Below are 142,488 nucleotides of genomic sequence, written 5' to 3' on the forward strand. Positions count from 1 at the left end.
GGTGAAATATTTAATGCATGCGAAGTCCAGACGAAAACGCCCGGTGGGGCGATGTTCCCTTTTAATTTCGCCCGGCCGGGTGAATCTATTTCCAACTGCAAATTGGCAGTTCCTCGGCAATTTTGCTGAGGAAAAGGAAGAAAAGGACGATTGGAGAGAGAAGAAGGGGGAATTGGAGAGAAAAGAAGGGAGAAGAGGAAGAAGAAGGGATGAGGATCCGGCATCCAATCTTCATCATCTCGGAGACGGACTACCGCCGGCTATCGGAGAACACCATTAGTCTTACGGTTTTTCTTCTTTAGCATGTGTGACTAGTTTTTCTTCATTGCTCCTAACACTAGTAGGATGAATTGATTGTAGAGATTCTATATTTAATCATTTGCTTTGGTTTTCGTCTATGGTTTGTATTTTATATATGCTATGTTATGATGCATCTAATGTAGTATATTATTTGCCTGTTTCTAATGTCTCTTCAACTTGGAAATTGGATGATAACATAAATGAAGAACTTATGAATTTTACCTTGTTCAGAGATAAATGCATAAGTGAATATTGATGTAAAAAAGTCTTTGGAGTTGAATTATTACTTACTACGCATCCGTGGGAGTTTAGTTTGATGAGAAGATGTTTATGTGTTAAGTGTTCAGCTAACCATAATATTTGTTGGCTTTGAGAAGTTAGTCTAATATTTACTGCGCTTTCGCGGGAATAATAGTCTAATGAGTAGGTACTTTTGGCTTTGTGTTCAGCTAGCATTAGTACTATAATTCTTAAGTATGTTCAATACTTTTAGATTGTAAAATTGATTATCGTTCTCAATTGCTTATGAACTTGAATATAGAATCAATACAATAGAGATTCATCCGAATGTTGTTGGGAGCAATGTTCTTTATCTCTTGAGTTTCTCCATCTTCGTACTTTAGTTCTTAATTTTAGTTTATTAATTTTGTCAATTCTTGTTAAATAATCAAACGTCTCACTGTGGTTCGACACTCTTTTACTACAACCACATCTGTACTCTTGCAGAAAGGTTGTAATTTTAGAGCTAATTTATTAAGCTTGTGTGTTATTAGTTCATTGATATAAAAGCTCGAAAAATACACATCACCATCCTATAAAAATATGTCCAAAATATGGACATATGATATAACACAAAAATTAAAATAAAATTGGTAAAGTAAGACTTGCATTATTATTAGTGTTTCAATGATGATATCATTTGTAATAATTTGATGTATAGGGGTAATAAATTGGAATAACTTTCTATAAATGAAAATACTCATATTTTTATGAATCGAATGAAAATGAAAATATATTTTTATAGAACCGATTATTTTTTATAGAACATATGAAGTATTTATTTTTCGATTTTCAGTAAATATTAGTTGTATATTGTACTAACTTACTTTTACTTAGGGTATCCACAGTGGTGATAGCCCAGCAATAGCCCAGCCATAGCCCAGCCACAAACTCCTCCTGCCACATCATCAATACTAAAAATCCTCCTGCCACATCAGAAATAGCCCAGCCATAGCCTAGCCATATCATAAATAGCCCAGCCACATCAATAGCCACATCACTAATAACACAATATACGGAATTTAATTTACGAGACATATACGGGAAACATTAATAATACTATTTTAATTTTTAAAAAAGTACAATAAATTAAAAAAAGTACTAAAATTTTAAAAAAGTACATTAATAATAAAAATTACATTAAAAAAAGTACATTTTATAAAATTACATAAATAAAAAAAAACTAACTCCGAGCAGTCCTCCGCGCCCATAACTCTTCAATTAAATCCTTTTGGAGTCGAATATGAGCTTCCGTCTCGAAAATTACATAAATAAAAAAAGTATATATAGTGTCTCGAAATTTTTTTTTAAAAAACAAAAAAAACGCTGGGCGATGCGCTGGGCAATCCCGACGCTGCAATGGCGCCGAGAGGATCGCCCAGCGCCCGTCGACCGCCTAGCGCTAGGCGATTTTTAATTCCGAAAAATCGCTCGACGGTTTTCGGAAGCTGCAATGGTTCGCCTAGCGCCAGCGCTCGGCTAGGCGGTGCGCTAGGCGCCATTGTGGATAGCCTTACAGACTTTTTACTTGAACAATGAAAGTAGTACCACTACTGTTTATAATTTTCATTTTTGATATCAAAAAGTGGGCAGGTGTTGGTGGTTTGGATTTGCGGGGTCCTTTTTCAGATTTACCACATCTAAAAACCACTACTAAGATTTTCAAGCAAAACATGGATCCACCTGTTGTTTTCAATTTCATCATTTTCGATTGACCATATATTTTACACTCATACTCAAATGTAGTACTCCCTCCGTCCCGAGCTACTCGCTCATTTCCTTTTCGGCACGGAGATTAAGGAATGAGTGTATAGGAAAGTAAAAAATGACGGCTATAGATGAAAATTTTTACTAAAAATGGAAAGAGTGCAAGTAACTTGGGACGCTCAAAAAGGAAATACGTGCGAGTAGTGCGGGACTGAGGGAGTATTTGTTAAGAAATGTCAGTATGAAAAAATATAGAAAAAGTCTTTTTAATTATCGTACACTTGTTTTACTCCATCTATAACAAATTTGTGGCTTGGACTTCGGTAATGAATTTAGAAAATAAATCTAATAATAAAAGAATAGGTCGGCGACCTAAAAATTTAAAGTGTTGTAGCATTTTAAATGACACGTGTCGGAATTACAAGTCCAGGGCACACTAATTGCTAAATGAGAACTAGCTAGTGGATTAGTGGTGGTTGATTTGATAGATTGTGAAGCGTCGCCCTTTTATGTGTATTTTAATATTTTATGTTATTTTTAAGGCATTAAATATAAAGTGAACTGCATGGAATATCTCTAATTTTTGTACTTATTGCACCTGTGACCAATAATAAAAAAAATAGCATCAACATGGCCTAACAAAATATAACTAGTTTTTTTTCGGTCGATAACGTCTTCATACCCTTAAAATGCATTCTTATCAAACTACCCACAATGATGACTCCGCCCTGCATGCAACATGCATTGTGTGACTGACACATCAACAAATGATATGACTTAAAGTGTTTTCTCTCTCTGGAATTAATAGAAATGCACTGAAAAAATTGGAATGAGATAGAAATTCCTAAACTGTAGAAGGTAATATTCAGTTTCGGATTGTGTTGCAAATTATACTATGCAATTTTAATAACTAAATTTCAATAACCAAAAAACATAATAATTGGAAAGACCTCCCATATAACAAATAAAAGATAAAAAAAAATCAGAAATAGAGCACATAATAACATACTCCGGAAAACAGTGAATCCGAGCTGGAACCGCAAAAAATCGCCAGAAACCGACGGTTCAGAGTTATAAAAAACTGTCGATTCGAAACCGAAACCTGCGGTTTTGGGGCCGAAACTGAAACTGCAAAACACCCTCGTAGTTTGATTCCGGTCTAATAATTTCCAAAATCCTAACCGCCAGTTCTAGAGCCGTGGTCATCTCTAGACTTCAATATGCTTTAAATTTCAATAGTGATATGTTGAAATCGATAAAAAAACATGGGTGCCAAGCTGCCAACGTCCATACATAAATCACTCATAAAAATGTTTTATGAGAAAATATTTGATTTTATCCATTCAACTTTAAATTTTCATATAAATGTATACTCCCTTCGCCCGTCATAGTTCCATTTTGACTCGACACATACTTTAAGAAATTGATTGATTTTATGAAGAAAAATGAAAAAAATGATCTAGTAGAATGTGAATTCTATTTTTATATATTAATTTTATAATAAAATGTGAGTGCAAGTGTTAGTTGAATTGTAAGGTTCATTTATCTAAATTGAAAAAAAAAGTAGAATTTTAAATTGCGAACATTTCAAAATAATAAAATATGAAAATTTTCAAAGTCGGAAGGAGTATCAATTTCAAGGCAATTATAAAAAATATTAAACGTTCAAATTTTTTGCTTAAATACAAGTCATCAAAAGATTTTTGTCCCATAAATATTTCAACGTTTCTGCAAATTTTATGGTCAATTTGGTTGAGATTTTTTATGGAGCATTTTTATTGTTATAATTAAAATAAATATTGAGTGCTAATATTTACTAACATTTTCGTACTATAAAATATCAAAATTATAAATTAATTATCTTTTAATATTTATGTTTATTTTTCTCGAAAAGAATTAGAGCCGTGCTAATATTTAACATTCTCGAAAACGTGGTTTAGGGGCTGCTAATAAATGAAAACAGTAAAAGCTTTTACCTGAGCGGTGGGTTATTTTTTCCGTTTTATTAACTATTTACATAAAAAATGAATTAGCTACACTCTGCGGCCTCTCATAATCCGACACCTGTCCGATTACATTATTGAAATTTCTTGTTGTGGCAAACATAAGTCAAGTGAAGTCATGTCTTAAATATGGTTACTGTGTGTTGTTTAGGTATTTGATTATCTTGGTTCTTGACTAATGCATGTGAAAAAACCACCAAAAACTTGAACATAATGATTGAACTTTTTGACACACCAATGTACACTTAACTAAAAAAATTAGACAAAGGATTACTATAAATAAGAGAATTTGGTAAAAGTAATTAATCTGTCGCTATTCGTTTATCCTTACCTTGTCGTTTCCTAAATCATTGAAATTGAAGTAAGCACGGTTTATTTTTAGATTGTTTATCACTCACACAAGCACACTTCATGTCCCAGGTAGAAATATAATTTTTTTTCAACAGAGCTATACATCTTTTAACATTAAATTTGATATATCGAGAGAATAATTTGTGTATATATTTTGAAATGATAAAGACTTTTGATAATAACAATTTATATAAAATATTAAATTTTTTTTAGTATTAGATATATACACACGTATTTTTTTGATCATATTAGAGGCTTAAGTGTACCAATACTCGTGGCAATTGTATAATTTGAAGGCTTAAAAAGGAAAGTCAAGAAAAGAAATTTTGTAATTAACATAGAGAACTGACAAAATTATGCTAAAATCGATTCTTCCATATAGGGGAAATCTCGTCATTAACAAGGAGACCGTGCTCTATAAATTAAAATATTTTTACGTTCAAAGCTATAATTAAATTACGTGGGATATTTTTTGGTTATTGTATTTGGGGATTTTAGCAAAATTGATCCTCGAATACCCATTTATGTGAAAATGGGTTCTAATTTCACGGGGCAAATTACAAGATCTATGGGATGAAAATTTGGGCCAATAGGCCCGATTTAAAACATTTATCAGTAATCCTACTATTTTTTTTATTCAATTTTAGTTTTGTTTGATTTTATAAATATTACCTAAGGTACATGCAACGCAAAACAGTTACTAATCATATTATGGACTCGGAAAAATATTACGGATAGCGTTTTACAAAATTAAATTAATTTAGGATCAGTGTAATCATATCCTAACGCTAAATTAAATTAATTTAGGATCAATGTAATCATATCCTAACGCTAAATATATGTAAAACATAAAACACTTCAGTTCATTAGATCTTGTGATCTAACGGTTAGATTAATTCCACGTGTCATCTAATAATGCACTCCCTCCGTTTCTTATTAATTGAGTCATTTTTCTATTTTGAGAAGTTCCAAGATAATTGAATCGTTTCTATTTTCGTCACGAAGTAACACTCGCTCTTACTTTATTCTGTCTTCATCTCTCCTACTTTATTTAGCATCCACTTAACAAACTATCATTAATCTCCGTGCCCAAAAGAATGCCTCTATTAACAAGGAACAAATGGAGTAGATATTTAGCTTAATAATGTAGCTCGGATAATGATGTAACATTTTAGTATAATAATATAGATATTCAGTCTAATAATGTAGATTTTTAGTCTAATAATATAGCTCGACTATTATTATCAAAACCATCCAATCAAAGGATCTAAGGGCCGTGATTTATGTTGTGTTTTACATTGAGAAGGTGTAGTGTACCTAATATATCTCGATATTGAAAATGATTAATTATTTGTAAAATTTAAGAAGAATAAATAATACCACTCTATTATCAGATTATTTGTTTTTTTTTAAAGTAGTTTATTGAGATCTTGAAGGATAGTACTACTATAGTAACTAAGGAAAATTGCCCATCAAATCACAACTATCGATTGACGGTCAATCTAATAACTTATAAAGTTAGCTAATTAAATCATAACTTATCATACTTTTGCAATTGTGCCCGCCTAAAATTTCCGGGTATTATGTGATGACACGAATGCTGGTGTTTTCCTAAGTGGATATAACATCGTTTATTTAAGAGAATTAGGGTTCAATTGTGTGAGAATGAATAGATTTGACGAGTATTAAGGCGAATTTGTTGAGAATGAAGAGCGACATCATTCTTTTAAATCAATAATACCCGATGATAGGAGAAATTCCACATCGTAATTCCATGTTATTAAATAAGGCAACATAAATGCCATGCCACTAAATGATTGCACGTAATTGCCAAAAAATCTTAAAGTTATGAGACAATGGCATAAATGTGATAAGTTATAATTCAATTACCTAACTTTGTAAGTTGTGGGATTGATAAAAGTCAAAGAAAGTTGTGATTTAATTGGCAATATTTCTATTAAGTTGTGGGAGTAATATGGATTGATAATATTTGAAAATTTATTAGAAATAACTTAATTTTGAAAATAACGAATTATAATTAACGCATTAATATAATGTATTGAAATTTCAAAGATAATTGGAATTAAATAGAAGTGACGAATTTTTGAGAAATTATTGAAAGCTCTACTTGATTATTTTTGGAAACATTATTGAAGAAATTAATTGGACGAAAATAACAAAATTGGGAGTCAAAGTCACATTCCTTCGTCGCAAGTCGCAACCACCGTTATTGAAGAAACATTATCTTCGTCATCGCCGCAACACCGTTGCGCCGTCGCTGCACCACTGACTCCGACCGCCGCGTCTGTATATAGGTCCGGTCTTCTCTCTCTCTCTGTATACACTTGACACATACACACATGACACATAGCTAGTTCTTTATTTTTAAATGGGGTTTTACTTTGATAATTATTGATAGACCATTGGGAACTTGAAGAAATTGGGAAAAGAATTAAAACCTAGGGCTGGAATTTTTTTGCTAAATTGGTTTGATTAAGTTAAATTGAACCCATTTATGCTTCATCAGGAATTAATGTAGTGGGTTTGAATAAGAACTAGTGAAGGAGACCATGACCCTATGCATAATCTCTCAGGAAGTTATAGGTCGAATAATGGTTAGTATAGGAGTTGTATAAGAGCATAGCAGTGGCGCGGAATTCCCGGCGGAATTCCCCGCGAAATTCTCAAAAACACCTCATGCCACGTCATACGGACTTCCCACTGCACTGCCACGTCATACGGACTTCTCACTGCATAGTGGCGGAATTCCCCTGCGGAATTCCCGACGGAATTCCCACATTAAAAAAAATTCACAAATTCACATATTAAACAATTTCCGGAATTAAACAATTTCCGGAATTAAAATTTCGACACAAATAGGGAAAAAATTTCATTAAAAAAAGAAAAGTACATTTCACCAAATTAAAAAAATACATTTCAACGACGACCTCTCCGCTGCCATACTTCTTCAATAATATCGTTCTGGAGTCGAACATGGACTTGTTTTTGGCGCATGTCGGCAAATGCACGGACTCAATTGACTTCGTCATGGGGTATCCCCATGCGTACATTGCTGGTGACCACGCCGTGGCTTGGACCCGCAACATCAGCATCATCGTTGGCCCAATCAGTCAGTGGTGGACCTTCATCTTCGACAATCATGCGTACATGATGTCGGCGATGCTGTCAACGTACCACAGCCGTGTTGGACCCTTCACTGCCGTCCATCGAGCTTGGAGCACACCAAATGCCCGCTCCACATCCTTGCGCGCTTCCTCCTGACGTTGCGCAAAGTATATGTTCTTTTCATCTACTAGACACCTGATCGTCTTCACAAAGACGGGCCACATCGGGTATATCTCATCCGCCAAATAATAGCCCATGTTGTGGTGGTTGCCGTTGGCGACGAAGCTGACGGCCGGACCGACGCCCATGCACTGGTCGTTGAAAAGGGGCGACGACTGGAGGACGTTGATGTCGTTGTTCGACTCGGCTACTCCAAAATAGGCATGCCAAATCCACAAACTGTAGTCAGCTACCGCCTTAAGGATCATCGTGGGATTCTTGACCTTGAAACCAATAGTGTACATCCCTTTCCAGGAAGCGGGACAGTTCTTCCACTACCAGTGCATACAATCTATGCTGCCTAACATCCCCGGGAACCCGTACTGATTCTCGTGCATATCCAACAGAGCCTGACAATCTTCGGGGGGGTAGGCTTCCGAAGATACCTATCCCCGAATATCTCCCCAACGCCCTGACAAAAATACTTCAGACACTCTCGAGCAGTCGTCTCGTCGATGTGGAGGTACTCGTCGAACATGTCGGCCGCGCCTCCGTATGCCAGCTGCCTGATTGCGGCAGTGCACTTCTGAATCGGCGTGTTGCCGGGTTTACCAGCCGCATCCTCCCGCACCCTGAAATACCCGTATCGACGCTCCAAAGCGCCCACGATACACAGAAAGAGCGGATGATGCATCCTAAACTATCGCCGGAATAGGTTCTCCCTAAACCGTGGCTCCGGCGCAAAGTAATCCGCGTACAATCTACGGTGGGCAGCGAGGTGGTCTCGGGGTACTATAGTGCGACGGTGGATGGGTCGAGGCACCGCCGGCGCCGAGGCCGCTTGTTCATCCCTCTCTGCGGCATCCCGCACACGTGCGTGAATCAACCGCATCATGTGTTCATAATGCCCATCACCACCACTACCACAACCACTACCACTACCGGCCATTACGGATAAATAAAAGAAATTTAGAGAGAGAAAAACTTGTTAATACAAGTGGTGCGAATGAAGTGAAGTTCAACGGGATGTATTTATAGGAACCGAAAAAAAACATTTAATGCAATAAACGGGAATTTCGTGCGGACGTCCGTGGGAGTCAACGCAATGGCGGACGTCCGCACGGAATTTCCCGCGGAATTCCTCACGGGAATTCCGTATCCGTGCATGATACGCACGATGGCGGACGTCCGCCATGGAATTCCCGCACGCCGGTGGGAATTCCGCAGTGACGTCTGCCACTGCTGATGCTCTAATGGTTTGGGAATTGATGTTTTGTGATGAAGAAATTGAATGGAATGCTTATTACTATAGATATATGTCACATATGAATATAAGTTGTGACTTGTGACCCAACCTTTATTTATTACTCCCTAATTTAGAATACACACTAAAGTTTTTACAAAACCCATAATTTTGTCAATTCTTAGGCTCATGAACTCCTGGACAGAAAAGGAAACTCTGATGAATCTGTAGCTGTGCTGAAACCGGTGGTGTCTGAGGTATACAAAGAATCATATACTGCAATTGACATTGCAGGCTCTGTTTCTTCATCACAAGTTTGCAGATTCGAGACTAGTTTCCCCATTTGGATGGCTTCCAACTCCATCCCCGCTTCCTTCATCGTCGGCCCTTGCTTTCCGTCCAAACTCAGACATCTCCGAGCAAGCCTCGCCACCGCCACAACATCTTCCACCCCACCCTCTCTCACCACCTCTGGATCAAGAATGTCGAACAATTTATCTCCTTGCATCGAGTGCAAGAACTGCGCGACCAGACTCCTCCCTCCTTCCTCCTTAGCCGCTGCAGTCACTGCTTTCTCCCCCGTCAGAAGCTCCACCACAACCACGCCAAAGCTGTAAACGTCTCTCTTTTCTGTGAACTGATTCGACTGGAAGTACTCGGGATCCATGTATCCGAAAGTACCCATCACTCGCGTGGTCACGTGAGTTTGATCCACGTTGAACGACCTCGAGGTCCCAAAATCCGACACTTTGGCGTGATACTTCTCGTCTAGGAGTATGTTGGTCGACTTGATATCTCTGTGATAGATAGGGACCGATGCAGAGTAATGCAGGTAAGCAAGAGCAGCTGCTACTTCTGCTGCGATTCTGAGACGAATCTTCCATGACAAAGGGAACTCGTTGCCTAGATCGTGGATGTGTTGGAAGAGAGTACCGTTTGGAACAAACTCGTAGACGAGAAGAGGAACCTCGGTCTCCAGACAACATCCTAGCAACTTCACCACATTCCTAAGATTGAGTTGGGACAGTATCGTGACCTCATTCACGAATGCTCCAACCTCGGATTCATCCATCTTCTCGGATTTTTTCACCGCGACGATTCTTCCATCAGGTAGCATTCCTTTGTAGACAGTGCCTTGCCCGCCACGAACAAGTACGCGATTATCATTGTAACGGTCTGTGGCCAATGCCAATTCTTTGGAGTTGAAGAATCTGATATTCTCGGCGGTGTTATTAGTAGAAGACAGCAGCAAGAATCCACCATTTCGCTTGAAGAACTTCTTCTTACGGCTGGCTTGGATTCTCTTCCTCACGATTTTGGAAAACACCAACGCGCCTCCGAGCAAAACCAGCCCACCTAAGCCGCAGCTGATACCGATGATTACTGTGTTCATCTTGGCTCCTTTGCTATCACCCTGAACTTGACATAAGAATGAACCGGCCGTGTTGACACATGTAGTCCCGATTTGGCACTTGTTCAATGACGAATTCCGGCACTCGTCTACGTCCTCGCAGCTCAAATAAGGATTGCCTTGATAACCAGGCTTGCAAGAACATATGGTCGTGCTCATGTTTTGTCCATCATATAACAAGAAAAATGGAAACTCATTTTTTTCGCATTGAACCCCAGGCAGCGTCGTTGCATTGGATATCTCGAACTCCCACTCAAGCACTAAAGGTGTGCGGAGATGGGGTGAAAAGTTTTTGGGCTCCGTCATGTTGTGTAAGTCGGTGTGGTTAGCATATTCGTTGATCAGTCATGAACACATAACCGCAGGTGAGAGAAGCATTGGTATCGACGTTGGGATTTCTGTAGAAGAACTCGATTTCTCTCTGGCAGCAGTTCATTCCTTCGCAGGTGGATGAGAGTGCGCAGATGGGGTTGCATTCTCCGTTGGAAGGGAGCAGAGAAACGACGTTCTGGCAGCCGACGACGACCAATCTGTTGTAGATGCTGGAGAAGGTGGCGTAAGATGCAGCCATGGGCTGCGCCAGCTGCCGCATCTTATTATCTTTAGAGCAATTGAGAGGAGAGACGGACTGCATCACCTTAACTGTTTTGGTGGCCAACGAGATATCTACCAATTCTTCGAACCCTGTTTGCACCATAAAAAATGGTCTCGGGGGATTGAAGCTTTCGTTGCAGCCAATCGTGAAAGGTGCGTCAGCGCTGCAATTCATTCCAATGCCGAAAGGATATGGAACGACGACGTTTCCACACTTTTCCCTGCAGCCCGGCTTCGACAGAGACGTGCCTTGCCATGCCTTGCCCTGCCACCATCGTCGCAAGGTGGAGGGAGAGCGCGGTGATCAGGAATAGTGAGGGCATTTTCATTTTGATTACCAAACTTGTCTAAGTCTAATTCCAAGAAGATAGACAAGCTTGATCTTAATATTATTCTTTTGATAATCTATAAAGTTTTAATGCTTGAAAAAATGAATTAATACCGTGTTGAAATTGTGAGATTGATTGAATTCCACGAGTCAATTAATTGAAAAGTCTCAACAAGACTTTCCAAAAGAAATATAAATTCAGTATGCGATGAAATGCAAATGGCCCCACAGAAATATAGTAGCCTCTTTGTTCAGATTTTTTTTTAAATTAACTCCTATATAAGGGAGGAAATTACAACTGTTGACTCGTGCTAATTTAGTATTCAAAAGCGTCACCCGCAAGTGTACGAGTTAAGTAGCACGTGGTAAGCTAAATTATCGATCCACGGAGACTAAAAGCCGGTTTGAATACTATGATGTAACTTTGAACACTATCTAGACTAATAAAAGGGGTTTTTGGTTTTCTTAACTAAGATCAAAGAACAAATAAGCTAGTAAGACAATTAACTAAGAAAAACAAACAAACAAAGATAGGTTTTCACACAAATTGGGAAAGTATAGGGAAATGGATCCGTTAGAATGGATCAAGGATTTCATCTATGGGTCATGCTCATCTATTGGGCCTCAAATGCGGTTAGGAAAGTCGGGATAATCGGTTAGACCCCCTCTCGGGTGCATCTAACACGTGGGTCAATCTCTAGTGTAGGAGTCTCGTCCATACAATTCGAGATTGACTCCAAAGCACAACGGACCCAAGCCCTCTCTCTAGCTTATGCATCTCTCGATTACATATAATGCACGGAGTTGTTGATTACACATCTATCCTAATCTTGTATTTCTCAATAACATCAATTAGGTACAAGATTTATCTAATTGGTAGCTAAGCAATTAGATATTAAAAGACCAAGGTTCAACAAAACCAACAAAAGAGATAGATACGCATTCAACCATAGATTCAATCCATACAATCCATTCAAACTTCACCAAATCCCTACTAAAAGCTTAGCTACTCATAGTCAAAGCTAACATAAAAGCAAAAACAAGGAAAACAAAGCTACACATAATAGAAATGATACTAGAACTCCCTATGGTGGAATTGATGGTGGGAGGTCTCCTTCCTCCAATCTCTTGGAAATGGGAAGCTCCTTGACTTCAAATCCTCTCAAAACCTTACTTTCTTGCTAAGATTCGTGGTGTGGGAGTTAGGGTTTGGAAATGAGTGAGAACCCTTTTATATCCGGAGTGAGAAAGAGGCAAAGTTGGCAACAGCGACAAATCGCCCGGTCGGGCGATCTGTAAGTCGGAATATGCCCGGTCGGGCGATCTGGGTAAATCGCGATGAGGCTTCAAACGCCCGGTCGGGCGTTTTGTTGGATGAAAAACGCCCGGTCGGGCGAACTTTCTGTTTTCTTCGGCTTGCGCCCGACCGGGCGTTTTTTATATGAAAATCGCCCGGTCGGGCGAACTTTCTGTGGTCAGCCCGTTCGCTCCGTTTTGCCCGTTTTAGACCTGTTCTTGCATCAAAACTCTGACAAACTCGTTAACTCTAAAAAATAGCTGAAAAGTGGGTGAAACATATACTTTATACCTCAAAAGATTCAACAACATGTGTTAATCACCCATCTAAACATCCTAAACTATGAGTTTGTCAACTCCCCCAAACTTAAACATTTGTTAGTCCTCGAACAAGAAGAAAGAAACAAGACATACAAACTCATGCAAGGATGTGGAGTGTCATCATTGCCTCAATAGAAATAAAATACGACAAGTATCAATGGCCTCGGATGCATGTAAAGTATTATGAAATATAGCTTCAAGTTACTATCATGTGCTCAACCTTGCCAATTTGCCCTCTCAAGGAGAAAATGCAATGTGCATTTTAGAAATTTCACTCACTCTCAAAGTATATAAACTCTTGACATAACTCTCAAATCATCAAACACATGGATAGTTTACCATAGGCTTGCTCGAAATTTACACTCTCCTCTACTATGGTGTGATTAAAGATATAAGGTCCGAAAGGTCTTTTCAATAGGTTGTAATGTAGGCTCTTTGGATAGGTGAGGCAATTTTCGGCTAAAGTGACTTTAATTCCCAATATCTTGCTCAACTTCACCAACTTTCTTCCCCAATCTAGCTAGTTCTAGGCTTCCCTAGACTCTTCTCATCTACCAACATTCCACTTTTGTTCTTCACCTCTTTTTCAACCTTCACACACCCTTTCCAATAAATGTCAATTATTAACTATTTCTCACTTTCAATTTTCTTTTCTTTTCTCTCTCTTTTTTTTTCTATTTCTTTTCTTTCTTTTTCTCCATGCTTTGCATGGTAACATCACTATTCTTTCTTTCTTTTTCTTTTGTTTTTCTACCTCAATAAGCTTCTATTTCATTTGCTAATTCCCCCTTTCAAACTTTCATTTCCTTTTGATTTTTCAAAAATAGAACACAAGAAATCCAACCCCATGGTTTGTCAAAGGAAAGGTTATTGGCTCAAAGTGGGCTAACAAAGATTATTAACATGATAACGGGTAAAAGTAGAATTTGGCTAACAAGGATGGCCTAACGTCCTCCCTTATCTCTATGATCACTATGTAGACTCAAAGAAATCGCGAGCAAGTTCTAGAAACATACGACATGTTTGAGATAAATCACACATTTAGGAACAATATAGGCTCAATTCTCACAAGGTCATTTTGGCAAAAGACAAGGCACCATGTAATTCACTTTAGGCAATTTGAAATGAAAAATCACATGTTCTTTAGCCATATCAACAAGGTTTTCGAAAGTTTTTGCACAAAATCATCATTGGCAACTCCTCCATCATGTCTCACACTCGTTCAAATTTCAATTTTTCTCAACCCTACTATCATCCTAGCCAAGGGAGATAATTCAACACAAAAGGAAACAAGAAAAACAAACCTAAAAAGAAAAACAAAGACACAAACACAAGTGGAACAAGGAAACAAAACCACATAAGTTTACATGCCCACATATCATCATCAAATATCATCAAAAGAATAGGGGTACAGGCCGGGGTATCATCATCAAATAAAGAGGGAGAGAGGTAAAAGAGGGAATCCACTAGACACCCCCCCAAACTTATTCCAAGCAAAGCTAGGATAAGTTTGAAAGAGAGTGGATCTCCCATGGACCTTCACTGCGGAGGAGGAGGCGGATGCTGCCACTGGCCACAGAATTCATCGAATCGGGCATTGATGTTGGCCCATTGTGCATTGTTGAAATCAGTGAATTGGGTCCAGTTGGTTTCGAACTGGTCCCATCGCGCTTCATTCTGGACCCAATATTCCTGCTGACGCAACTCCATCCGTGTCAACCTCTCATTGATCGAGCCGTAGTCCTCCTCTTGTCGCTCTTGTCGGCTTCGTGTCCTCTGCGTGCTTGTCCCGGCTTCATCTCCCCCTTGGTAGGTCGGTTGATCCTCACCTTCCTCCTCATTTTCTTCTTCATTCTGCTCGTCCCCCATCTCGATCTCGGGAAAGCCCATGTGGGGCGCTTCATCAACACTCGAGCTCGGGCTCACATCCCTAAATTGCAAGTTCCGCGGATTCACCGCCGTGACTTGTTCGTGGACCGCAGCCTTCATCTTCCAGTTTTCCTTGTGGAAAGGACCGTTCACATAGGTGTTGACGGTGTCCGGGAGGGGGTAATGATCTACTGCCCTCTGTATCAAATATATCTGCCCTCGTTGGTCCACTCCGACCAGCCTTGTTCTTCTCAGAAAGCCGAAGTCCATCAAGTTGTCACCAATGTCGGCGACCAAGCCCCTCGTCGACACTCCCAGATGAAGTGCAATAGCTGACACAACCGCACCGACACAGAGTGTGCCGGTTTTCTTCTTCGAAGCCCTCTCAAGATGTTTGATCATGAAGTGGCCCAAATTCAAGGGAGCCTCCTTGTGCAAAATAGTCCATAACTGGAAGAGCTCGTCTCTCTGCACACTCCCATGCTCATGACGAGCGAAGGGGTAACATACACACGCCTTCTGGAGTAAGCGCAAGGCTGGGTTCCTAATGAGAGAACCCTTTGCCCTGTTGGCGGCGAAGTTGTCATCAACGGTAGTGATGGCCTTCCAGAAGTCATTCGCATTGTGACTGAAGTTAAACGGCTCTCTATACACCTCCCCTGAAAATCCAAAGATCTCCTTGAATTGTGCCATCGTCACTGTGTACTCAGCATTCCTCATACGAAACTTGATGGCAACTATCTCCCTCCTGTTCATGATTACCTCAAGGGTAGACAAGAACTCCAGTGTAAGCCTCTGATAGGAGGGGTTCCTCTGTGCCATGAAGAGCCCATTTAGTTGCCCCTCTTCACATAGCTCATTGAAGCACTGCTCAATGCCCAACCGTCGGATTGTGATAGGGCATGGATATCTAGCTACCCGGTAGGGTAGTTGTGAGAGTTCGGCCCATTTCTTCTTCTCTTCGGCATTCAAATTAACTCCAGAGTGGTTGGGCGCCATCGTTCACTACCTAAAAATTGAGAGTATTAGATCAATTCGACAAGAAACCACAAAGATGCATTAATGCAGACACTCTCCCCCAAACATACTCTATACTAAAAGAACTTCTCATTCATACATTTATCAAGACTAGAATCAACCCCCCATTGTGTCACACAATGTCTCTTCCACAACAATAAACCTCAATCATGCTTAACTCAAACATTCCACCAACATGCATCACTTATCTAACATTGCATCTATGTAGACATCAACAAATCAAAGCATGCTAGTTCCCCACACTCAATAACCACAAACCCATGAAGGAAATTGCACAATTCATGCTCAAAGCAACCATTCAAACCAAATTCATCCTCTAACTAGCAATTAGTCAAGAAATCTCCAAACAAACGAAAGACATGTTAGTTTCCAACCCTCGATTCACCAATAATCATCTAAACACCGAGCATAAGTAAGAGAAGAATGAAAAAAAAATCATACCTTTCGGGCTTAGAGTGATAGAAAACGGATTTCTCTCCTTTTTGCTTGTTCTTGAGTAAATCAACCGATTAATCGGTTCAACCCTTGAATTAGATGGATTGGGAGGATGGTATGTGTGTGAAATCAGTGTAAGTGGAAGATTTGAAGGTGGAGGGGCGAGAGAGAGTAGAGAGGAACGAGAGAGAAATGGGGGTAGGGTTTTGAAAGTGTAAAAACTGACCTGGTTTGCGTCTTTAAATCGCGCGAAGAAATCGCCCGGTCGGGCGAACTTTCTGGACAATCCCGATTTCATCAAACGCCCGGTCGGGCGATTCGTATTTTGTACATCGCCCGGTCGGGCGATCTTGATTTCTGTAAACGCCCGGTCGGGCGATTTGCACTTTGCAAAACGCCCGGTCGGGCGAACTTTCTGGATTCCGAGTCCATTTCGCCATTTCTCCAGTTTTTTGTCCGCTTTTCACCCATCAAAGCCTATCTCCTGTTCCACTTAAAACACACAAAACACACCAAAAACAAGAACAAAATAAAAACACACCAAAAACACAAAAGCTATAAATTTTACCTACTAGGGGTTGCCTCCCCCATAGCGCAATTGTTTAACGTCATTTGCCCGACGCTTTGCAAGCTCCACTACTCAATCAAGGCAACCACAAAGACTTCGTCTTGTTGCTCCTTGGTAAAGAACCTCTTGAGATTTTGACCATTTGCCTTGAACGTGCTTCCATCGGGTCCTTTGAGCTCCATTGTGCCATTGCTCATGACCTCCTTGATAGTGAAGGGTCCCGACCACTTAGATTTTAGCTTGCCCGGAAAGAGTCTCAACTTGTGGTTGAAAAGCAACACGGCATCCCCCTTGTGGAATTCACGCCTCTCAATCATCTTGTCGTGATACGTCTTCATCCTCTCCTTGTAGATTGAGGAATTAGCATAAGCTTCATTCCTAAATTCATCAAGTAAATTGAGGTGAAGCTTCCTTTCCTTGCCGGCCTTGGTGAAGTCCATGTTCATTTGCCTTACCGCCCAATATGATGAGTGCTTCAATTCAACCGGGAGATGGCATGATTTCCCAAAGACCAATTGATAAGGTGACATCCCGATTGGCGTCTTGTAAGCCGTCCTATACGCCCATAGAGCATCGTCAAGCTTGAGAGCCCAATCTCTACGGTTAGCATTGACACTCTTTTGCAATATTTGTTTGATCTCTCTATTGGCCAACTCGGTTTGACCATTAGCTTGTGGATGATAAGGAGTTGTCACCCGATGCTTCACTCCATGCCTTGCTAAGACCGCCTCTAGCCACCTATTGCGAAAATGAGACCCTCCATCACTTATGATAGCCCGAGGTGCGCCGAATCGCGTGAATATGTTCTTTTGAACGAATTTAATCACCACCTTTGAATCATTAGTTTGGGTAGGAATGGCTTCCACCCACCTTGATACATAGTCAACGGCTAGTAGAATGTATTGGAACCCACTAGATGGAGGAAAGGGCCCCATGAAGTCAATGCCCCACACATCAAACAACTCGACTTCAACAATTGTCGTCAATGGCATCTCCTTCTTCTTAGAAACACCCCCCATTCTCTGGCACTCGTTGCATCTTCTCACGTAGTCCTGGCAGTCTTTGGTGATGGTTGGCCAAAATAGACCACTTTGGAGCACTTTCATAGCAGTCCGGTTAGCTCCAAAATGCCCCCCACTAGGTGCGGTGTGGCAATGCATAATAACGGACTCCCACTCCTCTTGAGGGACACATCTTCTAATCACCATGTCGGCACATCTTCTAAAAAGACAAGGCTCGTCCCAAAAATAGAACTTCACGTCGTGGAAGAACTTCTTCTTTTGATAGTCCTCAAGTCCTTCGGGAATCACCTTAGCAACAAGATAGTTCACAATATTGGCATACCATGCCACTTGACCCTTGGCCACATAAAACAAATGCTCATCCGGGAATTCTTCATTGATGACCAACTTCAATTTTTCCTCTTCACTAGCATGCTCCAATCTTGAAAGATGATCCGCCACCACATTCTCACACCCTTTTCTATCTCGGATTTCCAAATCAAATTCTTGAAGGAGCAAGATCCACCTTATAAGCCTTGGTTTTGCATCTTGCTTAACAAATAGATGGCGGATGGCGGCATGGTCAGTAAAGACAATAGTTTTGGCCCCAATAAGGTAAGGGCGGAACTTGTCAAAAGAGTAGACCACCGCAAGCATTTCCTTCTCGGTAGTGGTGTAGTTAGCTTGAGCCGAATCCAATGTCCTACTAGCATAATATATCACCCGGAATATCTTGTCTCTCTTTTGTCCCAAAGCCGAGCCTACCGCCACATCACTTGCATCACACATGATCTCGAAAGGTTGAGACCAATCGGGGGAGATCAAGATTGGGGCACTCACCAACGCCGCCTTGAGCTTCTCAAATGCCTGCGCACATTCAAGAGTGAAATCAAATTTTACATCTTTAGCTAGTAAATGGCAAAGGGGTCTAGCAATATGTGAAAAATCTTTGATGAAACGCCTATAGAACCCCGCATGGCCTAGGAAGCTCCTCACGGCCTTCTCACTACAAGGATGTGGCAATTGCTCAATGGCAACTATCTTGGCTCTATCCACTTCAAGTCCTCCGGCTGAAATTTTGTGTCCCAACACGATCCCATCACGGACCATAAAATGACATTTCTCCCAATTGAGTACTAGATTGGTCTCCTCACATCTCTGCAAAACTTTGGTTAGATTATCCAAGCAACTATCAAATGTCATACCAAAAACAGAGAAGTCATCCATGAAAACCTCCATAATATTCTCAACCATATCATGAAAAATGGACATCATACATCTTTGAAAAGTAGCCGGGGCATTACAAAGCCCAAAAGACATTCTCCTAAATGCATAGACACCATAAGGACACACAAAAGCCGTCTTATGTTGATCCTCGGGAGCTATCAAAATTTGGTTATATCCCGAATAACCGTCGAGAAAACAATAATACTCGTGTCCAGCTAACCTATCCAACATTTGATCAATAAATGGAAGGGGGAAGTGATCTTTCCTAGTGGCCAAATTTAAAGCGCGATAATCAATGCAAACTCTCCACCCGGACACCACTCTAGTAGCTATCAACTCATCATTTTTCCCTTTCACCACAGTGGTGCCCCCCTTTTTAGACACCACTTGAGTAGGACTCACCCACTCACTGTCGGATATAGCATATATCATACCGGCATCTAACCATTTCAACACTTCTTTTCTAACCACATCTTGCATAATAGGGTTTAGTCGCCTTTGGTTTTGTACCTTAGGCTTATACCCCTCGTCTAAATGAATTCTATGCATGCAAACGGTTGGGCTTATTCCCTTAATGTCCGATATGGACCACCCAATGGCTCTCTTATGCTTCCTAAGAACTCTCAACAATTTATCCAACTCGAAACTAGAGAGAGAAGATGATACAATTACCGGAAAAGTGTCATTCCCTCCAAGAAAGGCATATCGCAAGTGTAGTGGAAGTGGCTTCAACTCAAGCTTCTTGTTTTCCCCATCTTTATTGCTATCTTCACTTCCACTCCTAAGAGGTAGAAATTGTGGACGAAGTGATCTAGGGATTTCTTTAGCCGAGTCCAAAGCACCTACAAATTCCAACAACTCGGGGTTAGCATCCAAAATATCAAAAGAATGAGAAGAATACATGGAATGAGAAATGCATCTCTCTAATTGATCATCCAAGTAAGAGGCCGGTGCCACTCCTCCAACACACTCATCCATCACGGTCACAACATTGCAATGTTGTAGGCTTCCTCCCGGTTCCACATCATGCCTCTTTAAGGCCTCATATATCGAAAATGTCACGCTCTCATCATTGAGGCGAAGTGTAAGTTCCCCTTTTGAAACATCGATCATGGCCTTCCCGGTGGCAAGGAACAGTCTTCCCAAAATAAGAGGTACAATTCTATCCTCTTCCATGTCCAACACCACGAAGTCAACGGGGAATATGAACTCATTCACCCTCACCAATATATCTTCTGCTATGCCCGAGGGATATGCCACCGATCTATCCGCCATTTGCAAAGTAATGCTAGTCGATCTCAATTTACCAATATTCAACTTGTTGAAGAAGGACAATGGCATAAGATTAATGCTAGCCCCTAGATCGCACAAGGCATTCCCCACAAAGCAATTTCCAATAGTGCACTCAATAGTGAAGCTTCCCGGATCTTGCATTTTGGCCGGCAACTTCCTTTGAATAATTGCACTGCAACTCTCCGTCAAGTTGACCGTCTCATAGTGCCCCCATTTCCTTTTTTGTGATACCACATCCTTGAGGAACTTTGCATAACTTGGCATTTGTTGAAGTGCTTCAACAAGAGGGATGTTAATTTGAACTTTCCTAAAGATATCCAAAAATCTTAAAAATTGTTCATCCTTCTTTTTCTTTTGCATCATTTGAGGGAAAGGAAGTTTAACTTCCGTGGGCTTAGGAGGAACTATTGTCTCGGCTTGATCTTTTGGTGGGCTCTTCGTTGATGCCTCCACTTCTATTGTCTCTTCTTCTTCGGGTTGCACAATAGCTTCCTTTTCGGGCATAGGGGGGCTCTTATAGCTTGTTCCACTCCTCAAATTGATAGCCTTGCAATCCTTTGGGTTAGGAATGGTGTTGCTTGGGAATTGCCCCGGTTGATGAAGTTGGCCCACGGCTTGGGCAATTTGACTCATTTGATGCTCCAAAGCCCCCATTCTCGTGGTGACCTCCACTACCGCCGTCTCAACCTTATCAATTCTCTTAGTAGATTGTGTCATGATTCCATCGGTCTTCTCCATTAGAGCTTTTAGAAGCTCATGGGTGACATCATCACTTGAAGGTTTAGAATTGGTGGGCACATTAGCGGCCCCACTTGTCGACCCACTAGGTGTAGGGAAACGAGGTGGTGGAGGTGGTTGGATAGCATTGTTTGGATTGCCATAAGAAAGGTTTGGATGTGCATTGAAGGGTGAGCGATAGCCTTGGTAATTACCACCCCCATTGTTAGGGCGATAGTTGTAGAGGTTCCTTTGATTCCCTCCTTGATGCACATAATTGACATCTTCCACGGTATGTAAAGGCTCTCCCATAGGTGCCACTCCCAAACTAAGGCCATCCACCTTTTGATTCAACAACATCATTTGTTGGTTGAGAAGATTGAATGCATCCGAATCCACAACCGAAGCCACCGGCATTGAACTATCTCGGCCCGAGCTCCAACCCTTGCTAGTATAGGCAAGCCTTTGAAGCATCTTCTTGCACTCCTCGACCCCCTTGTCCAAGAATGAACCCCCCGAACCAAAGTCTAATTGACTCTTGATAAACTCCGAGCATCCATTGTAGAAGAGGCTCACTTGATGGCCCGGAGATAACCCATGGTTGGGACATTTCTTTAGCAAGGCGTTGAATCTCTCCCAAGCCTCGAACATAGACTCTTGGCCCTTCATTTTAAAGTGGGAGATCTCTGCTTGGAGGTTGAGAGTGGAGCTTAGAGGGAAGAATCGATCCAAAAACTTTTGGGCTAAGTCGTCCCAACTTGTAACCGAGCCCGGCTCAAGGTTATCAAACCAATCTCTAGCATATCCCGACAATGAGAATGGAAATAGCCTAAGCTTGATTGTATCGTCGGGAACCCCATTAAGCTTAGTTGTATTGGCAATCTCTAAGAATTTAGATAAGTGCCTATTAGGATCCTCCGTGGGCCTTCCCGAGAAAACACGTTGCTCCACAAATTGAATCAATCCTGTCTTCAACTCAAAATTGTTGGCATTCACCCTTGTATCATAGGGTGGATGTGGGATATTGACGTTCCCAAATGCGTCTCTAACCGGAGCCTCTCGCCTCCTTTCCTCCTCTCTTTCCCTTCTCATCTCCGCCATTTCTTGTTGTAGTTGGAGAATGATTTGGTCTTGATTTAATGGAGGTGGAGGTGGAGGGGGAATTCCCTCATTGTTCCCATGTGGATTTTCCATTGGCTCAACTTGATGTTGAGCTCTTGCTCTTCTCCTTCGTCCTCCTCTTCTTCTATTGGCGGCTTCTATCTCTAAATTAATCGGCTCAAGGGGTAAACGACTTGAGCGCGTGAGCATAAAAACCTACACAACACAAGAGAGGAAACAAAGTCAAAATAGAGCTAAACTAGAAAACTAAACTAAATAATTAAAGCAAGTAAAATGTCTAAACTAGTATTCTCTATCTTTTCACAATATCAAACACAAAAGCAAATTTAGTCCCCGGCAACGGCGCCAAAAACTTGACTCGTGCTAATTTAGTATTCAAAAGCGTCACCCGCAAGTGTACGAGTTAAGTAGCACGCGGTAAGCTAAATTATCGATCCACGGAGACTAAAAGCCGGTTTGAATACTATGATGTAACTTTGAACACTATCTAGACTAATAAAAGGGGTTTTTGGTTTTCTTAACTAAGATCAAAGAACAAATAAGCTAGTAAGACAATTAACTAAGAAAAACAAACAAACAAAGATAGGTTTTCACACAAATTGGGAAAGTATAGGGAAATGGATCCGTTAGAATGGATCAAGGATTTCATCTATGGGTCATGCTCATCTATTGGGCCTCAAATGCGGTTAGGAAAGTCGGGATAATCGGTTAGACCCCCTCTCGGGTGCATCTAACACGTGGGTCAATCTCTAGTGTAGGAGTCTCGTCCATACAATTCGAGATTGACTCCAAAGCACAACGGACCCAAGCCCTCTCTCTAGCTTATGCATCTCTCGATTACATATAATGCACGGAGTTGTTGATTACACATCTATCCTAATCTTGTATTTCTCAATAACATCAATTAGGTACAAGATTTATCTAATTGGTAGCTAAGCAATTAGATATTAAAAGACCAAGGTTCAACAAAACCAACAAAAGAGATAGATACGCATTCAACCATAGATTCAATCCATACAATCCATTCAAACTTCACCAAATCCCTACTAAAAGCTTAGCTACTCATAGTCAAAGCTAACATAAAAGCAAAAACAAGGAAAACAAAGCTACACATAATAGAAATGATACTAGAACTCCCTATGGTGGAATTGATGGTGGGAGGTCTCCTTCCTCCAATCTCTTGGAAATGGGAAGCTCCTTGACTTCAAATCCTCTAAAAACCTTACTTTCTTGCTAAGATTCGTGGTGTGGGAGTTAGGGTTTGGAAATGAGTGAGAACCCTTTTATATCCGGAGTGAGAAAGAGGCAAAGTTGGCAACAGCGACAAATCGCCCAGTCGGGCGATCTGTAAGTCGGAATATGCCCGGTCGGGCGATCTGGGTAAATCGCGATGAGGCTTCAAACGCCCGGTCGGGCGTTTTGTTGGATGAAAAACGCCCGGTCGGGCGAACTTTCTGTTTTCTTCGGCTTGCGCCCGACCGGGCGTTTTTTATATGAAAATCGCCCGGTCGGGCGAACTTTCTGTGGTCAGCCCGTTCGCTCCGTTTTGCCCGTTTTAGACCTGTTCTTGCATCAAAACTCCGACAAACTCGTTAACTCTAAAAAATAGCTGAAAAGTGGGTGAAACATATACTTTATACCTCAAAAGATTCAACAACATGTGTTAATCACCCATCTAAACATCCTAAACTATGAGTTTGTCAATTTTTTTTTAAATTAACTCCTATATAAGGGAGGAAATTACAACTGATGTCAAGAGGGCTCGAACTCGGCACCTCATGCAATAATGTCTAAGCTTCTTGCCGCTAGGACAAAGGCTCTGGACTAGCCTCTTTGTTCAGATGGATCAGCATACACTGCTGAGTTTTTGACTGAGTCTTAATCACATCAAAATAGACATTGAATTTGTTTCAAACGTAGCATTTCCATTTCAATGCATAAATAGACAAACAGCTGTACTTAAATACACAACCATATTAGTGAAAATAATGAGTAAGGACGTAGGCCACATTGACTGAACTACGTAACTAACTTATTTTGTTCATTCACTTTTGTTATTCCATTTTTCGGATTCCGACTAATTAATTGAACCGGAATTTGAATTTCGACTTCTAATATGTGATCAACAACTGACACGAGGTTCACACTAATTGTCGTGCTACAGCCATGAGTCGTGGCGCAGTTGAATCAACCATTGTTTTTCTTAATGAATTCAAAATGTTAATATCTGATTTTTATTTATTTAGTTAGTATGATCAAATCTCCCTCATATGTATTCCCGTAGCTTCTCGCCTTAATATTTTTCAAACTTTTTTATAATTTTTCTTCCAAATTCTCCTTATATTATTCTCAATTTCTTTATATATATATTTTTGAAATTCTTTGGCTCCAAGCAATCCATTTATTTTTCAATTGCCAAACACTCAAGATTCCATTTCCAATCTGATCACATTAGGCCATCCGCAACGCTGTCTCTTATTCGTCTTTTAACCGTCTCATCTCTTAACTATTCATGGGCCCCACTGTACTTTTCACTCCATCTCTTAACTAAGAGACAACACCTGCAACCCTCCATCTCTTATCCGTATCTTAACCATCGCATCCCTTAATTGTTCATTCAATTTCATTTTTTATTTTTATTTCCAACAAATTCAATTACTTAAAACACACTTCATTAAATAAAATAAAATTACAACTTACAATCCTAAAAAAATACATAATTAAATTCGTAGCAAAATAAAAAAAAGACATAATTTAAAATACAAATTTATAGAAATTATAAAAACTACTCCGCCGGCGAATCATCCCCCGAAGGCGGTGGCGATGCACCGAATGGAGGCGGAATACCAATTTGTCCCGCCAGATACACAATGTCGGCATGATGGGCTTAATATTGGGCGGGCGTCATCCGGGAAGTGTCCGCCCCATTGTGGATGCTCTAACACGGACATTGTGGATGCTCTAACTAATTAATTTAGATTACCAAATTTGCCCATCACAAAGCCCAATTTATCGCACAATCTTTAGCCCGGCCCAACTCATCCGACTTTTTACCTGATGGCGGCGGCACACTTTGGAAAAAGTACGTGGAATTATTTGATACTATCAATTCTTTTAAAAAATAAGGTCAAACCAGGATTAGGGTTCAGGGTTGTTTGGCGAAAAACTATAAAATTAATTGATCCATTCCACTAAGTTAGTCATTTTTTCAATAGTATCAAAATTTATACATTTTTATCAATTTAAATCATTTTAATTTATATTCATTGATGTAATTTATTATACGAAAATTTGAATTATGATGAATGTTCGAAAACAATATTAGTCGGCAATAAATGATTAAAAATACTTGTTCTGGACATATGCCAACTTTCTCTCACACCTAAGCTTATTCAGTCAGTCTCACCAACCTTTTTAATCATTTTACCACTATTAAGATGTGATTAGTTGATCCAATTTATGTCCTCTCAAACTTTTCAGTAAATTCTCAAAAAACAAATCTCTATTACTTTCACCGTCTTCAAAATTAAATTAATTACAATCTCATTATCTCCTTCAATTTCAATTCAGTAATAAATTAATACTCCCACGTGCATGAAATATTGTCTAAGTTTGACTCAGCACGAGTTTTAAGAAATGTGAAGAGAAGTGAGTTGAAAAAATTAGTGGAATAAATGTCCCACATTTATATATTGATTTTATAATAGAATGTGAATGTAAAAAGTTAGTAGAAAGTGGGGATCATTTACCAAAAATAGAATAAAAGCAAAGTTGACAATTTTTCACGGACGGACCAAAATGATAAAACTGGACTACATTTCACGGACGGAGGGAGTAATAGTGTTTTTTTTGTTTGGATTGTTCATCAAAAAATAAGCTATATTTATTTATAATAAATTTTTTCTTTCTATTGAGTCTATATCATTTTAATTAATACTAACACTTAGCCAATTTTTCTCTCCAATACTAATTAGTTTAGTAAATTAAAATCCATATTTTCTATACTATAATAAATTATTTTTTGTGAGCAGTATTTATTTGTGGAGGGTCCATCATCTTCTTATGTAGCACATTTCAAAGGCAGATAACAACATACTATTCCATTTCTCTCTCCCTTTTCTCCGCCCAATTCGAGAAAAAGAGAAGACGAAGACGATCAGAATCGATGGTGTTGCACTTGTTCTTCACGGTGGCGTTCTCGGCGGCGCCGCTCACGCTCTACATCCCGCCGGTGAGGAGCTTGAATCTGTTCATCGAAACAATTGAGGCTATGTGGAAGGAATCCAGCGCTCAAACTCTCAGGCTATATCCTCGCCTGCGCTACGCTTTCTCTCGGTTGATCAATTCTATGCTCTCCACCTAACTTCAAATCGATTCGGATTAGCCAAACAGAAGCTGTAAATATTAATTTCTTTTTTCTTCTTTTATAAGCGGGAGGAGGAGTAGATAGATACGTTGAGTTTTGTTGTTAATTGAATAAATTGGAATCAGACTGTGCTGTTTTGGCTGATTGCTGCTTTAATTTACTATACTTTTCACTTGAATTTTCCAATTTGTTTTTATTTAGGGTTCATCTGCTTCCTGAGGAAAATGTACACTTTATGTTAAAAATGAATTTTGGAATCTGATTCCAGTTTGAAAAGTATTAATTGTGCATTTGGTTAGGATCTTGCCATTGTTACTCATCACGATTGAATTTACCAATTTTATTCATTGAATTGTCAGTTGCGGTTACTCTTTTTATCTGAGGATCAAGTAAAACAAGTTTTGATTCCTCTAACCAATTCAATCGACTATCATTCGCATCATGAATTATTACGCCATAAGAGATAAGAAAATCAAAGGAAATGCCGAAATTAGCCTAGGGGATAAGCTCTCAATCGCATACCGATCGCCGCCAATTCTTCGATTAATAACATTTCGAGCCGGAAGAAACGCAAGGTAACCGGCGACGCCGACGGAGTAGCCTCTCCTCACTCTTCCGGCTAGGAAACCCTTCACCTTCCGATTAGACTTCCACTCATTCTGCAGCTCCAGCCACGCCCGCTGCTTCCTGAATCTCCTCGGCAGGAGTCCGTCTGCCCTACCATGTCATCGAACCTCGCCGCGGCGTTCTGCTTCGCCCGGGAATCTCCGGTCACCAGATCCACGAAGCATCGCTGCAGGAACGAGTTTTTCACCGTCGATTCGCCTTTGACAGCCTGGAGGAACCCCACCTTGGTGGAGAAATCGGCGGATTTGGGCGGATCAATCAATTCGTTGGCCGGTCCGGGGGCGGCCGATGAGCTCGAGTTTGATTTGGGGAACAGGCGCCTCATAGACACGCTCAGGCCATCCACATCCGTGTCTCAATACCGTTTCTTGACCGTCTCATCCCTTCACTATTCCTGGGCTACACTGCACTTTTTACTCAATCTCTTAACTAATAAACAGCACCTGCATCCCTCAGAGCATCCACTACGCGTCCCGCGCGCGGCTCGCGTTCCGTCCCGATGGGACGGTTCCGCCGTGGGACGCGTTGCAACCTCCGTCCCGTCCCGTAGCCCGTCCCCAGCCCGTCCCGTAGCCCGCATCCGCGAGACAAGGGACGTGCCGGCCCGTCACGCGCCCGGGCGACGTGGCGAGCCCCCGATGCATGCGTGACGCCCACTCGCTGGCCCGGGAGTGGGCGTCGTCACGGATGACGCAATAATTCATTTTTTTTTAAAAATTGATTTTTTTTTTAAAAAAATCAAATTTTAATAAAAAAATTTTTTCAAACGGTAATGTTACCGTTAATTTTTTATTTTCTTTTTTTTTATTTTATTTATTTATTTACTCTATAAATAATCTTATTTCATACTCATTTTACACACAAACACACGTCTATTCATCTCAAATCCTCTCTATCACTCCAATTTCCATCTTAAATCAACTCAAACAAATGGATCCTTTTGAGCAAATGCGTCAATTAATGGAACAATCACTTGAAGGAGATCGACGACGAGAAGCGGAGGAAGCCGCGCCACCCCCACGACGCTCCCGGAAGTACATCAATCGGAACCGGGAGGAAGCCGTCGCACGGTTAGTACGCGACTACTTCTGCGATAACCCGATTTGGGGAGATACCTACTTCGGTCGCCGTTTCCGCATGAGTAAACCGCTATTTCTCCACGTAGCGAATACTTTGGCCGCCCGGGAAGAGTTCTTCCGAGAAGGGTTCGACGCGGTTGGCCGTCCCAGCCACACGACGCTGCAGAAATGTACTGCAGCCATCCGTCAGCTTGCGACTGGACAAACGGCCGACATATTCGACGAATACCTCCACATCGGAGACACCACTGGGCGCATGTGCTTGCTCAACTTCTGCAGAGGCGTCCGGGCAGCCTTCAGTGACGAATTTCTCCGGAGGCCAAGCACGGACGATTGTCAGTTCCTCCTCAACCTGCACGAACAAGTGCACGGATTCCCCGGGATGCTTGGCAGTGTCGATTGCATGCACTGGCAATGGAAGAATTGCCCGGTGGCTTGGAGGGGGTCCTACACGAGCGGCCACAAAGGCACCCACCCAACCGTTGTACTCGAGGCTGTTGCCGACTACCGGCTTTAGATCTGGCACACGTACTTCGGGGTCTCTGGCTCGAACAACGACGTAAACGTGCTCCACCAGTCCGATCTCTTTACCGAAGTTTTGGATGGTAAAGCGCCAGCCATCAACTTCGTCGCCAACAATCGGCTGTATAAAATGGGGTACTATCTCTCCGACGGCATCTACCCGAAGTGGCCGACCTTCGTGAAGACGTGCGGCAGGCCTGCGAACCCAAAGCAGGCTCTTTTTGCGCAGAAGCAGAAGGCTGCGCGCAAGGATGTGGAGAGGGCGTTCGGGGTTCTCCAAGCGCGCTTCAACATCATCAAAGCCCCGGCTCGTTCCTGGTTCATGGAGAGCATGGTCGACATCATGTATACGTGCATAATCTTGCACAACATGATTGTCCGAGACGAAGGACCCGATGCGGGAAATTGGTTCGACCCCGAATCTCCCGGAAGCTAAACCGCAAGTAGTCCGCCGCGAAGTGGAGCGCATCCGTCTATACAAGAACGGTTGGCTATTCGGGCAAGGACACGCGACTCTAACACCCACACCCAACTCCAAGAGGATCTAATTGAGCACATTTGGAAAAACTTTGGCGGAGAAGATTAAATTATGTCATTTTTTATTTTTTTAGAATTTTAATTACGTCTTTTTTTCTTCCTTTTTTTTAAAGTTTAAGTTGTAATGTTGTTTTAATTTTAATTAATTGTGTTTGTTTAAATTTAATTAGGTTGTAAAAAAAATAAAAAATGAAATTGAATGAATAGTAATTAAGGGACGGAATAAGGGACGGTTAAGGGACGGAGCGTTGCAGGTTCCGTCCCTTAGTTAAGGGATGGAAGAAAAAAGGACAGTGTGACCCTCAAATAGTGGTCAAATAGTAGTTAAGGGACGGTTTAAGGGACGGTATAGAGACAGCGTAGTGGATGGTCTCAATCTCTTAACCATCTCATCCCTTAACTATTCATTCAATTTCATTTTTTATTTTTATATGATACAAATTCAATTAATAAAAACACACTTCATTAAATAAAAGAAAATTAAAATATAAAATCCTAAAAAAATAAAAAAAACATAATTAAAATCCCAAGAAAATAAAAAAATACATAATTAAAATCCTAAAAAAAATAAAAAGACATAATTTAAAATATTAGAAATTAAAAATTGTACCCATAATTATAAAAACTATTCCGCCGGCGAATCATCCCTCGAAGGCGGCGGTGGTGCCCTCAAGCTAGGTGGAGGCGGAATACCAAGTTGATTTGCCATATACTCAATGCCGACAAGATGGGCTTGATATTGGGGACGCGTCATGCGGGAAGTGTCAGCCATCGTGGAGGTGAAGTACATGGACATTAGGGAGGACGACGGCCCTTGGGAGCCCGAGTGGCTTGATTCACCTCGGCCCCTCCCCCTCCCTCTAGCCGCCTTCGCCGCCTTGTTCCCTTGCAGCCGACGTCGTGTACATGAGGAGCCCCCTGCATCGGATGTCGGGAACTCAACCTCTTGTGAGGTGTTGCCTTCCTCGCCCTCACTAGACGAGTATTGGTCACTAGCCGTATACTTCGTGCGTTTTGAGCTCGAGCTCGAGCTCGAGCCCGTGGAGGAATCGACACCGCCAGCCCACCTATCAAGATGTTTGACCGCCTCCCAAACATCGGGAAATCTGAAATCTTTGCCGGTGTTGAATTTGAAGATTCGCAAAGCCGCTCTCAGAATGTCGGATCCACTGGATCCGCTTTGGTATTGCTCTGCTTCCCTCTTTTAGATCCCACAAAATCTTTTGACATCTCTGTCGGCTCGCTTAAAATGAGCGCGAACCATCTTCAGGTTGCGACGGAAGGTCCCCCTCGACTTATTTGCGTTGTATAAGACGGTGACCTTATCCCAAAAAACATTGCGGTTTTGTTGATTCCCCGAGGATGGGATCGTTCAACGTACTGATCCAAGCGTCGAACAGAGTCATCGTCTCCGCTTGTGTGTATGGATGACGGCCGCTGTCCTCTCCGTCCGGCACCGCCTCCGGATTGGGTTCCTTCGTAATATCCTCCCTAATTTGGGATAATCCCTACGTTTGCGAGCTCCTCATCCCAAGGGAGGAGGACGATAGTATGTATCAACTGGAAAAGATGGTGTTTGGTACGCCAGCGTCGCCGAGCCTTGGGTGCTCGGCGACGAACCAAAATCGGAAGCACCCAAAACATTGTACATGCCCCCCAGTCGAAAAACGCGTTCAAGTCGTAGCCGCCGCCCTCGCCGCCGGAGTTTCCTTCACCGGACATTTTTGCAGAAATTGGAGAGGAAAGAGAGATGATATAGTGTTTGTGAGAGTGTAGTGTTTGTGTGGAAAAAATGGTGGGGGAATTGTGTGTGTGTAGTGTTATTTATAGATGTTGCCTTCCGCAAGGACGAGCACAATTCAATTTAAAATTCAATTAAACAAAAACATTTCCATAATATTAAAATTCATTAAAAAAACCTAAATAATATTACAAATAACAAATAAAATAAAAACGACATAATTAAAATCCTAAAAATTTAAAATTACATAATTAAACTCCTAATAATTAAAAATTACATAATTAAAAGCTAAAAATACCCCCGTGGAAGACTATTCATCCGACGGCACTACCCCCAATTGTCTTTGGAGGCCCAATATCATGGCCTCATGCGATCGAAGTTACGAGGGGTCATAGTTGACCTATCGGCCATATTGAGTTGGGCCAAGAGGGTCCACAACGAGTTGGTGGGGGTGGAGGTGGCGCATATGGAACGGGAACAGGAGCGGGTTCGGGAGCATTGGCGGTTGCAGCCGCAGCGCGATTCTTCCTTCCTTGCGGTCGGCGTTGGGAACCGCTCGGGCCGGCGTCGGGGCTACCCAAGTTAGCTCCGTCGAGTTGGCTAGCCACTTCTTCGGAGCCGGCGTCGGATAGAGATACCGACCTTGACCGTTTGGAGGAGCTGCTAGAGGAGGATGTTATGCCTCCCCTATACTTCGGGTGCGTCTGCGTCTCCTGCCAAACGTTGAGGTACTTGAATGGCTTGTAGTTCATGGATTGGTAGGTGCTCATCGCGACAGTGATGATGTCGACCTCGCTCCGGCCACTCCCCGCCGACCGCTCTTCCTGGAGGAAATAGCCGTTGAACTTGCCAATTTCTTCGTTGGCCCGGTAGATGGCGTTGCACACCATACTCTCGTTGCGCTCGATTGTTCCCGGCGGCCGGTTTTCATTGTACCGGCGAGCGATGCGCCACCAAAAGTGATCGCCGGATTGGTTCGTGCCAACCCCCGGATCTTCAGAGATTTCCAAGTACGCTGCGAACAATTTATCCATCTCCGCCGGAGTGTACGGTGTGCTGACACCGCGAGCAGGAGGAGTCGGAGTTTGGGAGGGGGCGGTCGGCCTAGGCTCGGGTGTCCACCCGTATTGCCCTTCGGGGGCATCTTGGTCGTCGATTGGGTATGGCTGGTAGCCACCCGGAACGCCCGAACTTTGGGTTTGAAGAGGGGCCGAATATTCCGTTTTCGGACTAGGAAACGGTTGTGAAGAGAACCATTCGGGGTTCCAACCGTGGGAGCCCGGGGGGTTATTGCTTTGGCCGGACATTGTTATGTTGTAGGAGTGGAAGAAAGATTGAGAATGTATATGATATAATGAAGATGAGAATGGATATGTGAGAATGAAGGTGAGAATTGTGCAGTGTGGTGTGAATTTTTGGGTGTGAAAGTGAGAGTATTTATAGATGAAAATGTGTATTTTTGGGGGAAATAAATAAAAAAATTAAAAAGTGGTAAAAAACGGATATATTTTTTTTGGGAAGTGGAAAAATATTTTTTCTTATTTTTAATCGGTTTTTTAAATTAAAAACCGATTTTTAATTAAAAAAAAATTCAAAGGCAACGGCCATGCCGTTGCCCAATCGCTGCGGGCCACGTCAGCTGCTCGCTAGCACGGACGGACGCCGTCCGTCCCCGTTGCAGATGCTCTAAGCATCAAAAACAAAATTACATTCACACCTCATATTAGAACATTCACTAATCACAGAATTAAGGCACAAATACATTAACCAAATTTAATTCGAACTCTCCAAAATTCAGTTAGCTACTAGCTTCTCAGAAGACTTCGAGCTAGGTGCACAATGCTTATTATATCTAGCTTTTCTTTTTTTTACTTAATCAAGAGAGTAACACTAGTGATAAAATGAGTTATTGATAAAATAAGATGGTACGATAAAAACAAGCTCTAATTAAAGCTGGAACTAGATAGGAGACGGAGCTAAAGGAGCCTCTTCTGCTTCTGGCACCGGTGATGGACCCTCGGGCTCTAGCTCGTACATTGGTGGTGGAGGCGGAGAGTGGCAATGTTTGTGAAGAAGATAGAATAAATCACCATAAGTTGGTGGTGGTGGTGGTGGTGATGAAGAGTAATAGTAGTAATATTTTTTTGCAGTAATAAGGCTCAAAATAAGTAGCGTAACAGAACTACAAAAACCCAAAATTTGAGATTCATTTTACTCTCACTACTTGCTAGTAAGTAGCTAGTAATGCAATATATTTTCAGATATGATTTTGGTTTAACTCACTGGATGCATAAATGGATGAATGTTTTGTCATTTATATAATACTTGTTCTTGAACAATTGATCTAGATTAGTTAAGGCAACAACAGCTTTATTTTTATAGGTTTGGCTATTAATTTAATTTAAACAATAAGCTTGTAATAGTAGGCTCCCAAGACTACTAATTAGGCCACCTTAGGTAAAAAGCTATAAACACATTTGTGATTTTGATTTTATGTAGTGATGGACCAACGAATTAATTAATCAAGCTTCTTTTTCCTATGGAAGTCTTGATCAATAATAGAGTGTAGTATGTGCGGTGAACAAAAGATGGAGTTAATAAAATTAGCAAAAGTATACTATATATATACATATATATGGAGTTTCCATAAATATTGTTGTATTCGAAATTTCTAATACAATAAGCATACAATTCGTTGGAGATGACATTAATTAATGAATGTATCTATGATGAGTAGGGAACTAGGGATGGGGCTTCCAACTGCTATACATTCGTTGGAGATGACATTAATTAATGAATTGTGTGCGATATATATATATATATATATATATATATATATATATATATATATATATATATATATATATATATATATATATATAGGGTAGTGATCTATAGCAAATGCCCTTTAACCAAATAACTAGAGAACAAATCATAGACACAAGATCAAAAAATCAAGGGCTAGTATTAATTTTCGAATTTAATGAGATATTAGTTCCCTCAATCACAAATTTACTCCATAATAACAAGGCGGGGTATAATGGTCATTGCATAGCTAAAATTAGGTAGGTGAAGGTAGGAGGAGATCTCGGCCACAGTCTCCCACAGTCTCACAGCAAAACCAAATGGAAAGGGAAAAGGAAAGCGAAATCGAATCCAATGCTTCAGCTGTCCAAGTAAAAGGCGTTCCAATCCATGGCGGAAAATTCATTCAGTACAACGTCCTCGGCAACCTCTTCGAGGTCCCCTCCAAATACGCACCGCCGATTACTCCCGTTGGCCGCGGCGCTTACGGTCTCGTTTGGTAAACTCAATTTCTGCAATTTGCTGTGCTTTTTTTTTCCGTTTGTGATTTGGTGTGGTATTGCTCCGCCGCAGCTCTGCTACCAATGCCGAGACGATGGAGGAGGTGGCGATTAAGAGAATAGCGAATGCTTTCGATAACAGGATTGATGCAAAGCGAACTCTGCGCGTCGGAGGCTTCTCCTCGTTCCAGTGCTGGAAATGGATTGAGGCATTAAGGCCAAATCTTACTCAGGGCTTGATCGGATGAAGATGAAATGAAAACAGTTGCATTGATTTGTTATTTTCTTTTTTCTTTTTTTTAATTAAATGCTCACGCTCAAAACAAAAAATGGCAACGTAGCAATAAATAATCCAAGCTAATGACTACGTTACTACTCCACTCTCTATCACAATCATCCTAAGTGTACAATTATTTATTTATCACATTTATGATTCTTCCGAGCTGTTGAAATTTAATTAAATTTTTTGTTCCCCAATGTTTAAAATCATAATAAGAGTGATGTGTTTTGTAAACAAGAGTGAAGTAAAATCATAATAAGAGTGATGTGTTTTGTAAACAAGAGTGAAGTAAAATAATGCTAAGAGTGATGTGTTTTGTAAACAAGAGTGAAGTAAAATCAGAATAAGAGTGAAGTATTTTGTAAACAAGAGTGAAGTAAAATCAGAATAAGAGTGATATATTTTGTAAACAAGAGTGAAGTAAAATCAGAATAAGAGTGATGTGTTTTGTAAAGAAGAGTGAAGTAAGATCATGCTAAGAGTGATGTGTTTTGTAAACAAGAGTGAAGTAAAATCATACTAAGAGTGATGTGTTTTGTAACGAACAGTGAAGTAAAATCATTTTAAGAGTGATGTGTTTTGTAAACAAGAGTGAAGTAAAATCATACTAAGAGTGATATGTTTTGTAAACAAGAGTGAAGTAAAATCATGCTAAGAGTGATGCGTTTTGTAAACAACAGTGAAGTAAAATAATGGTAAGAGTGATATGTTTTATAAACAATAGTGAAGTAAAATCATGCTAATAGTGATGTGTTTTATTAACAACAGTGAAGCAAAATCATGTTAATAGTGTTTTTTTGCTTTATACGACGTTTTGATTTTAATTATGCTAAAATCTTCCAGTAATTGGTGGCATTAAAATCTTCCAGTAATTTTAATTTTGAATTTTCTTTCATTCCTGTTGATTCACCTAATAGATATGAAATGGAATGATGTATAAAGTGAGCTTTTTGGCCAAATTCAAACAAAACGTATAAATTGAGCTTATATATTATGGTGGTGCCTAGTTTTGAGAATCGGGAAAAGAGTATTGAAGCAAATGAGAGAAAGGCATAAATATTTCCTTAAAGCAACAGTATTGCCGTATTGATACAGAATTACTTTGGCACACATTTTCTAAAATACATAAATGAACACAGCAACAGCAACTCTACACATAAGAGATCTCCTGATTTATTTTAGATATGTTTAAATTTGTGTGACACATTAAGTGAGGAGAAAGCTCCATACATTTTTCCTGAGAGGAGTTTGGGAGCCACAAAGGGGAAGAACTTCCTGTCGATGGCAGCTGTAGAAACTGAACATCTCATCCCTGTGAGGCAAATACTCATCCTTGATCACCGGATGTTCCAGAAAATTAACCGTCCAGGCGGCGATCGCCGGATGTTCCTCATCTCCCTCGCTGCACTTGGGCGCAGATTTGGAATGAGAAGAAAAGGAAACCGCTTAATTAATTTAAATCTCATAATGTAATTTCCAAAAATACCCTTGGTCTATTTTATATAATTAAAATAAATAATATTTATTCCATTAAGATGTGTGGCTGAGATTTGTTCTCTAGTTATACACTTAAAAATAGTTATATCTTGATCATTACCCTATATATATATATATATATATATATATATATATATATATAGGGAGATGATCAAAATAAGTATGTGTTTAAATCCAGAAATGCAGACCAAATCTTGGCCCTAGGATTAGATGATCTAATGGTCAATAATTAACCAAAAACACGGAAGGTCATAATTAAGCAATTTTAGGTCATATTATAATATTTGGGTTTAATGTCATGCTAAAATCGTTTTAGGTCATGCTTTGTTAGCATGACCTAAAAATTACCTAATTATGACCTAAAAGTGACCTAATTATGATATTGTTCTGCGTTTCTGTATTTAAATCTAGTTTTGCATAGATCAAAACCCTATATATATATATATATATATAGGGATGTATTCATTTCCTTTTTCTATATTTCCTCCTATTTCCTTCTTCATCATAGCCGTTGATTTACTAAATCCTAGGGCCTAAATGAGTGGGTTGAATCAATTAAAATAATCACTAAACAAATCGGAAAAGGCTAAATTCGTAATAAGTGTTTTTGGTAGTTATGGTAACTTCCTTAATTTACTCCTCTGAAGATCTTCACGGTTATTCTCCTCTCTACAATTTTATTTTCGCTCCAGACGTGAAGTATAGAAAATTCTCTTCTCTCTAATTGATTATTTCGCTCAGCCATTCCTTGCAATTATCGGATATCCGATCATTGCTAAATTGTTTAGTGTCGTCTGTTACCGGCGTGGTGATTGACAATTCAAATTCTGATTCCAAATCCACTCCCAATTTTTCAAATATTTTTCAATCCGTGATTGAATCTGCAGATTTAGATCTATGTGATGATTTATTTCGATCTAATTCTACAAATTAGATCGACTCTTGAAATTCTGATTCTTCTTCTAATTATTTCGTTTTGTTCATGTGTCTTTGAATTCATGAGATCTGAATAAGAGGTATGATGATAATATACCCATATAGATATATTTCTGCATTTGAATGATGAATACTTTCATGCACTACCATCTGATCTCTCATCAGTATCTCAAAAATTCATTTATTTTTCCAATTTCTGATTGAAATGCCATTTTTTAAACTTGATGTAAAAAATGGCAATCTGTGATGCAATTTGTTGTCAATTGACTGATATCCAGTGATTATCAAATACAAAATCACCATCTTTCGACTGAGATTGCTGTTGATTCAAACACTTTTATCAAGAATTAGTATTTGATTTATTTATGCCCATGGTATCTAATGTTAAGGAGTTTATTCAATTTCTTGATATTTCGTTTTTGTGCGCATAAATTAACTAGAACAGGCCTTGCGACACAGTTTGCTTTGCTGCATAGGCTTTCTGTTACTAATTTCCTGTCTACATATTTATTTTAAAATTATTTTATTTCTAATTTTATTTGTTTCTGTATATTGTCCTTTCTTTCTGAATTGAAATTATGAAATTTCTTGTTCCAATTACTAGTATTTTGCTAAGTAAGTTAAAATTGTTCATTAAGGCTCTTAATGTACCGTGTTTCGATGTTTGGCACACGTTTCTTGTTTAACCCAAGGGTTTAATAAGCCTATGGGCTAGGGTATAGTACTTACACATTATATGGAAGTTGTAAAAGAGCGTGTAACTGACGTATATAAACATCACGTATTTTTGAAATTTAAATATTTTACCGAATAAAGTTATGGAAAAGGTGCAATGATACATATAATGCACCAAATAAATGTGCATAATGATATCTTTTTTCTGTGTAATGCATAATACGTTGGAGGAATTTAATGAAGGACCGAGAGTATGCATCATTCATTTAGGGTTTTGATGTGTCGTATTTCAATATTTAGCACACGTTTCTTGTTTAACCCTAGGGTGTGTCGTTAGCAACTTACAAATTACACGCATGTTAAGGCCTACAAAACCATATTCACCCCTATACACAAAAAATTGTCATAATGCATACTATATTGCAAATAATGCCATTGGATGCAGACGTAATGCACATCATAAATAATAGTACTGCACCTAATACTTATCTGAATATCGATAATCTTTCGGCGCTTAAAGAAAGTCGTAAATCAAATAACATATTTTACATCCCTCTAGCTTATTGTACTGTATAATGTGTTAGTGCATTGTTTGTTTTACAAGTTGCATTATGTATCGTGTCATTTACATTATGTGGGATGTAATACGCATTATTACTGAATAATGCAAACATCTTTAACAATAATGCACAAAGTAATAAACGTAATGCACATATTATAAGTTTGAATAATTACTTGTAATCCATTCATACTACATATTCCCAAAAACATTGTCAACTACCAACACGCATCTTAATGGTGCAAAAAACTTCAGTATCAATTTCAAATGTGAACCACCAAATCAAGGATTTCGTTAACCTCCATCAACCTATATGCAAAACCATCACTCGCTACAGACCATAATTATCAACCCACTGCTCGAAATTGAACTTTGCAGGTCTCTCCCTCCAATACTTTGTCGCTTTAGTTTGGTGTGCAGAACCTCGGGTGTTGTGCGCACAGGTAAGGAGCGTCCGTGCAATCTTGATTCTACACATCTCTAAGCCTTTTGTTCCTTTTGCACTCAGCCACTGGTATAATGTCGTCCACTACGTCGTCTATCTCGTCCCCAAGCTCCTTGTCTGATATTACCAAACAAAACAACACATTAGAAAATTATCACCAATTCAAAAGTCAGCATCATATGACCTGTGTAAGGTTTGACACGTAAATCAAAAAAGCTACTGCTTCAGTCAGAACATATAATGCAAAAAGTACCACCCATAATGCGTTTGAAAAAGCAAATAATGCACTTATTACCATAACATAACATATTTATCAATTTAATCAACAACCTGAAGCTTAGTTTGTAATCTGAGTCAATTAACAAATACAGTCAACACCTCTGTTGTGCTTACTATACTCCTCATAATACTCTTTTATAATGCAAAATGTATTCGACATAATGAAACTCTCATACGACATAATGCATTGTCTAAAGCGAAAAATGCATACGTATTACACCAAAAAACTAGTAACCAATATCAACAATACATCACAGATTCATAATGCAATACCCAAACGCAGGAGTAACCATATTGAATCTTGTCTGAGTTTCTTAAACATCAAAGACAATAAACGTATTAATGCCTGCTATAGACATCATAATGCACAGTCCAAAATAAATAATGCATCAGTTAAGGAACATAATGGCACTTACATGTATACATAATGCATTGTCTACACCCAAAAATGCACATGTAATACACACAAAGACTAGTATACCATATCAAGACTACAACTCATGCTGAGCCATACACTCCACCAAATGCATAATTACGGATTCATAATGCACCTCCCACACCAAACAATAACAATATGTAAACTTTGACAGAGTTGCTTAACCCACAGAGTCAGTACCCGTATTAATACATAATATAGACAGCATAATGCAAATATTATGTTACATAATGCATAGTACAACATAAATAATGCATAAATATAATATTGCCTGAATAATTCTTACATATATAATGCATCATATACTGCACATAATGACACTTATATATATACATACTGCATTAAGCAAACATGGAATAATCCTTCCACAAAATCGACATATAAGATATTGAATTCCACCAGCAGCGCCGCAAATTTACCTGCAACTTGAGATGGTTGTGAGCGTGGACGTCCTCGCATATTCTATCTGTCTGGCAATAACCAAATCAAATTCCAAATCAAACAATGGTCTCAGACCCAGAATAAATAAAACCCAGTAGGATTCAGAGAAATGTCAGAACACACAATACAACCCAGTCGGCCATCAAAATTCATGCTTTTAAACCCAAATCAATAAATTCCGGTGTGAATTTATTGTTCCGCCACAGTTGTCGCTGTTACAAGTTATAGTTATCGCACCAAAACAATATTTAAAGCACAGACACGTACCCTGACGCCGGTAGGGTTTCGTTGTTACGAACGGCGGATGATGTGTGATGAAATTTCGGACACTTGCGGTCGATTACTTGAAAGAGTTGCGAGTTGTTCACAGATCTAGAGTTTGGGGAGAGGCGATAGTGGAGAGAGTGGAGAGTTGGAAGATTTGGTGTACAACGTTTAATGACCGAGAATGAAGAGTTGGAAGTTTCAAATCTCTATAATTTCGCTCTTTCCAAATTCTGGCAGTTCTAATCTCGTAGAATTACTTTTTTAGCCTTATAATGCACACACACATGTTCCATAATGCAACACGGATTCACATTGGAATTGTCAATCTGGACCGTTGATGTAGTTGATCTAACGCCTAAGAATGAGAAGAAGAAAGGATGTTATAGTTGAAAAGGAGAATAATGCTCCCCTATATATATATATATATATATATATATATATATATATATATATATATATATATATATATATATATATAGAGAGAGAGAGAGAGAGAGAGAGAGTTGTGATCAATGTCGAACAAATTTTAAAGACCGAACTAGAGACCAAATCTAGGCCATTAGATCTAGTTTTTTTTATGAGATGTGCTGCTGTGTAAATTTTTCGGTCTTCATTACAAGCCCATTTTACTTCATTGTATATGTTTATTACTTCATTCCGTAAGTAATACCTTGAAACTACAACATGTTTTTACTTTCTTCCAGTAGGTTTTGAAATTATTCAACATATGTTTCATTTGAATTCATTGACCTGAGTTTTTACTTTATTTACATTAAAAAATGCAATTTATTCAAGTGCATTTATTACTTCATTCAGAAATGTTATTACTTCATTGGATAAGGTTTTTACTTCATTCCAGTAGGACTTCAAATGCTTCTACGTATACTTCATTCCAACAATTTATTACATCATTCCATGTGTTTATTACATCATATCAGCGTTGTGGCGGTGGTGATAGATATTGTAGAGAGAAAGAACGGCACGCGATGGCGAAACCGCATTTACGTACTGCAATGAAGTAATAATCCTACTGGAATGAAGTAAAAACCTACAAGAATGAAGTAAAAACCTACCGGGATGAAGTTAAATCTTCGTAATATGTTAGTATGACTTATTTACCTTCGGATGAATTAAAATAGGCTCGTGATGAAGGAGAAAATAATTGATAAATTTGTGTCTCTCATCCATAAAAAACTAGATCTAAAAACCCTAATTTGGTATGGTTCGGTGGTTCGGTCTTTAAGAGTGGATTTGTGAATAATGAGACTATATATATATATATATATATATATATATATATATATATATATATATATGTATATATATATGGTGCATTATAATGATAACCCCAATTTCCGTAATAACCCTATAACTAAATCTGGACCACACATTTTTAAAATCACGTGGTCTAGATTCAAACTTAGATTTACTTCATAAAAAAAAGCGCGGGGGTAAATATGTCATTTCGCTCATGATAAAATTTACGTATCCAAATTTCGCTCATTTAATTTCTGAATTTCGCTCATTTTATCATTTTATCAACTCAGAGTATCATTCTATCCAGTAAAACTATCATTCTATGCACTAAACCTAACATATATCATTTTATCAGTCAGTTAAAAGTATCATTTTATCAACTCAGAGTATCATTCTATCCGGTAAAACTATCATTCTATGAAATAAACCTATCATTTTATCACAAAGCAGTAAACGTATCATATTATCAACTCAGAGTATCATTTTTATAAGGTTACTGTCATTTTATCCGCTTAGATTGTCATTTTATCAGGTAAAAGTATCATTTTATTAAACAAAAATGTCATTTTATACACCAAAAATACTTATCATTCTATCGGCTGAAAGTATCATTCTACCCGGCAAAACTATCATTCTATTGGCTGAAAGTATCATTCTATCCGGCAAAACTATCATTTTATGCAGTAAACCTAACATTTATAAGCTAAAAGTATCATTTTATCAACTCAGAGTATCATTCTATCCAGAAAAACTATCATTCTATGCAATAAACCTAACATATATCATTTTATCATTTTATCAGTCAGTCAAATCAGAGTATCATTCTATCCGGCAAAACTATCATTCTATGCAATAAACCTATCATTTTATCATAAAGCAGTAAACGTATCATTTTATCATCTCAGAGTATCTTTTTTATAAGGTTATTGTCATTTTATCCGCTTAGATTATCATTTTATCAGGTAAAAGTATTATTTTATTAAACAAAAATGTCATTTTATACACCAAAAATACCTATCATTCTATCGGCTGAAAGTATCATTCTACCCGGCAAAACTATCATTCTATCAGCTGAAAGTATCATTCTATCCGGCAAAACTATCATTTTATGCACTAAACCTAACATTTATAAGCTAAAAGTATCATTTTATCAACTCAGAGTATCATTCTATCCGGAAAAACTATCATTCTATGCAATAAACCTAACATATATCATTTTATCATTTTATCAGTCAGTCAAAAGTATCATTTTATCAACTCAGAGTATCATTCTATCCGGCAAAACTATCATTCTATGCAATAAACCTATCATTTTATCATTTTATCAGTCAGTCAAAAGTATCATTTTACCAACTTAGAGTATCATTCTATCCGGCAAAACTATCATTCTATGCAATAAACCTAACATATATCATTTTATCATTTTACGTGATATTTGGTGAAATTCAGAAATTAAATGAGGGAAATGACATATTTACCCCCGTGCTTTTTTTATGAAGTAAATCTAAGTTTGAATCTGAACCATAAGATTAGAAAATATGTGTGGTCCAGATTTGGTTATAGGGTTATTACGTGATTTGAGGGTTATTATATGATCACAACTCTATATATATATATATATATATATATATATATATATATATGTCACGCCCGCCCACCCCAGGGGTGTTACAAACGAGGTGATCGTGACCAAGGGACAAACATTAAGAATAACATTTAAGGATAACAGTTCATAAGAAAGGCTCAATTAGCTTAAAAGAATAATATGTATCAGAGTGTATGATACACAGAGTGCAAACTCGACTTTAGCTCCAAACAAATGGGAAAAGCTCGAATAAAATCAGAGTGTCTTTTCAACAATCAGCAACTCGAGATAAAATTATCTCAACAATACTTGGCGGAAGCATTCGAGAGTAGAATACTATTATGTATGAAGACATAATATATTTAGAAAGTTTTATTTACAATCTTCTTCAATTTCATGCTCAGCACCCACCGCGCTCGTCACCGCTCAACTTGCACATAGAGAAAACATATGCAGGGCTGAGTACTTGGTGTACTCAGTGGACACGTGCCAAAATATATTTTATAAAAACAGATTTTGTCAAGCCACTCTTTGAGTGAACTCGGGATTTTAGGAAAAGTCCGAGAACACTAAACATTTTTCTTTTCCTTTTTCAAAAGCGATCTTTCGATCTATTTTCCTGGAACATGTGCCGTATGTGACAAACCCAATTTCACTATCTCTTGTTCATTCATCAGTCCATTCATCATTCATCGTTCCTTTCATCATCCATCATATCTTAACATTCAAGTGCCGGGGAAGTGGTTACCTCCCACGGTCTCCCATCAATCCATTCCATTCATAGTTGCAGTCAGATAGGCATAGTTCCAAAACAAAATATGGCTTGACATAATCTTTTCAACTTTATTTTCCTCAAAACGTTTTTGAAACATAAATCATTTTTTTGTTCCGTCAAGATCGAGCATCATCTCATATCACATCAACAAGTCGAGCAAATCACAAATCACTCGATAAATCAACACATATATCACATAACATCACTTTCACCTTAATTATTTCACTTTAAGCACATAATCACATCAACATCGAATAAAATTAAGAATACTCGCAATCTCAGTTAAAAGGAATTTCATCACATAAAATGATGCTCGAATCAAAATATTAAAACTAAAGCTCTTAAAAGCACTTTAGTTCGAAAGCCCACGTGAAATACTTTTCGTAAAAACTGTAACTTTAACAGAAAGCCCACGAAAAACTTAGTTAGAAAGCCATACCTCGTTCGTTTAAAGCCTTCACACCGTGCTCCTCTCTTTCTCCTCTCGGTCGAAGGTAAGGCTGCACTTCCCTCGATCAAAACGCAGCGCCGCCACCGCTGCGGGTCCGCCGTCGTCGCGGATCCGCCTCAGCCGCCGTGGTCAACGCCCCCAAATCGAAATTCCCGTCGACCAGCCGCCCTCCAGCGCAGCCGCTCCGGCGGCGCTCCTCCCCCCCTCTCTTTCTCCTCTCCATTTTTCCTCTCTTTCTCTCTTCTCTTTCTCGGTTATGCTCACGCCGCCACCACTCTACCGCCACTGCTGCTGTACGCGCGGCGGATCGCCGTCGCGGTCCGCCCCAGCCACCGTCGCCGAGGGTCTCCCCCAGCCGCCGACGCCGTTCCCGACAGGTAGGTGGTCGGAAATTCGTTCCTCCATCCCCTCTCTCGGATTCCTCAAATCTTTGGTAGTGAAGTAAAGGATTTGAAGTGGAGGGAATTTGTATTTATAGAAAAAAAAATTTTCATAAAAGACAAAAATTCACGTCTTTTCGTTTTGATGCGACGAGTAATTAATGCGGCCGTCGTTGGAAAACGTGTCTGATGCGACGTGGTTCTTATCCAACTTTTCGTCTTGATGTGACGCGGTTCTTATCCAACTTTTCGTCTTGATTTGTTGTCGAAAGTGTATTTGATACGTGGTCTATTATTTCATGTAGGTATCATTTTGGGCTCGTAACAATTGGGTTTCAAATTGGGCTACGAAAGAATAATTGTTTGGCCCCAAAAGTGAAATACTTCTCTCGATAAAAGAAACAAGGTCGAAAAATTTTCAAGTGCACAAACGACGGTCCTTTCAAGAACACAATAAAAAGGTAGAAAAAGTCGGGGTGTTACAATATATATCCTGAGTTGTGATCATACGACAACCCCCAATTTGTGTGATAACCCTATAACCAAATCTGGACCACGCATATTTTCTAATCTTGTGGCTGAGATTCAAACTTAGATTTACTTCAAAAAAAGGCGCAAAGGGTAAATATGTCATTTCCCTCATTTAATTTCTGAATTTCGCTGCATTCTTTCACTTTCACTGCATAAAATGATAGTTTTGCCGGATAGAATGATACTCTGAGTTGATACAATGATACTTTTACTGATTTGTAGGTATGTACATAAAATGATAGTTTTGGCAGATAGAATGATAGTTTTGGCGAATAGAATGATACTCTGAGTTGTTACAATGATACTTTTACTGATTTGTAGTTATGTACATAAAATGATAGTTTTACCGGATAGAATGATACTCTGAGTTGATACAATGATACTTTTACTGATTTGTAGGTATGTACATAAAATGATAGTTTTGACAGATAGAATGATACTCTGAGTTCATACAATGATATTTTTACTGGTTTGTAGGTATGTACATAAAATGATAGTTTTGTCGGATAGAATATATTTGTCATTGTACTATGCAGGAGGACCTACTGCTACTGCATAATGGAGTATCAACTAGTGAACGTCTTAATTTTACTATAGAATTATATTAATATTGTATCCCCACAAGGCCATTTTGCCTTATTGGTTATGAAATTTAATGATCGAATATATTAAATTGTGAAATAATATGACGAATTAGTTTTCCCCAACAAAATATTATGATACGTAAATAACTATTCGTAAGAGAGAAGAGAAAAAAGTAAGAATAAATTGTTGAAAATTTTCCTTTTTTAAATATGCTCTATTTTTCGTGAAGAACCAAAAATGGCAAATGTGCTCTATTTTTCGTGGACGGATGGAGTATATGACAAAATAAAGGTCTATCTTTATTTTTATATATTTATTTAAAGTTTTATAGACAAATCAACCAATTGGGCTTTATTTTTAATTAATCTATAGAGTTCATGACTCATTAATAAATTTTGAAGTATTATATAAAAAAATAAGTACTATAAAGCAAAATAAATAATGTAAACGAGAACTAAACAAGAGTATGTGTAGATAAGATCTATAACACATTTTTCATTATATACATTTGGCGACTGGTACACGAGAAAAACGGGTTGACATATATAATACTGTGTCTTTTTCTTTGGCATAATTTGTAGTACTACGAAACTAATCGGATTTCTGATTTATAAATTTATGTGTTTTTTAAAAGAAAGGTAAATAGAAATTTTAAAAACAATGAAAATAGAATATCTTTCAGTATTCTTATTCTATTTTTTAAAATATTCCTTTTCACAGTTCATGATTCTTACTTATTTAAAGTAGGCATTATTTTTATGAATTTATTAAAAAAAATTATATGGTGGATTACGTCATACTAAAACGACCTTAATTACGTAAAGCGTTTGAATATGGAGACTAGATTACATGCATTATTAAAAAATATGCACATCGATAATATTTTATATAATACTAGTAATTGGTTTAAAAATAGTGAGAATCGCCACAAACCAGACCTGAAACTCCGGCAACGGAAGGCGCGGAGGCAGATAACCGGCGGCGGGAGCAATACTATTCAGCAGCTTCTTCAACAGCTTGTAGCGCAAGAATTTGTCCCTCCACTCCGGTAGGGTTTGCTCTAGGTGAATCCTAAATTCCCTCCCAAATTTCATTGCTTGTTTCAATATCTTGTCGATTTCAGGCTAATTTGAGAAATTTGGTGAAGAAGATATTGGAATGGAATCAAACGTGGAAGAAAATTACTCGAAAAAGGTAAAGGATTGAAAAGAGAATTTGGGTTTTGTTTTTTGTTTTTTTGTTATTTTTGCTTTAGAGACAGTGATCGATCCATGTGATCGAACCTGCTATGATACCATGTTAGAAAATATAATGCGAAAAATAAAAGATTATTGCGGAAAGTAAAAGACGAGTAGAACTTTAAAGACTACATTGTGAATGACTTAAGTTTATTCTCTCAATGATTACACAACCTTTTATAGACTCTACTTCTAGCTATACATGGAAAATATATTCTAATTATACTAATATCCTTTTATTTGATTTTCCATTATCTTTAGTTATTTTCCTTCTATATTCTTGCCATAATTTCATCAATTGCCTTCTTGTTCTCCAATCAATTCATTTCCTTATTCCAACAATAGTATTCTAGTATAATCAGTACGTAGTACTAGTTCATCTGTACGAATATATTAATAAGTAGAAGTATATCTGAAAACTACTCCGTATTTCTTGTTTATTCAAATTTCCAGCATTATAATAAAATCCTAATTTGGTTCACAACATAAATGAGGAGACCGATATACGTACACGATTCTTGTTTATTCAATTTTCCAGCATTAGAATAAAAGGAAGGGTAGCATAGCATGTGCATAATTGATAAAGGATAATTAGTGATGCAAATTAATTTAAGCTGGAGCCGGAGAAGGTGCTTCTGTAGCTACGACTGGTGCCGGAGTTGGCGCTTCTATAGGAGGATGAATGGCCATTGGTGCCGGAGTAGGCGCTTCTGTAGGCGGCGGTGGAGGTATGGCCATTGGCGCCGGAGAAGGAGATTCTATGGGTGCTGGAGAAGGCGGCGCTTCTATGGGTGCCGGAGAAGGCGATTCTATGGGTGCCGGAGTAGGAGCTTCTATGGGTGCCGGAGAAGGCGCTTCTATGGGCGCCGGAGAAGGCTCTTCTATGGGCGCCGGAGAAGGAGCTTCTATGGGTGGCGGAGTAGGCGCTTCTATGGGTGAGGGAGAAGGCGTTTCCATTGGTGCCGGAGTAGGCGCTTCTATGGGTGCTGGAGAAGGCGCTTCTATAGGTGGCGTAGGAATGTTCATTGGTGACGGAGAAGGAGCTTCTAGAGGTGCCGGAGGAGGAGCTTCTAATGTTGGCGGTGGAGGTGGTGATTTGTGTTTGTGTGGATGTGGTGGTGGCTTATGTTTATGTTTGTGTTTGTGTGGATGCGGAGGTGGTGGTGGTGGTGATTCGTATTCAGGGGAAGGCGGTGGTGGACAATATATTTTGTAGTGGTGGCCGCGGTGGCCGTGGTGGCCGCGGTGATCAAATGGAGACCAATAAATAGGCCATTCTATGCAATGCTTCATGTGAAAAAAGAAAGTTGCATCAATGCATGTTACCAACATTGACAAAAGAGCTACTAATAAAACACATATTTTGAATTCCATTTTCGTCTGATTTAAGGCTTGCTTTGTTTGTTGTTGATTCCACCAGTTTCACACCATTTATATAGCCCAACATGCTTCAATTACTTTTCTTTATTTATAAATGGCTATTCATATGTAGGCCGGCTAAATTAATCCATCTCTTAGAGTAGTACTAAATGAGCTCAAAAAAGTGAAACTTGAAATACTGCTCAATATTAGCATTTGCTGCGTATATACTGTATGTGTAACCGATTGAAATTTCACCGGAAATGTTTATTTTATAACTATTGCTTTTTATAACTGAAATATTTTTATATAAATAGCTGAAATATTATAGCTACCTTGTACTTGTGCATATCATCTAATCTAAACCATAGAAGCGATAGAACTTATTTGTAAGCATCATGCAAAGACTAATAACTAAAGTTTGAGACTCATCATTTAATTAATTTATTTCAAAGTATATTCGAAGATTATTAATTAATAAAGAGCAGATTATCTAGGTTTTGACTTGTAGAAGTTAAGCCGGAGCAAATAAAAAGTGATAGAGAAATTAAAATAGATCCATATGTAGCCCGTCATCAATAACTTATTTGTACGTGAATAAACTAAAGAAGTGATAGTTTACCCCCTAATTATGAACTTTACAACCTCAACCTAGAAAGTAAAAGTAACACTATTATTGATTCAAATTATTTTACACAATATTTAGATATATTTTTGTTAAAGGGGGTAAGAGATCGAACTTCAGTCTCTCAGTACCCTTAAATCTTAATTAAATATTTTTCAAAAATACACTTATTAAATGTAATATTTTCGTTAAAGAAAATCTATAATACCAAAATAAATCTGAATTTGTATGTGGTATCATTGCAAATATATTTTGATTAATTTATAATTAAAATAAACCCTTTTATAATGTTCATATAATAAAAATATAACATAAAATTATATATTACTGAAATTTAGAAAAAATATATTGAAATTATTTCTTTAATTTTTCAAGCTAAAAATTTTCATATATATATATATATATAAATCTAATTAATTTGTACATATAGGGAAATTTTATCACAGTAATTCTCATACTCCCTCCGTCCTATAAGAATATGCACTCTTTCTTTTTTAGTCTGTCACACAAGAATATGCACTTTTTAATTTTGGAAAGTCTTATCTCTCTAATAAGGTGGGACCCATTCTCCACTAACAATACTTTAATTACTTTTTTTTTCTACATCTCTCTTACTTTACCGATTTTACATTAAAACCCGTGCTGAACCCAAAGTGCATATTATTTGGGGACGAAGTATTAGTTATCGCATTTTATTCAAATACAAAAAATATGATGTAAACGAAGAAATTATAAGATAAAAATATATATAAATATCATTAACATTGATTTTGTTATTATCAGAACATAGCTGACATAGGCCAAGTTGCCACTCCAGGAAGGGCTTCGTTCGGACCACTCGGTGGTAACCAATGGAGGAACTATATGGAGTTAATAAGGGGCTTTTAAGCCCTTTCTCAATTACATAATTTTTTTCCCATCCATATAATATCATCGAATTTTCTGTATTTTGTGTTAATCGTTATGCAAAAGCCCTTATCATCACAATACACATAAGGTAATTATGTTCTCAAATTTTTGAATTATTTTTTAGCCTCAAACAAAAAATAAAATTTTTGCGTCCGCCCGCCCCTGCTGGTAACCAAGGTGAGTCGAGGGGGTCAACGCACGAAAACTCAACCTCCATCATTCACGGACCAAAGGGCGTCGAGACCGAAATGGAGGCAGATTGTCCAGAGGGAGGTGGAATTCTGCAAGGAATGAGTACTCATAGTCATGCCCATTAGAGAGGGGTAGAAGAAGCATGGATTCAGGTGATGTTGTTTGGCCTCATATCAATATGGGCTTGTAAAAAGTATTTCAAAAGTTGAACCTGGCCTTTTAATGACTTCAAATTAATTTCTTCAGTAAATCAAATATGGGCTTGTAAATAAGAGTAAGAAAAATTTGATGGTGTTTCAATTTTAGGAAACGTTTCATTTTCAATGAGATAATCCAAAAAGGAAAACATTTCACTTTTAATCCAAAATGCGTTGCTTCTACACACGGAGTGAGAGGAGACACCTGCTCTTAAGGTAAGTAAGCTTCATGATCTATTACCTTTTTTCAAATTTCAACACTTGGTTTAAATATCGGGTTCCGTCATTAACTTAGTATCACATTTGAGTTCTTTTACTATCTTTGAATTTAATATTGTAATTATAAAAGGCTAAGAAAATAATAATATCATTTAAATCATAATTTTGGATTGAGTTCTAATCAATTCTATAATAACTTTTAAAAATGACTAATTAAATCATACTACTCCCTCCGTTCCATAGTAATAGAGTCATTTTGGTACGTTCCATAATAATAGAGTCATTTCCCCCTTTTTAGTAAAAGTCAACACATTTCTCCACACCTACTTTACTCTGGCTTACTTCATTCTCTCTTCATTCTCTCTTCATCTCTCTACATTTTTCATTTTCCACTTTATTATCTCTTACTTAACTCACCTAACACATTTTTTCTTAATCTTCGTGCCGAAAAGAAACACCTCTATTACTATGGTAATGAGGGAGTATCATTTTACATTTCTCAGTCATCTCTTACAATTAAAATTTAAAATTTAAATTAGACTGATGTCTATAAATATGACCAATTAAGGACTTAATTAATTACTCCATGAGATGCTATCGGAATGAATTTCCATATTTATAGGCATTACTCATCAATTTGAAGTGATAACTCTTCGATATAGTATTAACTATTGGCTGTCACCCTTTATTTTATTTAATGTAGTTTGGCCGGTAATTAAATACAGTTTACTTATATTATTTCAAGCTCACCACTGTATATTGTTAGACTTAGTGGTATATAATACGTACTTAATTGGTATTTAGTCTAACAAAGTTGAGTTACTAGCTTTAAACCACTCAGTTATTCTAGAAAAAATCAAAAAAATAATTTGATTTTCGAATATGATCTTAATTATATAAAACTTATACATCCACTTAATAAGTACTACTGTACTAGCAATTATATTATGTCTCTAGTTATATTTATCTTTAATGAAAAATATTCAGTATAATGTTATTCGCAATAAATTAATATTATCTACTTTAAAATTTGAAGCTAGTTGGTCATGGGTAGGAGTGCACACGGTTCAAAAACCGTCGGTTCCAGTTAGGAACCGGCGGTTCACGGTTCAACATTTTCATGAACCTAGGGCTGAGTAAATATACCGAAAAAACAGTATATCGATACGTATCTTACCAAAAAATATCGAAAAATATCGAATTTTTGGTATACCGAAATTTTCGGTACGATACAGTACCGTATCTTAAATTTTCAATACTATAATGATATGAATTTTCTTATACCGCGATATACCGTTTTATATCGAATATTTGATATATATCGATATTATCGGTATACCGAAATATATCGAAAATCAATAAGTATTGAATTATCGATACATACCAAAATATATCGAAAATCAATAAGTCCATCAAATATATATGGGCTATTATGAATTTCTCGTATTCATTTATTTGTAAAAATTATTTTTTAAATATAAAAATCAATTTTTACAAATATTTCTTTTTAATTTTAATTGAACCGCCGGTTTAACCGTTGAACCGGCGGTTCCTGTTCCATATTTTGTTGAACCTGAATCGGACCGTGAGAACCGCTGAACCGTTTGGCGGTTCCGAACCGGCAGTTAACCGCGTGGTTCGGTTTGTGCATGTCTAGTCATGGGTATCATTAAACTCGAATATGCTCTCGATACTCGAAATATATTATTCTGTAAATGGAGTATATAACCAACCATGCATGAATTTTATTGAAAACGGGTAGTGTATATCCATTTTCACTCTACTTAAATGCAACACTCATTTAAATCAAGGATTTTGCTTATATTCAAATCAATCATGAAATCCGAAAATAAAATATTAAATTATAAAGTTTAGTTTTTCTTAATTATCCTATCAATATACAAAACGATGTCTTTTAGTAAATGATGTAGTTTGAATTAAATAAATACTATTTCATTATCTTTTATTTTGTATTTTAACTAAATAACACTGTTTTGATTATCACCAAAGATGCCGTATCGTACATGAATAAGAAAATTGAGTATATTTGAAACTTCGTTATTTACTAATATTCTGTTTTCAAATTTTATGGAACTGACTAGCATTTGACAAACTTTGTGATTTCAATAATTATTATCACAAATATAAATATATTAGTTGCTCTAATTCCAGACATATAAGTCACTTTTATATATAAATAAATTATTTTTTTCTTGTAATATTATCGTAAAAAGCAAATTAAAATAAAAAAAGTTAAATAGATTATTTTGTTATTGAAATATTCCTGAATTGGACGAGGCCAATTTTGTTTTTCTGTTTGACTAATTTATTATAATTTGAAAGTGATCATCATTTTCATATTTTTAATTATTAAGAAATTTTAGTAAAAGTGCTCCTCCCCATAATTCTTTTTTATTTTATTTTAATAGATCCCACGAAATTAGTTTATTTTAACTTTTAGCAAATCTTTCTAGGTGGTCACTCATTTTTTATTTTTCCATCACTTTTTTTCTTATATCTTACCAATTTTATACTAAAACTCTTTATTATCAATAAAGTCTTATTTTTATGATCGACCGCATAAGTAAATTGTAGTACTCTCATAATCTCGTTTTTTCAACTTTCATGCAAACTTTCTCTAGGAAACTCTCGTCAATCTCGTCTCGTGGCATGTTTAGTTAACATATATAAGAATATGACATGATGATATATATATATAGCTAGTTAAACACGTGGATCATATATAAATATAATATAACTACAAGTGTTTAAATAATCTGGTTCAATTCTCATTATACATTGATGCCGGAAGCACATAGCTTCTTATTGTGGAATGATAGTAAGATTAGTAGTAGAGCTGCACGACCTAATAATCATGGCAGCTTAGTACTTTATTTTTTTTAAGCTATGCTCATATTTTTTTAGAACCAGATTTACGGTTGTTGGTTTATTCTTGCGCTGGAGTTAGAGCAAGTGATGGTAGTGGTGGCAAACCCTCCGGAGAAGGAGGAAGCACTGGTGATAGTGGTGGCAAAGTCTCAGGAGTCGGTGAAAGCAATGGGGATAGTGGTGGCAAAACATCCGGATAGTGGTGGCAAAGCTTCAGGAGTCGGTGGAAGCAATGGGGATAGTGGCGGCAAAGCCTCTGGAGTCGGAGGAAGCAATGGGGATAGTGGTGGCAAAGCTTCAGGGGTCGGTGGAAGCAATGGGGATAGTGGTGGCAAAACATCTGGAGATAGTAGTGGCAAAGCTTCAGGAGTCAGTGGAAGCAATGGGGATAGTGGTGGCAAAACATCTGGAGATAGTGGTGGCAAAGCTTCAGGAGTCGGTGGAAGCAATGGGGATAGTGGTGGCAAAACATCTGGAGATAGTGGTGGCAAAACCTCTGGAGTCGGAGGAAGCAATGGGGATAGTGGTGGCAAAACATCTGGAGACGGAGGAAGCAGTGGAGATAGTGGTGGTAAAGCTTCAGGAGTCGGAGGAAGTAGTGATGGTAGTGGTGGCAAAACATCTGGAGTCGGAGGAAGAAGTGGTGGTAGTGGTGGCAAAGCTTCAGGAGTCGGTGGAAGCAATGGGGATAGTGGTGGCAAAACATCTGGAGTCGGAGGAAGCAATGGGGGTAGTGATGGCAAAATCTCTGGAGTTGGAGGAAACAATGGGGATAGTGGTGGCAAAGCATCTGGAATCGGAGGAAGAAGTGGTCGTAGAGGTGGCAAAGCCTCAGGAGTCGGAGGAAGCAGTGGTGGTAAAACATCAGGAGTCGGAGGAAACAATGGTGGTAGTGGTGGCAAAGCCTCAGGAGTCGGGGGAAGCAGCGGTGGTGGTGGCAAAACATCTGGAGTCGGAGGAAGCAGTGGTGGCAAAACCGCTTGAGTCGGAGGAAGCAGTGGTGGTAGTGGAGGCAAAATCTCTGGTGTTGGAGGAAGTATTGGTGGAGGTCTTGCGAGGCGGTGGTGGAGGAGGTGATGGAGATTGAAGCGGAGGTGGAGGTGGAGGCGGTGGAGATGGAGGAGGCAGTGACGGAGGAGGTGGTGGAGATCGAAGCGGAGTCGATGGAGATGGAGGAGGCGGTGGAGATCGAAGCGGAGGCGGAGGCGATGGAGATGGAGGAGGTGGTGGAGATCGACGCGGAGGAGGTGGAGATGGAGGAGGCAAAGGCGGGCATAATATTGAAGGGAAAAGGTATGGAGGGATAAGAGTATCCCTATCCATGCTCTTGCCAAAGAACATGGATGTGGGTCAGGACTCATATTTATTAATATTTTACTCTCTGCTCTTCCGCAAGAGCACAACACTTGCATCCAAGCTCTTCCGCAAGAGCATGTTCAAGGGTCTCATCATTCCATTATTCAATTTAAATAGTTCAATTACTAAAAACATTTCCATAATATTAAAATGCATTAAAAATACCCAATACCATTACAATTACTAAAAAATAAAAAATTACATAATTAAAATCCTAAAATTACATAATTAAAAATCCTAAAAATTGAGATTGAGAGAATTGTTTGGTATAGTGTCATTTTTTGTGTTTGAAATGAGAATATTTATAGATGAAAGTATGAATTTTAGGGTAAAAATAATGAAAAAATAAATTAAAAGTGTGGAAAAAACGGATATATTTTATTGGGAAGTGGAAAAATATTTTTTTTTATTAAAAATATGAATTTTTCAGATTTTTTTAGTTTTTTAAAAAAATAATAATAATAATAAATCATAAATCATCGGCCAATCAGAGCATGCCACGTCGGCTGCTCGTGCTCTTGCCATTGGCACGGACGCGCTCTATGCACGGACGTGCTCTATGCATAGAGCGCGTCCGTGCCAACGGCAAGAGCACAGCGGCGGACAGCAGGGTGCCGCGCCGTCGGCAAGGACTGCGTCCTTCCCAATAGCACCGTTGGGGATGCTCTAAATTAAGGACGTGGAATACAAATAGTAGCATTTGTAGTAGCAGCCATTGCCAAGAATAATAGAGCCACAATATTCCTGGTTTTGAGACCCATGGCTGCATATTCCATTCAAAACTACTTGTCCAACTTTCCCTAGTTATAGGCGTCACACAATGTTCTAATTCTTCAAACTTATTGTTGGCGCAATTTTCTTAGAATTCACAGTTCATTAATTAAAGTACTCATCTTCTTGATCAAATTGTGTAATGCCACAATTAATTACTAACTAATTAGGTATATTTTGAATGCGTTGACATTATAACCGTGCATGAACTCTTACTTGTTTAAAGGTCACGCACCTTTAAAAAGTTGTTGATTAAGGTCATCCACATATCTGTCTTAATACCGTCTCATCTCTTAACTATTTATGGGCATCACTGCACTTTTTACCCTATCTCTTGACTAAGAGACAGCACATGCAATACTTCATTTCTTAACCATCTCGTCCCTTAACTATTCATCCCATTTCATTTTTATTTTTATTTTTCAACAAATTCAATTAATATTTCACTGAAATATTAAATTAATACTAATAATTTCATAAATTCATTAAAAACCACAGAAATTACATCATCAGGAAATAAGAAACATACATAATTGAAATCCTAATATTACAATTTATTTTGAGCAACGAAATACATAGCAACGACTTGTGCAAACCCATGACGTTGGTTTCGGCGTTGTGAAGCATGTTCGGCCACGTAGATGGCATTGAAATTGCGGCATTCCTTCCACACCCGCTGATGGTGATTCCGAAGCATGTTCAACGTGCGGGGAGGATGTGAAAGTATACTGTTTGTGTGTGGAAAAATGGTGGGGAAAGAATACAACTTAACTACCTTGGAACAGAAAAAATATATTTTCATATAAAAAGACTAGTCAACTTCCTCCTTCCCATAAATGAGTCAAGTCGAATTTTAAGGGATTCATGCCATGCCGTCTTAGAGTGACAAATATAGATAGAAAGTTACAGAATTCCACATGGAGAAAAAGAATGATCGAACAGCGGACTCTTGCTCCAACTAAATTTTCGTCACACAAGAAAAAGAAAAAGAAAAAGAAGAAGAAAAAATGAGCTGCTTCATTAAATTACAGTTATTCAAAGAAGTTATACTTTACGCAATGTTTTGAACCTCGTGTACTTCATAACGCAAATAAATAAGATGCTTGAATACTGTTGTCACTTCTCTTTGTAAAACTAATGTTAATTTTAGTTTCTCTTTGTAAAACTGTGGATTGCAGTTTCTGAGCGTTAGAAAACAAAAAATTGGATGCCACTCTTTAAAAAAAATATAAGTAGATTTTCTAAACTACACACTATTACACTCTGCATAGCTTCTACGTATGAGAGAGAGCATAAATGTGCAATAAACAGCACCTCTTCTCTATGCAACTTTCACTCAGTTTGTGTGCGTGTGCTCATCTGTTGCATACTGGACATGTCTGGAAAGAAGTGGAACATGCTCTTAATAAAACACACTTGGGATTTTAAAGATGGTGTCGAAGTACCTTGTTGATGCTAAGCCATTTGGAGCCACAATGAGAGTGGTAGGCATGCTTACACGGTAAATTGATTTGTCTGTCCCCTCTTTTATATCGCATCTGGCAAATGACACATCTGTTTCTCCCACAACAAACCATGAAAACACTTGAGTTTAGGACTCTCAATAAAAACCCAAGAAAATCTAGTTTCTTGCTTTTTGATCCTGTCCTAAAAGTGTTTTGCCATAATGAGTTGGAACTTGGAAGAAAATAATATTTTGAAGGAATTTGGGAAATAGTAGTATATGAAAAAAAGCAAATTCCCTGTACATAACACTACAATTGCATAGTAAAAAAACCAGTACTAGTATCATTTATAAAATGTTACCTCTCTTCAGATTTTTTTCCTTGAGAAAATTCCGCCAGACTTGTGTTTTGAGGTCGGAAGAAGATCAATGAGCTCTTGGGAAAGTCCTCGACTTTGAGTTCCCACTGCCTCGCCTAAATCAAGCAGTTCCTACAGAGGAATGGAAGCAGATCAACAATTCAGTAGGTGGTTAAGCTAGAGTCTGAAACCCTTTGAAAAGTGGTATCACACCACAAGTATATACTTTTAACCATATTACGCATTTTAGATTTGCATGTCTATTAAGCATTTAATCTTTTGAGACGACACAACTCACTCTGAAGAGTATGATTTGATAGATCCCAATTCTTATTTTCCTTTATTCCTAACAAAGATCAAACTAGTATTCCGATATGTAAAGTTACAATATTCCTATTATTCCCAGAAATCTCCCATTGCCCAACTTCATGAACAAATTCTACACTGAAGAACATAGCTCAAGTATTAAGTACTTCTCTTACTCTTTAAGTGCCGAGCTTACAAGAAAAGTAGAACAGTTATTTAAGAAGAAAGGAATCCACATTTCAAAATAAATGTTTATGCCATACCTCATACGTCATGGTATCAGGGTTAATATCATCTTGCCATGCAACCTACAGCAACACATACAAGAAACAAAAGTTTGAAATCAAACACTAGCAGAATTCTTCAAATGTGATCAATGAAGGCACACAATTATAACCAGATGAAATGCAACAATGATATTAGAACATTTTCAGCATATCTGATGTAACTTCCACAAGATATCACCAGTACATTAAGAATGAGGGTCTGCTCTCATTTATTTTGCAAGCATTTTTGTACATGTGATAATTATTTCAGGGGCTTAGTCTCAAACTCTCAAATGTATCTCGCTTCACTAGAAACCTGGGATATGTAACATGTTTCAGACTTCTAAATTAGCCAGTTTGCATTTACAGTACTACTATTATGGTAAAAAAAGTATTGTACGAAAGAATGATATGCTAAAAGTTCCAACCTCATCATTGGCAGCATCTTGATCATTTGGTAGTCCTTCATATTTGGGGAATAATATAAGAACATGCTAAACTCAAGACTTCAATAATAACCTGGGTTTTAAGAAAAAAGGCACTAAATGTGTAAATGATTTTTCATCCCACTCATAGGTAATAAATTTGGTGTTTGTGTTTCATCTCAACCTGTGCTATATGAACTTACTTTCCTCGGGAATAGAATGCACTTCAGAAACCACACTTTGTTCAGGAGGAATATCTACAGTTATAGGATCTTCTGCGGTTGCAATTGAAGAATATTCCCAAACTCTCCTGTTAGAATCCATTCTTGGGGCAAGGTCATTGCCTTCATAGAATCCATAATAGATACCCTCTGGATCAGGTTGTCCATATTTATATGAATTCATGTGCATTGACCAATATAAAGCTTCCTAAATGAAAATGAATAGTTTCATAAGATAGAATGAACTCCCAAATGCTTTTAGATCACTTCTATAACCTACCACAATAATGTACAACTATAAATTCAAGAATAGAATCGTCAAAAGAAAATCAAGACTAAAAAACCATAGGACATATTCAAATGCATTCAGAAACTCATTGAAAGATAATAGAATAGGTAACCAAGAACAATGAAGTACAGTTAACAGGGATATCCTCTACTTCAAAGCAGCCATCTTCTGAAGCATACGGCCTTGCTCAAAAGAAAAGGTTCAAACCAGTACTTCATGCTTTTCAATAACTTAGTCGGAGATATTTGTTACTCAGAAATCCCCAGCATAGCAAATATTCAAGAACTCATCTTTAGCATAAAATACATTCAGAACTGGATTTATATGCATTCACTGATAGTAACACATCATAAAAAGAAACTCCATTAATCAGACTGGCAAATGTTATCAGCCCCAACAAAACGAAGTTACATACATTGCTGTATTAAAAACCAATTCAGACAGAGTTGAAAATGCATAACAATACAATAATAATATTATACTCCATGCATCACAAACAAAGTTCAGCACTACTACCAGACTAAATACCGAAATCATATACTTATGCAGTAATTCTTCCTTAACAATGAGTGAAGCAACATAACAGTATACCTGATCATGCATAGAGGCGAAGTTGAGATAACTCAAAGGGACTGTCGGCACACCGCCGAAGAAATCAACATAACCCTCAGAGACAGGGTAGGAGTAGCTGCTGTCCACGTAATGCACCACTTGCTCATTCTCGTTCATTCTTGTCTGCAAAACATAAAACAACTGAACAAACAGCAGTGGGAAAAAAATTCACAGACACACACAGCAACTTAAATAGTACGACCACACTCTATTATAAAGTACAGACTAGGTTTCATTGTAAGGAATTCCAAAAGCAGAGAACAATTTAATCACCTCATCCACAGTCATCATAAGTAAAAATCTAAAATTTCCCAGAAAACATAAAGGGCATTACTTTAATAACATACCACCCCATTCAAGAATCCAAATAAAGAGGTAAGCAATAAAAAAAACGCACATTGCAGCCTCATCAATTAAACATCCCATTAAACAAGAAAAAACCCAAAACAGAAAAGCGAACAAACCAGATAATAGCGGGGGTGTATGCATTTGGTGCTACAGATGTTGGGTGTAGATTCACACATACAGAGAGAGAGAGAGAGAGGGAGAGTGATGGGTGTGGCAGCGTGTTTTCTCTCTTAAGTGTGCCAGTGGTCTCGTCTGGCTTTGCTTTGCTTGTGGCGAATTGCACCTGCACTACACGCCAACCTCCCCTACTTTGTACATACACTCTCTTTCAACCTTTTCAATTAAAAATGAATAAAATAATACAAAGTGTGAAAGAGTGAAATGTTGGAAGATGGAGATGGGGATCGAGGAGCAGGCACAGCCGATTCCCCAAAATACTGTCTGCAAAAATCTTTGCCCTACACCTACACCTACACCGTACCAACAATATCTACAAATCCAATTTCTTGGTTTTTGGTCCCCTTCTCCTTCTCCTTCTCCTTCTTATTAATATTAAATTCCCTAATTTGACATTGACATTTTATTAATCACCAGATTTGGTTGTTGGGATGATCAACTGCTCTACTCTCCAACATCTTCATTGGTTAATGTTTGGTTGGGTTGATCAACTACACAACCCCTATTCTCAAACTACATAAATTGGGTAAATTGATCTGAGTTGTAACATATTCATAGCAGAATTTGATAAATAAAAGAACAAACAAAAGGGCGGTTACTAAAAACTGCAAACGGTAAAATTTATATGTTATGGCTCAAAAAGGTCATTAATGTTCCAATACATTTACATTATTACTCTTACTATTACCCTTTCAATTTAGGGTCATGCTAAATGGTCATAATATAGCCAGCCATAAACTTAAAATATTAATAAATATTTGTGTGATTAATGCTAATTCAACAAAATTGATACACCTCAAAAAGTGTAAACATGTTGAGACTTTTGTGCCATTTACTTGAAATATACAACTCCTAATATATTTTATACAAATATAAGTATAACCCATGTAGTTGAATATTTTTTTTATATTTTTAATTTATTATACTCCGTAGTTCGTAAATGCATCGGTTTCATTTTCTTTTTTTGTTAAATTTTAATTATTAACCATATTATAGTTTGATTCCATATACAAAATATTATTTTTTTATTATTGCATTAACTTAATATCTTTTATGCAAATATAAGTATAACCCAAGTGTTTTTTTTTGGGACGGAGGGAGTAGTAATCATTTATAAACTTAATCTTAATAATCATAATTCAGAAGTAATTCCATCATCGATCATTGGCTAGCTCATTTTGAATGTAGGTGATTGACTGATTGATTTATACTATCATCATCATTATTGCTAACGTCTACAAAGTAAATGGACTAATAGTAGGTATATTAAGTTAATGGAGTAGCACATAGTATTATATTCTATATTAACAGTAATAATAGTTATTGTTATTATTATATTATATCAAAACTTATAATTGGAAAGTATATAAATACATAAACTATTATGTACTAAGATAAGGTTACATTTTGATATTATTAATTATTTTAAAAATGTTTTAGTACTCCCTCCGTCCGATTAAAATATGTACTTTTGGTTGGGCACGCGTTTTAATGCACAGTTGGTAAAATAAGAGAGAGGAAGAAAGAAAAAAGAGAGAGAGAGGAGGACAGAAAAATTAATTAAAGTATTGTTACTTGTTTGTCGAGAATGAGTCACGTCTCAATAAAGATAAAAGAGTTTTCAAAATTAAAAAATGCATATTTTTTATGGGACGGACTAAAAAAGAAATAATTATCTGGAGGAATTATTTTTATTTTTTTTAAGATAGTGGGGCATGGCAGAAACTTATTGGGGATGTGAATTTTCATGTTTTAAATTTTTTTTTATTTTTAGATTTTATTATTTATAATCATAATTGGAAAACAATTACAATTTAAGAAATGTAAAAATCTTAAAATAGAAAAAAAATTAAAACATGAAAATTCCCATCCTCAGTAAGTAGTAGGAGTACTATATGTATCTAATCCACCAGAAAAATTGACAAACTAAATAGCTCACTCACTTCAACTGCGGTTATTCAAACACAAGTGTGAGACGTGTATGTCCAAGAAATTTCGACTTTTTCGAAGAATGATTTTCAAATACTCTAATTTATTTTTATATTATTATTATTATTATTATTATTATTATTATTTAATTAATTAAATTTGAAACCACCCCTTAAATTTTACCATCATCGATTTTATTGGAGAAATTGATGACACCCTTCGACTTTGAGATCGAGATGTCTTTAGATTTTTTTTAAAATGGCAAAAGCAAGTTTAAGATTGCTTTAGTCATACTACCTCCGTCCCTGAAAGTTTGTTTCATTTTTCCATTTTCGCCCGTCCCCTAAAGTTTGTCACATTTCATTTTTACCATTTTTTATAGTGGAACACATATTCCACTAACTCATTCCTGCTCACATTTTATTATAAAGCTAATATATAAAAGTAGGATCCACAATCCACTAACTTTTTCAACTCACTTTCCATTACATTTCTTAAAACCCGTGCCAGGTCAAAGTGTGTCAAATTTTCATGTAAATTTCTCAAATTTGCATGTAAATTTGGGGGACGGAGGTAGTAACTAATAGTGATTTGATTTTGATAAAATTTCACAGTACTTAAAAAGGTATTTACGGTAAAAAGTTTGAATTTGTTGAAATTCTGATTTTGCACACCATATATCAAATTTGCATGTAAATTAATTAATTTATTCTAATTTTACAATTAATACAAATTTTGATACTAACATAACATTGTTGAATATAAACCATAACCAAACAAATAAAATTATTTATTGTTCAATTAAATGCTATATTGTTTAATTGCAAATTGTGTAGTATATTGTTTAATTAACAAAATGTGACGTCATTTTAGTTGATGTTCAATGTCACATAAGTAAGTCATCCAATTGTATTAGTGTCCAAAATCTTTATTGATTATAAAATAAAAATACATTATTAATTTTTCTACAAAATAAAGAAAAAATTAATAATTCAAAAAATCTACAGATATTCTTTCAAAGTGACATGCAAAAATTTAGCCAAAGTTTAAGAATTTTCGTACGAGAAAACTGTGTATGGCAAAACAATTAGGAGTAATATTCCTGTTGAGATTAAAATTGTCAAAATTCTCTCCGTATGTCCAAATTAAATGGTTGGTAGCACGACCAACAATCGGGCCGACCCAATATTATAGGCCCGTTGATAGGGTTACTTAAATGGGCCTGATGTAGACATATCAACCACTAGGCCTACCCAACCCAATTTCATACAGCCAATTGGGTCGGCCCGACTAAATTTACATCAGTACTAGATATATTAGATCATTTTTGTGTATTGTATACTAGAGCAAGTTCATGACTTAAACCGAATTAGTTCTATCATTTGTCAAATCAAATATGATCTTGCATTTAAATATCAAACCTGTCATATAATAAAACCATTTCTTTAATTTTTATTATTAACTTTTTTGTTGGATGTATTTGACCACAATTTCAAATACGTGAGCTAGATAGATTTACCGATGCCGGCCCATAAGTATTTGATAGATACTCATCATCAGGGTTTGATCAATTACTAACTATTTAAGTTGCTAACTCTGCTAACTAATCAACGCAGTGTATTAAAAATGTCAGCATATAATTTTGTTGAACTTTAATATGTTGTGTTGACATTTTATGTTGACATTTTAATGTCACTTTAATACACTTCATTGATGAGTTAGCAGAGTTAGCAACTTAAATAATTAGCAATATAACGCACCCCTACTCCATCATATCTGCCCAAATTAATTGGCCATCTTTTTTCATTTACACGTTCTATTTCAATATTTCATAAGCTAAAATAGAAATTAACTACTTAAACTTGTCGCAAATTGTCTAATGCTTTTTGAACGGATAGACATTCAATTAAATTCAACATATATTCTCTTATTTTATTAAAAAAATACTTATTTCTTAACCCGCACAATAGGTAAAAATGCATATGGCCTCTTTTATGGAGTATTAATAAGTGACTAATAAGATGACTATTTCATACATGACCAATTAAAATGTAACTACATCAACTCTATGGACTGTGGTGTGGTCAAGTGGCAAGAGACTCGTTCATTCTTAACCAAATGATCAGAGGTTAGTCTTATGGGATATAGTTGTTTCATCTTTCGAGAAGCCTACAAATCAGCACATGGAATAGCTATTGATTTTGAAGTGTTTGGAGGAAAATTTGTTTCGTTGGTTTATCCGATTGGGGTCGGGAGGACATACGAACGATAATGAATCTAATTCTGAGTACGAAAGCTTGGTTTAATTTGTATTATCATTCGTTAGTTATTATGATATCATGTTAATTATTATAGACACAATATTTGGGGTTGAAAGGTATTGTGTGTTTGCTTCTATTACAACATGCCTTACAAAAGGGATTAATTAGCCTATTGTCTATAAAAAGAAATATTTTAACCAAAAAATACAAGTGACTGATTCAACTATTTCAAATATGCATGATACAAGGGGAGTATGTCTTGATTGACCCTTGATTTGTTTAAATTCTTCCAACATGAAGAAGCTCCTCTCCTCATATCATTGTTTAAAACTAATGTCTTGCTCAAATCGACAAAAAAAAATAAAGTGAATTTCACAAAGAAATGCAAGGAACACTTTAACTGATTTTGCCACAGCCAAACAACATTAGACATTATAACTTAATATAATACCGAATCCAGATCACTTAATTATAATCTGTTTTATTACATTAACCACTACTAAAACCACACAACACATTTATAATATGTATATAAACAGTTTTGTTCATATTTCATCCATCCAAACTCATTCATTGAACAAAGCAGTTCCATTAAGAGAGTGAAAGAGATACATGCCATGTGTTATCTAATCTGATGCAGATTGCACAAGTACTGGTCCATCATCTCAGGATAATCCGAGTCCCTTTCCTCATCAACATAGTAATAAAATAAATGCACTTTTTACAAAATTGATAACCCTTTCCCACCCATTTTCATCAAAACAAAAAACCCTCCACTTTTCCACGAAAAAGACTGAAAATATGGTATTGAAATCCCCAGCTTTTAACGTTTTCCACTGCTGTTAAATTTTTCAGGTACCTTATCTGCAATAGTTTGTAGCTTTATTACTTACCACAAAAGAAAAAAACCAACATTTGTAAAGTCTAAAATTGTGGCTTTAATAAAAAAAAAGAGGTTATGTCGATTTCTTGCAGGATTTGCGGGATATTACCAAGTGAAGGTGTCGAGGGGCCAAAATGTATGCAGACACTATGCTACTTGGAGGGGGTTGCTGTACTCATCCATTTGTCCTCAAAATACGATGTGCCACAGATTTATGTATAACTAACTGTTCTTGCTTTGTGGGGTTTTCCATCTCTTTTTGTTTTTTTAATTATTCAGTATTAATGTGTATAGATATGGAAAATTATTACTCACATGTATTTTAAGATATCAAAACATTCAGTTTTTATATCATGATCTGACACCCCCCATAAATATTAGGCGACAAAACCGTAAGGTACAAGTGTAGTTTGCCGAAATAGGTCCACATCATATTACAAAAAAAAAATCGAATACTCCATGATTTTTATCATAATCTTGAATTCTGAATGCTACAAAGAAGGATTTTTAATAACAAAATAACTTCTTCACATTGGTTTGGAAAAAACCCTAATTTAAGTTTCAATAGTAGTACTCAGCCCAATCATTAAAAATAGCATCGTTTGAAACGTCACGAGAGTTTTAATGCACAAATAATAAAGTAAAAGAGATAAAAAGGAAAATTTATTGAAATACTATTTGTGGAGAATGAATCTTGTTTCATTAGAGAAAATAATTTCTTAAAACAGAAAGTGCACATTTTTAAAACAGAATTAATTTTTATCTTAAAAAACACCAAGATGCCCATTTCGATGTCAAATGGACTAACAATGCAAACTTGTCACAAGAATGACGAAGTGCATAGATATTAAAATTAATAAAAGAATTAACTGCAAAACAATGTTTCAAATAGATAAGAAACTCTAGAAACTCAAAAGAAAATAAAATAAAATTACATAAACTAAAAGAAATCCGTACAAAATAAAATGACGATTCCGCCCCTTAAATGGCATGAGATGACCACATTTGGAAAATTATTTCAAGCCACCCCGTTTGGGAAGCCCAGGGTGACGTTTTGGGCGTTGTGTAATGGAAGTGCATCAACGAGTTTTGGCAAGTTAGCAAGAATTAATTCAGATAATTGGGGTTGTTAAGAAAATGGTGAAATGGGGATGGATGGCAGCCTCGAAGCTAGCAGAAGGCGTCGCTGTCGATGACGAGCCCCATGCTGGTTGAGTGGTCTATTTCTTGCCTCACTCACTTTTGTGAGAATTGCTCTTTGTTTCTTCACGACTGCAGTTGCTGCTCCGGCCCCCCCTCTCTCTTTTTTATTAATTGGTGGTGTCGTTTGGAATCTTCTGTGCACTTCTCTTCTTCCATAATTCTTACATGTCTCCTACATGATGTCAGTGCCTTTTAAGTACACCCCCTTATGTTTCTTGTTAAGTTATTAGGCCATCCACAATAGGAATAGCCCAGCAATAGCTCAGCCATAGCCTAGCCACTGCCACATCATCAGCACTAAAAATCCTCCTGCCACATCATAAATAGCCCAGCCATAGCCTAGCCACATCATAAATAGCTCAGCCACATCAATAGCCACATCACTAATAACAATTATATAAAATGACATAATTAACAATCACACAATATACAGAATTTAATTTACGAGACATATACGGGAAACATTAATAACACTATTAAAAATTTAAAAAGTACAATAATTAAAAAAAAGTACAATAATTAAAAAAAAGTACAATAATTCACTCATCGTCGCGGTCGTCGTCTCCTCCGTCGCTGTCGCCACCATCGCCTCCGCCTCCGTCACCGTCGCCTCTACTCCCGGCAGCTTCCCTCCGTGCCGCCTCCAAATCCTCCTGCATGCTCAGGAGCAATGTTTGAAGCAAACTCTTCTCCACGGGGTCCACCGCCGCCCGCCATTCGGCCATTTACCGGGGGCATCTGACTCCATCCACCTCCCACGGGGATCGGGGGAGTTTGAGACGCGCTACTCCCTGAAGTAGGCTCGTTGTTGAGATCCATTTACCGTTGTTGGTCTTGTATAGAAATTTAGATAGAGAGAGTACTCGTTAATACAAGTGGTGCGAATGAAAATGACAGGCAAGTCGCGTATATATAGTGTTTCGGAAAAAAAAAAAAAATTCGCGCTAGGCGGTGCGCTAGCCGATCCGGACGCTGGAATAGCGCCTAGCGGATCGCCTAGCGCACCGCCTAGCGCCGCGGAACCGCCGAGCGCTAGGCGGTTTTTTATCGCGAATTCCGCTAGCCAGTTGCAATAGATCGCCTAGCGCACCGCCTAGCGCCGGCGCTCGGCTAGGCGGTGCGCTAAGCGCTATTGTGGATGCTCTTAGGGCACCGGCAACGCTGTGCCGCCCACGTTCCTATGCCGTTCCGGCGGAACGGTTCCGCGGCGGCACGCGTTGCAGCGTGCGTTCCGTCGCCATTCCGTGCCGCCCCCGTTCCTATGCCGTGCCGCGTTCCGTTCCGGAGGAACGCGGAACGAAACGTTCCGCCACGCGCCTAGGCGACGTGGCGGCCTCCCATTCGACGCGTGAAGCTCACTCGCTGCCCCGCGAGTGGGCTTCGTCCCGGTGACGCAATAATTCAATTTTTTTTTAAATACGAATTTAATAAATAATTTTTTTTTTGCAACGGTAATGTGACAGTTTTTTATATACGTTTTATATATTTTTTTATTTTTTATTTATTTATTTACTCTATAAATACTCCTATTTCATACTCATTTCAATCACAAACACACATTTATTCCTCTCTATTTCAACCCCAATTTTCATCTCAAATCAACTCTCGTTTCCTTCTCCCAAATTTAATCAAACTAATGGATCCTTTTGAACAAATGCGTCAAATATTGCAACAATCACTTGAAGAAGATCGACGACGGAAGGCTGAAGAAGCCGCGCCGCCCCAACGACGCTCCCGTACGTACATCCATCGTAACCGGGAGGAAGCCGCTGCAAGGTTAGTACGCGACTACTTCTCCGATAACCCGGTTTGGGGAGATACGTACTTCCGTCGCCGTTTCCGCATGGGGAAACCTTTATTTCTCCACATCGCAAATACTTTGGCAGCCCGGGAAGAGTTCTTCCAGGAAGGGTACGACGCGGTCGGCCGTCCCAGCCACACGACGCTGCAGAAATGTACTGCAGAAATAAAAAAAAAAATGAAATTGAATGAATAGTAATTTAAGGAACGGTTAAGGAACGGTTAAGGAACGGAGGATTGCAGGTTCCGTTCCTTAGTTAAGGAATGGAGTAAAAAAGTACAGTGGGGCCCTCAAATAGTGGTTTAAGGAACGGTATAGGAACGGTATAGGAACAGCGTTGTGGATGGCCTTACTACTCTTAATTAACTACACAAACAAACGGACCCTCTTTTCCATTTTTTATGTAATGATATTCCTCTAAGAATTATAGGATGATTGATGAGTGGGGACACTTAGTATTAATTCACTTTCTCTCGAATTTTCATCAACTCTCAATGCATGAGTGGCTATGGATTCTTGCTGTTTTTATTGACATATCGTTCATCCTAAACAACTAAACAAGGCCGTGACTTTTGCCATATGGGTTTAATTCAACATTACCCTTACGCCTTCATACATGTTCGACCAGTCATGGCATATCCAGAACATAATTTTGGTGGTGGATCCATTGTTTGTTGCCCCAAGTAAAACGATCGAACACGGGAGGGTGGAAATGTTTTTTTTTCTAATTTAATAGAGGGTTAAATTGTAATTTAACAATATAACTTTTTATAAGATATAAAATATAAAAACAACAATCTTAATTTGATGCCATTTTAGGGCAGGGTACGTAAATTTTCCGGTATTAGGAAAATGCAAGGTTTGAACCAAATTTAGGAGTTTTTAATGTGGACTTGGACATTGGTGCAGAAAATGAAGTGATGGGTCATGTGTCACCAAAGCTTTTCAGTTTATTTTTTGGTCATTGGATGACTCCAATACATTTTTGGAAATAGGGACAAAATTAGCCATTTATAAGTGGGGGATTTTTCATTATTTACGTATATGATAGGCTGATAGAATGGGTCGTCGATACATGATTTTGTCCCAATCCTATGCGTGCATACATTAATCAAGGATTTATTTGGGAGATAAATCGACCAAATTAATCTTAGATCACTGAAAGTGAAATCCCCATCGTGAAGTCATCAAGGCCGACATAGTTTCTGTTTGGGAAAATAGTTGATACTGTACTTGCTAATTTCAATGAATTAGGCTATCTTAGGGAAGGTTCTTTAATTCTTTGTCGATCATGCCTAACCAATAAAAAGAGTACAAATGTACAATATAAAGATAAAATAAAAATAAATTACTTTATAATGAGGTATTACCAAATTTATGGATATTTAGAGTTACACCCGATTGAGCATTGTACGAGTATACATTTCAATTGAGAAATTCTAATTTCAGTTGATCAAGTAACCGTCATATATTTAGTGCAATATACTTATGTATCTAGGGTCTAGATCTTTTGTCACGAACCGTCAAATATTTAGTGCTATACCCACATTCACATATATTTTTTCTTCATTTCTCTCATTCTTTATGAATCCTAACTGATCGAAAATAATTGGGCACTAGTTAATTTGGAACTTTAAACTAAAGTTATTTGTGGTATTTAATTAATGGAAATGTGGTTGATTATAATTTGTACGTTAACGTGGGTGACCAAAATGGAAATTAGGCTATTGCATTCTCTTCTCTCATTTGTTTTCACTTACACAATTTCGCAAAAGGGTTCAACTTAAAAAAAATAGTAATGATTAATTTGTTAGAGAAGTGATAATTGTGAACCTAACTTTCATTATTGGAGGAGTGGGGCGAGGACCATCAATTGGAACTGAATAGGTATATATAGTATATGAGATAAACACCTACTAAAAAAATCTAGAAATCTAACTTCGACTGATTTTCTTATTATGATCAAAAAAGAAATACGACTACATAAATAAGAGATCTTTTAATCTTTTCTTGTTAACAATTATTTATTATTATAATTGTTGTTCAAAGCTCTAATGTTTAAATATGATAGTATCTTTTTAATCTTTTCTTATTAACTCATATACGGTTACAAAAAGGTGCGTCGATTATACTTAAGAGCAAATAAATATACTCCAACAGTCACACTTTCTCTTGCCACAGTCTAAGTTATGCAAAAGAACAAATATATATGGAATTATAAAATATTCGTATGTAGGCTATATCATTAATATCTGTTTCTCAATTGAGGTAAGCCTCTATGTGAATTTTATGACAAATAGTATATATGAACTGTGAACATATATATTCCCCAACGGTACGTACACACCTGGAGTGCATCTAACATACACATAACTATATAAGTTAATAATCAATGCATATTACAATATTCCATCGCTAAATTTGACATTATTAATTCGTAGGTCAATACACATCAACATGTACAGTACACACATCAACGTTGGGGAAAATTAACAAATTAATTTATATTTAATTATATATAGGAAGCATGGTTAAATTCATCGAAAATCGTTGTTTCCATTTATCTAATCATAAGTGTCTTTCATGGGCCGAATCAAAACCAATATTTTACTTAATTTTGTTTTGGTGCTAAAACTTTTTTGAATTATTGTTGGTTTCAACTCAATACGTTGAAATCTGAAAAAAAAAATGGTTGAAATGTCAAAAATCGGTGGTTTTGAACTGAAACTGAACTGAACTGTCAATTCCGATCTAGAACCGTAACCGTCACTTTCTTTGTCGGCAGGTTTCGGTTCCGCCTTTGGTAGCGGCAACCCTATTTACATAAGATAAGACCCGTGAAAATACATGTATATAAAAATTATGTATGTATGTATGTATGTGCAGGGGTAAAAATGGTATGGGGCAAAATATCAGTATCGTTCAGTTCAGGCAGGTAACAGAAGGCAAAGAAGCAAATGCCAATAAAGTATGAATGACATCATCCTTCTATCTCAACAGTTACATCTAATCATTGCAAAATACATCAATTTAATTTTCATTTTGATTTTTCAATGTAATGTTCAAGTTTACTTTTGTGAGTGAAAAAAATGAAGGTCTCATAAGTCCACATCTCCACCTCTCTCTCCCACCAATTCCCTTGTTATTTTCTCTGCAACCAAACTCATCCATCAAGGTTTTTCCTCCTCTTCACATCATGCTAGTGGGATCCAGCTTGTCTACTCTCATTCAATATTTTCACCATCTCTTTTATTTTCTATGCATGCTATTTATATGTTATTATTGTGTCACAAATTAAAGAGTACTATACGAAAATAATGAGATAGTACTTACATACTACATTATATTATTGGGTCAAAAAAGACTATGAAAATGAATAACTAGAAAAAATATTGTCCTTCCATAATTTGACAGTATCATTTTTGGTGACACTGAAATCTGAAAAGGGTCAATTTTTTTATACACATTACAATTTTAATTTTTTTCAAGAAAATGAAATTAATTTCTTCTGGTTGATATTTTTACGTCCTTTGTACTTGTATTAAATTCCTAGTTCTTTATGTGAAAAGATGGCATAGAAACATCATTTCAGAGAGATTCGACAAGATAGATGCTAGTTAAATCAATAAATAGAGAATCAATAGTAATTATTAGGCTGTGCAGTAACTAAATGGATCAGAACCATTGAATTAAAGTTCGAAAGACTGTAGACTGAAATATTTATCTCGGTATTGATTAAGAAATGCACCTCCAACAAATAATCTACAGAGCTTATAATAATCAAAATTTTAGCCCCACCCACCAAAACATTAAAGAAAAAAACCCTGGCTGCTCAAAACAAACATGAGTTTAGGAGGTGACTGTGAATATTCAGTTCAAGATATATCAAGGATTTACTATTCCCAATGTGCTAAAACAAAGATAGTAGTATACAAAAGTTTAATTAATTAGTTTGAATAATTTATTATTAGTAGTAGAAATAAGAGTAGTAGGAGTAGTTTTTTTAAACTATTAAATTAATTTTGTTTGGTTTGTACAAGAAATATGAACAATTTACCAAAATAATCAAAATTAAAGTTATGTGTGTGGGGTTATAATCAATGTCTGAACTAATTTTAAAGACCGAATTGTTGAATCCATTATGGTTAGCTTGTTTTAGGTCATTGTAAGATATTGTTAGTTTGTTTTAGGTCATTTTATAAAATCTGGATTTAAAAAATACGGATGTCATTTTAGGTCATGCTTACTATCATGACATAAAACAGACAAAGAATGACCTTCATACTGCCTAAAAATGACCTTTAGAGGTGGTTATGTGGTTCGGCAATAAGATTGAGTTTTGCTTTAACACATAGAGACCCTATGTGTGTATCCGTATATATGAAAATAATTTTATACTTGATTATTTAATGTATACAACCAAAAAGCATTGATCCAAAAAACTGATTTTCTTGCTAAACAATTTTTTATACTCCGTATATTTTAGTTTTATTGTATACAATAAAAAATACTACTCCACTATGTTACTTCATCCATTCAACTAGGGTCTAGGAGATTCATTTTCTATATGTCATCATAGTTGAATTACTGATTATTAATGATTCTCTTTTCTCATAATAATTAATCATTTGACGCGAGGATTAAGAATTCCGCATAAATACAAATTACATGTGCATAAACGTAATAAATTCAATACACAATTAAGAAATTCACAAATAATATTCAGACTCAAGTGTTTTTTCCGCGAATTTCTTAAGCATGAAACTTAATGTGTTTATATATGGTAATCCATATTTATGCATCATCCTAAATTAGGTCGATATTAAGTCAAATTGCCCAACAATACACACTCGAATGATAAATCAATTTCAGTGAGGAGAATGTATATCCAAACTATCATATCATGAGGTATAGAGTAGTTAAGAACAATGGCAAACAACACGTTGAATCAAAGTAGTATACACATCAAAATTGTTTAAAAATAAAATCATTAATTGATTATTAGTTAGTTAGTCCTCATTGAAACATTGGTTTTCCAAATAGAACAATTTTCAAAGAGAAAAAAAATGAAGAATTAGTTGGAAAACAAAGCAGATATTAAAGATTATATAATTGATGAAGTGGTCCATCTAGAATTGCTAAATTGGAAGGCACAGATTGTATGGAGATGATCAAAGATAAATGTGGACATCTTAAAAATGCATTGAAACACACAGACACACACTCGTGCACTCTTGGAAACATCAGTATCATGGCTACCAGTCAAAGCATGGACACTGATTTTCAAATTTGGGATTATTTTACTTCGGCTTAATAGTTCACTTATAGCTACAATTACCAAAATTAATATAGTAGAAGATTGACTATGTGTACAATCAATTTAATTATTGTAATACGGGTCAAGTTCAGTTATTTATGATTACTTGTTACTTGCAGTGCAAAGTTATATATTGTCAAGTTTGTTGGCATTTATAATTTATTATTTTATATGAATATTTACTAAAATAACTTTGTATGGCATGCCATTATGTTGCTTCATAGTTTTGTTCATATAATGTGAGTAGTAGTAATTTAATTCTTTGTGAGAGGAACTATATTGAAATCATTTTAAAATGAAAACTATACAACTATTACTGTATAAATTATAAACTACTACTACTACTACTACTTTTAGTCGTTAGCTAGACACTTCACCTCTAATTTGCAAGTGGAGGTTTGAGTCGTTGAACTCTCGAATAAATAAATATTATTAATAATAAGCCATTACTCTTGAAGAAACTATAAAATTTCCATGAAATCAAGCTCGAGTTGATTTCAAACAGGAGATATTTCCTTCCTAAAATAGTAGTACTATTATAGTGGAGTATTCAATAGCTTAAGATTAAATCAACATGAGATTGCCCGATATTAAATTTGTTGAATTAAATTTGTCATGTAGAGAAGATGAATACTTATAACCCCATAATTACTAATCTATGTACGTGACATTGTCTTGATATTATATATTATGACAAATACATCCAACCAAATAATATTCATAGATAGTGTTCGGTTCGTCAGACAAAATAATAGGGAAATACAATATGAAATAAAATAAATAGAGTTTGTCTATTAGTATTAATTTAGCTATACGAGTAAAGGTAATATGAATAATCATGAGATACAATGTAATTTTTGCATTAGGGAGTCGAGTCAATATATATTATCAAAGGAAGAACTTTTTAGAAAATAAGCAATCAAACAAAAGATAATATTAGACATAGACTTTAATCACAAATAAACATGGTAACCTCATATATCTTATCTGGCAAACCAAATACTGAGATAATGCTATGCATTTGGGGAGTTGGGAAGGGGCATTTGGTGGTTGACACTTGCCAAATGACTACTGGGCATATATCGCTTTAAAGTACTCCCTCCGTCCCGCACTACTCGCACATTTCCTTTTGGGCACGGAGGTTAAGGAATGAGTGATAGACAAAGTCAACAATTACGGCTGTAGGTATAAATTGTTACTAAAAATGGAAAGAGTGCAAATAACTTGGGACGTCCAGAAAGGAAATAAGTGCAGGTAGTGCGGGACGGAGGGAGTACAAGATCTGCAATATTATAAATACATGTAAGTAAGATTCATGATATTTAAACAAGACAATTAAATTCCACTACTATTTGATTTACAATAAAATTAAATACACCCACGTATTGAAATTTAATGAGCGGACCAAGTTAGATGAGTTATTTTTACCTAATAGAGATTTCATGGCCACTGTTGTCAGGTCAGGTGATGGCATCTTACTTTCGAATTATATTTTTATAACATGATAACTAGTTAATATGATAAGAATGTTTATGAGAATTAATAGTACACAATTTTCCAATTGGAATTAATAATTCAACATCCATACATTTAGTAACTAATAATTCTAGAATTTCTAATTAAAAAATCAGACGAATTCAAATATTCGTGCATTTATTTGGTTGGATGGACTGGCTCTGGTTATGCTGTGTGTATTTATATTAGTTGAAAAACAAATAAAATATACTCTTTCTGTATCAGTCAAGATATTCATTTTCTATATTTTGAACTAAATACCTCTCTCCTCTCTTATCATTAAAATATTCAATTAATATTTTTTCTCTGCTTACTACACCTAACAATTCTTTTTAAAATTTCATGTTACTGAAAAATATAAAAATGAGACGGAAGGAGTAGTACTTATGTATATGTCGGCTGATTGTTGCTAGTTTCGACTGTTTAAAAGTCTTTTATCGTTATATACATTTGTTAACTCGCATTCCCAATAGTATTATATTAGGCTACATAATCAAAATTGAAAAGGGACGTGATCATAAAAATATAATTAAAGATATATTTATATAATGTTGTGTAATGTGTAATGTGGAAATGTGACCTAGGCCTCGAAAACAGTATGGTGTGAAAATTCTATTGGAATTGACTTTTGACTGTTGTTTATTCCCAGCAGTCTAAGTTTTAAGTTTCTTTGATGAATAAATTAATGTGCACGTATTTAAGAAACAGCCAGCACAATCATCAAAGCAAATGCTGGATCAGTTGAAATAAAATTACATTGAAATTTTTTTAATAATATAAATTGTCTGAACATTGTATGTCTAAACTAATTAATCCAATGTTATAGCATCAGTGCACATTACTTAATTACATGTGTATGATATCTTTGATGTTATTGGTGCATAGCTAGTAAGATACTACATGATAAGTTGCTAATTTTTCACACCATCTACTTAGATAATTAACTACTACTACTATTTTTAAAATGTTAGTATTTAGTAACTCCTTCACTTCAATAAACTAATCTGGACACAAAATTAGATGCACAATTACTTGTATTGGAAAATTTTGAAAAATGACAAAAATTGAGAGCTCAAATAAAACTGTTCTTAAGTTGAGGATACGGTTGTCCATAAGGCCTTAATCTTTTTTTTTTTTCTGGATTGATACTTTCATATGTGTCCCTTATTTTAATTGGAATATCAAGATTGATTAACCTTTTAAAAGTGTAGTTGGTGTATTTAATTAGAAACATAAATTTAGTATTTTTAATGGAATTAAAATGTTCTTAGACATTTGTAGCTTATTTATTAAGGATAACTACCTATTTATCTATGTTCATAGATGAAGATACAGTTTTTTTGTTCCAACCAAGGTACAAAGATAAACAAAAAAAAAAGGTAAAGGCAACCAAAAGCAATGACTTTTTGCTTGTTAATATGTGTATTACTTACAAAAAGTTAAATTTCATAACACATTCCACTGTTGCACTGTCATGAAAAAATTCCTCAAGTCACAAAACCATAGAGAAAAAATGTAGTTTCTGGATAAAGGTTGCTGCTTTTTTAAGGGGTAAAAATCATACTGCATTAACTTGCTCCTTTTACTCCCTCATTCCCCACTCCCAATTGTCTGTATTTTCCCTTTATTTTGCAGGGGTTCAATATTTCTTCATTTCCATCTCTCCCACCATTGCCACCTCTCTCTCTCCCCCTATCCAGTGTATATATAGACACACAAACTCATCACCTCTGTGTCAGCTAATCCCTGCAACACCCTAATGAATTAATCAAATCCATTCAATTCATCCCTACTCTAATAATCATGACTGAGCCCTACTACAATTTCTGGTTCAACTTCAGTTCCCATCTCCACTCCCACTACTATTCATCCTCCACTTCTTCTTCTTCATCATCACCATTACCAAAGCCTCATAGCATCAACCCCCCTTCCCCATCTTCTTCCTCTCCTCCTCCTCGGGAAGCCCTCCCTCTTCTCAACACCCTCAACTCCTCCCAAGAATCATGCCATGGTGGCCCCATCAAGCCCGAGGAGCATTGCAATTGCGACGACGAGGATGTGACGATAGACCTACAGATAGGGCTCCCAAGCCCTAATTCTGAGCCGGGCTCGGGCTCCTCTGAGGCTGCGGAGAAAGAGGGAGTCGACATCCTCTCCGGGCTGCCCTTGAACAGGCTCAACATGGGGCAGTACTGGATTCCCACCCCTTCCCAAATCCTCATCGGACCTACCCAGTTTTCATGTCACCTTTGTTGCAAGACTTTCAACCGATACAATAATCTCCAGGTATTTTACCTAGTGGTGTTTCGATTTTCATGGCATGTGTGTGTTTTTGGTGTGTGTTGAGGTGTGAGAATATCCTTGTTTTATTATTCTGTTAATTGATCTTTTGATTGGGTCACATGAACTATCTTTTCTTGATTTGATACATTCCATGAAATGTAAAGTAAAATCTAGCCTCTTTTTTTGCTAAAACCATGGTTGAATGGATTTGGGATTGCTTCTTAATTTATTATTGTTGTCTTGTCAAGGAAAACAAAAGTTAGTTTGAGATTCAATCAACAGTCACTTGTTGTGTCAATCAGTCTCTCCTATGTTTGCTCTTTTCAATCAAATCTTGAAAAGAAAGATAAAACTATGTTGCCTTTTCTAAGTTTAATTTACTTCTACCTTTCTGATTTAGCTAACAGACAGATCTGGGTTCAATTTGATTTAACCAAACAATGTCACTACACATTTTGATGGATCTGGTAAATTAAATAGAGTAAGATATGAATAAATTAGGTATATCCATTTTCTTCCCCTTTTCCCAGTTCATCTTGTCTTGGTTAGTCCTATAATACCTTATTACACTATCTCTCTCTCTTTTTTCTTTTTTTGCTTTTTTTGGTATATTGTTTTGAAACTGGGAGATTGGGGGCCTGAGCTGATCTGAGCTAAAATGTGTTGAACCTTTGAAATATGTGCATGAACACTGTTAGCTCAGCTAAAAATCATGTGTAGTTGAAAATAAAAACTGACAGGATGCAAAGGTAATACAGTAGTTGTTTCAGATGTTTGCTTCTCATCACTTTGTTCAACGGCAAAATATATACATCCACTGCTCTAAATGCTTACAAACACCCAATGGCTGCTCATCTGTCTCACCCCATTTATATCATACATACATTCAATCCTTCTTTATTACTGTCATGTCTCACCAATTTTCCATAATGCTTAGAGTTTACTTAGTTTTAAAATATTTTGTAACTATGAAACAATTTTTTGTTAGCTTGAAGAATTACTTTGATACTAGTAGTACTTAGTAGTATTTCTTTTTGAGAGAAATGTAATTCATTTTTTCCTCCAAAAATAAAAGATAAAATAAAGAAAAAAAACCAACTTAGGTCAAAGTGATGATCGATCTCTAATAAATAACATCAATAATGATTCTTCATTTATATGCGAACGCCTAATTTTTGTATTAGGTCAATGTTCCCTATTAGGTTAAGGGGCTAATCTGTCTCTGTTGATCAGATGCACATGTGGGGCCACGGATCGCAGTACAGAAAGGGGCCGGAATCCCTACGAGGGACGCAGCCGACGGCGATGCTGCGGCTGCCGTGCTACTGCTGCGCAGCGGGGTGCAAGCACAACATCGAGCACCCGCGCGCGCGGCCCCTGAAGGATTTCCGGACCCTTCAGACGCACTACAAGCGGAAGCACGGCACGAAGCCGTTCATGTGCCGCAAGTGCGCCAAGCCCTTCGCCGTGAAGGGCGACTGGCGCACGCACGAGAAGAACTGCGGCAAGATCTGGTATTGCTTCTGCGGCTCCGACTTCAAGCACAAGAGGTCGCTCAAGGACCATATCAAGGCCTTCGGCCGCGGCCATGGCGCCCACGGCATTCCACCTGATCTCGACGACGACGATAATGACTCCGCCTCAGAGATTGAGCAGGCTGGGGATGATCATTTTCCTCACAACAACCACTTTTAGTTTTCTTTTTTCTTTTTTCTATAATTATTACTATATCATAGGTTTTCTGTTTAAATATGGAATGTGCTGTGTTTGGGAGGTTGATTTTGGCTTGCAGTGTAGTTATACTGTGCTGCAATATTTTTTTTCTTTTTTTCCTATTACTAGTTATTATAATTAGGCTCTTCCTATTCTCCACAGTTGTGAAATTAATTGTAAATGGCATGGATTGCTGTTTGTGTTGCTGGTGGTGTAATGTATCAAGGTTTTCAATCTTGCCATTGATTTTCACTCTTAGTACTAATTGAATTTGATGTGTGTGCATGGTATGCAGAATGTCTGAGCTAGCTCAAGAGTTCGTTGAGATCACCGGATGATCACTTGTAATTAGTAATAATGGAGTATTATTTATACGTAGAAGACTATGTGTTACTTGTATATATAGATGAAACAAGCATTATTATTATGTGCATAAAAAAACACCCAAGATTCTAGTTTTGGATTCTTTTAGGAAAAAAGTCACTTGATGGGAACATTTTATTCTATGGAAGAGAAAAATGTCAATACTAATGGCGTGTTTAAAGAGAAATATATGATATATCAATGTTATTGGCGTAAAGAAACACGTTAGTCTATTAACCCAAAAGCATTGACATGTTTTATATTCTAAAATCACTCCAAATTTGAATTTTGCCCAAAAAAAAACAGTTCATAATTTTACATAGAAAACAAAAATTAGAATAACAATAGTACAAAATTGGAGTTGTGTATGCTTTCCACAAAATTCTAGGTCACATAAAATTTGAACACATTCATATTTCTATGTTTCGTTGTGATGGTAGGAACTTTTGCACATGGGATTGTTTGTACACTATATTCTCAAAGTAAATTTAGCTAGACAATGTAATTTCCACAAGAGTTTTATTCTTTTTATCCCCCTGGATATGTAGAGAAAGAAAATTTCTTTATAGGTTTAATAAAGTACTCCATTCGTTTCATAATAGTGGAGACATTTCTTTTCGCTATGAAGATTAAGAAAATGATGTGTAATGTATTAAATAAAAAGATAATAAAGTAAGAGAAATGAAAAAAATAGAGAGCATAAAGTAAGAGAGATGGAAAAGTAAGTGAGAAAAAATGTGCTGACTTTTATTAAAAGAGAAAATGACTCCACTACTATGGAACGTTCAAAAAGGACAAAACAATTTCACTACTATGCAACGAAGGGAGTACTTTGTAATTTTCACAAGAGTTTTAGAGGTTTTCCAACGGTTTCTAGCAATTTAATTTAATTAGCTACGCTTACGCAAAGCCAAATGACTAATATTCTCCATTGCAAAATTTGCTTTCACCTTTACAAGTACTCCTAGATAGTAGCCTCCATATTTAATTGTTTGACTTTTAGTATATCAGTTTGACTCTATGGGCTAAAAAATTTAAAATTAAAATAAAATAAAAGCTCAAATTAAAGATCAAATACACAATTTCCTAAAAGATTTAACATCATATTGACTTGAGAAATAAGGAAATATAAGTGTTTGTGGCGTGTCAAGAGTTTTGGCATAAATTGTGTATAATATATGATCGCCAGTTGATTAAACATGTTTCTCGAGTTGGAAAGTCAAACAATGTTTTGGTTTGGGAACAGCCGAGGCTTAATTTGTTAATTAAGGGCTGTAATTTTTTCCATTCATTAAATTAAACTCATATTAAAAACTCATGCCACATCCTTTAGATTTTTTATGGATAAATGAAATATTCAAATAAAACTCTTGTCCCCTTAAATATTTTTTATTGTTTTTTTATCGTTTCTGAAGGTCCATATATCTTAATTGGCATTGTGTGGAAAATTTATACTAGTATTGAGTATTTGAAAACAATACTACTAATAAATTGAACGACGACGACGGAAAGCAATGCCCAGTAACGTATCACACTCCAAAATAATTAGTAACAAGTTAAAATATGCGAAGATACAATAACATAAACACCAAAATATGGATGGAATGAGAGTGAGAGTTGCTTCAAAATAAGTGAAAACACGAGACATGTAAACCCCTATGCTACAAAAAGCTGCTTCTCAAATTCATATGACCAAACAGACAGCTGCTGCTGCAACTATAGTGCCAAAATGAAGGCCAACCGCGGTCCTTGTGCTCTCCGAAGACTGCCCGACTGGTCCTAGTGCTGAAGATGGTAACAACCCTCCCAGGGTCGAGTTCGAACTGCACCCAATTATTTAATACAAATCATGAAGCTACCATACATAAACCATGCTTAGTATTTACATGAAAAAAACAGGTCGAATAAATCTGAGGCTCACCTTCCTGTAAACCTACAAGATCCATAGCCTGCCATGCAAAATGGATACACGAAGGTTGTTAGAAATGCAGGCGAAAGATGGACGTAATTAGGTACATCTTCCCTTTAACAGGCCTTCTAAGGGGAGAGTATACTCCAAAGACTTATATGGAAACAAAATCATTTACCAAGTCGGTGTCAGATATCAAATACGGCATATATAAATAAAATCCACGAAGGTAGACAGTTTAGTTTCCTATCTTCATAGGGGGTGTTCGGTTGGCAAGATTAAATCTCATGATTAAATATATATCATGTTTGGTTCATAAGATTGAACCCTTCAACTTAATCCTAGATGGATAGTCTCATCATAATTAGTCATAGCCTCTCCCCTCCAACTAAAATCATCCCACAACTTAATCCTAGATGGATGGTCTCATGATATTAGTCATGGCAACCGAACGCCACCATAGATGTATATATTAATCTGGTTTAACAAATTATAACAAATGTGGCATCAGGCTTCTAACTTATGTAAGCTGATAAATACTAGCTCTTATAGTCTGAGGGTATTTTGGTCATAAAAAGTCTTTAAAAGTGCAAAAGTTCTTCGAGCAATATTATATCAATGTCCAAAGACGAGTGATGATATTTTTGAAGAATAGATACTGTGGATGATATTAATGCAATAAGCTTCTACCTATATGTAAGCGGATAAGGAATAACGATACGAAAAACTTACTAGGATTGACTGTAGTTGTTGTAGCTGTGCCACCAAAATCACAAGTTCCACCAGAGCCGCGCATCTTCTGATAGTAGTCATTATACGCATAAGAAGCATGATTTTGCAACGTATCCGGGCTGTAGCAAGGCTGCCCTTTCTGAACCGCTGCACAGTTAGCCTGGCCATGCCCGCAGGCCCAATTAAGTCCGTCTTGCAGCGACTTCTCATCTGCACTTGGTCGAGCAATGCAAAACAAGCTTGAAGAATTCGCACCGGTACTGATCTCTGCATCAGCCAAACCAAGGTCATACACAGAAGTGCCATTTGTGAAAACTAGCCCCCAATTTCTCTCAGAAATTGGGCCAGGCCTCTTGTCTTCGTTGAAAAGTTCGTAGATGTACGTGTTGATAGGGACCGCAGGCTGGCTAGGCGGACCAGAATCATTCGACACGCGCCTTATCAAATTATTGATATACACCTCAGCATTTCCTGAAGTTGCATCAGGCTCGTTGCTACCACCGAACCACGGCCATCCAGTTTCCGTTACAACGATAGGTATACCCGAGAAGTTGAGGTCGGCTATGGAGTTGTAAGTGGCATCGATCAATGCATCAAACATGCTGTTGTAGTGAAACAAGGTGTTTGGGTCAACAATCTGTTTAACGGGCGAGAGTGGCTTGAAAAGCGTATAGTCGAGAGGGAAAATGCCGTTGCTCTTCACATACTCGTAATAAGGATAAGCATTCAGCATGTAAAAGGACTTTGTGTTCCTCAAGAACTGAAGGATCTGAATCATGGTAGAGTTCAACTCTGTGTTGAAGGTGGCCGTGGAAGGAGGGAAAGACCGAGAAACGACGTCCATTGAATTAGGCGTCGACACTTTAACCTGGTCGTTGAGATTTGAAGCAACCAGGGCTTTGTGCAGGTTGCTCATAGCAGGGACTAAAATAGGCGCGGCATGTGGCAGAGTAGTGAGGACTTCGCTTCCCACAGAAATTGCGGTAATATTGGTTGAAGGAGCATAAGCGGCGACGTTTTTATTAACCCAAGCTGCTGCTGTTGAAGCCAATTCTCCGATTCCTAGGACCTCCTTATTTGTAACACTGACCATGACTTCGATGCCGGTGTTTGCAAGAGCGTTCAGCATGTGCGCGTCCGCGTCATAGAGACGCACATGAGTTATTTGATGAGCTCTGAGAATCGCAACTATATCAGGAGGCGATGGCATGTTAGAAACATCAGTTCCAATGTTGACGCCCACGAACGCCCCTGCACGAAATTTCAGTACATTTTGTTTTGTTAGACACTTATTATAAATAAAAGAAACTTGAACAATGTTAATTTCCAAGCTAAGAAACTAAGCCATCAATTAGCCCTATCACATTATTTGATTAGGAAATTTCCACAACTATTCTATAGGTGTCACTGTCCTTTTTTGGATCATACTTCTCTAATATCAAAGTTAAAGATGTCGTATACGATAATCAAATGTAGTTTGGTCCAACATATCTTCAAAAGGACACATACTAATAATTGGAGTTCATCCAGAAGATTTATCTTACATCTAGTGAACTCGGACAGGTATCCCGGAATATTGAGCAGCATATATACATCAAAGGATGCTTGAATTTCGCAGACTCACCAGTAGCATTGCAGAAAAGACCACATATTAGCAGGACCGCGTTAAGCCATATTCGGAGCATCATCAGCAAGAACTATACAGCTTTTAGCTTCAACGTTCCTTCAACTGAAACGCTGTCCTTTGATAATGTCGCTGTTGGCAATAGAAAACCAGCAAGTTTTACCCCTCAGAAGACTAAATATGCCGAAAACTTAGGAAATAGGTCCTCTGCCTCTTATACAAACAAATGACCTCCTAGTAATTGACAACAAGAGGGCAAACCTGCATCAATAATCTGGGAACTAAGTGTCATATACCGAGTATTTGTGGTAAGCAAGACAAATCCAAGAAATATGTGAACTCAAGTATGTCAATTTTGAACTAGCATACAACATAAATGCAAGCAAGTGGACTTTGTAGAAACATTAGCACATCATCAGCACATGCATAAATCAATCCGGGATTTTGCCCGTATGAGAATCCAGAACTCCTGAGTGAGTGAGAAGGCACCGATTAAGCTTGTGTGCCTTAAAACCCAACTCGGGTTACTGTATAAAGAGATCCAATCCAACAAAGGAATGCATATGCTGCGAATAAAATTCTGAAATGAGAGAAAAAGTGTAAAACCATCATCAGGCAAGAGGTCTGCTGATACATACCCCTATATACAACCCCATGCAGTCACATTATCCATACACAATCCTAGTGAGAACCCACAGCTGTAAAACAGCTCAAATTATAGATTAGACCATCAGATGTATTAACCTACATAATTATGTCCAAACTATCTATGTTAAGGCTCATTCCACAGATCTCAGACCCATGTACAAGTTTTAAACTTTCTCAAAGAAATATTGAAATATATAATAATAGAAGACTACATATAAATATTGTTCTCCAGATCACAACTTAACAAATATAGAAACCAAGAATGGCTAATCTAGTGGAAAGTCCTGCCTTAAAGAAATAGCTGGTAGCAAAACCACATTATTATTAACAGGGAATCTTTCTGAACAGGTTAAAGACTAAATCTTTATGCTATAATTTCACAAGGGCAGTAAATGCAAGTTCAACATTACACTAGCCAAGCATAAACACAATGCCACACAACACAAGCCAAAGAAATTAAGTGAGAGAGAGACACCAAGAATGTTCATAGAAGAGCAGTAAAAGGGCGGAAATTAGCAGGAATTTGGGCAGAAAAAACTCACTGATGGGAGAAGACTGCAAAGAAACACAGGGGGTGGGGGTAGACTGTGGAAGTGGTCTCAGACAGCGTGGGTTATTCAATTTCAAATACTCCACTGGTTGTTGTATGACGGTATGACCCTTGTCCGAAGCAAAGATTGTTTTTTTAGTGCGAAAAAGAGTCTACTGCATTTACTATTGCCATGAAAATGAATTGTTATTGTACTACTTTACTTGGTCGATAAATAAAAGACCCCAGCCCGAGTAATACTAGTACGTATCTCTTTTGTTTCCATTTGACATTTCATTAGTAACAACTAACAAACACAAGTTAAAGAATGCAACAAAGCAAAAAAAAAAAAACTAACAAACATAAGTTTTAAAATATAGAGATAGAGTTGTTTACTGTGATTTATCTTACATGTATATTTATGTAGTGGATACCTTATTCCATAATGCACAAGATTTATGCTTAAATTTAGCAATTTTACTTTTGTGAAAAATGATGAATAATTTTATGACTGGGAGAGATTCGAGACCACAGCTTTAATGATCATAGAACTATACTATTCAAATGGAGTATTATAACAATTGATAAATATGGGGGAAAAAGTTTGTCAAAAAGCATATGATAAAGATTAAAGACTTCCGGATAGAAAAGCATACACCGGGTTTAGAGGAACCTCAATTGGAATCATTTTATGCACAAAAATAATTCTTACAAAATGTTGTTGCAGCAGTACAAATTTTCATGATGTTAAAGAAGGGAAATGCTACGTGGCCACATTATAGCTGACCATAAAATGACATTTCGGTAAAACTTAGATGTTATAGCTCAAATAGGTCATTTAATGCTCCAATACCTTTACACTATTACCCTTTCTATTTAATTGTAATAAAATACATGAGTTATACTTATATTTGCATAAAAGATATTAAGTTAATGCAATAATAAAAAAAATAATATTTTTTATATGGAATCAAACTATAATATGGTTAATAATTAAAATTTAACAAAAAAAGAAAATGAAACCGATGCATTTACGAACTACGGAGTATAATAAATTAAAAATATAAAAAAAATATTCAACTACATGGGTTATACTTATATTTGTATAAAAGATATTAGGAGTTATATATTTCAAGTAAATGGCACAATAGTCTCAACATGTTTACTCTTTTTGAGGTGTATCGATTTTGTTAAATTAGCATTAATCACACAAATATTTATTAATATTTTAAGTTTATGGCTAGCTATATTATGGTTATTTAGCATCACCCGTTAAAGAATATGGAATGTGAAAACAGGGGGGAATTTAGACCACAATCTAAAGTATAGAACATGGGATCCAGGAAGATGCCAGAAAATATGTGCAACAAATAAAGTAAAATAAAATACGTCATAGTGGGCCCGCATTTGATTTCATGTTTTCGAAAAGCCTCGAAAATTTGCTATACTCCAATATATTGTACAATGTGAAAGAAAGAAACGACTTGAAAGTAGATAAACAGATTTCATTTTCTTAAACATATTTTTATTCAAATTTTTAATTTTTATTCAAATTTTTAATTTTTTATTATAATCAACAACTTTTTTTAAAATCATACATTCAACAATCAGTCTAAAAATATTCATAAGTTGGAATTTATTACTAACTCACACGTGGACATAAATTGGGAGTAACATTATAAGGGATAAAGTAAGCAAGAAAATGTTGTGGATGATGAATTTGGCATATGGGCATTCTTCTTCACCACTATTTCAGTTCCAACCCAATGCAACAAGATTATCAAGAGTGAAGAGCAGAGCATCCCCAAAATTAAAGATTTTGAGCGCCCAGAAAAGGTGTTTGAGGTGCAACACCTTTTATGAGGACTCCCACAACTCCCCTTCTGCTTGCTCTTTCCATGGCCACGCCACTGGTATTATCTATCAACCCCTTCTTCTTCATAAACCTCCAAAGTTAATCGTATGTATAAAGTGTAATCCCACTTTAACTTTTTGATTTGTTCATAAAGTTTGCAACTTTATACTCCTTACTATTCCACTCTATGGTTTGACATGTGCAAGATTCTTGGTGACTGTGTCAATTCCCCAACTCTCTCTCTCTCTCTCTCTCTCTCTGCTTGGGAGGGCAGAGCTTTGTTTGTTCAATCTCATTAAAAGTATGGGAGTCTGCGTGGTTGTTTTTATCCTTGGCATCTTAAATGTGTAAATTGAAACTACTCAAATGTATGGAATTGGTCTGAATTGGGGCTTGCTGCTTCATTTCCAACTAGGGTTTATTGGTTAATGAAAGTAAGCATTGCACGGTAGCTTAATCTTAAATGGTAAAGAGTCCCATGTTTTGTTAGATGAGTGGTGATATTGATCATTGATGACTGATTGACTGGTGAATAGGAGATAGTCCTAGATGAGATAACATTTGGATGAACATGTTGAACTTATGTGGAGAATGTTATTTATACTTGTTACATAAACCAGCACGGTTAGATGTAGGAATTGACATATTTCATGGGAATTTGTCATCAAGATCTTGGATATACACTCGCTTTCAATGAATCAGGTTAGAAAACATATCCTCTCAGTTGGAGGGATATCTAGAGAGTCGTATCATATTGAGAATGTTTACATGCTGTACTTAATCCAAAAGGAAAAAGGGTCTTTATTGGATTAGATACTAATGATCTAACACTAAAATCACTAAATTGCTTAACTTGGAAAATGTCTATGTAGTATGCACACAATTTAGATCTTTAGTAGAAGCACCTAATGTGGCATAATCTCTGAACCTTACTTTTTGTCTTGCTGTTTGAAAACTTGTCTTAATCATCAATAAAGTAAGGCATATTTTCCTTGATGGGCTCATTAATGTGGATGACAGACTAAGATTTTCAGCCTTTTTGGTCCCCCAGAAGTAGCCAAAGTAGTTGGCCATTTCCATCTTTATAGAGAATGGAGAAACTTAAAGTAGGCAACAAATGGCACAGTAGTCTGTGTGAAAGATGCAATTAGCTTCATGGTTTACGCATATGCCTGTGTGTTAAGAGGCTTATATGGTGGCTAATGCACTCTTTAGTTCGAATATCTACTTGTGCGTTGAGAGGCTTGTACACAACTAATCTTGGTTGCTTCAATAGACTTATTATAGTAGATAAAGCTTGAAGTTCTGTTACTTCATCCTTGCAAAGTGCTTCAACTCAGCTCGTAATGGAGATTATTGTGCACGGATCTTCCTACCGTTAACGTTAGATGAAACTCTTGTCTTGTTAGTTTGTCTTGTCTCAAAAGATTTACTCTATAAAGATGCATATATTATCTACTTACTTGACCGCCACCATTTTACATATAAACAGGGGAGAAGGGGCTATTTGCATATGCCCCACCTCACCAAGGCATTGATGGAGAGTGGAGCGACCTCTCCGGTGTAATCGTCTATAGATGGAACGACAGAGATAATCGCCCCAACACCGGCCGCCCCAACTGGAAGAAGCGATGGAGCTGCTGCGCTGAGTACGACGAGAACGCCCCTCCCTGCCAAAGAGGCCCTCATGTATCCTATGATGATGGTTTCACCATGTACTAATGTTCCCACCTCTCCAAGATTAATTGTAAGAAATGAAATACAGTATACTCCATTAATTATACAGTCCTATACACATTGGAGAGCTCCTGACAAATTAATGAATTTCATGCTTTTCATACAAGCTCCAGATTACATTGATCATACATGTCAATATCCAGTTTTTTGTGTTCTGTTTTTCTTCTCTTTCAAAAAAAGTGATGGCGGGTGGATTTTATTAAAAAAATTTGAAATAGAATTGTTATGAGTAATAATTGGAAGATTACTATATTGGGCAATGGCATATGCGAAAGAGAAAAACGAGGCGTGATCCTTGAAAGTTGACATCATCCCCTATATACGCTCTCAAATTCCTTCCTAATTTATTGATTCATCATTCACTTGCGAGTTGCGAGCCTTCTTTTCGTTATACTCAAGCAAGCAAATTCGTGAGTTTCCGCACGGATTCTCACGAACGCCATGTCTAAGCGGTATTCATCTTCTCTCACCTCTCCACAATTATAGGGCTCTGAAATGCTGCAAATCATTTAATTTGTCTGGCGTAATGATGAAATGTTCCGAAAGGGGGGAGAATTAAAATTCATGGCCTTTTTCTTGTAAATTTCACAAATTGTTTTTAATTCAATGTTCAAATTATAAGAGTTGCCAATAACTAGTGCTGGCTTGAGAAATCTGTATCTTGTTTTTGGCTATTTCTGGAACATGCTTATTTGTGGGTGAAAAATATGTAGCAATAATTGTTTTGAAAACAGGGTTATATGTAAATTTTTTGCCCATGGCGCTTGCTTGAAAGGGGAGCACTGTGAGTTTGCGCATGATTGGAAGGCCCCATCTAGCAATGTATCATTCTGTCAATCTGCTTGGATTACCAATAGTTTTATGTAGATTTCTTCTAACTTGCTTTATCTGCATATTGCAGATATGTACCTTCTATCAAAAGGGGATTTGCACATATGGTAGTCGATGCAGATACGAACATGTCAAACTTTCTCCTTCTTCATCGGATAGTCCCCTCCCCGTTGTTTCTGGAACTGCAGTGTCCGCCACAGATTTGGCACGAAATGTTTCTCCCCCATCAGGACATCATGATATGCTAAATGATGATAATCTCATGGGCCATTCGAACGATGCTGGTCCATCTGGTTATGCTATGTGTTCTTTTGCTGCTGTTGGTGATTGCCCGCGAGGGGAAGACTGCCCTCACATTCATGGGGATGTATGTCCAATCTGTGAGAAACGATGCTTGCATCCCTTTAGGCCTCAAGAAAGAGAAGAGCACTTGAGGTCTTGTGAGAAAAGGCGTAAACATTTAGAAGCACTGAGGTGTAGTCAAGATATAGAGTGTAGTGTGTGTCTGGAGGCTGTCCTCTCGAAGCCTACGTCAGCGGAAAGGAAATTCGGGATTCTATCAGAGTGCGACCATTCATTTTGCATATTGTGCATCAGAAATTGGCGTAGTAGCTCTCCGAGTTCTGGGATTCATGTTAATTCTGCTATTAGAGCTTGCCCTATATGTCGAAGACTTTCATACTTTGTCATTCCTAGTGTCGTCTGGTATTCCTCGAGTGAGGAAAAACAAGAAATTATTCAGAGCTATAAGACAAAACTGAGGTACAACTTAGCCTCTCACTCTTCCCACTCCCCTCTCTCATGAAACAACAACCTATTGTAATTTGCTTTTTGCTCTGTTTCAGGTTTATCGACTGCAAGCACTTTGACTTTGGGAACGGGACTTGTCCATTTGGGACAAGTTGCTTCTACAAGGTATGTTGATTCTACTCTAAACACACTTTCATGCTTCATCTTTGTTTATGGACTCTTCTTTCAATTTAGGTGTATTCCCTGTTAGAAAATAAACATGGACTATTCTAACTGCCTAACTTCCTCTACAGTTTCTACGAGATTTTATTCGATAGACTTGAATGTTTATTTCAGTGGTTGGCCTTATTTGATGTGTAGGATGTAAATTTGTTAGACGGAACAAGATATTAGTCGCATTGAAACACTCTCTACTCCCAACTCGTTTATAATTTTAATGGCCATTTTTCTGATGTTTTCCTCTTCTCTGCTTACTTTCTTATATATCAGTTTTTGTTGCATGAATGCCCACTAACACCCAAATATTTGTGTGTACTCTACTTTTTACAGCATGCATTTCAAGATGGTCATCTTGAGGAAGTTGTTGTACGCCATGTTGGCGGTGATGACGGAGATAACAGTCATTGCCAACGACATTAAGGTCCTTTCTCCTACCATCATTGGAAGCATTGGTTTATGGTTACCTATTAGTATATTACTTGTTCTGCTTGATTTATGTTCTTACCTGCGGTTATAATTCTTACAGGATCTCCGACTTCCTTAACTTGCAGATAAGATGATTAAACAGTTTTGATTTCTACTAATTCTTCCATGTCAGTACTCACATCTCCTTAACATATGGCAATTGATATGCATATGCATCCCTAGTTTTCCATGTTGTTACTAAATATAAGAAGCTTACACAAGGAATTTGGTGGGATGATCCCTAGTTTTCGATGGCAGCAGGGAATTTGGTGGGATGATCCCTAGTTTTCGATGGCAGCAGGGAATTTGGTGGGATAATGTTCAAGTAGCATTTTGACAACCTATGGAACGAGCCTGCTTTTGGGCAAGTAAGCTAAAATTAGTTATGGACTCAATTCATGTGTGACAACATATGTTTATGTTGAAATAAGATTGAGATGTAGGTTTATCTATATTCTGAAATATTCTCATCTCATTTTCCTTCATCAATTTCAGATGCAGCTATTATTTGAGTTGATGGAGCACTGATTCCGTCTGCCATTTCTAACTAAACTGATAGTTAAGCTGGAATATATTGAAAAGTGAAAATGATGTAAATCTATTAACTATACCAAGAGTGAGGTTTTGGTACTCGTGGGCTTACCTTGTGCGTTGTAATTTTCCTATTGCTTGGAACATGTACGCATTTACTCCTTTATTTATGAATTCTTTACAATTCACCATTATGTTTTAATTAGTTTATTGCTTGTTTTAATAACTAGTAGAACTTATTAAACGCTTCCCTATTACTATATCTGATTTTCGTAAGTACTGTAATAAACAAACTAGTTTCATAAAAAAATAGTACTCCTACTAGACTAATCATGAAAAAACAAATCAAAATACAAGCAAATATATAAAACCGGTGTAATATAAGTACAAAGAGGTGTCACCCTCTTATTTATCTCTCTAACCTACAAAAACTACACATAATAACAAATGTAAATGTGTGTGTAACAATATCATACCATGAATCTCTCAAGTAATAAAAAAGAATATCATATCACTCCAACACAGAATAATTTGGTAAAATAAAATTAGTTGTTGAGTAGCACCACGAGGGACACCACCAAGGAAGATGCGACGGCGGCGGCGCAGAGCGGCAGAGAGGCACCAGCACCGGCGTCAGGCGAGGGTGCGGGGGGCTCCACCTGCGCAAACGCAGCGGAGAGAGCAGACATGAGCGCCACAAACATCAACATCAACATCACCATAGCCTTAGAAACTGCCATTCTTTTCTCAATATATATACCAACTGAACTAATTAACTCTCTTCTAGTTTAACTTCAAATTCTCGACACTGTCTCAACTCTCAAAGGTCGTATGGCTATATATATACACATCGTAATCTAGAGAGAGAAAGAGGAGAGAGTAATAACGTGTGGGGCCGGGAAGAGCGTGGACACATGCCCATGTTTGAACAAGTAAACCAGTTTAGAAAGGCAATAACAATTTAGTCTTCTCACTTGATAGGCTAATAATAGCAGCTGTCATGATTAATCATTTTATTTAATTATTATGTGAATAATTCAAACTCGTTTGTTACATTAATCGTTTGAGACTATTTAACTGAAGAATTTCATTCACAAAACAAGTGTTGTGACACATGGTGTGTGGGAGGAGGGGGGTAATTTCGACACATGGCTGGTTTAATTAATTGTAGGTTTTGAAAAACAAGAGGGCTGTTTACCTAATTATTGCTACTATTTTTCTTTATTTCAAAGCTAAGGCATCGTGGTCGGTTTACACTTTTATGTCCTATTTTCTATCTTACTTTCTTAGTTGTTGTTTATTAGTACTATATCATTAGTTAATTAGGGTTTATGGTTTTTTTTCTAGCTTCAGAACTTCAGTTTTTAGTTAATAGTTAATCGTTAGGTTTGATTTTTATTAGTATCAGATTATATACTAATGTTTTGAAGGATATACAAAAAATGTGAAAGGAAATTGAAGAGATCAAATAAAAAATTCTAAATGTTAATAAAAAATCTAAGAAAGCGTCACCTAAATAAATGGTGGGGAATGGAATTAGATAGGTTTTGAACCGGCAATCACATGGGATGTTGATTTGAAACCTGTTTGTGCAATGAGATCATAATTATTATTCGAATTTTTTAATGTGGAACGAATCTGCATAGGATTTTTATTCTTGAGATTTTTAGCATTTTTTAATCCTCATTTCAATTTATGTCGGTTTTACAACCTATTTTCATTTTCTTTTTTGAGGATCTATTTTCAAATTATATTTATACGCAATAGAAAACTTTTATTTGTTTTTAATTTGGATGCTCTCCTAAGCTTTTAATATATGTCACGAATCCACATTTTAATTGGTAAGCACAATATAAAGTCCCAAGATTTTCTTTAAGTCTCAACTTAAATGTATATGCCTATTTAGACTCCTTCAACTATACTCCAAAAATGAGTTTTGACATAAAAATCTTCTCCAACCATACACCAAACTCAAACCCATTTTTGGTGTTTTTTTTAAACAACACTAAATATGGTGTTACTATACAAAATTTGTGAGAAAAAAACTCAAAAATTGTGTAAATTTTGAATTTAATGTAAATGGTTGTAGTAAAACTACTTTTTGATGTGACGTATACTTGAAAATATGTTTGAATTTGATGTAAATGGTTGGAGATAGTCTCACTATGTTAGTTTTGACTATTTCCTCAATGCTATTAATATAGGAACGGCAACTAAGTTAAAAATTGGACGGCATGAATTAGTCTGAACTAAAAATTTTGAAAAATCTATTGCTAATCGGCCGACATATAGGTGGATCCATTTTATTTTTCTAACTATCTTTAACTATTTACTTATAGGATGCTTAGTATTTAACTACTACTATTACTCTATCCATTTGGAATTAAATGTTTCACTTTAATTTGATGGAACTTTCAAAATTATAAATGAAAATGAATAGAAAAAGTTAATAAAAATGACTCATATTTTTTTACATACGGAGTATTAGTTTTATACATAAAGTGAAATGAGTTAAAGGAATACAAAATTTATTTATGAAAATAGTAAAATATAAACATTTAAAATTCAATAATGGACATCTCAAAATATCGATATTTGAGTAATAGTATATAATTACGAACTATTGAAGTATATCTTATAAATGACATAGATTATAAATAGTTATAACAAAAGTACTTAAGACATTTTATTCACAACAAACAACCAATTATTAAAGTAGCATAGTACATAATTATACATACACAAATTAAAACGAGACTGCTATCAGCTTATATTTGACGCAAGTCCACCCAATAACCAATGCACAAAATCCCTTTAAAAATAACAGGGATAGAAACGCGGCATAGATATTTGCTCGAATCATTTCCAAAAGTAGCCATTCAGTTGTTATAAAAATTTAAACACACAGCAATCACAAAAAATAATCATAAAAAATAGTGTGAGCACCTTTTCAAGCCAACATGGACATGAGAAAGATCGCATATGCAACCATTATCGCGGCCGCATCCATGAGCGCGGTCGTGGGCAAGGATGATCATCACGATGATTCGCCAACACCGAGCCTAGACAGTGACATCGCCATCACGGCCTTACCAGCCATGGGCGCCTTGGTTGGAGCCTCCATCGTGTCTTTCTTCGCTATCTACATGAACTAAGCATGAATTTTGGTGGGATAATAATTTTATTTGTTTTCCATTTTTTAGTTTTGGTTATCCGAATGTAATAAAAAGGTGATATACTATGTTGTATATACGCTCTTGCATTTTGCTTTTATAGATTCAATATGTGTATATTTGCTTAATTAAACTATTTCTATATAATTAAACTGAATAATAAAAATATAAATTTAGAGTTCGAAAATTATGAAAACTTTAATTATTGCTTATTACTCTTACTTTGGTCAACCACTTTTGCAAAGTGAAAGATTATCATTACTGCTTATGCTGACTTTTTTTTGTAGGAATAGCAGCTTTATTATTTCAAGGTTCAATATATTAATCAATTTCTATTACTCCATTTAATTTGGTGAAACTTAGAAGATGTTGAAGACTTGGAGTAAAATTTTTATTTAATGTTAAAACTTGGAAGTATATTGGACGAAGACTCGGAGTGGATTTATTTTATTAGAATTTGTTGCGAACTTATTAAATACTAACTACTTACTATTGTGAAATTTTATTTTTGTTGACATAATTAGACGTTGTGGACTAAATACCTTGTTTTTTTGCTTGATGCATACTAATCATGTTATGGCTTTATGATTGTTTTTTTCGATTTATTGACATTTGATATTCTTGACATTTGATGTTCTGGACCAACTATCTCAATATGTCCATTTTAAAACTGGGTTCTCGCATCCAATCTTTTTGTGTATCTGGAGATGGACTAAAGTTTATATTGTCATTCGACATCCTATGCATTTTTGTTCTTTTTGAGAAAAATATGGTGTATTATATTTCAAACATATGTCATAGTACATATTTGGACTTATACCAAATTAGACGCAATTTTAAGCATTTCGGTTGTTATTATATTTCCCAAATTTTCGCACAAATATATGCACCCAAAAACTGCAAGTCCCTATCAATTAGAGCAATGTATTAGAATGAAATGAACTTCATTCTTTTATAAGCTACTAGCAAACATTTTCCAAACTACAAATAAAATTAAAACAACCAACTAATCTTGTAAGAAGCAAAATTAAAATGCATGCATACTCAACTTGAGCTTCACTAAGCCCAATCGCATCCCAAATAAATTACTCATGAACACATGCTTGGGCTTCAACATGTTGAGGTTGCGAGATCCTACAACCCGGCCCAGTGGGCCTTATCCGTGAAAGATAACTTGAATGATTTGGATTTAATTCGATTAATTGCATATCACTGGCAATAATTTTGAATATCCAACGGTCCGCAAATGTCACTTTGAATATTTCAATTTAATACGATTCAATTATGCATATTTCCATCTATCTCTATATTGAAATTAATTAATTATACTTTCACTTAAAGTATGGAGTAGAAAACATTAATTGGTGATCTGGCTATTGGCTACAAGCCTACAACCACTTACTACGCGCCAGCTGTCTCCGGCGTACCTACACCACAAACTTCATATGAATACCGTATTTTATACGGTGTGTATATATATTACTATCATCTTCCCGATTTCAATCGCGATTCTCCGTGACCACGTTTCCTGCTCGCTTCTGGGGTAGGTTTCCCTATCTCTCGGCAAAAAGTTGTTCACCAGTAGTCTCTCGACTCTGTTAATTATGTATATTTATGTTTGTAATTCATCTTCATCTGATTAGTTGCAGGGGATTAGAAGCTGACAAAAATATTCTCTCGTCTCCTCGGCGAACAGGTCTGTCTGATGACTAATTTTGTTTTATTTCGTTAACAGTCTTTTTGTGCTTGATTAATTATATATTTGTCAGCTTTTATTGTTTAACGATCGATTCAGATGCTGTTCATTGGTTGGGTGATTAAATATATCAGGTCGCATATTGAAATGTTTCGTGTTTGTGATATTTTTATTAATTTAGTGAGCCTATTGTAATCGATGATTAAGGTGTTGTATGAAGTTAAATGATGACGACCTGTAACCAGCTAGGGTTCAGTGTTCTACTGCTTCGATTGAATATTTGGATTATGAAATTATTTTGTAATGGACCCATCTTTTCTGTCTGGTTAGTTAAAGCCACCGAGCTCAGTTTTGAAAGATACTACTATAAAAGAAGTTATGGTAGTGACTAGGTGCTGTTTAAAAGGTTATACAAGAAGTTATGATTGGTCTGAGGTTTCTATTAGCTAATGTATGTATTCCCTATTGCTTCTACAATGTTTTCTAGATCTTCTCTAACTTCCATGGAAGTGGGGTCGGTTTGGATAGGTTATACCAGTTCTTGATTGAGTAGCGTGTTGTTGTTTAGATTTTCATGTATTGTGGATTATTGTTTGACAACGAACAGTTCTATGGATATTTTATCTGTTCTTATGACATATGGTTGGTTTGAGAATAAACACCCAGTGTGTTACTGATGAACATTTGATCAGTATTGCATTGCTTCCAATAATTAGTTTGTTCTAATTTTCTGTTATGTATTATCAACCTATCTCTACAGTCAGCTGACAGGTTTCAGCTATGTTTCCTAGATTTTGTCACTCTGTTGCCAATATAGGCAGGAGTGTTTTTTTCTTAATATCTCTTGATAATGGTATACTGGTGCCTTTTAGTTGTTATACACTAGATGTGGCAGTATTACTGTTATAACCAACCCTGAATTACTGTGCAAATAAACCGCACATGATGTTGTTAGGAATATATTGTTTCATGTATTCATCGTTCTTATAAAAACGTAATTAGGTGAAAATGATTGGCAAAATCTATCCAGTTACAGGTTTGGAAATGCGAATTGTAGATATTTAGGGCATAAGAACATGCTTGATATTGTGAGTTTAGTTACTCTTGAAATGAAACGTAAGGTTATGGTCCTGGCTTGCAATTTGGATTTTGTTTTGCGTTATATATTGATTTATGTCAGCTTTATTGAAAGTTAAACTGTGAAAGTATTCTTTTTTCCAAATGAACAAGGAGTTTATGCTACAGTATGTGATCTCATTAATCAATGAAGCTGGATGTACAAATAAAATTTTGTGATGGCATCATAGGCTGCAGGATTTGTTTTGAATCCACAATGTGAGTGTACAGGGTTTATGCTTTATTGCAGGAAAAAAGCTAAGATGGAACAGAATGAGACAGGATGCCAAACTCCTCAAGCTCCTATCATGTGTGCAAATAACTGTGGATTCTTTGGGACCGCAGCTACCATGAATATGTGCTCCAAGTGTTACAAGGACCTGGTTTTGGACCAAGAGCAAGCAAAGCTTGCTGCTTCCTCAATCCAGAGTATCGTTAACAGGAGTTCCTCTGTTGGTGGACAGGATTCGGATGTTGCTGTAATTAGTGAAACACAGATTGTCCCATCAGACATCATGGTGGAATCACCTCAGTCATCATCTGTACCTACTGCAAGTGGGCATGCTGAGGAAGTGAAAGAAGGTCCTAAAAGATGTGGTGTGTGCAGGAAGCGGGTCGGTTTAACAGGTTTTAATTGTCGATGTGGCAGCATGTTCTGTTCTATGCACCGTTATTCCGACAAACATGAGTGCTCCTTCGACTACCGTACTTCTGGTCAGGAGGCTATAGCCAAAGCCAACCCAGTTGTGAAGGCAGATAAGATTGACAAGATATAGAATGCAAAGTATGGCTTTCTTGAATATGGATGCATTGTTTTCATCTCCTAACAATAGGTGAATCGGTTCGCAATCAACATGTGAGGTGTGCCCTTTTGTGGCCGAGTAGCCAAATGCGCCGTTTGGGCATCCCTCCTACCTGCAGTGATCTTATCTCTTGTCTCGTCTTTGTGTAAGGTCTGTTATGATTGTTATTTCAGCTAGTCTTATGTATTCAACTTTTTTCTGAACTGGTCTAGCAAAAACATCTCTACTTTGTTTGGGTCAGTTTTGTGGCATTAGGAAATTTCAACGTGCAGATCTATATTGCAAGAACTCTAGAACATTTTTAAATTTTTATGATCAATGGAATTTATCACCTATTCGATTAAATAACTCATAAAATATTATTGTTAGTAGTATTAGATTTTCAATTTACATTTAATACTCTTAATTAGAGAAATAGGATGCCAACATTGATACGATGAGAGCATCTGCAACGCGTCTCGGTCTCATCTCGGAGAGACGAGACGGCAACGAGACGCCGATGCAGCCCTCCATCTCGTCCCGGTCTCGTCCCTTGTCTTGTCTCGGAGGGTGGGTTCACGAGACAGCTCGCCACGCGCTAGCGCCACGTGGCGCGCGCTGGCTTTAGGCGGGCCGACGAGTGGGCGGCGTCATGTTGACGCAATAAATATTTTTTAAATTCGATTTTAATTTAAAAAAATAAAAAATAAAAAAACGGTAATATTACCGGTCAACGGTAGTTTTTTTTCTTTTTTTTCTATAAATATTCCTCTTTCATTCTAATTATACACACAAACACACATCTATTCTTCTCAAATCATCTCTCTTTCCTCTCCAATTTTCATCTCACCTCTTCAATTTTCATCTCAAAATGTCCGGCGACGGAAACTCTGGCGGCTATGACTTGAACACGTTTGGCGACTGGGGGGCATGTACAATGTCTTGGGTGCTTCCGGTTTCGGTTCGTCGACGCCGGGCACCCAAGGCTCGTCGACTCCGACGGCGTACCAACCACCCTATTTTGACGTGGATGCATACTCTCGTCCCCCCGCCCCGATGTATGGTCAATCGCAAGGATTATCCCAAATTAGAGAGGATTTTCCGGCTAAACCCACTCCGGAAGAAGGACGAGGCGGTGGAAGCTCCGGGGGTCGTGCATTCGACGCCGTGGAGGAAGAGGAGGAGGAGGATGTAGGCCGTCATCCATACGGCCGCAAAGACACGATGACTCTGTTCAACTATTGGGTCAGCGTCTCGTACGATCCCATCGTCGGGAATCAACAAACCAGCAAGTGTTTTTGGGAAAATGTCACTGACTCCTACAACGAGAACAAGCCAAAGGGCTCACGCCGCCGCACCATGAAGATGCTCCGCAGTCATTTTGACCGAGTCGACAGAGATGTCAAAAAATTATGTATTTTAATTTTTTCCCCTTTTTATTATGTGTTTTTATTTTTTTTCCATTTTTTTATTTTTTATGATTTTAAATTGTAATTTTATTTTATTTAATGTAGTCTGTTTTTATTAATTGAATTTGTTGGAAATAAAAATAAAAAATGAAATTCAATGAATAGTTAAAGGATGAGATGATTAAGAGACGGATGGTTGCAGGTGTTGTCTTTTAGTAAAGAGATGTGATGAAAAGTGGGCACGTGAATAGTGAAGAGATGAGACGGTTAAGAGAATGATAAGAGACTGTGTTGCGGATGGCTTGAAGTGCATGGGAAGTGCATGTGAAGACTACATGCATTGTGGTTATCTTTGGTGACATAATCATCTCAATTGTATGGATGTTGTTGATTTTGTAGCCGGATTGTTAATAATCTTCTCATTGATTTTTGCGTCTCCTTAATTTGCTCCAACTTTCTGCCCTTTTTTATTAACTCCTCTTTTCGGCCTCTATGAATGGAGGAAGTGAAATGTTTGACTTAATTTGAGTCTGTAACAATTATTCAAAGGGTTAAACCATGTTTCTAAAACTGAATTAAGTTGACTCTTTCATGATTTGCCCATCTCTGTCGACTTATTAAAACCACGAGAAGTCGAAAACCCACCATCTAAATTACTCCTAAATCCTAATTGAAAGGGATAAAATCACCATTTATCTTTATTGATCGTCTACGCATGACGGCAGCATCACCATTTATGACCTTGCTCACGTCGGCACCACGTGTGGAATAGGCCTCTCGGTGCGGCCGGATGCATCGTGGGGCTAGTGGAGAAGAAGTCAACAGCAGGTCTCTACCTGAACCAATGAAGAGAAAACACTTTGGACGAGCGACTGCGACAGAGGCCACGCGCTTTGGAGTGGCACGTGTGCGGCACGAGGCAAAAGTGATGAAAGCGATATGAATGAAAAGGAGAGAGGCGGTCAGAGTGGGCGGCTGAAAAGCTGGAGCTGTGACAATGCCTTTTGCTTTGCCTTTTATCATATTCGGTGAATTGTCTATTGTACCCCCCTTTTATGATGACGACAGAAATGACTTTATTTAATTTCTTTTTATTGCTATTCCTAGGGAAAGAGCCAGCACTTTTTTCACGCTATTGCTTAATGATCTTTTACCCTTGTACCAACTGAGTGCAAATCATGGTGCAACTTTTTTTAAGGGTATCCACTATAAGGCGGACACGCCCAATAGCTCCGCTCCAGTTTTTGTTCATAGCCCCGCCCCAGTTTTTGTTCATAGCCCCAATTTTATTGTCCACAGCCTCAAAATTCTATTTCCGCCATTGTAATGGACACCTCCAATAGCCCCAAATTCCAAATATAAAATTCTACATTTTAACAGCCGCGTCCTCGCCCCGAACGCGGCTATCCCGCGTCCGCCGCCCCAATAGCCCCCAAAAGTTGTCTGCCCACCTTCCCCACTATAGCCGCCCGCCCACCGCCCCCAGACGCGGCTATAGCCACGTCCTACCCATAGTGAACGCTCTAAGATATTATCAATTTAATACAGTATAATACTATTGTGCAGAGTGATCTTGTGTAGTAATACTAACATGGAGCATGTTTTAAAATAAACTAATATTTTATTTCCTAAATTACTCACTTATTTCATTAAAAAAATATACTCCATCCGTCTTATAATAAATAATATGTTTGGGAATGACACAGGATTTTAGAAAATGTTTTTTTTGTTAGTTGAAGAAAAAAAATAATATATTTATATTAATTTAAGGTAAAACTTTAAAAAAAAAGAAAAGTGACATCTTTTATAGTACAAACTAAAAAGGAAAGTGTAATATCTATTATGAGACGGAGGGGAGGGAGTGCTATAAAATCTCGGTATTGAACATATAATTTACTTCGTACTTTATTTTAAATAAATAGCATAAAAATTGTTTTCCCTCTTTCCACTCAAGATATCCATATTGTGCACAATATTTTAGGAGAAATTGTTAGGTCGAATATGTACAAAGAAAAAAATGTGTGAATATTTTAATGAGAAGAGAAGAGGGAGAATTTTATTTCAAAATACAAAAAGTGGACATTTTAAGCAGGATAAACTAAGAGAAAGAGTAAAGGTAAAAAATGGTCCTGAACATATGCTCATTTATGATTTTGGTCCTATACTTTATCTTTTGAATTTTTGCATCTTTAACATTTCAACTCATATCACAATTGGTCCTACACTAACAATTCCGTCAATTTTTAAACAGTTTTAACCCGATTTTGACCGATTTTTAAACGGTTTTAATCCGAATGGGACTGTTAAAACCGTCAAAATCGGGTTAAAACCGTTTAAAAATTGACGGAATTGTTAGTGTATGACCAATTGTGATCCGAGTTGAAATGTTGAGGATACAAAAATTCAAAAGATAAAGTATATGACCAAAATCGTAAAATGGGCATATGTTCAGGACCAGTTTTGACTTTTACTCAAAAAGAAATGAGACATCTTGAATGTGAGAGAATGGATATATATAAAAGCAAATTGTTTGTCATAATTACAATATCATATCTAATCTTATTTCTAATTTTATTTTATTTTTCTTAAAAGTTCAACACATACAAATCTATATTACTCATTTACTCCCTCCGTCCCACAATAATTGTCATTCTTTTTCATTTCGGTCTGTTCCATAATAATTATCACACTTTCTTTTTACCATGAATAGTAAGTATGTCACACATTCCACTAACTCACTTCATTCACATTTTATTATAAAATCAATATAAAAAGGTGGATCTCACATCCACTAACTTTTCTAAGCAACCTTTCTTTACATTTATTAAAACTCGTGCTCACAATAAGAGTGACAATTATTATGGGACTGAGAGTATTTCATAATTAGTAATATCACTTCCGCCTCTTCGACAAAACTAATCCTAAACCAACTCAATTTCAGTTTATTTTATTCAATCTCTCCGCCTAAAAAAAACATGCACTTTTAATTAGATACCAATTTTAATGCACAATTGATAAATTAAGAGACAAGGAGCAAGAAAAAGTACTTCGTAATTAAAGTATTGTTAATAAACAAATGAATTCCGCCTTATTAGTGAGAAAATAATTTTCAAATATAGAAAGTTTATATTCTTATAGAACGAACTAAAAAGAGTGCATATTCTTGTAGGACGAATGGAGTATAATTTCTAAACAAATCCAAGCCAACTAATTATCGATATCACTTCCGCCAATTTGACAAAACTAATCCTAAACAAACTCAATTTTAGCTTATTTTATTTATATTATTTTAACATGACCAAGCCAATCATAATATGTTGGGATAAGTAAGTCGTACTCTTTTTTGAATTATCTCAATATAATCGAGTTTTCGCTTTTTTTGACAAATTATATTTTCTCTTATGTTTTACTATTCTTTTTCTCTCTTACTTTATTTTATATAGTTTAAACTTTTAATTTATCAATTTCTTAAATTTTGGGGGAAAAATACTTCAACTATCTTAGGATTGAGGTACTCCCTCCGTTCCCTCGTAGTTGAGCCGAAATTTTTCGGCCCGAAGTTTTAAAAAGAGATGTTGAGTGTGTTAAATAGATAAAAAAAAGTAGAAAAAATAAAGTAAAAAGTGAATAAAGTAAGATAGCGTAAAGTAAAGATAGAAAAATGTTACTATATATGGAAATAACCTAATTAAGAGAAAATTTTCTGAAATGGAAAAATGACTAAATTATGAAAGAAATGATGGTGTATTTTTTTGAGCTATCCAGCCGAAACCGTGATTGATAAGGATAACTTCGAGCATCAGCAATGGCGGACGTCCACGCGGAATTCCCACCGGCGTGCGGGAATTCTGTGGCGGACGTCCGCCATTGTGCGTCCCTTCCACGGATACGGAATTCCGCGAAGGAATTCGCAGTTCCGCGGTGTTCTGTGGAATTCCATGCAGACGTCCACCATTGCGTTGACGCCCGCGGAATTCCGCGTGAAATTCCCGTTTAATGCATTAAATGTTTTTTTCGGTTCCTATATATACATCCCGTTGAACTTCATTTCATTCGCACCACTTGTATTAACAAGTTTATCTCTCTCTAATTTCTTTTATATATCCGTAATGGCCGGTAGTGGTAGTGGTAATAGTGGTGGTGGTGGGCATTATGAACACATGATGCGGGAGTCCGCGGAGAGGGAGGAACAAGCGGCCTCGGCGCCGGCGGTGCCTCGACCCATCCATCGTCGCACTATAGTGCCCCGGGATCACCTCGCTGCCCACAGGCGGTTGTACGAGGATTACTTTGCGCTCGAGCCACGGTTTGGGGAGAACCTATTCCGGCGACGATTTAGGATGCATCGGCCGCTCTTTATGCGTACCGTGGGCGCTTTGGAGCGTCGATACGAGTATTTTATGGTGCGAGAGGATGCGGCTGGTAAACCCGACCACACGCCGATTCATAAAGTGCATTGCCAGTGGCCAAGCCACGGCGTGGCCAATGGCAATGTCCGCATGGGGATACCCCACGACGATGTCGATTGAGTCCATGCATTCGCCGACATGCGCAAAAAACAAGCCCATGTTCGACTCCAGAACGATATTATTGAAGAAGTATGGCAACGAAGGGGGCGTCGTTGATGTGGGGGTGAGCATTATTGAAATGTATTTTTAAATTTGGTGAAATTTATTTTTTTTATTAATGGAATATTTTTCCCTATTTGCGTCGACTATTTAATTCCGTAAATTTCTTACTTTCGGAAATTGTTTAATTTGTGAATTTATGAATTTTTTTGTAGTAGGAATTCCGCGGGGAATTCTGGCACTATGCAGTGGGAATTCCGTATGACGTGGCAGTGTATTGGGAAGACAGTATGACATGGCAAGAGGTGTTTTTGGGTATTCAGCAGAGAATTCCGCCGAGAATTCCACACCACTGTTGATGCTCTTAGCATTGAAACAAGTGGGATTATATAAATACTTGTAATAAAGTAGGATAAGAAATTAGATTTTCCAACAGAAAACAACTAAAAAATGACGAGGGCATTATCGTCCATAACTCCTCACCATTACCGACCTCTCGACCCCTTCAAATCACACCTCCTCCCTTCCCAAAGCCAGCCCGCAACTCTCTCCACCTCTATCTCTCCGGTCTCCCCTCGCCCCTGTTTCTCTCTCTAGAGATCTGCCAACGATTCTGTCCAGATTCATTTGTTCTTTGTTTTTCAGGTTTTAATTTTTGAGTCAAAAATGGCGCAGAGGACGGAGAAGGAGGAGACGGAGTTCAAGGTCGTACCTGATACCATGTCGCTGTGCGTAAAGTGCGGCGTTGCCGGAAACTCCTCCACCGCTAATAATCTCTGTCAGAAGTGTTTCAACGCAACCGCGGCGGCATCAACCTCCGTCTCGCCGTCCGTCGGTGCCGTGGCGAAGCCGTTGAATCACGTTATGTTGGAGAAATCCTTCAGATCTAGCTCGTTTCTGCCGGAGAGGAGGCTCGCTTCGGCTGCGACGAGCCGAGATCTGAAGAGAGATGCCTCCGTAGCTGCGGTTCCGATGAAGAGAGAAGTTAATCGGTGCTCCGGTTGTCGGAAGAAGGTAGGTCTGACCGGTTTCCGATGCCGGTGCGGAGACCTTTTCTGCGCCGATCATCGTTACTCCGATCGGCACGACTGCAGCTATGATTACAAATCGGCCGGCCGGGAAGCGATCGCGAGGGAGAATCCGGTGGTCAAAGCCGCGAAAATCGTTAAAATCTGATGTTTAAAGCAAAGGGGAAGGGAAATGCCAATCATATCAATTTCGCCATTTGCTTAGCATATGAAGATCGATGCTCCGGCTATGTCGCCGGAAAAATTAGGGCGAATCGATGGGAAATTCAACTTTTACCTTTCGTTTTTTTTTAAAAATGGAAACGGAAATTACTCTGAAATAATTATATGCCGTGCGTTGCTGTGTGCTGATTAATTTCTAAATTTGTTTGTATGCAGATTTATTCTTTGTTTCAGTGGAAAGATTACAATCAAGTTATTTTACTTGAAAAGTTCTATTGAAATATGTTAGTGGATAATCTGAATAAGGCGGTGCCCATTAATAATGCGTGCAAGTTGGATGTCACTTGGAAATTTTCTTATAGATTGACTTCTTTTAATCTAAAAAATAGGTTGGGGTGAACAAATTAGGGCGACGCCCAAAATTGACAAAACCTTAGTATCGGAATCTAACACCGTTTGGCTCAGTTGTTGGTTACCCGTCAGGAACCGAAATAGCCAAAAAAAAATTAAAGTGGAAAATACTGTTGCAAGGATTCAACTCCCATGTTATTGCGGAAGTGAGCAATCTACAGACATAGGAAAACAATTTCTTACACCCAAGAAAATGATGTTAAGGCAATGCAGCATGGTGAATATATACAAGAAAGGAGTAATAGCCATCTTTGATATTGATCAAGCTTTGGTGATTTCCTTTCTCCACAATGCATCCATTCTTGAACACCGCAATGGAGTCTGCTCCCCTGATTCTAGATAGCCTATGTGCTACCACAATTGCGGAACGGATCACCTACTCCACAATTGTACTTCTCTTCACTATCACTCTATCTAGAACTTCTTGAACTATCGCATCCAACGCGCTCGTTGCCTCGTCTAGTAGTAGTATCTTTGGCTTCTTGATTATCACTCTTGCAATTGCTACGCGCTGCTTCTGCCCGCCCACAGCTGAACCCCTCTCTCTCCTACTACCGTATTGTATCCCTGTATTTTTTTTCAACATGTTCAAGCATTAATAATTTATACTAAAACAAGAAAAAAGTGCTAGTTTTTTCAAGAATACTGACCTGGTTCAGCCCACTGATACATTCATGTGCATTGGCTGATTTTGCTGCAGCTATGATCTCAGCCTCGGTCGGGGACTCTCCTTTGCCATAGGCGATGTTTGCTCGGATTGTGTTGTTGAACAAAACCGGCTCTTGGTTCACCAGCCACATCTGCTGCCTTAGCCATTTCAGCTGGAGCTTATGTATCTCAATCCCATCAAGTGTGATGTGACTGACCAGAGTCATATTCATAAAATCTTTGGAGCAATGAGATCAAAGTTGATTTACCACTTCCACTCTCCCCAACTAGACCAACTATCTGAACTCATTAACAAATTATAAGTTGCCACATTTGAAGCCAAAACAACAAAGTTTATATGTTTAAGTTGAATTATGGTGAAACAACAACCTCGCGACTGCTGACCGTCAAAGAAAGATCCTTCAAAATCTGAATGTCTGGCCTACTAGGATAGCTGAAGTAAACATGTCCGAATTCTATTTCTCCATCAATATTTTCGAGAGTGATCCCTGACTCGTCTCTAGGATCAAGCTTGGATTTGCCATCAAGAATGGCAAATATGGAGGCGGCTGCAGCCTTTGCTTTGCCTGAATCCAGAGCCATGGCACTCCAAGTGGATATTGTCGTGGCCACCATTGATAGAACGAAGAAAACCTGCGTGTTTGCAAGAACTACATTATGCAAATTTGCGCAATGTGATGAGACATAGCCATGTAAACGTACACGGAATACATGAGCAGTAATAGTTTTCCCATCCTCAACGAGCCGAGCACCTGCATAGAAGCTGGCAGCATAAACCAAATACAGAAAGCAAATAGATGAACCAAATCCAATCCCACTAATCAATCTTGGTTTTGTCCCACTTGAAGCTGGCCCTTCACATTTCTCCTTGTAAATCTCCATGATCTTTTCTTGAGCACAAAACGAAGCTACCGTTCTCATATTACCAACAGCATCGTTCGCTACTTGACTCACTTTCTCATTCATCAACTATACTAGAAAGATATGAAAACCTCTGTAAGCAAAGAATCTTTGATGTGATTAAAAATGAAATTTGAAATTCTTGATTTGGCTACCTTTACTTCCTTGATGAAGCCTTTGGCAGACATTATCTGTTGAGTCCTAAGAAAGGCATCATTGCACCAACTATAAGTGCCATCTGCTAACATGCTTCAAAAGCTATAGCGAACCCAACTAGAAGCGAGGCAGCTTCTTGCACAATCTGTGCTGATGCATCTCCAACGAGAGCACGATCATAGCTGCATCAGTCGAGAGCCTTGCACTGATCACGCCACTGGAGTTCTTAGCCATATCAAACCATTCTATCTCCATGCTAACCAGCTTCTCGAAGCACATTTCTTTAATTCGCTTAATCAGCTTATTCCCAGCCACACCAAACAAGTATGACCTTAATGAATATGCAACCAGTGCTACTATTCCAAGAATGAGAAAAACCAAAGCCCAGAATTCTAAATCCTTCCTCATTTTATCAGGCAACTCGAAAAAGGTCTTGATCATGGTAGCGGTTAGTAAGCCAAAAACTGGTAGTATTGCCCCAGTTATGACAGCAACTACAGCTCCTGCTATTAGCACCAGTGCCTCTGGCTTGTTGAGATGAGCAAGGCGATAGAGTGAGACTTCCGGATGGTATTCTGATGTATCAGTAGAGAAGGAAGACTTAACATCTAATGCTGTTTTCGAGGAACTAATTAACAATGAACGAGGGCTGGCGCTTGCCATTCCCGATGACCATGGACTCTCTAAGTCAGATTTTGTAGCACCTGTTATGTATCTGTCGTCAATATTTTGCTCCAATTCGTCGTTTACTTCTTGAGAGCGCAGATTAGAATACACCCCCTGAGGATCCTTGAGTAATTCGGCATGTGTACCTGAATGTTGAAATCATTAACAACTGATTCAAAGATACCAGCAGTTTTCACAGAGATTTGAAATAAAACCAACAGGAACGGATCACGAAGGTGTGTTTACCTTTCTCAACCAATTTTCCTCGGTGAAGAACAACAATTATATTAGCATTTCTAATGGTGCTCAAGCGATGTGCAACAATGACAGTCGGTCGATTCATCATGATCTTTTCCAACGCCTCTTGTACGACTCACTCAGAGTCTGCATCTAGCGCGCTCGTTGCCTCATCTAGAAGTAGAATTCTGGGATCCTTTATGATTGCTCTGGATATTGCAACTCTTTGTTTTTTACCACCAGAAAGCTGCACACCACGCTCCCCAACCACGGTATCCATCCCCTGAAAAAAGGAAAGAAAATGTAAAGAAATTGCAATTCTACATATAATGTGATGATGATCATGGAAAATTATATTGAAAAATGCCTGAGGAAGCTTATCAATGAAATCTTTTGCGTTTGCCATATCTGCTGCTGCTCTAATCTGGTCTGAAGTCGCTTCGTCTTTGCCATACGCGATATTGTCCTTGATGCTGGCATTGAAAAGTAGTGGCTCCTGGCTAACTAGGCCTATCTTTGATCTAATCCAACTGAACTTAAATTCTCGTAGATCAGTTCCATCAATCAATACCTCACCCGAAACTGGATCCATAAAACCGCTCTATTAGACTAATAATAGTAGACTTCCCGCTTCCACTCTGCCCGGCCAAAGCTACAGTCGTTCCATTGTGAATAAACAGAGAAAATGAATTAAATATTAGTAGCTCTTTTGGTCTCGTAGGATAGCTGAAAGTGACACACTTCAACTCTATGTCTCCACGATGTCGTTCAATATTTTTCCTCGTGTCATACGCATCAATGCTCGGTGTCCTATTTATTGTCTCAAACATACTTAAAGCTGCTGCTTTGCCTGCTGCAAATGCAGTTAGTGGACGCGACACATGGCCCAGAGAACTGCAAAATGAAAATTTCTGGAGCTGTTAAGACAAAAGTTGGATTCTCGACTGGAACTCGAGAAGAAAAACTTACGAAGATCCCATTATCATTGCAAGGAGAACTGTATACACTTCCCCTCCAGTATAACCATTATGTATGATCATTTTGGCACCAAACCAAACAGCCATAGCATAAGTGCAGAACATGGTAAACATGTGGAATCCAAATTCTGATCCGCCACTCAAGACTGCAACCATGTCGAATTTATAAACTTCTTGTAGCTAGCCATAGCATGTTTCTCACCATTGAATGATGCAACCTAAACACAGTTCAAAACCATTATATTTCTTTCAATGGTGTCTCCTACCAAAACTATTATATTCACTCACAGTTCTGATATAGCCGATTGTTTGATGCACTACGTTGGCAGCATCACTGCGTGCTTTCTGAGCCAGAGAATGTATCTTGAAACCGAGAGAGTAGAAGACAGAGGACATGGCTGTCCAAATAAGTGCTGAAAACATGACTAGTGCAAGAAGCCACCCTTTTGCAAAGGCAACCACAAAGCCTCCAAGTAACGTCGTTACAACTAGGACAAACTTCCCCGCCTATGATTACACAATCAATGAGACACAATCATAAACATCATCAAGAAACGGAAAGATGAATGAATACCCTCTCACCTTCTCACCAATGGCATCGTGAATAAGATTAGTTTCACTAGACATCTTTTCAATTATTTCTCCGGTGCTTACTTTCTCATCAAAGAAAGCAATATCTTGTCGCAGATACAGCCTCCTAATTCGAGCAGACTGCCTCTCCCCAGTGATCGTCCAACACGACACTTCTGTAAAAATCAAGTGTTGCTCCTCCAAGTGTTGATTTGCAGTACAAAAACAATGATATAAAATCGATTATATGACACGAGACTTACTAAGAAAAGAAGCAAGTCCATACCCCAGAGCCAAGTACACAAATTCAAGTGAAACCTGTGGTTTGATCCAATGTGATGAGAAGCAAAATTAAAATGTGAGGAAGTGGTGAGGTGGAACATACCTCGGACACCATTGGTACGGTGTTCTTGGTTTGAGATTGGCCGAAAGCATTCACTAAGCTTCCGAAAATCCGAGCCATGAGAGGCACTGACAGTCCAAGGCCAATGGCATCAACTGTGCCTACCAACATCAGAACTTTGTCTGTAGAATCGGCAACTGAGAATTTCGAAGAAGACGGGGCACTCTCCATGTTAGCCATCCTAATTGATGATTTAGCGAATTTTTTATGGGAATAAATGCAAGTAATAAATGAAGATCACAACACTGAGAATTACGTGGTTCGATTTACTGAGGTAAATCTACGTCCACGGGAGGAATAGAGGGCAAATTTGTATTGCTTGATCTCCTTACAGATTACAATATTGATTTGCTATATAAGATTCAGGATCTAGAGAACTTAACCTTCGTCTATCTGATCTAAGTTCTATTTATACATTCGAACTAAGATCGTGGTTTGCAGCCCTGGTAGGGGGGTTGATAACTGCTTAATACCACTAAATAGATCGTGGGTGTAATGGAGGTCGTGGAGATCCTGCATGGGTCCACTATCTCCTTGTTCGGTCGAATACTGAGACCGAACTGCTGAACTTTGCCGATCAGCTTTTGCCGATCTGAGAGTTGAGCTCGATTGGTCGGCTTTTACCGAGCTATAGGCTGTGACCGAACTCTTTGGTTGTGCCGAACTGATACTACCGAGCTATAGGCTGTGACCGAACTCTTTGGTTGTGCCGAACTGATACTCTTTCTTGGGTTTTGGGCTGATGGGCCGTCACTGCTATTGGGCTCGCAATTATTGTTTAGTTGTTTAGTTCGTATCCCATCACCACCCCCCCCCCGAAAAGCGAAGTGAATCACTTCGGCATTTTGGATAAGTGTAAGGGGGAGGCTGACGTCAGGGGACGTGCTCTGCACGTGTCTGCATTAAATGTGACAGCAAATCCGGCCAGAGAATCCAGAAAAAGTGGGATTTGAAACGGTGCGACGAATTTGAAAAATATTTCCTTTCTTCATCATTGGAACACTTTTGCGATTATTTCTTCTGCATTCTCTCTCTTTTTCGTAAAATTTTCTTCCGCTTCTTCGAGAATTTCTTCAGAGACTTTCGACCATCAAAGAGTAAGAATCATGTCTTCTTCTTCTGAAACTGTTTCTGAATCAGGTAGTGGTAGGAAGGGGGGTAAGGGATCTTCTGGCCGGAAAAAGTCCGGGGAGAAGACGGTAGAATATTTTCACAGCATTTTGAGTAAGGATACTATGATATCCTTACACAGAAAATATTTTCTTCCTGGGGGGTTAGTGGTGATTCCCGACGACACTCATAGGGCTAACTCGCCGCCGGAGGGTTATGCCACCGTTTACGAAGCCTGCTTAGAATGCGGGCTTCGTTTCCCTCTTCCCCCCGCCTTTGTAGAGCTTCTTGATTTTTTCCAACTTCCTTTAGGTCAGGTGACTCCAAATTCTTGGAGGCACTTATCGGCCTTTGCTGCCGAGCTGCGTAGACTAGAAAAGGATCTGTCTCTGAGGGCAATCCTTAATTTCTTTCAGTTTAAGAGAAAGGGATCCTGGTTTTACTTGATCCCTTTACAGCCCTTTAGAGCCTTCTGTAAAACCAAATGGCCGATGTGGAAAAATCGCTTCTTTTTTTACAATAGGACAGCGGCTCCGGACTTTTCCTGGAGAGGGCCGAAGTCCGTAATTCCTCATCCTCGGGTAGAACCGTTGGACGAGCTCGAGGGCGGGCTCAATAAGATTCCCATGATTAGGAAACAGTATTTGGAATCTGAGCTCGTCAAGGGTGACTTCGTGTTCGACTCCTCGTCTTCGGACGAAGAGACTGAGGGTGAGGATTTCTTTTTTATGCTTTACTGCTTTAGCGGCGAAAACTAACTTTGTTTTCTTGCTTTTTGGCAGTGAACATGCTAAGCAGGCTTGGTCGCAAATCCTCCGAATCAAAGGAGCCGGAGAAACAGAAAACCACCAGCTCGGCGTCTGATGCCGAGAAGAATCCGAAGAGGCAGAAGACCTCTTCGAGTCAGTCTTCGGATCCAAAAAAACCGGGATCGACCTCGGCAAAGGGGAAGGCGAAGACTCAGAAACCCCCAAAAGTGCCAGAGAGAGACATTGTCCAGGGGGGTTATGGATCCGGAGTGGTTACGGCCACTTCGGAACATATCTCTGAGCCCTTTTTATGGCCAAAGGACTTTGTAGAGGTGAATTTTCTTCTTGATTTTCTGGCTTTGCTTCTTTCCTATATTTTTTTTGTGGCCTCTCTGTTGACTTTTTCCTTTTTCCATTTTCAGAGGAACAATATGCTCTGCAAACTCGTCACAGTTGAACTCTCTAAAGCGTCCAGCGATTATGATGAGATGCAGAGGAATTTGAATGCTGCTCGTCACCAGGCCGAACAGGCTCGGGCAGACTTTGAGAGGGCAAGGGCCGCTATGATCTCGGCTCAGGATGAAGCCCAACGTGCCAAAGACCAGCTCATCATCCAGAGAGAGCGGTCGAAACAGGGGGAGGCGGCTGCCGTGGTTGCTCAGGGGGAGGCTCTCCGTGTTTACACGGAGAAACTCTTTTTGAGCAATCAATTTTCGGCCCTTATCGGTGATCTGCTGAAATTGATGACCGATAATGCTGAGCAGGAACCCGAAGTCGTCTTGCCGCTGTATGGCCGAGAGATTGCAGCGCGTCTCCAGAGTCTGCCGCTCCTTGAGGAGCTTGCGTCTTCATCGGTCCTGCTTTCTGCTGAACGAGTCCGTAATTGCCGTGCTGACCGTGACGAGAACATGGAGGCCATCTTTGCCTCCTTGGGGCCTGTTTCACCCGCTTCAATTTTCAAAGAAGAGGGTGAGCAGGAAAATGAGGCCGGCCAGGAGACCGAGCAGAAGGATCAGCAGACCGGCGACGGGCACGCCGAGCAAGAGGTGCAGCAGATCGGCGATGGGGGCGCCGAGCAGGAGGGAGGGAGGAGGGAGGCCGAGGCTGAGACCGAGGTCGACAAGGAGAAAGAAGCTGAAACCCACAGGGAAGCCGGAGACGAAACTGGCGAAGTATGATTTCGTCTCCCTTCTCTTAGTTTAGTTTCTTTCTTTCTATTTGTAAAATGGCCTTGAAGCCCTCCTTGTGTAAATTTTTTCTTGTGAATGAAAAAAATTCTTCTTTCTACACTCGTGTCTTCCTTATAGCTCTTCTTAATCTCTTTTACTCCTATTGTGGTTTACTGCCTGCTCGGTAAACTGAAATGCCGAACTGACATAGCTGCTTCGTATTCTTAACTCTAAGGAGCTGGAGGTACTTCACTGGAAGCGGCTATACTCTTTGGCTTTAAATGAAGCTGAGAAAAAAGCTATAGATGACCAGATGAAGTATGATGAACTCTTGGCTCGTTTAGTGGAGCTGGAGTCCAACAATAAGGACTTGGAGTCCATAAAGAAAGATCTGGAGGCCGAGCTGAATACTGTCATCGCTGAGAGGACTGCATATGAAGATTTCATCTGCGGGCGCGGGGGAATGACTATATCTGAAGTTCAGAATCAAGTTGATGAACAGTGGGAGAAGCTTCATGTACTCCGGAAGAACAATGTGCTGGAGAGCTCGGCTTGCCAACAAGTTGTGAAATCATTGCGGCGCTTGGCTTCTCTGTACGACATCATTCTTTCCCGGCGTCCCTCAATCGAGAGATTCCTTAGCCGTTTCCCGCTTAGTTAGTGTCCTTATTTGGCGAGTTAGTTAGTGTCCTTATTTGGCGAGTTTTATCGCTTGGATTGGACTTTCCCTAGTTAACCGGAGTGGTTCTCGGCTTATTGCAGTTCGTTTCAGACGAATTACTTGTTTCTTAAGCTGAATTGTGGAATCTTGTATCTTCCTTAGAAGCTTGGACTCACAATTGTCTTTAATACATGATCTAAAAAAAGGGGATCAGCCTTTAAGGAACAATATACCTCAGTAACATTTATAAGAGACAAAACGCACATAGAGAGACAAAAAAAAAAAGGACGAAAAAGATTTTAATCTTTTAAAAAACGACAAGTATAAAGAACAATAAAAATATGAAAGCACATAACCCTAGGACCGAACTAGACACAAGACTGACCGGACCTTGTCTCTTACAAATAGAACTTCTTGAGGTTGGAAATATGCCATGTTCGGGGTACTTGTTCTCCTGACATGTGAGTTAATTTATAAGACCCTTTTCCCAGGACTTCTGACACCCGATACGGACCTTCCCATGTGGGTTCAAGTTTGCCCAGCTTTTCTGCTCGGCTTACTTCATTGTTTCTCAATACGAGATCTCCCACTTGAAACTGCAGCTTTTTCACCCTTTGGTTATAATACCGGGTTACTTGCTCCTTGTACTTGGCTTCTTTTATGAAGGCCAATTCTCTTCTTTCTTCGGCAAGATCTAGTTCGGCTCTCAGTCCGTCGTCATTCAGTTCTGTTGAGAAATTAAGGGTTCGGGGGCTGGGTATGCCGATCTCAACCGGAATTACGGCTTCAGTGCCGTACACTAGACTGTACGGAGTTTCACCGTTGGAGGTTTTTGGTGTAGTTCGGTAAGACCATAGGACTTGATGAAGATTTTCTACCCATTGTCCTTTGGCTTGTTCTAACCGAGTTTTTAATCCTTTCACCAAAGTACGGTTTGTTACTTCCGTTTGTCCGTTTGCTTGTGGGTGAGAGACTGAAGTGAACCGCTGTTGAATATTCAACTCTTGGCACCAATTCTTGAATGTTTTGTCAGTAAACTGAGTCCCATTATCTGAAATGAGGATATGGGGTATGCCAAATCGGCAAACTATGTTCTTCCAGACAAAATCTAATGCCTTTGAGCTTGTTATCGTAGCTAATGGTTCAGCCTCCACCCACTTTGTGAAGTAATCCACGGCAACGATCAAGAATTTCATTTGCCGGGGAGCTTGTGGTAGTGGTCCTACTATGTCTATGCCCCATTGCATAAAAGGCCAAGGGCTTTGCATAGCACATAGATCAGTCTGCGGCGTCCTTGGGATATTTGCATGGATTTGGCATTTCGTACATTTCTTAACTAGCTGTACTGCTTCTTGTACCAAAGTTGGCCAATAATATCCCCATCTCAGAACTTTTTTAGCTAATGCTCTAGCTCCGATGTGGCTACCGCAAGATCCTTCATGAACTTCTCTAAGGATGTAATCCGTCTCTTCTGGTCCTACACATCGCAATAACGGTTGAAGGTAGGACTTTCTATATAGGACTCCTTCATGAAGTTCATACCGACGTGCTCGGCATGTGATTTTCCTTGCTTCTCTCTTATCCTCGGGCAGTTGTCCTTGATCTAGATACTTTAATATTGGCGTCATCCAGTTTGGTGAACTGGTTACTGAGTGTACTTCAGCTTCATCAATGCTTCTGTGCGGTAATTCCTCCACCTTTGAGCTCGGATATGAGGCCAACTTACTTAAAGTATCTGCTCGGCTATTTCCCGCTCTGGGAATGCGGATTATCCGAAAATAAGAGAAATTTCGGCTAATACTTTGCGCTTTGTCCAAGTATTTTTTCATCCTTTCACCACGGGCTTCACTTGTACCCAGCATGTGATTCACTATGACTTGTGAATCACAATGAATTTTGAGAGATTTGACAAGTAGACGTTGCGCTAACTGAAGTCCGGCAAGAAGGGCTTCGTATTCGGCTTCGTTATTAGTGGTTGGGAATAAGAACCGAAGTGAATAAGTTACTTCGTGTCCGTCGGGAGCGATAAGTAGAATACCAGCTCCACTTCCTGTCTTATTCGAAGCTCCATCTACGAATCCAATCCAACAGTCCGGCGGCTCTACTTCGGGTTTCTGGGGCTGTGTTAGTTCATCATTGGTAGGATTTTTCTGTTCGGCAATAATAGGGATTGCCTGATCGAACTTTGCCTCTACAAGAAAATCTGCCAAGGCTTGTCCCTTGATGGCTTTCCGAGGTAGATATTCTATTGAATGTTCTCCCAACTCTATGGCCCACTTGGCAATTCTGCCTGATGCTTCTGGCTTAGTCAAAACTTGCCGAAGTGGAAGATCGGTTAAGACGCATACTTTGTGAGCATAGAAATATGGCCGCAGTCTCCTTGCTGCATTTACTAATGCCAGAGCAATTTTTTCCAGAGGTTGATACCTTGTTTCGGGACCTCTTAATGCTCGGCTTGTAAAGTAGATAGGACGCTGTTTTAGGCCTTCTTCTCGTACAAGCACCGCGCTAATGGTTTGATCTGATGCTCCTAAATATAAGAATATCACTTCGGCATCTGTTGGAGCAGAGAGAGTAGGAAGTTCGGTTAAATAACTTTTGAGTTCGTCAAAAGCCTTTTTCTGTTCGGCTCCCCACTCAAACTTTGGTGCCTTCTTCAAAACATTGAAGAACGGCATTTACTTTTCGGCTGCTTGGGAAAGGAATCTATTCAGTGCGGCTAGACATCCAGTTAGCCTTTGCACATCATGTATGGACTTCGGCATTGCCATGTTCTGAACAACTTGAACCTTTAGGGATTTGCCTTGAGTCCTTCCTTTGAAACCCAACAACCCAGAAATTTTCCCGAATTTACTAAAAAGGTACATTTTTGGGGATTGAGTTTGAGGTTGGCTTTTTTGAGCACGTCGAGAGTGGATTTGAGATTGTTTTCGTACTCCGAAGTGCTTCTGCTTTTAACAACTATGTCGTCAACATATACTTCAACCTCTTTTCCGATCAGGTGCCGAAATAGCTTATCTACCATCCTTTGATATGTGGCTCCGGCATTCTTTAAACCAAATGGCATCTTTTTATAAGCAAAAATACCGAAGTCAGTAATGAAAGCCGTTTTTGAAGCATCATTCTCATCCATTAAAACTTGGTGGTATCCTTTATACAAATCAAGAAAACAGAAAATTTCGAAGCCTATCAGAGCTTCTACTTTTTTATCTATGTTGGGAAGGGGGTAGCAATCTTTAGGACAGTGCTTATTTAGATCCGTAAAATCTATGCACATCCGCCATCCTCCTTCTTTTTTCTTGATCATCACAGGATTGGCCACCCAAGAAGGATATTTTACTTCAAATAATACATCCGCTTTCAGTAATTGGCGGACTTCGTCATGGATGACTTGATTTCTTTCTGCCGCAAAGAGTCTTTACTTCTGTTTTATAGGCCGGACTGAAGGATCAATATTTAACCGATGTGTAATTACCTCGGGAGACACTCCAGTCATGTCCAACGGAGACCACGCAAAGACATCTTTGTACTCTTTGAGGAGCTGGATGGTCTTTTCCCGGAGTAGAGGTGTTCCCGCGAAACCGATCTTGACCGTTCTGGATGGATTATCTTCGTATAACTGAACTTTCATCGAGTTCGGCTCCGGTGTGACTTCGTTCATTTCGCCTGCCTCTGACTCCGGCTGCTGTGATTGCTATGCTTGATGGTGCCGATCTGATTGTTCGGCACTTTTAAGCGCAATCTGCAAACATTCTTTTGCTCTCTTTTGATCACCTCGGATGACTGCTATCCCTCCTTTAGTGGGGATCTTGATTGTGAGGTGATAAGTAGAGCAAATGGCCCGAACTGTGTTGAGCCAGTCTCTTCCCAGTATAATGTTATACGGGGATCGAGCTTTTACCACAAAAAACTCGATCACCGTACTGGAGCTAGTAGGCGCTCTTCCTACCGTAATCGGAAGGCTGATAATACCTTCAGGGCGGGTGTCCTCCTGGGCGAAACTTTTCAGAGGAAGTGGGGCCGGACTGAGCCGAGCTGGATCCACTTCCAGTTTATCAAAACATTCTTTAAAAAGAATGCTAACCGACGCTCCTGTATCCACAAACACTCTGTGGATCAGTTTGTTTGCCACTCCAGCTTGAATGACAATAGCGTCTTGATGAGGAGAAATGGCCGGGACGGGATCTGCATCTGAAAATGTAATTACTTCCTCCTTCTTCAGCCTTTTATGTGTTGGCTCCTCTCGATTGAAGCCTCTGCGCTCTGATTTTAGAGACGATTTAGTTTTCCCGGCTGGGAGAGCGTCAATAGTCTGGATTACTCCATCATATTGTGGCTCGTCATCGTCTTCGGGATCCTGTTGCCTTTTAGGATCCTGAGGAGCGCAGTTCGCACTTCTCTGTTTCTTATTCTTTTTCGGCGGCTTGCTTTGGTATTTTTTTAACGTCCCTGCTTTCACAAGAACATCAATATCTGCTACCAAATTTCGGCACTCCTCGGTATCGTGACCGTGGTCTTGATGGAAGGAGCAATATTTATCCTGACTTCGGCGCGTGGCCGATTTCGTCACCGGCTTTGGTTTTTCGAACATATCAGAATGCAGTTCGAAAATTTCCGCTCTCGACTTGTTCAATGGTACGAACTGAGCGGGTGGTTTCTCAGGATTGAGACGTGGTCCCAATCTGTCTTGTACCGGTGCCCTTTGAATTCTTTCAAAAGGAGTTCGGCGAGGATGTCCCTGATCGCTATGATCGGGCTTCCTCTTGTCTCCTCTGGAAGAGCTGTCTAAAGACCGTTTTCGACGGTCTGCCTCATCAGCACGAGAAAACTGGTCCGCAATGTCCCACATCTCTTGAGCTGTTTGCGGACTGCATTCAACGAGCTTTCTGTAGAGAGCTCCTGGCAGAATTCCATTTTAGAATGCCGAAATGACAAGTAGATCATTGAGATCATCTACTTGTAGGCATTCCTTGTGGAATCTTGTCATGAAGTCGCTAATCTTTTCATCGCGACCTTGACGTATAGAAAGCAGCTGAGCCGAAGTGATTCGGGTTTCAGCTTTCTGGAAGAACCTCCTATGAAAAGCATCCATTAGATCTCTGTAAGATCTAATGCTGCCTTGAGGGAGGCTATCAAACCACCTTCTTGCGTTCCCGATGAGCAGCTCGGGAAACAGCTTACACATATGAACCTCATTGAGACCTTGGTTCGCCATATTATACTGATAGCGTCCCAGGAAATCATGAGGATCCACTAACCCGTCATAAGTCACTGACGGAGTTCGGTAATTCTGTGGCAACGGAGTTCTGGTGATATCATCCGAAAATGGAGTCTTCAGCGCTCCATACATAGCGAATCCGACATCTCTACGGTATGGTGGAGATGGAGTTCTCCTGTGATTTCGGTAACAAGGAGGAGAAGGAACATATCGGTGGTGAGGATTCTTTCTCCTGGAAGATACGACACTACTGCGGTAGTGACTTTCATGTCTGGAGGGGGAGGGAGAATCCGTCGTTTTCTTCTCCGGCTTCTGGCTCTTTTGCAGGAATGTTAAGAACTCATCCTGCTTCTCAGCCAAGAACAACTTGACAGCCTCATTCAAATCGAGCTGCTGGGGAGGCTCGGTGCGATGACTTTTTGAGTGGTTTGTTCTTTCACCGTGAGAACTGGAGGCAGATTTCTCCAGAGGCTGTTTTCCAGACCTACGGGCTGGACTAGCTTCCTCACGTTCATCACGGACGGAAGTATGGGTATTATGTGATCTGGTACGCATTTTTTGGTGGAAGAGGATCAAAAACTCGCTTTTATCACAGTTTTGGTTTTCTGTGTTCCCACAGACGGCGCCAGTGATGATTTAGCGAATTTTTGATGGGAATAAATGCAAGTAATAAATGAAGATCACAACACTGAAAATTACGTGGTTCGATTTACTGAGGTAAATCTACGTCCACGGGAAGAATAGAGGGCAAATTTGTATTGCTTGATCTAGCTTACAGATTACAATACTGATTTGCTATATGAGATTCAGGATCTAGAGAACTTAACCCTGGTCTATCTGATCTAAGTTCTATTTATACATTCGAACTAAGATCGTGGTTTGCAGCCCTGGTAGGGGGGTTGATAACTGCTTAATACCACTAAATAGATCGTGGGTGTAATGGAGGTCGTGGAGATCCTGCATGGGTCCACTATCTCCTTGTTCGGTCGAATACTGAGACCGAACTGCTGAACTTTGCCGATCAGCTTTTGCCGATCTGAGAGTTGAGCTCGATTGGTCGGCTTTTACCGAACTATAGGCTGTGACCGAACTCTTTGGTTGTGCCGAACTGATACTCTTTCTTGGGTTTTGGGCTGATGGGCCGTCACTGCTATTGGGCTCGCAATTATTGTTTAGTTGTTTAGTTCGTATCCCATCATGATTGTTGTATTAATCTGGTGAGCGAGTTAGTGAAGTACTTAGAAAACATCACTTTTATCGACTTTATTAAGCTCACTCCGGCGGCGGGATCGGTAGTTCATGGATACAGAGTCCAGACGAAGGAAAGGAAGATTAGTTTCTTTAGAACACTTGCCTAAGTATTCTAGAGTAACTAATAGACTGAAAGTTTGAGTCATCGTAATCTTGAATATTCTAATCAATAGACGAGTCCAAGTCACCAAAATCACAAGGGCAATTGGCAGTGTAGAGGGGATATGCACAATGTAATGTTTTATGTGATCTTCTTAAGTTTTTCTTAAGAAGTTTGTCAACATACTCCATAAACAGATAGCCAACGCTAACAAAAAACAGTGAATACATTCCAAATGTCGTTCAAATGTAGCACGAAACAGGTTGAATTGCTTTAAAGTCAGATAACAACCATTTTCACACTCGGCTAAACATAGAGATCCTAGAATGTGGCAAAATTGAACACAAGTGCCTATAACATAAAAAAAAGTTACTCTTCTTCCTCAATGACTGAGGTGCCCAAACCCTTCAAGCCACCTTCTGGAATTTCAGCAACAGTCACCAAAGAGTAGAGCTCCTCCTTGGCATCCTCGTCATCGTTCCTCTTTCTTGCAATTCGGACACGAATCCTTCTCGGAACACTGCGGATGCCACGGCTCCAGATATGCTTGTTCAACTTGACATCAACCCTCACATCTGTAGTTCCCATGGCTTTCTGGGCAAACTTTCTGATTTCTTTAATAGCATTTGGAGCCTTCTTCTTGAAGGTGCTGCCCCAAATATTTAAATAAGTCAATCATAGTGTTGGAGACAGTTCCAATTTCTAACTGTTGAGATTTCAAAGCAAAAGCAAGGCAATAAAAGTTCACAGCCATGTTTACAGAGAGGGCCAATACTGATACAACTATATATTCCTGTACATATAAGTATAATTTTAGAATTACTTCAAAATTGCAGATTGATGCAAGCTAATTAGTTGCGCTAGTATTATGTTAAGGTTGATCCAACTGTTTACACCACATTGGTAAAAGAACAATAAAGATATATACTTGAATCCTACTGTTGTATGATAAGTGTGCATCTTTCCATTTTATGTGATAGATTAACAACTCAAGCTTCAATATTACAATTTCGTGTAGCAGGACTTGATGCTAGAAATTAAAATTTCTACGAATACTTTTAGCGATAAAACAAGAGACTCTAAATGAACCAGATCCAAAAAACGAATAAATCGGAATTACAGAGCAACAGAAACTCCGAAATATCTCAAATTCTTCGGATAGATCAGTTCACAGCCAAAAGCCGCGCAATCGAAATACAAATCAAACAGAGAGATTGCTAAGACGACAGCTTAATCCAGTAATCTTACAAAATCAATATCAAATGAAAGTGTATAGCGTATGAGAGAGAGAGTACCATCCGTGGAGGCGCTTGTGGAGGTTGATGGTGTACTCCCTGGAGACGACCTCCTCCTTCCTGACCTTGCTACCCTTCTCCACCATTTTGGATTTGGCTGCTGCTGCTGCTGCTGCTGTAAACCGCACTGCTTTTGCTTCGCTGGAGCTAAGGATGGTGAAGAAACCCTAATTTGATGGAAAACGGTTTATATGGAGCACAAAATATCCAAATATAACGAAGCCCACTTCGAATAACCTATTAGATCAGTAAGCCCAATATTAACAACTTCAATGGGCCTAGCTTAAATCACATACTATATAAATTGACAATTTCAATAATCAAATTGATGTTTTTTTTGGCTTTTTTAGTAAGAAAGAAGCTCAAACAATGTCAGAAAGTAGTAATTCAAAAGGCCTTATAAAACACAAAAATTGGTAATTAAATAAAAAATAAACTTTTTTAGTAAAACATATACAGTATAAATGAAAAGTTCAAGTAGTATACAACGTGAATCATGAGTGGTGACCACTATACAAACTTAGGTGGCATTAACCAGCGGCGGAGGGAGGTGGGGTCGAGTGGGGTCGGCCGACCCCACCGCCGTCCCCGGAGGACAGCCAGAAAAATACTCCCAACGGTCCCCGACCCCACAGTCTCTGGAATTCTGCCCTTGATTCGATGCTTGACCCAGTCACTGCGCCATGGCTCATGGTTGATTTCGTGTCTGGGGTGAAGCTGTGAAAATCAGAGATGGATAATTGGGGAAGAAAGACTTCAGTTGGGCTTTGGCCTTGTACTATTAATTACTCCCTTGACTATTGCATAATTAGACTATTAATAAAGACAGATGAGTCAAAAATGGTAAACTATGTTCTAACTATCTTTATTTATAAAAAAACAGATCAGTAAAATTATTTTTTGTGGAATATATTATGTAATGTAATGCTACGGGAAACACTAAAAGGGCTACCGATTTTATATGTATATTATTTAATGTTAACAAATTAGAAAAAATTATACTCCTATAAGACTATATTTTAGTATGTGATTATCTATAAAATATGGAGTAATAATTTGGTCATATCATGATAACATGTTTTTAGATTTTTAAGTAAAATATTAGTTTTTGAAATTTGATTCCACTTTTTATTTGGGGTGATTTAATTTTGAAAAACCAAACATAACGATTAACCAATTTAATTTATATATATTATTATTATTTTGAAATTTGGTTTTACCTCTTTAATCATGTTTTATCATTTTATCATTTTTATTTGGTGATAACAATTATATATTTTCCCTAATTTTAATTAATATGATCAATATACTATTTTTCATTATTAAATTTAATTACCTTCCTTTCTATATTAATGGATTAAATTTTTTCAAAAAGATCTCGAGTTTCTGTTAGTTGTTTTAGCTAATGTTGAATAAGAATCACAACGTCTAGAAAATTTTGTGAGATAGTTTCTATTGATAGTTTTGATATGAATATTATATATCAGTTATCACGTTTAACATAAGATGGATACATTTCATCTATAATGTATTTTTATTAAACACACATATTTAAATACTATTATTTATTTTCTCATTCGACCCCACGATTTTTTATTCCTGGATCCGCCATTGGCATTAACATACCAGGATTCATGGTCTCATAGTGTCCCGTCTCTTTTGAAGTCTCCAATCTCGTTCAATTCCTAGTGTCGCTTAAGTTATCAATCACTAATACCTACAATAATGAGAAATTAGGACATCAGCCTCTAGTCCAATTACTCTATCACGAAAATAAATGTCTCTTCTATATCTGTCTATTAAATTGTCTTATTGTGAATATGTCATATAAATCATATTATCACATAGAACATAGAGATTTACAACTCTTATTATTATTATTATTATTATTATTATTATTATTATTATTATTATTATTATTATTATTATTATTATTATTATTATTATACTTTTTTAGCATAGAATCTGAGCATTTAGGAAGCACGTAAATGGAAATATTCTTATACTCCTATCTTTGCAAAACACACATGTGTCATCTTCAATTTTTGCGATGCTGAGCAAATAGAAAGATACCCCATTATCGTATATTTATCCATGAACTACATATATATATGTGTTATAAAAATTATTGTGAATTATTTATATAATTTTCATAAAAACTGTGATTTATTGTTTTTTCATATTTTTTGGTCGTTGCCGCATTTCTACGGTATTTCTGTACTACACAGTAAAAATATTAGTCACTATGTCCTGTAAAAATATATGCACTTTCCATTTCCGTATGCCTCATTAAAAATATATGTATTTCTATTTAGGAAAAGTTGTCACCAACTTATTACTTATATATATTAATTTATTTATAACTTATATTATTATGGCATGTACGTATTTTTATAGGACGGAAATAGTATAATTACTTGTCATACAAACTTTTAATTAATTGGCCATTTCAATACTATAAAGAGGGGCATACCAAAGTTTCCCTATTCATGGTCGAACGAAATAAAATAGGTCTATAGCTAATAAATCATGGAAATTTATCCTCCCTTTGCTTTATCTTCCTTTTCCTTAACAGTTTTATCTTTAGCCTAAAGCTACTTTTATAGTACCATGATAAATTTGTTTATTTTATTTCCCAAATTTCGATCTACGCAACAATCATATGTTCGTTTGTTACATTTTTTTCACTTATTTATATATTTAGTTTTATTTTAAAAAATATTTTAACGGTGTGGCATGAATTGCATATCTGATGTGTAAAAGTACAATCTTTATATGGCACTCGATATTATGAATTTATGATTAAGATTTGATTGCAAAGTTTGTGTGTCTTTAGTTGAAAAAACTTACTATGCCCATTCTCAATCAGTTAGCTCCTTTTTCATTTTCAATTTTTGAGATATATCATATCATTAATCAGCCAATGCACATGAATGTATCAGTGGGCTGAACCAGGTCAGTATTCTTGAAAAACTAGCACTTTTTTCTTGTTTTAGTATAAATTATTAATGCTTGAACATGTTTAAAATAATGCAGGGATACGATACGGTAGTAGGAGAGAGAGGGGTTCAGCTGTGGGCGGGCAGAAGCAGCGCGTAGCAATTGCAAGAGTGATAATCAAGAAGCCAAAGATACTACTACTAGACGAGGCAACGAGCGCGTTGGATGCGATAGTTCAAGAAGTTCTAGATAGAGTGATAGTGAAGAGAAGTACTATTGTGGAGTAGGTGATTCGTTCCGCAATTGTGGTAGCACATAGGCTATCTACAATCAGGGGAGCAGACTCCATTGCGGTGTTCAAGAATGGATGCATTGTGGAGAAAGGAAATCACCAAAGCTTGATCAATATCAAAGATGGCTATTACTCCTCTCTTTTAAAACTTCACCATGCTGCATTGCCTTAACATCATTTTCTTGGGTGTAAGAAATTCTTTTCCTATGTCTGTAGATTGCTCACTTCCGCAATAACATGGGAGACAGCAGTAGTGGTGTTAGGATTGGTTAATTTGGCCAGAAGGGATGAAAAGAGAGGGAGATGAAGAGTATGAAGGATGCATGAGATGGCTTAGGCGGGAAATTATTTATTCAATTAATTTCAGTTTGTCTGTTTTTATTTATGAGGGAACTACAAAAATGTTTTCTGGACTATAGATTTATCTCGCTCATAATCCATGGACTTTAAAAATATCTCTAGTAGTCTCTGAACTAAGGATTTATTTCAAAAGAGGTCATTTTGCACCGTTTTCTCCAAAAAATGCCCTTTTGGGGCTGGATAATTTGGCTTTTTCACATTTTTAACCTTTTCAATCTGATATTATTTCAAAAATTATTTTCTTCTTTCATTTGTCATCCTTCACTTTGTTTCTTTATTTCAATATTATATTTAATTTTATAAAATAAATTTATAATTTAGAGTTTTAAATACCAATACATTATTTTTAGTTAAAATTATTAATTTATGTATTCTATTATAAAAGAGTTTTGTATGAGCTGACTGTATAGTTTTGTTTTTATATATAGTTGTGAGTTGAAAAAGAATACATAAATTAATAATTTTAATTAAAATAATTTAATGATATTTAAATTTAATTTTATAAACTTAAATCTAATATTGAAATAAAGAAACAAAATAAAGGATGACAAAGAAAGAAGAAAATAAATTGTAAAATAATATCATATTTAGTATATCATTGAAATAATATCAGATTGAAAAAGTTAAAAATGTGAAAAGACTAAATTGTCCAACCTCTAAAGAGAGCATTTTCAGGAGAAAACAATGCAAAATGACCAATTTCAAAATAAACCCTTAGTGGCAGGATCAGTAGTGTATGGATACAGATTCCTGAAGGAGGAAATAAGGAAGATTAGTTTCTTTAGAACACTTGCCTAATTAACAGACTGAAAGTTTGAGTCATAATCATGAATATTCTAATCAATAGACAAGAGAGTCCGGGTCATCGTAATCACTAGGGCAATTGGCAGCGTGCAGGGGAAGTGCACAATGTAATGTTTTAATGGATCTTCTTAACTTTTTCTTAAGAAGTTTGTCAACATACTCCATAAACAGATAGCCAACGCTAACAAAAAACACGGTGAATGCATTCCAAATGTCGTACAAATGTAGCACAAAACAGGTTGAATTGATTAAGAGTCAAGCATAAAGATTCTAGAGTATGGCAAAATTGAACATAGCAAGTGCCTATAACATTAAAAAAGTTATTCTTCTTCCTCAATGACTGAGGTGCCCAAACCCTTCAAGCCACCTTCTGGAATTTCAGCAACAGTCACCAAAGAGTAGAGCTCCTCCTTGGCATCCTCGTCATCGTTCCTCTTTCTTGCAATTCGGACACGAATCCTTCTCGGAACACTGCGGATGCCACGGCTCCAGATATGCTTGTTCAACTTGACATCAACCCTCACATCTGTAGTTCCCATGGCTTTCTGGGCAAACTTTCTGATTTCTTTAATAGCATTTGGAGCCTTCTTCTTGAAGGTGCTGCCCCAAATATTTAATTAAGTCAATCATAGTGTTGGCATATAATAGGGCAGACGATTAAGAACATAAGTATATGATATCACATAAGGAAAAATCTGAAAACACTGTAAAAGCATATATTGAAACAAAATCAGAAGCAATTAATCTGCACCAACAATCAAGTTAAGTGAAGACAGTTCCAATTTCTAACTGTTGAGATTTCAAAGCAAAAGCAAGGCAATAAAAGTTCACAGCCATGTTTACAGAGACGGCCAATACCGATACAACTATATATTCCTGTACATATAAGTAAAATTTTAGAATTACTTCAAAATTGCAGATTGATGCAAGCTAATTAGTTGCGCTAGTATTATGTTAAGGTTGATCCAACTGTTTACACCACATTGGTAAAAGAACAATAAAGATATATACTTGAATCCTACTGTTGTATGATAAGTGTGCATCTTTCCATTTTATGTGAGAGATTAACAACTCAAGCTTCAATATTACAGTTTCGTGTAGCAGGACTTGATGCTAGAAATTAAAATTTCTACGAATACTTTTAGCGATAAAACAAGAGACTCTAAATGAACCAGATCCAAAAAACCGAATAAATCGGGATTACAGAGCGACAGAAACTCCGAAATATCTCAAATTCTTCGGATAGATCAGTTCACAGCCAAAAGCCGCGCAATCGAAATACAAATCAAACAGAGAGATTGCTAAGACAACAGCTTAATCCAGTAATCTTACAAAATCAATATCAAATGAAAGTGTATAGCGTATGAGAGAGAGAGAGAGTACCATCCGTGGAGGCGCTTGTGGAGGTTGATGGTGTACTCCCTGGAGACGACCTCCTCCTTCCTGACCTTGCTACCCTTCTCCACCATTTTGGATTTGGCTGCTGCTGCTGTAAACCGCACTGCTTTTGCTTCTCTGGAGCTTAGGATGGTGAAGAAACCCTAATTTGATGGAAAACGGTTTATATGGAGCACAAAATACCCAAATATAACGAAGCCCACTTCGAATAACCTATTAGATCAGTAAGCCCAATTTAACAACTTCAATGGGCCTAGCTTGAATCACATATATAAATTGATCATTTCAATAATCAAATTGATGCTTTTTTTTTGACATTTCAAACAATGTCAGATAGTTGTAATTCAAATGCTCATATAAAACACTAAAATAGGAAATTAAATAAGCAACAAACTTTTTTGAGTAAAACAATACAGGCTAAAAGTTTAAGTGACAACCAATAAAAGCCAAATAAATCCTAACAATGAATCAAGATCACAACCACTTAAATTATCAATTACTAATCCCTACAATAATAAAAAATTAGGACACCAACCTCTAATCTAATTACTCTGGCATAATAATAAATGTTTCTTCTATATCTCTATCTCTATTATATTGTAGCTCTTGGAATTGATTTATTTCTGGCCAATTATGTTGTTCGGTGTGTGTTGTTTCTTTCGTATGGCCCCACATGAATGATGATGCCCGCACTGTATGTCTCTTAAATGACATTACCAAAGTCTACACAACAGGCGTGTTCTCTATTTTTTGAACAAGAATTAAACCAAAAAATGAGAAGTGCCCCTTTCCAAATTACCCCTCTCAGCTAATTTTCCCCCTTTACCGTCACTCATTTGAACATTCCAGATTTGTGTAAATCTCTAACCCTAGCCAGCGGTGGCGTCGAATCTCTCATCTCGTTTCCAAGGTAATCGGAAGCTCTTATCCCATTTCCAAGCTTTGATTCTGTGTTTGGTTGAATTCGGGTACCAATCTCTAGTACCCCGCGATTCACCGTCGATATTTTTCGGACTATCAGGTGACAAGGGAATTTGGGTTTTTTATAGGTTGCTGGAAAACTAACATAGCTACACCTACGACGTAGCAAGAAACGGATCACTTACAAAGGTACATACTGCCCCGTCGGGGTGAGCATCTTCGGTTTGCAATTGAGCTTGCATTTGTAATGAAATACGCGTGCTTTGCTGTGCTAACTTCAATACGTGGGGTGCTTTGAATATCTACACCGCCATAGTTGCCCGAGTTGCTTGATACATACACATTACCCGCGGTGCTATTGGAGGCCTTTCATCAACGAGCGTCGGAACCGTGTTGTGCCTCACCCATTACACCTGCCAAAAAAGTCCATGTATTGAACCTTATCAAATGTGAGACGTGTTCGATGTGATACGACGGAGCAAGCAATTGCACTTTGGTGATGATTTTACCCAAAATCGAATGGGGTGGGGAGAGATTACCCGAGTTGAAGCTCCAGTCTACTGCGTGCAGTGTGTGATTTCGAATGGGAGGACGACTCATTGCTATGAAAAAAATGAATCCACCCAACAGGCAAACCGTGTGTTGTTCATAATGCACGCGGAGTTGAAAATTCAGAATGCGCTTAGGGTTAATATGGGAAATTCGGGGTGAATGGACGCCCAATTAAATAATGCGAATTAATGTTACATTCAAAACACAACCCATATTTGAAAAGGTGAACACCAGTGTATACTCTTGTGCAAGTGGGTCAGGCCTTATCAATTCTGTGTTTGTTTTAATTCTGCCTAGTCCAAACTGTCTTAGCGAACGATATGAATATGTCATATAAACCATCTCATCACATAGAACATAGAGATCTACAACTCTTATTATGACCTTTTTAGCATAGAATCTGACCAATTTAGGAAGCACGTAAATAGAAATATTCTAATACTCCTCCTATCTTTGGAAAACACACGTGTCATCTTCAATTTTTGTGATGCCGAGCACATAGAAAGATACCTCATAATCGTATATTTATCCCTCAATTTGTAAATTATTTATACAATATTCATAAAAATGTGATTTATTGTTTTCTTGCATATTTTTGGTCATTGCCGCATTTCCACAGTATTTTTATACTACATAGTAAAAATATTACTCTATCTGTCCTATAAAAATATGTGCATTTTCCATTTCCGCTTGTTCCATTAAAAATTATCGTATTTTCACTTAAGAAAAATTGTAACCAACTCACTATCCATAAACATTAATTTATTTACCATTTTTATCATTATGACATGCACATATTCTGACGGAAAAAATATGATTAGTTCTCACACAAACTTGTAATTAATTCATTTCAATACTATAAAGAGGTGCATACCAAAGTTTCCCTATTCGGGTCAAACGAAATAAAATAGGTCTATAGCTAATAAATTATGGAAATTTATCCTTCTTTGCTTTATCTTCCTTTTCTTTATCAGTTTATCTTTAGCCTAAAGCTACTTTTATACTAGGATAAATTGGTTTATTTTATTTCCCAAATTTCAATCTACGCAACAATCATATGTTCTTTTTTACATTTTTTTCACTTATTTATATATTTATTTTTTAATTTTAAAAATTATTTTAACGGTGTGTGGCATAAATTGCATATCTGATGTGTAAAAATACAATATTTATATGGCACTCGATATTATGAATTTGTGATTAAGATTTTATTGCAAAGTTGCCTGTCTTTAGCTGAAAAAACTTACTATGCACATTCTCAATCAGTTAGCTCCCTTTTCATTTTCAATTTTTGAGATTATCATATCGTTAATTTCAAATTAATAAATTACAAAAACAGAACTTCAAAGAATTTGTCCACGTAGTAACCTAATAATCAAACCAACCCATATATCCACATAAAATAGAACTACGGTAAATTAAAAAGGAGTACATGAATTGGTACACATACATAGTAAAATTGAGAGTCATTTTCATCCTTTTCAACTAAGTACCAAGTAATTGTAATTGGCTCGCCGAATTATCTAATTAATATACTTTTATATGCATGTGATCACTACGTTTAATTAATTATATAAATCATACATCACCTATTAAACCATATAGTGTCAACCATTTTATTAAAAATCTGTATTGTCTATATAGTTAACTTCTGTAAATGTTATTGTTATTATTCAAAATAAATCATTGCATATGTTTTCCTAGTTTTAAACCTATTCATAGTAATGTTATGTCGACTATCTGGAACATATATCATCTTTTATCAAGACCTCGGACTCCACAAACTACGAAGCCTGATCTCTAGTCAACGATATTGAAGTATCAAACTGATTATTAGAAATGAGTCACTCAACTCTTAAAAGGCCTTATAAAGGGGAGAGTTATCCATACTTATATAAATTAGATGAGATATTCACCAAGTCGAAGGGGGACAAAATTTTTAGAGAATTTAACACGCCATCTCACGTGTGTGCCGGAAAGGACATCGGTCTTCCATCACGTGTGTAGGTAATGCAAGAGATAAGAGAACCATCATCGATGTGGGCCGGAAAGGACATCGGTCTTCCACTCGTGAAGTAGATAAGAGATAAAGAGAAAATCATCATCGACTTGGGCCCGCTCTAATACCATATTAGAAAATGAGTCACTCACCCCTTAAAAGAACTTTTAAGGGGTGAGTGACCCATATCTAATATGATATCAGTCTCTTTATCTCTTCTTTTGCCTACCCACGTGATGGAAGTCCGATGTGTCATTTCGACCCACACGTGAGGGGGCGTGTTAAAAATTCTTAATATCTTGTCCCACATCGACTTGGTAACAATCCTAGCTCACCTATAAAAGTATGGATAACCCTCCTCCTTATGAGGCCTTTTAAGGGATGAGTGACTCATTTATAATACTTATATTTATTGCTCATCGCAATAATATTATATACTCAATCACATGCAAAAATGTGAATGAAAATAACAGAGTTGAAAACAATTAGAGAAAGAGGGAACATCATTTTAGGTCTACGAACTTTGCGAAAGTATCATTTTAGGTCCGTGAACTTTGAAAATATCATTTTAGGTCCGTGAACTTTGAGTTAGTATTATTTGAGGTACTTTTTACTATTTCTAATTTTTTTGGACGAAAATACCCCCAATACCTTAAAGTGTATATATTTTTAATAAATTTATCATATACTCATATTTTTTATAAATATCTTTACAATATATTTTTGACAAATTTTCTAAATATAATTTGACCTTAAATATTATCACTTAATTTTGTGACATGCAAGTAAAATTGTTTCTTCAATTTTTTATATTATTTTTTTTAAAAATTGAATAAAGAACTTTTCTTTAATAATAAAAATTGAATAAAGATCTTTTTATAAATATCTTTACAATATATTTTTGACAAATTTTCTAAATATAATTTGACCTTCAATATTATCATTTAATTTTGTGACATGCAAGAAAAGATCTTTATTCAATTTTTTATTATTAAAGAAAAGTTCTTTATTTAATTTTTAAAAAAATTAATATAAAAAATTGAAGAAGCAATGTTACTTGCATGTCACAAAATTAAGTGATAATATTTAAGGTCAAATTATATTTAGAAAATTTGTCAAAAATATATTGTAAAGATATTTATAAAAAAAATATGACTATATGATAAATTTATTAAAAATATATACATTTTAAGGTATCGGGGGTATTTTCGTCCAAAAAAACTTGGAAATAGTAAAAAGTACCTCAAATGATACTAACTCAAAGTTCACGGACCTAAAATGATATTTTCAAAGTTCACGAACCTAAAATGATACTTTGGCAAAGTTCGTAGACCTAAAATGATGTTCCCTCTTAGAGAAATGCAGGCTAGGTTAGATCATACGTTGTCTTTGAGATACTACAAATCCTTTTAGTCAAAGCTTTTGAAAAAGACAATAACACGCGATTAGATCATGTTACTAATTAACTGCTAATTAATTATTATTTTTTATAAGTAAATAAATAAATTATAACAAAATAATCTGAATTGTAAATTGAAAAACTCTTTAAACACATGCACTGGATTCAAGAAGTAGTCAAACTGGGAAGGATGTAACGACGTGGTAGGAAATTAATGGGATACATGTCGTCTTCTAGCAACACCTCGACAGCTCGACTCTAAAGAAATTAAAGTAATTTGATTTGTGCAGTCAAAGATATTGAAATCACCTTACTTAATCAATAATTGCTCCTCCCAATAATGTATAGTACTAGTATTATATACACAATCACATGCAAATTAAATCCATGTGAAAAACAAAATCTTTATTGTCTTGGATTAGGAAATTTGTAGTGTAAGAAACTTACTTCCTTTTTCTCTTGTTTCTGATATTTGAGCATCTTTATTGTCTCTGTCATTTATATGATCCCTACTTTATTAAGTGGAAATATCATAACTCTGTTTTGCTTGATTTACAGTAGTATTAAGTTGTTCTATGTTGAACCGATTCAAGTGAACGCTGCAATATGTCAACTCTTAGAAATTAATAGCAACAATGTATCAGTTTACAAATTCTAGATGTGTAACTAATTGCGTAAGACGATGATTGAGAAATTTTTAGCAGAAGAATAGCTGCAGTGTGATACTTAATTATAATGGTGGTTGGCAGTTGATTAGTGATGGGATACGAACTAAACAACTAAACAATAATTGCGAGCCCAATAGCAGTGACGGCCCATCAGCCCAAAACCCAAGAAAGAGTATCAGTTCGGCACAACCAAAGAGTTCGGTCACAGCCTATAGCTCGGTAGTATCAGTTCGGCACAACCAAAGAGTTCGGTCACAGCCTATAGCTCGGTAAAAGCCGACCAATCGAGCTCAACTCTCAGATCGGCAAAAGCTGATCGGCAAAGTTCAGCAGTTCGGTCTCAGTATTCGACCGAACAAGGAGATAGTGGACCCATGCAGGATCTCCACGACCTCCATTACACCCACGATCTATTTAGTGGTATTAAGCAGTTATCAACCCCCCTACCAGGGCTGCAAACCACGATCTTAGTTCGAATGTATAAATAGAACTTAGATCAGATAGACGAAGGTTAAGTTCTCTAGATCCTGAATCTTATATAGCAAATCAGTATTGTAATCTGTAAGGAGATCAAGCAATACAAATTTGCCCTCTATTCCTCCCGTGGACGTAGATTTACCTCAGTAAATCGAACCACGTAATTCTCAGTGTTGTGATCTTCATTTATTACTTGCATTTATTCCCATCAAAAATTCGCTAAATCATCACTGGCGCCGTGTGTGGGAAACGACAGAAAACCAAAACTGTGATAAAAGCGAGTTTTTGATCCTTTTCCACCAAAAAATGCGTACCAGATCACATAATACCCATACTTCCGTCCGTGATGAACGTGAGGAAGCTAGTCCAGCCCGTAGGTCTGGAAAACAGCCTCGGGAGAAATCTGCCTCCAGTTCTCACGGTGAAAGAACAAACCACTCAAAAAGTCATCGCATCGAGCCTCCCCAGCAGCTCGAGTTGAATGAGGCTGTCAAGTTGTTCTTGGCTGAGAAGCAGGATGAGTTCTTAACATTCCTGCAAAAGAGCCAGAAGCCGGAGAAGAAAACGGCGGATTCTCCCTCCCCCTCCAGACATGAAAGTCACTACCGCAGTAGTGTCGTATCTTCCAGGAGAAAGAATCCTCACCACCGATATGTTCCTTCTCCTCCTTGTTACCGAAATCACAGGAGAACTCCATCTCCACCATACCGTAGAGATGTCGGATTCGCTATGTATGGAGCGCTGAAGACTCCATTTTCGGATGATATCACCAGAACTCCGTTGCCACAGAATTACCGAACTCCGTCAGTGACTTATGACGGGTTAGTGGATCCTCATGATTTTCTGGGACGCTATCAGTATAATATGGCGAACCAAGGTCTCAATGAGGTTCATATGTGTAAGCTGTTTCCCGAGCTGCTCATCGGGAACGCAAGAAGGTGGTTTGATAGCCTCCCTCAAGGCATCATTAGATCTTACAGAGATCTAATGGATGCTTTTCATAGGAGGTTCTTCCAGAAAGCTGAAACCCGAATCACTTCGGCTCAGCTGCTTTCTATACGTCAAGGTCGCGATGAAAAGATTAGCGACTTCATGACAAGATTCCACAAGGAATGCCTACAAGTAGATGATCTCAATGATCTACTTGTCATTTCGGCATTCCAAAATGGAATTCTGCCAGGAGCTCTCTACAGAAAGCTCGTTGAATGTAGTCCGCAAACAGCTCAAGAGATGTGGGACATTGCGGACCAATTTTCTCGTGCTGATGAGGCAGACCGTCGAAAACGGTCTTTAGACAGCTCTTCCAGAGGAGACAAGAGGAAGCCCGATCATAGCGATCAGGGACATCCTCGCCGAACTCCTTTTGAAAGAATTCAAAGGGCACCGGTATAAGACAGATTGGGACCACGTCTCAATCCTGAGAAACCACCCGCTCAGTTCGTACCATTGAACAAGTCGAGAGCGGAAATTTTCGAACTGCATTCTGATATGTTCGAAAAACCAAAGCCGATGACGAAATCGGCCACGCGCCGAAGTCAGGATAAATATTGCTCCTTCCATCAAGACCACGGTCACGATACCGAGGAGTGCCGAAATTTGGCAGCAGATATTGATGTTTTTGTGAAAGCAGGGACGTTAAAAAAATACCAAAGCAAGCCGCCGAAAAAGAATAAGAAACAGAGAAGTGCGAACTGCGCTCCTCAGGATCCTAAAAGGCAACAGGATCCCGAAGACGATGACGAGCCGCAATATGATGGAGTAATCCAGACTATTGACGCTCTCCCAGCCGGGAAGACTAAATCGTCTCTAAAATCAGAGCGCAGAGGCTTCAATCGAGAGGAGCCAACACATAAAAGGCTGAAGAAGGAGGAAGTAATTACATTTTCAGATGCAGATCCCGTCCCGGCCATTTCTCCTCATCAAGACGCTATTGTCATTCAAGCTGGAGTGGCAAACAAACTGATCCACAGAGTGTTTGTGGATACAGGAGCGTCGGTTAGCATTCTTTTTAAAGAATGTTTTGATAAACTGGAAGTGGATCCAGCTCGGCTCAGTCCGGCCCCACTTCCTCTGAAAAGTTTCGCCCAGGAGGACACCCGCCCTGAAGGTATTATCAGCCTTCCGATTACGGTAGGAAGAGCGCCTACTAGCTCCAGTACGGTGATCGAGTTTTTTGTGGTAAAAGCTCGATCCCCGTATAACATTATACTGGGAAGAGACTGGCTCAACACAGTTCGGGCCATTTGCTCTACTTATCATCTCACAATCAAGATCCCCACTAAAGGAGGGATAGCAGTCATCTGAGGTGATCAAAAGAGAGCAAAAGAATGTTTGCAGATTGCGCTTAAAAGTGCCGAACAATCAGATCGGCACCATCAAGCATAGCAATCACAGCAGCCGGAGTCAGAGGCAGGCGAAATGAACGAAGCCGAATACGAAGCCCTTCTTGCCGGACTTCAGTTAGCGCAACATCTACTCGTCAAATCTCTCAAAATTCATTGTGATTCACAAGTCATAGTGAATCACATGCTGGGTACAAGTGAAGCCCGTGGTGAAAGGATGAAAAAATACTTGGACAAAGCGCAAAGTATTAGCCGAAATTTCTCTTATTTTCGGATAATCCACATTCCCAGAGCGGGAAATAGCCGAGCAGATACTTTAAGTAAGTTGGCCTCATATCCGAGCTCAAAGGTGGAGGAATTACCGCACAGAAGCATTGATGAAGCTGAAGTACACTCAGTAACCAGTTCACCAAACTGGATGACGCCAATATTAAAGTATCTAGATCAAGGACAACTGCCCGAGGATAAGAGAGAAGCAAGGAAAATCACATGCCGAGCACGTCGGTATGAACTTCATGAAGGAGTCCTATATAGAAAGTCCTACCTTCAACCGTTATTGCGATGTGTAGGACCAGAAGAGACGGATTACATCCTTAGAGAAGTTCATGAAGGATCTTGCGGTAGCCACATCGGAGCTAGAGCATTAGCTAAAAAAGTTCTGAGATGGGGATATTATTGGCCAACTTTGGTACAAGAAGCAGTACAGCTAGTTAAGAAATGTACGAAATGCCAAATCCATGCAAATATCCCAAGGACGCCGCAGACTGATCTATGTGCTATGCAAAGTCCTTGGCCTTTTATGCAATGGGGCATAGACATAGTAGGACCACTACCACAAGCTCCCCGGCAAATGAAATTCTTGATCGTTGCCGTGGATTACTTCACAAAGTGGGTGGAGGCGGAACCATTAGCTACGATAACAAGCTCAAAGGCATTAGATTTTGCCTGGAAGAACATAGTTTTCCGATTTGGCATACCCCATATCCTCATTTCAGATAATGGGACTCAGTTTACTGATAAAACATTCAAGAATTGGTGCCAAGAGTTGAATATTCAACAGCGGTTCACTTCAGTCTCTCACCCACAAGCAAACGGACAAACGGAAGTAACAAACCGTACTTTGGTGAAAGGATTAAAAGCTCGGTTAGAACAAGCCAAAGGACAATGGGTAGAAAATCTTCCTCAAGTCCTATGGTCTTACCGAACTACACCAAAAACCTCCAACGGTGAAACTCCGTACAGTCTAGTGTACGGCACTGAAGCCGTAATTCCGGTTGAGATCGGCATACCCAGCCCCCGAACCCTTAATTTCTCAACAGAACTGAATGACGACGGACTGAGAGCCGAACTAGATCTTGCCGAAGAAAGAAGAGAATTGGCCTTCATAAAAGAAGCCAAGTACAAGGAGCAAGTAGCCCGGTATTATAACCAAAGGGTGAAAAAGCTGCAGTTTCAAGTGGGAGAACTCGTATTGAGAAACAATGAAGTAAGCCGAGCAGAAAAGCTGGGCAAACTTGAACCCACATGGGAAGGTCCGTATCGGGTGTCAGAAGTCCTGGGAAAAGGGTCTTATAAATTAACCCACATGTCAGGAGAACAAGTACCCCGAACATGGCATATTTCCAACCTCAAGAAGTTCTATTTGTAAGAGACAAGGTCCGGTCAGTCTTGTGTCTAGTTCGGTCCTAGGGTTATGTGCTTTCATATTTTTATTGTGTCTAGTTCGGTCCTAGGGTTGTTGTTCGTTTTTTAAAAGGTTAAAATCTTTTTCGTCCTTTTTATTTGTCTCTCTATGTGCGTTTTGTCTCTTATAAATGTTACTGAGGTATATTGATCCTTAAAGGCTGATCCCCTTTTTTTAGATCATGTATTAAAGACAATTGTGAGTCCAAGCTTCTAAGGAAGATACAAGACTCCACAATTCAGCTTAAGAAACAAGTAATTCGTCTGAAACGAACTGCAATAAGCCGAGAACCACTCCGGTTAACTAGGGAAAGTCCAATCCAAGCGATAAAACTCGCCAAATAAGGACACTAACTAAGTCCGGTCAAAGAAGAGTTTACTTCATAAGACCGAGGACGAGTACAATAAATGAAATAAAAAATCGCTGAACTGTAAATACGCAGTGATAGAAGCGAAATGAAAAAATTTCATTTACTAAGTCTTGTTGGGCATACAATTCCGCTGCCCTACGAGAATGCGTTACACTATTACAAAGGACTATTCTACTGTCTACGATTGCTAAAGTTGAGCCACCTATCCGAAAAATCCTCATGATGCTGAGTTCGGGCGTTCCGAGCAGATGAAGAATAAGTAGGTGGGCGAGATGCTCTGATCGACCTACCGCCTCTTCCCTGAGTCCGGGAAGTTCTAGCACCTCGGCGGCGAAGAGTCTCTTCACGAAGCATTCGCTGATCTTGCTCACTCATATTCACAACTCCTCTACGAACTTCAGGGCGTTCTTGTCTTGACGTTTCCGGTTGCTACTGAGTCCGTTGCTGATTTGGAGTAGAAATTTGAGTAATTGGATTAGAGGTTTGAGTTGGAGTGTGAGCATCTGAACGGCTAAGGAATCTCTCGATTGAGGGACGCCGGGAAAGAATGATGTCGTACAGAGAAGCCAAGCGCCGCAATGATTTCACAACTTGTTGGCAAGCCGAGCTCTCCAGCACATTGTTCTTCCGGAGTACATGAAGCTTCTCCCACAGTTCATCAACTTGATTCTGAACTTCAGATATAGTCATTCCCCCGCGCCCGCAGATGAAATCTTCATATGCAGTCCTCTCAGCGATGACAGTATTCAGCTCGGCCTCCAGATCTTTCTTTATGCACTCTAAGTCCTTATTGTTGGACTCCAGCTCCACTAAACGAGCCAAGAGTTCATCATACTTCATCTGGTCATCTATAGCTTTTTTCTCAGCTTCATTTAAAGCCAAAGAGTATAGCCGCTTCCAGTGAAGTACCTCCAGCTCCTTAGAGTTAAGAATACGAAGCAGCTATGTCAGTTCGGCATTTCAGTTTACCGAGCAGGCAGTAAACCACAATAGGAGTAAAAGAGATTAAGAAGAGCTATAAGGAAGACACGAGTGTAGAAAGAAGAATTTTTTTCATTCACAAGAAAAAATTTACACAAGGAGGGCTTCAAGGCCATTTTACAAATAGAAAGAAAGAAACTAAACTAAGAGAAGGGAGACGAAATCATACTCCGCCAGTTTCGTCTCCGGCTTCCCTGTGGGTTTCAGCTTCTTTCTCCTTGTCGACCTCGGTCTCAGCCTCGGCCTCCCTCCTCCCTCCCTCCTGCTCGGCGCCCCCATCGCCGATCTGCTGCACCTCTTGCTCGGCGTGCCCGTCGCCGGTCTGCTGATCCTTCTGCTCGGTCTCCTTGCCGGCCTCATTTTCCTGCTCACCCTCTTCTTTGAAAATTGAAGCGGGTGAAACAGGCCCCAAGGAGGCAAAGATGGCCTCCATGTTCTCGTCACGGTCAGCACGGCAATTACGGACTCGTTCAGCAGAAAGCAGGACCGATGAAGACGCAAGCTCCTCAAGGAGCGGCAGACTCTGGAGACGCGCTGCAATCTCTCGGCCATACAGCGGCAAGACGACTTCGGGTTCCTGCTCAACATTATCGGTCATCAATTTCAGCAGATCACCGATAAGGGCCAAAAATTGATTGCTCAAAAAGAGTTTCTCCGTGTAAACACGGAGAGCCTCCCCCTGAGCAACCACGACAGCCGCCTCCCTCTGTTTCGACCGCTCTCTCTGGATGATGAGCTGGTCTTTGGCACGCTGGGCTTCATCCTGAGCCGAGATCATAGCGGCCCTTGCCCTCTCAAAGTCTGCCCGAGCCTGTTCGGCCTGGTGACGAGCAGCATTCAAATTCCTCTGCATCTCATCATAATCGCTGGACGCTTTAGAGAGTTCAACTGTGACGAGTTTGCAGAGCATATTGTTCCTCTGAAAATGGAAAAAGGAAAAAGTCAACAGAGGGGCCACAAAAAAAATATAGGAAAGAAGCAAAGCCAGAAAATCAAGAAGAAAATTCACCTCTACAAAGTCCTTTGGCCATAAAAAGGGCTCAGAGATATGTTCCGAAGTGGCCGTAACCACTCCTGATCCATAACCCCCCTGGACAATGTCTTTCTCTGGCGCTTTTGGGGGTTTCTGAGTCTTCGCCTTCCCCCTTGCCGAGGTCGATCCCGGCTTTTTTGGATCCGAAGACTGACTCGAAGAGGTCTTCTGCCTCTTCGGATTCTTCTCGGCATCAGACGCCGAGCTGGTGGTTTTCTGTTTCTCCGGCTCCTTTGATTCGGAGGATTTGCGACCAAGCTTGCTTAGCATGTTCACTGCCAAAAAGCAAGAAAACAAAGTTAGTTTTCGCCGCTAAAGCAGTAAAGCATAAAAAAGAAATCCTCACCCTCAGTCTCTTCGTCCGAAGACGAGGAGTCGAACACGAAGTCACCCTTGACGAGCTCAGATTCCAAATACTGTTTCCTAATCATGGGAATCTTATTGAGCCTGCCCTCGAGCTCGTCCAACGGTTCTACCCGAGGATGAGGAATTACGGACTTCGGCCCTCTCCAGGAAAAGTCCGGAGCCGCTGTCCTATTGTAAAAAAAGAAGCGATTTTTCCACATCGGCCATTTGGTTTTACAGAAGGCTCTAAAGGGCTGTAAAGGGATCAAGTAAAACCAGGATCCCTTTCTCTTAAACTGAAAGAAATTAAGGATTGCCCTCAGAGACAGATCCTTTTCTAGTCTACGCAGCTCGGCAGCAAAGGCCGATAAGTGCCTCCAAGAATTTGGAGTCACCTGACCTAAAGGAAGTTGGAAAAAATCAAGAAGCTCTACAAAGGCGGGGGGAAGAGGGAAACGAAGCCCGCATTCTAAGCAGGCTTCGTAAACGGTGGCATAACCCTCCGGCGGCGAGTTAGCCCTATGAGTGTCGTCGGGAATCACCACTAACCCCCCAGGAAGAAAATATTTTCTGTGTAAGGATATCACAGTATCCTTACTCAAAATGCTGTGAAAATATTCTACCGTCTTCTCCCCGGACTTTTTCCGGCCAGAAGATCCCTTACCCCCCTTCCTACCACTACCTGATTCAGAAACAGTTTCAGAAGAAGAAGACATGATTCTTACTCTTTGATGGTCGAAAGTCTCTGAAGAAATTCTTGAAGAAGCGGAAGAAAATTTTACGAAAAAGAGAGAGAATGCAGAAGAAATAATCGCAAAAGTGTTCCAATGATGAAGAAAGGAAATATTTATCAGATTCGCAGAGGCGTTTCAAATTCGTCGCACCGTTTCAAATCCCACTTTTTCTGGATTCTCTGGCCGGATTTGCTGTCACATTTAATGCAGACACGTGCAGAGCACGTCCCCTGACGTCAGCCTCCCCCTTACACTTATCCAAAATGCCGAAGTGATTCACTTCGCTTTTCGGGGGGGTGGTGATGGGATACGAACTAAACAACTAAACAATAATTGCGAGCCCAATAGCAGTGACGGCCCATCAGCCTAAAACCCAAGAAAGAGTATCAGTTCGGCACAACCAAAGAGTTCGGTCACAGCCTATAGCTCGGTAAAAGCCGACCAATCGAGCTCAACTCTCAGATCGGCAAAAGCTGATCGGCAAAGTTCAGCAGTTCGGTCTCAGTATTCGACCGAACAAGGAGATAGTGGACCCATGCAGGATCTCCACGACCTCCATTACACCCACGATCTATTTAGTGGTATTAAGCAGTTATCAACCCCCCTACCAGGGCTGCAAACCACGATCTTAGTTCGAATGTATAAATAGAACTTAGATCAGATAGACCAGGGTTAAGTTCTCTAGATCCTGAATCTCATATAGCAAATCAGTATTGTAATCTGTAAGCTAGATCAAGCAATACAAATTTGCCCTCTATTCTTCCCGTGGACGTAGATTTACCTCAGTAAATCGAACCACGTAATTTTCAGTGTTGTGATCTTCATTTATTACTTGCATTTATTCCCATCAAAAATTCGCTAAATCATCAAATCACAATACAGGAAAATGACGATGGTGACTTATCCTTCTCCGGCGAAACATCAGAAATTTTACAAATTGAAGTCACAGTACCGGAAAATGATGGCCTTCTCAGAAATTTAAAAAATCGAATCTTCAATTTATCCTGCATATCTTCGAAATCCCGGCCCACTTATCACCTCTATCTTCTAAAAGCCCAACAAAATACTAGCAGTATTAAACCAAATCTGGGCCCAATGAATGAATAAATAAACACGAACTAAAATTAATTGAATAAATAATTTCCCGCCTAAGCCATCTCATGCCTCCTTCATACTCTTCATCTCCCTCTCTTTTCAATCCTTCTGGCCAAATTCACCAATCGACCACCACTGCCGCTGTCTCAGCCCCCTTTTCTTCGTTATTCTCAGCCGACCGAACATCACGACCGTTCCCCGCCGCTGCCGCTGTGGCCTTGTGCTCGCCGCGCTTTCTCAGTCTCAGCTGTCAACAAACATCAAGCCTTAATCATAGTTGCTCGCCAGGTCAACTTCTTTTTCACCGATATTGTATCTTCTTCTTCCCGCATCAGTCCACTCCTTGTTGGATTTTATAGTGAGATCTGCAATTT

General features: G+C 38.0%; 15 protein-coding genes, 3 non-coding genes and 1 pseudogene across 31 annotated transcripts in view; 10 read left to right on the forward strand and 9 right to left on the reverse strand.

Annotated features, from left to right (window-relative positions):
• Positions 1-9,355: 9,355 nt before the first annotated feature.
• Positions 9,356-11,475, reverse strand: LOC121807988 (wall-associated receptor kinase-like 22). Its single transcript, XM_042208321.1, has one exon. It carries the CDS (start codon positions 10,883-10,885, stop codon positions 9,356-9,358), a length of 1,530 nt encoding a protein of 509 aa, XP_042064255.1. The 5' UTR covers positions 10,886-11,475.
• Positions 11,476-14,453: 2,978 nt separating this feature from the next.
• Positions 14,454-16,729, reverse strand: LOC121806638. The gene is made up of 2 exons (XM_042206754.1): positions 16,467-16,729; positions 14,454-15,996 (listed from the first exon to the last, which is right to left on the reverse strand). The coding sequence occupies exon 2, from the start codon at positions 15,984-15,986 to the stop codon at positions 14,658-14,660; it is 1,329 nt and encodes a 442-aa protein (XP_042062688.1). The 5' UTR covers positions 15,987-15,996; positions 16,467-16,729; the 3' UTR covers positions 14,454-14,657.
• Positions 16,730-16,914: 185 nt separating this feature from the next.
• LOC121806636 lies at positions 16,915-23,541 on the reverse strand. 3 transcript variants are annotated; one of them, XM_042206752.1, is made up of 3 exons: positions 23,517-23,534; positions 19,929-22,583; positions 16,915-19,187 (listed from the first exon to the last, which is right to left on the reverse strand). In XM_042206752.1, exons 2-3 carry the CDS (start codon positions 22,575-22,577, stop codon positions 17,097-17,099), a joined length of 4,740 nt encoding a protein of 1,579 aa, XP_042062686.1. In that variant the 5' UTR covers positions 22,578-22,583; positions 23,517-23,534; the 3' UTR covers positions 16,915-17,096. The 3 variants fall into 3 exon arrangements, with proteins under 3 accessions (XP_042062686.1, XP_042062687.1, XP_042062685.1); XM_042206753.1 differs by having other exon boundaries at positions 16,915-18,896; positions 19,929-23,541; XM_042206751.1 differs by having other exon boundaries at positions 19,929-23,541.
• LOC121810150 lies at positions 21,859-21,965 on the forward strand. Its single transcript, XR_006052408.1, has one exon. It is a non-coding gene; the product is annotated as a small nucleolar RNA R71 (small nucleolar RNA).
• Positions 23,542-27,385: 3,844 nt separating the features above from the next.
• On the reverse strand, positions 27,386-27,706 carry LOC121807992. The gene has a single exon (XM_042208323.1). It carries the CDS (start codon positions 27,704-27,706, stop codon positions 27,386-27,388), a length of 321 nt encoding a protein of 106 aa, XP_042064257.1.
• A 9,647-nt stretch (positions 27,707-37,353) lies between these two features.
• On the forward strand, positions 37,354-37,438 carry LOC121810157. The gene has a single exon (XR_006052414.1). It is a non-coding gene; the product is annotated as a small nucleolar RNA Z195/SNORD33/SNORD32 family (small nucleolar RNA).
• A 75-nt stretch (positions 37,439-37,513) lies between these two features.
• Positions 37,514-37,599, forward strand: LOC121810158. Its single transcript, XR_006052415.1, has one exon. It is a non-coding gene; the product is annotated as a small nucleolar RNA Z196/R39/R59 family (small nucleolar RNA).
• Positions 37,600-47,864: 10,265 nt separating this feature from the next.
• LOC121807994 (glycine-rich cell wall structural protein-like) lies at positions 47,865-48,398 on the forward strand. Its single transcript, XM_042208324.1, has one exon. The coding sequence runs from the start codon at positions 47,865-47,867 to the stop codon at positions 48,396-48,398; it is 534 nt and encodes a 177-aa protein (XP_042064258.1).
• Positions 48,399-53,659: 5,261 nt separating this feature from the next.
• Positions 53,660-54,556, forward strand: LOC121807996 (uncharacterized transmembrane protein DDB_G0289901-like). Its single transcript, XM_042208327.1, has one exon. It carries the CDS (start codon positions 53,660-53,662, stop codon positions 54,554-54,556), a length of 897 nt encoding a protein of 298 aa, XP_042064261.1.
• A 1,880-nt stretch (positions 54,557-56,436) lies between these two features.
• LOC121806846 (E3 ubiquitin-protein ligase BIG BROTHER-like) lies at positions 56,437-60,570 on the reverse strand. The gene is made up of 7 exons (XM_042207006.1): positions 60,086-60,570; positions 59,601-59,744; positions 58,703-58,928; positions 58,503-58,537; positions 58,072-58,116; positions 57,506-57,634; positions 56,437-57,253 (listed from the first exon to the last, which is right to left on the reverse strand). Exons 1-6 carry the CDS (start codon positions 60,143-60,145, stop codon positions 57,512-57,514), a joined length of 633 nt encoding a protein of 210 aa, XP_042062940.1. The 5' UTR covers positions 60,146-60,570; the 3' UTR covers positions 56,437-57,253; positions 57,506-57,511.
• Positions 60,571-76,649: 16,079 nt separating this feature from the next.
• LOC121810010 (zinc finger protein WIP2-like) lies at positions 76,650-79,359 on the forward strand. Its single transcript, XM_042210882.1, has 2 exons — positions 76,650-77,341; positions 78,572-79,359. The coding sequence occupies exons 1-2, from the start codon at positions 76,859-76,861 to the stop codon at positions 79,031-79,033; spliced, it is 945 nt and encodes a 314-aa protein (XP_042066816.1). The 5' UTR covers positions 76,650-76,858; the 3' UTR covers positions 79,034-79,359.
• A 1,582-nt stretch (positions 79,360-80,941) lies between these two features.
• LOC121807639 (glucan endo-1,3-beta-glucosidase 4-like) lies at positions 80,942-85,062 on the reverse strand. 3 transcript variants are annotated; one of them, XM_042207913.1, is made up of 6 exons: positions 84,870-85,062; positions 83,941-83,953; positions 83,680-83,811; positions 82,056-83,306; positions 81,336-81,363; positions 80,942-81,237 (listed from the first exon to the last, which is right to left on the reverse strand). In XM_042207913.1, exons 3-6 carry the CDS (start codon positions 83,741-83,743, stop codon positions 81,099-81,101), a joined length of 1,482 nt encoding a protein of 493 aa, XP_042063847.1. In that variant the 5' UTR covers positions 83,744-83,811; positions 83,941-83,953; positions 84,870-85,062; the 3' UTR covers positions 80,942-81,098. The 3 variants fall into 3 exon arrangements, with proteins under 3 accessions (XP_042063847.1, XP_042063848.1, XP_042063846.1); XM_042207914.1 differs by lacking the exon at positions 83,941-83,953; XM_042207912.1 differs by lacking the exon at positions 83,941-83,953 and having other exon boundaries at positions 83,680-83,940.
• Positions 85,063-86,480: 1,418 nt separating this feature from the next.
• LOC121809955 (putative RING-type E3 ubiquitin transferase C3H69) lies at positions 86,481-91,438 on the forward strand. Of its 8 annotated transcripts, none has more exons than XM_042210812.1 (9): positions 86,481-86,769; positions 88,204-88,900; positions 89,183-89,270; positions 89,350-90,041; positions 90,125-90,194; positions 90,579-90,669; positions 90,775-90,841; positions 90,935-91,081; positions 91,209-91,438. In XM_042210812.1, exons 2-6 carry the CDS (start codon positions 88,890-88,892, stop codon positions 90,666-90,668), a joined length of 951 nt encoding a protein of 316 aa, XP_042066746.1. In that variant the 5' UTR covers positions 86,481-86,769; positions 88,204-88,889; the 3' UTR covers position 90,669; positions 90,775-90,841; positions 90,935-91,081; positions 91,209-91,438. The 8 variants fall into 8 exon arrangements, with proteins under 8 accessions (XP_042066746.1, XP_042066749.1, XP_042066748.1 ...); XM_042210815.1 differs by having other exon boundaries at positions 90,959-91,081; XM_042210814.1 differs by having other exon boundaries at positions 90,972-91,081.
• A 4,419-nt stretch (positions 91,439-95,857) lies between these two features.
• On the forward strand, positions 95,858-98,272 carry LOC121808462 (zinc finger A20 and AN1 domain-containing stress-associated protein 4-like). 2 transcript variants are annotated; one of them, XM_042208972.1, is made up of 3 exons: positions 95,858-95,960; positions 96,061-96,113; positions 97,480-98,272. In XM_042208972.1, exon 3 carries the CDS (start codon positions 97,493-97,495, stop codon positions 98,003-98,005), a length of 513 nt encoding a protein of 170 aa, XP_042064906.1. In that variant the 5' UTR covers positions 95,858-95,960; positions 96,061-96,113; positions 97,480-97,492; the 3' UTR covers positions 98,006-98,272. The 2 variants fall into 2 exon arrangements, with proteins under 2 accessions (XP_042064906.1, XP_042064907.1); XM_042208973.1 differs by having other exon boundaries at positions 95,872-95,960; positions 96,067-96,113.
• Positions 98,273-104,501: 6,229 nt separating this feature from the next.
• On the forward strand, positions 104,502-105,447 carry LOC121806758 (zinc finger A20 and AN1 domain-containing stress-associated protein 5-like). The gene has a single exon (XM_042206892.1). The coding sequence runs from the start codon at positions 104,655-104,657 to the stop codon at positions 105,162-105,164; it is 510 nt and encodes a 169-aa protein (XP_042062826.1). The 5' UTR covers positions 104,502-104,654; the 3' UTR covers positions 105,165-105,447.
• A 120-nt stretch (positions 105,448-105,567) lies between these two features.
• Positions 105,568-110,347, reverse strand: LOC121806757 (annotated as a pseudogene).
• Positions 110,348-120,633: 10,286 nt separating this feature from the next.
• LOC121806183 (60S ribosomal protein L31) lies at positions 120,634-121,884 on the reverse strand. The gene is made up of 2 exons (XM_042206130.1): positions 121,721-121,884; positions 120,634-121,074 (listed from the first exon to the last, which is right to left on the reverse strand). The coding sequence occupies exons 1-2, from the start codon at positions 121,804-121,806 to the stop codon at positions 120,795-120,797; spliced, it is 366 nt and encodes a 121-aa protein (XP_042062064.1). The 5' UTR covers positions 121,807-121,884; the 3' UTR covers positions 120,634-120,794.
• A 4,414-nt stretch (positions 121,885-126,298) lies between these two features.
• Positions 126,299-128,767, reverse strand: LOC121809661 (60S ribosomal protein L31-like). 2 transcript variants are annotated; one of them, XM_042210410.1, is made up of 3 exons: positions 128,621-128,767; positions 127,500-127,657; positions 126,299-126,716 (listed from the first exon to the last, which is right to left on the reverse strand). In XM_042210410.1, the coding sequence occupies exons 1-3, from the start codon at positions 128,675-128,677 to the stop codon at positions 126,437-126,439; spliced, it is 495 nt and encodes a 164-aa protein (XP_042066344.1). In that variant the 5' UTR covers positions 128,678-128,767; the 3' UTR covers positions 126,299-126,436. The 2 variants fall into 2 exon arrangements, with proteins under 2 accessions (XP_042066344.1, XP_042066345.1); XM_042210411.1 differs by lacking the exon at positions 128,621-128,767 and adding an exon at positions 128,383-128,427.
• Positions 128,768-142,168: 13,401 nt separating this feature from the next.
• Positions 142,169-142,488, forward strand: part of LOC121806997 (protein gamma response 1-like) — a 3,142-nt gene continuing 2,822 nt past the window's right edge. The window contains exon 1 of the mRNA XM_042207183.1: positions 142,169-142,402. The gene's annotated coding sequence lies outside the window, so the exon portion shown is untranslated. The remainder of the gene's footprint in view (positions 142,403-142,488) is intronic.

The sequence above is a fragment of the Salvia splendens genome, chromosome 6 (genome assembly GCF_004379255.2).
Source record: "Salvia splendens isolate huo1 chromosome 6, SspV2, whole genome shotgun sequence".
NCBI lineage: Eukaryota > Viridiplantae > Streptophyta > Magnoliopsida > Lamiales > Lamiaceae > Salvia > Salvia splendens.

Bases quoted from the DNA above. Each gene is read 5' to 3' on its own strand.
- LOC121806636 (XM_042206751.1), bottom strand. From the start codon at position 22,577: ATGCTCACGCGCTCAAGTCGTTTACCCCTTGAGCCGATTAATTTAGAG. The intron at 19,188-19,928 runs GTAATTGTATCA...AAAGTTTTGCAG, and splicing joins GAGGGAATGACACTTTTCCG to AGATGTGAGGAGACCAATCT.
- LOC121807639 (XM_042207914.1), bottom strand. From the start codon at position 83,743: ATGATGCTCCGAATATGGCTTAACGCGGTCCTGCTAATATGTGGTCTT. The intron at 81,364-82,055 runs GTAAGTTTTTCG...TTTGCATGGCAG, and splicing joins AACAACTACAGTCAATCCTA to GCTATGGATCTTGTAGGTTT. The intron at 81,238-81,335 runs GTGAGCCTCAGA...AATTGGGTGCAG, and splicing joins TCTTGTAGGTTTACAGGAAG to TTCGAACTCGACCCTGGGAG.
- LOC121807994 (XM_042208324.1), top strand. From the start codon at position 47,865: ATGGCCATTGGTGCCGGAGTAGGCGCTTCTGTAGGCGGCGGTGGAGGT.
- LOC121806758 (XM_042206892.1), top strand. From the start codon at position 104,655: ATGGCGCAGAGGACGGAGAAGGAGGAGACGGAGTTCAAGGTCGTACCT.
- LOC121807996 (XM_042208327.1), top strand. From the start codon at position 53,660: ATGGTAGTGGTGGCAAACCCTCCGGAGAAGGAGGAAGCACTGGTGATA.
- LOC121806638 (XM_042206754.1), bottom strand. From the start codon at position 15,986: ATGGCGCCCAACCACTCTGGAGTTAATTTGAATGCCGAAGAGAAGAAG.
- LOC121807992 (XM_042208323.1), bottom strand. From the start codon at position 27,706: ATGAGGCGCCTGTTCCCCAAATCAAACTCGAGCTCATCGGCCGCCCCC.
- LOC121810010 (XM_042210882.1), top strand. From the start codon at position 76,859: ATGACTGAGCCCTACTACAATTTCTGGTTCAACTTCAGTTCCCATCTC. The intron at 77,342-78,571 runs GTATTTTACCTA...TCTGTTGATCAG, and splicing joins ACCGATACAATAATCTCCAG to ATGCACATGTGGGGCCACGG.
- LOC121808462 (XM_042208972.1), top strand. From the start codon at position 97,493: ATGGAACAGAATGAGACAGGATGCCAAACTCCTCAAGCTCCTATCATG.
- LOC121806846 (XM_042207006.1), bottom strand. From the start codon at position 60,145: ATGTGTGAATCTACACCCAACATCTGTAGCACCAAATGCATACACCCC. The intron at 58,929-59,600 runs GTATACTGTTAT...ATTTTCATTTAG, and splicing joins TCGCCTCTATGCATGATCAG to GAAGCTTTATATTGGTCAAT. The intron at 57,635-58,071 runs GTATGGCATAAA...ATTCCTCTGTAG, and splicing joins CTGATACCATGACGTATGAG to GAACTGCTTGATTTAGGCGA.
- LOC121809661 (XM_042210410.1), bottom strand. From the start codon at position 128,677: ATGCAAGCTCAATTGCAAACCGAAGATGCTCACCCCGACGGGGCAGTA. The intron at 127,658-128,620 runs GTAAGTGATCCG...CCATCAAATTAG, and splicing joins ACGGGGCAGTATGTACCTTT to GGTTTCTTCACCATCCTAAG. The intron at 126,717-127,499 runs GTACTCTCTCTC...TATTTGGGGCAG, and splicing joins CACAAGCGCCTCCACGGATG to CACCTTCAAGAAGAAGGCTC.
- LOC121809955 (XM_042210811.1), top strand. The intron at 89,271-89,349 runs GTATCATTCTGT...TGCATATTGCAG, and splicing joins GGAAGGCCCCATCTAGCAAT to ATATGTACCTTCTATCAAAA. The intron at 90,195-90,578 runs GTATGTTGATTC...TACTTTTTACAG, and splicing joins GGACAAGTTGCTTCTACAAG to CATGCATTTCAAGATGGTCA.
- LOC121806183 (XM_042206130.1), bottom strand. From the start codon at position 121,806: ATGGTGGAGAAGGGTAGCAAGGTCAGGAAGGAGGAGGTCGTCTCCAGG. The intron at 121,075-121,720 runs GTACTCTCTCTC...TATTTGGGGCAG, and splicing joins CACAAGCGCCTCCACGGATG to CACCTTCAAGAAGAAGGCTC.
- LOC121807988 (XM_042208321.1), bottom strand. From the start codon at position 10,885: ATGACGGAGCCCAAAAACTTTTCACCCCATCTCCGCACACCTTTAGTG.